We start from the raw sequence: 144,179 nt of genomic DNA, 5'->3' as shown, positions 1-144,179 counted from the left end.
GGTTCAGTTTTGGAAAGTTATACTTTTTTTTTTTTAAAGAATTTTCCCATTTCTTCCAAGTTGTCCATTTCTTCCTTTTATTAGTATATAGTTGCTGATAGTAGTCTCTTATGATCTGTTGTGATGTCTCCATTTTCATTTCTGATTATGTTGATTTTTCTCCCTTTTTTTCTTGATGAGTCTGGCTAATGGTTTGTTTATTTTATTTATATTCTCAAAAAAACCTAGCTTTTAGCTTTATTGATTTTGGTTATGATCTCCTTTGTTTCTTTCTTTTTTTTTTTTCTAATTTTATTTTATTTTTAAACTTTACATAATTGTATTAGTTTTGCCAAATACCAAAATGAATCCGCCACAGGTATACATGTGTTCCCCATCCCGAACCCTCCTCCCTCCTCCCTCCCCATACCATCCCTCTGGGCCGTCCCAGTGCACCAGCCCCAAGCATCCAGCATCGTGCATCGAACCTGGACTGGCAACTTGTTTCCTACATGATATTTTACATGTTTCAATGCCATTCTCCCAAATCTTCCCACCCTCTCCCTCTCCCACAGAGTCCATAAGACTGTTCTATACATCAGTGTCTCTTTTGCTGTCTCGTACACCGGGTTATTGTTACCATCTTTCTAAATTCCATATATATGCGTTAGTATACTGTATTTATGTTTTTCCTTCTGGCTTACTTCACTCTGTATAATAGGCTCCAGTTTCATCCACCTCATTAGAACTGATTCAAATGTTTTCTTTTTAATGGCTGAGTAATACTCCATTGTGTATATGTACCACTGCTTTCTTATCCATTCATCTGCTGATGGGCATCTAGGTTGCTTCCATGTCCTGGCTATTATAAACAGTGCTGCGATGAACAATGGGGTACACGTGTCTCTTTCCCTTCTGGTTTCCTCAGTGTGTATGCCCAGCAGTGGGGTTGCTGGATCATAAGGCAGTTCTATTTCCAGTTTTTTAAGGAATCTCCACACTGTTCTCCATAGTGGCTGTACTAGTTTGCATTCCCACCAACAGTGTAAGAGGGTTCCCTTTTCTCCACACCCTCTCCAGCATTTATTATTTGTAGACTTTTGGATCGCAGCCATTCTGACTGGTGTGAAATGGTACCTCATAGTGGTTTTGATTTGCATTTCTCTGATAATGAGTGATGTTGAGCATCTTTTCATGTGTTTGTTAGCCATCTGTATGTCTTCTTTGGAGAAATGTCTATTTAGTTCTTTGGCCCATTTTTTGATTGGGTCGTTTATTTTTCTGGAGTTGAGCTGTAGGAGTTGCTTGTATATTTTTGAGATTAGTTGTTTGTCAGTTGCTTCATTTGCTATTATTTTCTCCCATTCTGAAGGCTGTCTTTTCACCTTGCTAATAGTTTCCTTTGATGTGCAGAAGCTTTTAAGGTTAATTAGGTCCCATTTGTTTATTTTTGCTTTTATTTCCAATATTCTGGGAGGTGGGTCATAGAGGATCCTGCTGTGATGTATGTCAGAGAGTGTTTTGCCTATGTTCTCCTCTAGGAGTTTTATAGTTTCTGGTCTTACATTTAGATCTTTAATCCATTTTGAGTTTATTTTTGTGTATGGTGTTAGAAAGTGGTCCAGTTTCATTCTTTTACAAGTGGTTGACCAGATTTCCCAGCACCACTTGTTAAAGAGATTGTCTTTAATCCATTGTATATTCTTGCCTCCTTTGTCAAAGATAAGGTGTCCATATGTGCGTGGATTTATCTCTGGGCTTTCTATTTTATTCCATTGATCAATATTTCTGTCTTTGTGCCAGTACCATACTGTCTTGATAACTGTGGCTTTGTAGTAGAGCCTGAAGTCAGGTAGGTTGATTCCTCCAGTTCCATTCTTCTTTCTCAAGATCGCTTTGGCTATTCGAGGTTTTTTGTATTTCCATACAAATTGTGAAATTATTTGTTCTAGCTCTGTGAAGAATACTGTTGGTAGCTTGATAGGGATTGCGTTGAATCTATAAATTGCTTTGAGTAGTATACTCATTTTCACTATATTGATTCTTCCAATCCACGAACATGGTATATTTCTCCATCTATTAGTGTCCTCTTTGATTTCTTTCACCAGTGTTTTATAGTTTTCTATATATAGGTCTTTAGTTTCTTTAGGTAGATATCAACACACAAAAATCCCTTGCATTCCTATACACTAATAATGAGAAAACAGAAAGAGAAATTAAGGAAACAATTCCATTCACCATTGCAACGGAAAGAATAAAATACTTAGGAATATATCTATCTCCTTTGTTTATTTTGCATTTATTTCTGCCCTAATTTCTTTCCTTATCCTAACCCTGGGGTGCTCCACTTCTTCCTTTTCTAGTTGCTTTAGGTGTAGAGTTAGGTTATTTATTTGATTTCTCTCTTGTTTCTTGAGATAAGTTTGTATTGCTATGACTTTCCCCCTTAACACTGCTTTTACTGAATCCCATAGGTTTTGGGTTGTTGTGTTTTCATTTGTTTCTATGCATATTTTGATTTATTTTTTGATTTCTTCAGTGATTTGTTGATTATTCAGAAGTCTGTTGTTTAGCCTCCATATGTTTGTATTTTTAATAGTTTTTTTTTTCCTGTAGTTGACATGTAATCTTATCTCAATGTAATCAGAAAAGATGCTTGAGATGATTTCTTTCTTTCTTTCTTTCTTTTTTTTAATTTACCAAGGCTAGATTTATGGCCCAAGATGTGATCTATCCTGGACAAGGTTCCATGTGCACTTGAGAAAAAGGTGAAATTCATTGTTTTGGGGTGAAATGTCCTATAGACATCAATTAGGTCTAACTGGTTCATTGTATCATTTAAAGTTTGTGTTTCACTGCTAATTTTCTGTTTAGTTGGTCTATCCATAGGTGTGAGTGGGGTATTAAAGTCCCCCACTATTATTATGTTACTGTTAATTTTCCCTTTCATACTTGTTAGCATTTGCCTTACATATTGCAGTGCTCCGATGTTGGGAGCATATATATTTATAACTGTTATATCTTCTTCTTGGATTGATCCTTTGATCATTATGTAGTGTCCTTCTTTGTCTCTTTTCACAGCCTTTGTTTTAAAGTTTATTTTATCTGATATGAGTATTGCTACTCCGGCTTTCTTTTGGTCTCCATTTGTGTGAAATATCTTTTTCCAGCCCTTCACTTTCAGTCTGTGTGTGTCCCTAGGTTTGAGGTGAGTCTCTTGTAAACAGCATATATAGGGGTGCTGCTTTTGCATCCATTCAGCCAGTCTTTGTCTTTTGGTTGGGACATTCAACCCATTTGCATTTAAGGTAGTTATTGATAAGTATGATCCTGTTGCTATTTACTTTGCTGTTTTGGGTTCGAGTTTATTGTTATTGTTTTGGGGTGGCCTTTCTGTATGCTGGAAGTTTGTGGTTCCTCTTTTTGTGGAAGTTCCTCCCTATGGGTGGGGTTGGATGAGTGACTTGTCAAGGTTTCTGCTTAAGGCGTGTGTGCTTTCCCAGTCTATACTGATCAGGCTCCAGGTTGCTCTGTAAGGGAACTGTCTAAGGCGGGCCCTGGGTTGTGTGCACTTCCCAGGTCTAAGCTGCTCAGGTTCAGGTTCTCGAGTTTTCCACAAAGGCACAGACTTGGTTGGGCCTGCGTTTTGTGCCTTTCCCAGGTCTGAGCAGCTCAGGCGACCAGGTGCTTGGCGAGGACACTCCCCAGGTGGGGCAGTGCGTCTTATCACCTCCTCCCCCGCTTCCCAGCCGCTTGGTTTCCTGGGTGCATAGTGGGAATACTGTCTCAGGTGTGCCATATATCTCCTCTGGGGAGCTGATCTCTGGCTGCCCTCCTGGTGGATGTCAACCGTCCAGGATCCCAGGAAGACTTAGTTAGCAACTAGGAGCCTGTTCGCAGTTTGGTGGAGGATGCCCTCTTAGGGGTCGAGTTTGCCCCTCACATTCTGGCTCTGGCTGTCACCCGCATGCCTCTCTGCCTCTGGCAAGGAATGGGCCAGTCTGCAGCTGGCAGCTCTCATCTGGTATTTGCTCAGTCCTTTGTTCTGTGAGCGGCCCAGCAGTGCCTTAGGTTAGAGCTTTTTGAGGGAAAGTTCTCTCTCTCTCTCTTTTTTCTCTCTCTCTTTCTCTGGCTATTCCACAGTTTGCATTGCTATCTCACGTTAGCTCCCTCAGGTTGCCCTCAGGGCATTCAGGCCTGGTTCTTACCCTAAGCAATGCAGCCTGCTCCTCCCTGTTCAGCCCCCGCTTGCTGGTGGTGGAAGCCAGTGTCTGGGCTACTGGTCTGCTGGGAGTTGCTGTTAGGCATATAATCTGTGGGTTTCATTTATTTGTTTATTTTTCCTCCCAGTTATGTTGCCCTCTGAGATTCCAAAACTCCTCACAGACCAGCCGGTGAGAGGGTTTCCTGGTGTTTGGAAACTTATCCGCTTTTACAACTTCCTCCCTGTGATGGGTCTCCATCCCTAACTCTTTTGTCTCTATTTTTATCTTTTATATTTTGTCCTACCTACTTCCAGAGACAATGGGCTGCCTTCCTGGGTGCCCGGTGTCCTTTGCCAGCATTCAGAAGTTGTTTTGTGGTATTTTCTCAGTGTTCAAATGATCTTTTGATGAATTTGTGGAGGAGAAAGTGGTCTCCCCATCCTATTCCTCTGCCATCTTAGGACCACACCTTAATTTTATATTTTGAATGCAAAGTTATTTATACTTTGATTTATCTTTATAAGGGTTTATTCATTTCAGAGGTATTAAAATACATTTTAAAATTGCCCTTAAAGTTTAGTACTGACTGGGAATTACCTGATTGTCCAGTGATCAGGATTCAGTGCTTTCACTGCCATAACCTGGGCTGTTCCTGATTGGGGAACAATACTCTGCAAGCTGCTGGCATGGCCAAAAAAAAAAAAAAAAAAGCTTAGTATTGGTTGATTGCCTCCACAATACACAATATATGGTTATAGCATTTTACTCATTAGCCTTCAGATCAGATCAGTCATTCAGTAGTGTCTGACTCTTTGTGACCCCATGAATCGAAGCACTCCAGGCCTCCCTGTCCATCACCAACTCCGGGAGTTTACTCAGATTCACGTCCATCGAGTCAGTGAAGCCATCCAGCCATCTCATCCTCTGTCGTCCCCTTCTCCTCCTGCCCCCAATCCCTCCCAGCATGAGTCTTTTCCAGTGAGTCAACTTTTCACATGAGGTGGCCAAAGTACTGGAGTTTCAGCTTCAGCATCATTCTTTCCAAATAAATCCCAGGGCTGATCTCCTTCAGAATGGGCTGGTTGGATCTCCTTGCAGTCCAAGGGACTCTCAAGAGTCTTCTCCAATACCACAGCTCAAAAGCATCAATTCTTCGGTGCTCAGCTTTCTTCACAGTCCAACTCTCACATCCATACATGACCACAGGAAAAACCATAGCCTTGACTAGACGGACCTTTGTTGGCAAAGTAATGTCTCTTCTTTTGAATATGTTATCTAGGTTGGTCATAACTTTCCTTTCAAGGAGTAAGCTTCTTTTAATTTCATGGCTGCAGTCACCATATGCAGTGATTTTGGAGCCCAGAAAAATAAAGTCTGACACTGTTTCCACTGTTTCCCCATCTATTTCCCATGAAGGGATGGGACCGGATGCCATGATCTTCGTTTTCTGAATGTTGAACTTTAAGACAACTTTTTCACTCTCCACTTTCACTTTCATCAAGAGGCTTTTGAGTTCCTCTTCACTTTCTGCCATAAGGGTGGTGTCATCTGCATATCTCAGGTTATTGAGATTTCTCCAGGCATTCTTGATTCCAGCTTGTGTTTCTTCCAGTCCAGCGTTTCTCATGATATACTCTGCATATAAGTTAAATAAACAGGGTGACAATATACCTTGTTGTTAGCCTTGACGAACTCTTTTTCCTATTTGGAACCAGTCTGTTGTTCCATATCCAGTTCTAACTGTTGCTTCCTGACCTGCATACAAATTTCTCAAGAGGCAGATCAGGTGGTCTGGTATTCCCATCTCTTTCAGAATTTTCCACAGTTTATTGTGATCCACACAGTCAAAGGCTTTGGCATAGTCAATAAAGCAGAAATAGATGTTTTCTGAACTCTCTCTCTCTTTTTTTTTTTTCCATGATCCCAGAGATGTTGGAAATTTGATCTCTGGTTCCTCTGCCTTTTCTAAAACCAGCTTGAACATCAGGAAGTTTATCGTTCATGTATTGCTGAAGCCTGGCTTGGAGAATTGTGAGCAATACTTTACTAGCATGTGAGATGAGTACAATTGTGCAGTAGTTTGAGCATTCTTTGGCATTGCCTTTCTTTGGGATGGGAATGAAAACTGACCTTTTCCAGTCCTTTGGCCACTGCTGAGTTATCCAAATTTGCTGGCATATTGAGTGCATCACTTTCACAGCATCATCTTTCAGGATTTGGAATAGTTCAACTGAAATTCCATCACCTCCACTAGTTTTGTTCATAGTGATGCTTTGTAAGGCCCACTTGACTTCACATTCCAGAATGTCTGGCTCTTGGTGAGTGATCACAACATCATGATTATCTTGGTCGTGAAGATCTTTTCTTGTACAGTTCTTCTATGTATTCTTGCCATCTCTTCTTAATATCTTCTGCTTCTGTTAGGTCCATACAATTTCTGTCCTTTATCGAGCCCATCTTTGCATGAAATGTTATCTTGGTATCTCTAATTTTCTTGAAGAGATTTCTAGTCTTTCCCATTCTGTTGTTTTCCTCTATTTCTTTGCATTGATTGCTGGGGAAGGCTTTCTTATCTCTTCTTGCTATTCTTTGGAACTCTGCATTCAGATGCTTATATCTTTCCTTTTCTCCTTTGCTTTTCACTTCTCTTCTTTTCACAGCTATTTGTAAGGCCTCCCCAGACAGCCATTTTGCCTTTTTTTTTTTTTTTTTTGCTTTTCTTTTCCATGGGGATGGTCTTGATCCCTGTCTCCTGTACAATGTCACAAACCTCCATCCATAGTTCATCAGGCACTCTATCTATCAGATCTAGTCCCTTAAATCTATTTCTCACTTCCACTGTATAATCATAAGGGATTTGATTTAGGTCATACCCGAATCATCTAGTGGTTTTCCCTACTTTCTTCAATGTCATTCTGAATTTGGAAATAAGCAGTTCATGATCTGAGCCACAGTTAGCTCCCGGTCTTGTTTTTGCTGACTGTATAGAGCTTCTCCATCTTTGGCTGCAAAGAATATAATCTGATTTTGGTGTTGACCATCTGGTGATGTCCATGTGTAGACTCTTCTCTTGTGTTGTTGGAATAGGGTGTTTGCTCTGACCAGTGCGTTCTCTTGGCAAAACTCTATTAGACTTTGCCCTGCTTCATTCCGTATTCCAAGGCCAAATTTATCTGTTTCCCCAGGTGTTTCTTGACTTCGTACTTTTGCATTCCAGTCCCCTATAATGAAAAAGATATCTTTTTTGGGTATTAGTTCTAAAAGGTCTTGTAGGTCTTCATAGAACTGTTCAACTTCAGCTTCTTCAGCATTACTGGTTGGGGCATAGACTTGGATTACTGTGATATTGAATGGTTTGTTTTGGAAAGGAATAGAGCTTACCAAAAATTGGAGTCAAAGCACACGTGGGAGTAAAGAGCATCCATGAAAATGCAGCTCACCACCCTGTCCTGACCACCTGTAGCACAGTAACCAACACAAAGGCTCTGACTTCTGCTGCCCTGGCCTTGACATATGCTGGAGTCCCCAAGTTGGAGGGGAGGGCTGCGCTGCAGGGTGAGGAGCAGATGGTTTCTCCCCACTGTAGCCCCACTGGGACCTCCCCGCAACCCCCTGGAGCCGGACCTCACTGGGTATGTGGTCACTAGCAGTCCACCATAGGCAGCAGGCTTCCTTGTAAGGGAGGTTGTCCTGCCCAAAGACCCAGCTCCAACCTCTGCTGGACAGAATTCCAAGGGCTGAAGAGAGTGATGGAGGAGCAGTGGCGACACCCTGGAACAGACTCCTTCCCTTCCAGCTCAGCCAGGGATAGCAGCAGGTTCTCAGCCAGGTGGCTGTGGCCTGTGGGGAGGCCTTTCTCCAGCAGGAACCCATCCGGGTCCATGGACAGCAGGTGGAACATCTCGCAGTCACCTGGCAAGATCTGCTTCCAGACTTGCCTTTGGCTGTCTCGGCCTGTTCTTCCAACAGCTTTTCCTTCTCTTTATTGTGGCATGCCTCAGGCCAGGTCTTCTCCAGTAGCTTCTCCAGGACCAGTGAGAGGTAGCCAGGCCCTGGCTGCGCACCATGGCCTCAGGTGGCTTCTCTTCACCCTGCCTCCTGGGGATGGAATTCCGGACCCTCCATGTTGGCAGGTACTGCACAGGTGCTGCCTCCCACCCTTCTCTTTGGTGTGCCCGACGTTGCTCTGGCGTGTTATTTTTATCTTTCTATTAAATTTATTTTAGTCTTGTTAATAAAGCTGTCTGCTCTTTGAGGGCGGAACACTAGCATGTCCACAGTCCATGTGCCTGCAGTGCACCTTGGCCACAATACAAGGTTCTCCATGGTTGCATGTTGGCTTCTCTGAAGTGGGACTGGAAAGTCTTCCAAGTTCTACTCCCTTGGCCAGGGCTGGGATTAAGGAGCCCAAACTCATTCTGCTTGTTGATCCAGGCCAAGGAGTCTGGAGACAAGTTGTTGGAACAAGGGATAAAGACTCTCGTCAGAAAGCTAGCTGACAGAAACGGCAGCCTCACCTGTCAAGAGCCATCTTCCATTTGTCTGAATGTGGGCGCCTTTATTTATAGAAGGGGGCAGGGCTTACTGTGGCACTAACCAATGGCTGAAGGGGCCACTAACTGTCACTAGTTGTCAGTTACTCACTAACGGCCTCCTGCCTGGGGCAGAGGTTTCCCGTGGCACCGGCCAACGGTGGATCAGGGCTGCCCCAGCTTGTGCTGGTCTCTTGGCCTCTGAACCCAGAGCAGAAAAGTGCCACAGCAGAAAGCAGCCAGTCAGAAGCACCAACAGCTCCAGCAGTCGTTCTCCAGCTCTCAGTGGAGCAAGTGGTGCAGGCGGGAGAGGCGACAGTGGCCGCATAGAGACAGCAGAGGTACCATCAACTGGGATCACCATCTGAGGCAGCCAGCGCCAGGGGCTCACCCCACAGCCAGCCTGTGACCGCCAGGGTGGCCCCGGATGGGCAGCAAGAGCAGCTGGCCTGCCTGGTGGCAAGGGCGGCTGCAGGCAGGGAGGTGCAGGGAGTGACCTTGGCCTCAGCAGAGATGAGTAGGACGGTGCAGTGGAGGCAAAAGCCCATCATGTCTCGGGGTCGGGATACGGCGGCCACCACTACCTTGGTGGCCTTTTTGCTCAGAAATCCCAGCCAGGCCTGGACCTTGTACCCTCTGCAGGACCGCTCTGAGATGTGTTTGGTGGCTTGAAGAGAAAGAAAAAAAAAAAAAGCAGCCCTTGAAAAACAGGTATTTACTGAACAGGCCCTCAGGGCAACTCTGGTGCTAGAGATATAACAAAACCACTGCTGGCAAGGAACTGATGTTATTTTCCTGTTCTCCTTAAATTTTATGAAGAGCAAGGATATATACTTATTCATTTTCCAGGTTTCTGTGTTAAAACTTATATCCCAATGAGATGAGATAGCAAATGATTTTGGATGGTGTTGAATACTGAGAAGGAAATAAAAGAGGTTAGTGCTTAGGGAATGACAGACTCTCCTAGGGAGAGAGGGAACAGGGATTTCGTGCATCAGTTCGATTAGATAGAAGGGGACTGGGATAATAAACAGGTATTGTGCAAATATCTGGGAGATCCAGATAGCTAGGACATCGAGTTCAAAGCTGTTGGTGAGGGGAAGAAAAGGGTAAACAATGAGAACAGTTAGAAAGCTGATGCAGTAGCCCATGAGAGCAGACCAGTGCCAGGCAAAACTGAACTCTCTAACATATATTGCCTATTTATAACCTCAAATAATTCCTTGTATTTCAATCGATTATCTATGAATAAGAGGCAATCTCTAGAAAGTAAGGAGCAAGCTCATGATCAGAGAGTAAGTGAGGTATAGATGTATAACTATTAACAGAACTCAAGTCCAGGGCTAGAAACTCCACATTGTTTTTAGGGCAGCCTTCAGCTCTGCTTATCCCCTCCCCCCAAAAAAGTGTGTCAGAATGCAAATTCAGTTGGTGTGAGTCAGTATTCGGGTTTGTTCCACTGAGATATAGACCCAAGTCACTTTTGTGCAGCCTTTTTCAATTGATTAAGCAAAGGGTTCCATGTATCAGGCTTTAACAATTCCTTTAACTTAGGAGTGTTATTATTATTTAATCTCCATATGGAACAGAGAACATCAGGGTTGCAGCTGGATTCTAGGCAGCAATTACAAGGAATTTTGGGAATGCTTGTCATGAGAAGAACGATTAACTAATTATTCTTTAAAACATTTATTGAATACGTGGTCAATGCCAAAAATTTGACTGGGCCTGGTGATAAAATGGCAACAACATACAGGGTGGTCACTACCCACATGGAGTTTTCCATTTTCAATGGTTGTATAGGCAGAAATAAACTGTATAAGTGAGGCACACAGGACACAGAGCTCATGAAGGGAGATTTAACCTAGTCAGTTAAATCTGGGAGGATTTCCCAGAGAAAACTATGTTTGTACAAATAATAGAAAACACTTTTGTTATTTTTTATTGAAGTATAGTTGATTCACAATATTAATTTTAGTTTCAGGTGTACATCATGATGATTCAGCATTTTGAAAGTTTATACCCCACTAAAATTATTATAAGATAATGGCTATAATTTCCTGTGCTCTACAATTTATCCTTGTTGCTTATCTAGAAAATTATTTTTGAATGCCTCTGAAAACCCAAGGCAAAATACACTAAAGAAATGAAGTTGAAGTAATATTGAGGAAAAAACTGGGATACTATTCCACTGTCATCAGGCCTCCTGCTGTGTTCTTTTTTAAAAATATAAATTTATTTATTTTAATTGGAGGCTAATTACTTTACAATATTATAGTGGTTTTGCCATACACCAACATGAATCTGCCATGGGTGTACATGTGTTCCCCATCTTGAACCCCCCTCCCACCTCCTTCACCATACCATCCCTCTGGATCATCCCAGTGCACCACCCCAAGCACCCTGTCTCATGAATCAAACCTAGACTGGCAATTCATTTCACATATGATAATATAGATGTTTCAATGCTATTCTCCCAAATCATCCCACCCTCGCCCTCTCCCACAGAGTCTAAAAGACTGTTCTATACATCTGTGTCTCTTTTGCTGTCTCGCATATAAGGCTATCATTACCATCTTTCTAAATTCCATATATATGCATTAGTATACTGTATTGGTGTTTTTCTTTCTGGCTTACTTCACTCTGTATAATAGGCTCCAGTTTCATCCACCTCATTAGAACGGATTCAAATGCATTCTTTTTAATGGCTGAGTGATATTCCATTGTGTATATGTACCACAGCGTTCTTATCCATTCATCTGCTGATGGCCATCTAGGTTACTTCCATGTCCTGTCTATTATAAACAGTGCTGCAATGAACATTGGGGTACATGTGTCTCTTTCAATTCTGGTTTCCTCGGTGTATATGCCCAGTGTTCTTTTAACAGAAGCTCATTCATGCCTTAAGGCCTTTGCACTTGGTTGATGCTGCTGCTCCTTAGTCTGATTGCAGCCTCCTTCATATTCTTCTTATGGTCACTTTTCCACGACCCTCCTTATTTTGATTAGTCCCTGCTTATTGCTCTCAAAACACCCTTTCATTTTCTTCAAATGTGATGATCTTTTTCTTCCATTTATTTATTTATTTCTACTAGATTGTAAGCTTCAAGAACCTGGGCTCCTGGATCTCTGGGTCACATCATCAGGCCCAAGTCTGACACATGGTAAGTGCTCAATAAATATTGAAGTGCTGAATAAATAATGAAGGATAAAAGTTTGCACAAGAAGGTTTATACTAAGTTAATTTATTTTGCACGATGTTAATCATGTTATATTCCCTTCACCTAGCAAAATTCCAATAAAACTCCCTTAAAGATGAAGCTGCTGCACAATCCTTTATTGAAGATGAGAAATGAATTTTGCATAATCTGAGATTTAGTTTTTTAAATAAGCCCCTAGAAATTTACTTTGAAGCACATAAAAAAGATAGATTAATGGATAGAGAGACAGATGGATAGATATAAAATAAAACAAGTTTACTAAAATATAACATCAAAATTTTGATTATAGCTAAACAGATTGATGTTCACTGATAAATTCTTTAAACACGACTGTCTTTAGGCAAATTTTCATAAATGAATGTGGGAAAGAAAAAGCACCCAAGTATATTCCTCCTCTGAGTAGAGCTTATGTTTAATTTACACTTTCTGTGTCCTTCAGGTGGATGATTAGCAGGGAAATAGTCAAGAAAATCCTTTACAATATATTGTTTAAGCAACAAGTGATATATTTGGTATGATTTCCAGAAGAGAGTTGTGCACTCATATGGTTAATTGGAAGTTGGGAAAGCTAGAGCCCATGGCTCACTGTATTTCTGGCTTGAGATCTGGCTGCTGATTCCAGGGGCTTGAGTAAAGTCAGAAGTGAAAGGTGACTCCCACGTGTTACCTGTTGTAACAGGAGAAATCACTGTCTCACTTATTACTCATACTTCTCTCATCTAAGGAAATGTGCCCTTGGCATCATTAAGATACTTCAGTGTCTTTCTGTCCTGTGAATCTATTTGACCTTATGGCTGCTCTTGCTTTTGATGGTTCCAGGATGGGAGGAACCCTCATTACATTAATAACAATAACCAGCATGTGAATGAGTGTTCCTGGCTTATGAAAGTATTCTATTTGCCTTACTTTATTTGGTTGTCCCAACAATGCTATGTTGCAAATAGGCCAGGTAATATTATGCACCCGCCTATTTTACAGATCAAGGCAATGTGTGAGAGACATGGCCAGTTTCATGGTATGGTATTGAGGAACTGAAATTAGGACTGAGGTTCCTGATTTTAATCCAATCAGTCACCCTTATCTAATGCGTGACTGAAAATGTAGGCAATTTTTCACTACCCGATTTTGTCAAAAGGAGGGAGGCTAGTTCAAGGAAATAGAGTATCAGAGAAAAGCCATAGGGAAAGTGAACTTTTCCCAGGTTGGATTCATGCTCAGTTCAGTTCAGTTCAGTTCAGTTGCTCAGTCGTGTCCGACTCCTTGCGACCCCATGAATCGCAGCACGCCAGGCCTCCCTGTCCATCACTAACTCCCGGAGTTCACCCAGATTCACGTCCATCAAATCAGTAATGCCATCCAGCCATCTCATCCTCTGTCGTCCCCTTCTCCTCCTGCCCCCAATTCCTCCCAGCATCAGAGTCTTTTCCAATGAGTCAACTCTTCGCATGAGGTGGCCAAAGTACTGGAGTTTCAGCTTTAGCATCATTCCTTCCAAAGAAATCCCAGGGCTGATCTCCTTCAGAATGGACTAGTTGGATCTCCTTGCCATCAAAGGGACTCTCAGGAGTCTTCTCCAACACCACAGTTCAAAAGCATCAATTCTTTGGAGCTCAGCCTTCTTCACAGTCCAACTCTCACCATCCATACATGGCCACTGGAAAAACCATAGCCTTGACTAGATGGACCTTTGTTGGCAAAATAATGTCTTTGCTTTTCAATATGCTATCTAGGCTGGTCATAACTTTCCTTCCAAGGAGTAAGCATCTTTTAATTTCATGGCAGCAATCACCATCTGCAGTGATTTTGGAGCCCCCCCCAAAATAGTCTGACACTGTTTCCACTGTTTCCCCATCTATTTCCCATGAAATGATGGGACCGGATGCCATGATCTTCGTTTTCTGAATATTGAGCTTTAAGCCAACTTTGTCACTCTCCACTTTCACTTTCACCAAGAGGCTTTCACCAGAGGTGCCATCTTGTGATAATTATGGCATGGCATTGTGGGAAATAGACTAGGGAAACAGAGAAAATAGATTAAAAAAAAACTTTCAGACCTAAGGAGAAACCCAAAGTTCCCATTCCCCTTTTACAAAATAAAATGGTATCAGTCATGCAAACCCAACCTTGACCTTGCACAATACTTTTGTTCTGGGAAGTTAAAAAACTTGCTGGCAGACTCATCTTATCCCTCAACCCACTACAAGTCTTGTGGTGGAAGACGTTTAGGAAGAACTAAGAGAATATGTTTTAGCTCCATCAACTGTTTATTTTTGTCCTGATAAAATGAAAGTATACCTTTTAGAACTTTATACCATTTAGAACTACCCAGAGAACTGGAGATACTGAACTGCCCACTCTACCCCTACTAATCTCTGTCTTAGTCTCTGTTTTTCTAACTTCCTGAGCAAGAATGGATGAATGTATATTGCTGCTGCTACTGCTGCTAAGTCGAGTCAGTTGTGTCCAACTCTGTGCGACCCCATAGACGGCAGCCCACCAGGCTCCCCCGTCCCTGGGATTCTCCAGGCAAGAACACTGGAGTGTGTTGCCATTTTCTTCTCCAATGCATGAAAGTGAAAAGTGAAAGTGAAGTTGTTCAGTCGTGTCCAACCCTCAGTGACCCTGTGGACTGCAGTCTTTATATTAAGTCATGGTAAATAGCTAAAAGTCCCAGGAAAGGAATAAGAAGTGAGGAGAGATGGATTTTTAATTCCAAGTTTTCATTAGTCAGCCAGATGACCGTCTTGGATGTAAACCTCTCCTTTAATAAAACTATGAGTAATAATATTTTTTGTTTGTTTTGCTGAAATTTTCAAGCCCTAATATGAGAAATAGAATGAAAAAAATTCCTTGAACAAATAAAGGTCTTGTTCCTTCTTTGACTATCATAGACTCATGGTTTAGACAAAGAGAATGTGGAAGGCCTTTGCCCTGACACTCTGGAGAAATTGACTCTCAATGTTTTAACTTGCATCAAGGCATGAACTACCCATTTCCTCTCTGTAACTGACCCATTGGTAAAGTATTTCCAGATACCATTTAGAAATTGCAGCAGGGATTCCACTTCATTATTTATTTTGTAAACTTGGCTCTAAAGACAGATAAGTAGATATTTGAATTACAGCATAGTTAAGTTTGAACACAAGTTGGTTACCCAAGTGTCCTGATTTTTCTTAAGTTTTGCCAACAAAGCAAATGCAAAGAAATCAATTCCTAAGCCCATAGGAATCTGGAAACTGACTCACTGATACTTTTCCAAGATTTCACTCCATTTACTCATAATTGTGACACTTCATTTCTTTCTTCTCTTCTTTATCATTGTTGTTAATTTAAAAATAGCATCCTTTAGAGAGTCCTGGTTCATTGTTCTCCCTTAAGATTGTGAGTCTAGTACTCCACTCTGGACTATGTGGAGGGCAGTTATTAGTGACAGCCCTTGCCCTTTATTGTGAACTATTTCTCTTAATCACTGGTGCTCAGTTTGGAAGTTCAAGTGCCCAGTGAACCAGTCATTGAAAAAGGACTGTTCAACATTATAGGTGGCCAAGACCTACAAAGAAAAAGATTACATTAGATGTAAATGAACCCATGTCAAACAAGATATTTAGTTCTCTTTTATTTAATTTAAATTTATTTATTTTAATTAGAGGTTTGTTGGGGGCCAGAGTGAGGTACTCTGCCCATGGCAAAGGTCATGAGGAAGGAGGCTCGACATACGCAAAGGCGGGATCAAGCCTCAGGAGTCCCCCTGGAAATCCTCGAGCGTCTACCCCCATAACCAGAGCCTGCCTACTTTACTACTTTGTGCTCTTACCTACACCTCTGACTTTACGGGGGGCTGTCCCCCACCACCTCTTTCGGAGAAGGAGTTAACCTAGAGCTCCAGTCAATAAAAACTCTTGGGTGTGACAAGAGTGTTTTAACCTACAAACTCCTCTGAAGGTTCTCTAGCCTGCCTGACAGGCTTGTCCGGCCACATGTGATTGCTCACAGCCTCCCAACCATGAGAGGCACGAGATGCTTTAAACCCTCTAAAAACAGGTTCTTTAGAGAAGTTAGAAAACTATAAGTATAAGTATAGTGGGCTAATTAGAAATTGTGTTGGTGAAGGGTTTTTCATTTGTTGAGCCAATGTTTGTTGCTACGTCTCCACATCCCCTGCCCTTACACACGTTAATGAATATATAGAAGAAATGAGTATTAACCTTTGATATTAATCACGTTAGACCTTAGGCTAAGTAAATTCTTTCCTTAACTAAAACCCACTACACCCTCACCCTGTAGGAATGTAACTTTATTTGGGTGGCGTCTGTTTTGAGAATAATCAGCCCTGGAGAAATAAGTGTCCTGATTAACTGACCACTGTCACAAGGAGAGGGTCGTAAATTGTCAGCAGGCCCCCCTGGCCAGAAGATGATGTAACACCCCTAAGACCTCTGTATACATTTGTATGAAGCACCTGACTTTGATAAAAGTCAGGACTGCTGACCCCGCGTGACTTTTGCATAACATCTCAGTGTATAAAAGTAGACCATGGAAAATAAAGAATTGGGATCAGTTTCTCGAAATACTGGTCTCCCCATGTCGCTCTCTCTCTCACTCTGGCTGAGTCTCCATCTGGAGCGCGGAACCCACCATGCTTACTAATTATGCCTGGGCTTCTAAGATCCGACCAGGGAGGCCTCAGTGTCTCCTCTCCTTCGGGAGAACGGAAGGACGCCTGCGGCCTATGTAAGTGGTGCAAACTTCTTGTCTTGAAGTTTTATTGGTCTCCCGCGTAAACCAAGCTACTCAGCCTCTTTTCTCCACTGAATTTTCCTACTGAGCTATCCTTATTCTATTACTCTTTATATCTTTAATTAATATCTAATTGAAGCTATTGTATCCTGATCCTCGCCTATGCCATCTCTCCTTCGAATACCCTGGATCAGCCAGGGCTGGTCCCCGGCAGAGGCTAATTACTTTACAATATTGTATTGGTTTTGCCATACATCAACATGCATCCACCACAGCTGTATACGTGTTCCCAGTCCTGAATCTCTTTTAATCCATCATTCAACAAGTGCTGATTGAGTACGCATTTTATGTAACAAACCATGAGGGATAAAAATTAGTCCCAGGTCTCAGGGACCTTACAATTATAAAGGAAATAAGACATTTTGCTAAGAAGTATAGATAAGGAAATAGATATGAAGAAGTAAATAGGATTTGAGAGGACCAAGTCATTATCAGCCCTCAAAATCAGAAGACTAAGGTGTCATGAGTAAGGACTTTGGCAGATGGAAATGGGATTGTAGGACTCTGGTAGAAATGATAGGAGTTTGAATAATATTACCACAGAATAGACTTAAAGGACTTCTAAATGTGGAATAAAGCATACAAAGTCTTTAATCAAGGGTTTTGTGCATAGAAATACATTTATTAATATATACAAGTAGCTTCCTTTTTAATCTAATGTATTTTATTTTATACAAAGACAGACAGGTAAGAGGTTCATGGGATTCTCCAGACTACTTACAATGCTTATGGACGTGATTTTATTCAGTGTCTTTATAAGATTTAATTCTTGTTAGTGTTGTTGCCATTTTGAATGTTATTTTTGCAGTTTCTCTATGTCAGAAGTTTCTCGAAGTGTACTTTAGAGCACCTAGGGTTCCCTAGGACACTTTCAGGGGGTATTCAAGGTCAAAATGATTCCCATAATACTTCTGAGACAGTATTTGCCTTTTTCATTTTCATTCATGCATGCGTATAGCATGGGTTTTTCCAGAGGCTATTAAACATGGGATGATGTCATCACTCTGATGTTAACTTTTACTGGCTTTATCTTGTTATTTTAAAATTAATTAATAGATATTTTAAAGCTCTCAGTTTCAATTTCAAATACAATAAGTATCAGTGGATATAACCTCTACAAATGAAAGCTCTTTGATGTCCTCAATACGTTTTAAGAGTGGTTTCTTGACAAAAAAGATTGAGAACCACTACTGTGTGGAATGTCCACTGAATTTGGAAATGAGCATGGAGAAGGAAGCAGTACGATGACTGGATTTTCCAGTTAATCATGGCACACCAGTGTCAGTCTTAGGAGCAGTGGTATTCTGCATGGGTCACAAATCTTTTAATCGTTCACGGCATTGTAGCCGAGACTGCTGAGTCTCCTCTCGGGCCCCACTATCTATACGATGAAATGAGGGGGATTCCAGGGTTCTTCCTTCTGTTATTCTAGGAGTGTGAGATTCGTTGAAAGACTGTATCATGTTGGGGCAGGTTTAGTAAACCTTGCCTGTAAAGTGCCACACAGTAAATGTTTTAATTCTGCATCACAGCTACTCGATTCTGCTGTTTTAGGATGAAAGCTATCATAGAGAATATGTAATGTATGAGTGTGGCTGTGTTCCAATAAAACTACAAAAACAGACTGGGATAGATTGGCCCTTGGACTATAGTTTATTAGCCTTGATTAAGGGAAAAGCTTCTTAAATCAAACTGTTGGTTTAAAACCTACCTGTGGCGGATTCATTTTGATATTTGGCAAAACTAATACAATTATGTAAAGTTTAAAAATAAAATAAAATTAGAGGAAAAAAAAAAAAAAAAACCTGCTTCTAGGGAACTCCTACGTAGTCCACTGGTTAAGACTGTGTGCTTAACACAGGTTTGATCCCTAATAGGAGAACTAACAACCTGCATGCCACACAGTGTGACCAAATAAATAAAACCTGCTTCTACAACTTATTAGCTGTGTGATCTTATACAAGTTATATAACTTCTTCATACTTCAATTTTATCATTTGTGAAGTGGGAATACTCTGAGCATGTAGCTACATCCCATGTCAGTTCAGTTCAGTCACTCAGTCATGTCCGACTCTTTGCGACTCCATGGATCGCAGCACGCCAGACCTCCCTATCCATCACTAACTCCCGGAGTTTACCCAAACTCATGTCCATTAAGTTGGTGATGCCATCCAACCACCTCACCCTCTCGTCCTCTTCTCCTCATGCCCTCAATCTTTCCCAGCATCAAGATCCTTTGAAATGAGTCAGCTCTTCACATCAGATGGCCAAAGTATTGGAGTTTCAACTTCAACATCAGTCCTTCCAATGAAGACCCAGGACTGATTTCCTTTAGGATGGACTGATTGGATCTCCTTGCAGTCCAAGGGACTCTCAAGAGTCTTCTCCAACATCACAGTTCCAAAGCATCAATTCTTCAGTGCTCAGCTTTCTTTATAGTCCAACTCTCACATCCATACATGACTACTGGAAAAACCATAGCTTCGACTAGATGGACCTTTATTGACAAAGTAATGTCTCTGCTTCTTAATATGCTGTCTGAGTGAGTGAGTGAAGTAGCTCAGTCATGTCCGACTCTTTGAGACCCCATGGATTGTAGCCTGGCCAGGTTCCTTCGTCCATGGGATTTTCCAGGCAAGAATACTGGAGTTGGTTGCCATTTCCTTCTCCAGGAGATCTTCCCGACCCAGGGATTGAACCCAGGTCTCCTGCATTGTAGGCAGAGGCTTTACCGTCTGAGCCACTAGGGAAGATCTAATACACTGTCTAGGTTGGTCATAACTTTTCTTCCAAGGAGTAAGCACCTTTTAATTTCATGGCTGCAATCACTATCTGCAGTGATTTTTGGAGCCCTCAAAATAAAGTCAGCCACTGTTTCCACTGTTTCTCCATCTATTTGCCATGAAGTTATGGGACTGGATACCATGATCTTAGATTTCTGAATGTTGAGCTTTAAGCCAACTTTTTAACTGTACTCCTTCACTTTCATCAGTTCACTTCAGTTCAGTCGCTCAGTTGTGTCTGATTCTTTGTGACCCCATGAACCACAGCACACCAGGCCTCTCTGTCCATCACTAACTCCTGGAGTCTACCCAAACCCATGTCCATTGAGTCGGTGATGTTGCCCAACCATCTCACCCTCTGTCATCCCCTTATCCTCCTGCCCCCCAATCTTTCTAAGCATCAGAAACTTTTCAAATGAATCAGCTCTTCACATTAGGTGGCCAAAGTACTGGAGTTTCAGCTTCAATATCAGTCCTTCCAATGAAGACCTAGGACTGATCTCCTTTAAGATGGACTGGTTGGATCTCCGTGGAGTCCAAGGGACTCTCAAGAGTCTTCTCCAACACCACAGTTCAAAAGCATCAATTCTTCAGTGCTCAGCTTTTTTTTATAGTCCAACTCTCACATCCATATATGAACACTGGAAAAATCATAGCCTTGACTAGACAGACCTTTGTTGGCATAGTAATGTCTCTACTTTTTAATATGCTGCCTAGGTTGGTCATAACCTTCCTTCCAAGGACTAAGCATCTTTTAATTTCATGGCTGCAATCCCCATCTGCAGTGATTTTGGAGCCTTAAAAAAAAAAAAGTCAGCCACTCTTTCCACTGTTTCCCCATCTATTTCCCATAAAGTGCTGGGACCAGATGCCATGATCTTAGTTTTCTGAATGTTGAGCTTTAAGCCAACTTTTTCACTCTCCTCTTTCACTTTCATCAAGAGGCTCTTTAGTTATTCTTTACTTTCTGCCATAAGGGTGGTGTCATCTGCATATCTGAGGTTATTGATTTCTCCCAGCAATCTTGATTCCAGCTTGTGCTTCCTCCAGCCCAGCATTTCTCATGATGTACTCAGCATATAAGTTAAATCAGCAGGGTGACAATATACAGCCTTGACATACTCTTTTTCCTATTTGGAACCAGTCTGTTGTTCCACGCCCAGTTCTAACTGTTGCTTCCTGACCTGCACACAGGTTTCTTAGGAGGCAGGTCAGGTGGTCTGGTATTTCCATCTCTTTCAGAATTTTCCACAGTTGATTGTGCTCCACACAGTCAAAGGCTTTGGCATAGTCAATAAAGCAGAAATAGATGTTTTTCTGGAACTCTCTTGCTTTTTTGATGATCCAGCCAATGTTGGCAATTTGATCTCTCTTTTTTCTGCCCTTTCTAAAACCAGCTTGAACGTCTGGAAGTTCATTGTTCACATATTGCTGAAGTCTGGCTTGGAGAATTTTTAGCATTACTTTACTAGCTTGTGAGTAGAGTGCAATTGTGCAGTATTTTGAACACTCTTTGACATTGCCTTTCTTTGTGATTGGAATAAAAATGTCTAACATGCAAAACAGTTGACAGTGCCTGGCCCCTGGCAAGCGTCCAATAATTATTATTTGAGATAAGCAGATGGATTTGATGGATGCTTTCCCAAGAACAGCATTATTACCTGAGTGCTGAACCAGTCCTGGTTCCTCTCTTTGCTCCTTTTCATTGGTATGGGGCTCATCCGGGTAACATAAGCAATCCAGGGACTTTCAAGCAAACTTTAAGAGAATAAAAGGAAGACATGATCACTCCTTGGGGAGTTTCAGTTCCAGTTACTGGGCTTGCATAACCACTGGCAGATATGGCTGAGCATTAGAGAAATGGCAATGACTCAAAGGCTCCAATATAGTGGTGGTTACTTGTTTTTCATCTTTGCAGACCTTTTATATCTAAAGATGACACACTAGGTATTCAGTCATACTACCTGTCTTGCAGCCTAATGTACAAGAGCAGTGTCCCCAGTATTTTCCTTAGTCATTGGTGCAAGGCTCAGAAGATACCTAGATAACTGAAGGTCAGGCTTCTCTGGTGTCTCAGTGGTAAAGATTCCATCTGCCAATGCAGGAGACATGGGTTTGATTCCTGAGCCATGAAGATCCCCTGGACAAAGAAGTGGCAACCAACTCCAGGATTCTTGCCTGTGAAACCCCCAGAGCAGAGGAGCCTGGCAGGCTACTGTCCATGGAATTGCAAAAGAGTCAGACATGACTTAGTGACTAAAGCAACAACAACTTAAGGATATATGCAATGTGATTAACAGGTTGGCTATTGTCATCAAATAGAAATGGGTACAAGTTCTGATTTGGCACTGCCACTGGCCCTTATTTGCTCTTGAATGAGTGATTTAATGTCTCTGAACTTTAGTTCTCTTACCAGAAAAATGAAATTGATACTATCTGCATTGTCTGGTTTTGCAAGTTTTATTACATCAAATAAGATAATGCATGTAAAGTGAGTGAAGTAGTTCAGTTGTGTCCAACTCTTTGCGACCCCATGGACTGTAGCCCACCAGCTTCTCCATCCATGGAATTTTCCAAGCAAGAATACCGGAGTGGGTTGCCATTTCCTTCTCCAGGGGAGCTTTCTGACCTAGGGATTGAACCCAGGTCTCCCACAAGGCAGGCAGGTGCTTTACTGTCTGAGCCATCAGGGAAGCCCACAATGTAAAGCCTTTAGCAAATTGCCTGATGCATAGTAGCTACCATTATTGTCATGAATAGTAATGCAAATGAATGAGGAAGGAATACACTGGGAAGTTGAAGAGGGTTATTCAGTTTAAAGTCATTTTGATTCAGGGAAAATTTCTAATCATAAAATAACTTTTTAAAAAACTGGCCTCCTATTATCTTTGGTAAGAATTATGATGTCCAGCTGGATTACTGTTTGAAGGACTTGGTGATCAGGCAGAATACAGGTGACCTTTGAGAAACACTCAAGTCCAGTTAAATGTGGATATTTTTAAGTAAACACACTATACCACAAGATTAGTGGTTGCTTGAATCCACAGTTGTGGAACTACATATATGGATAGATGACTTGAATATCTTTGGATTTCGGAAACTGAGGTGGGTCCAGGGACTAATCCTCCTCAGATGCTGAGGGACTACTATACTGCAATTGAGAATGAATCACGTGGGAAAAAAGGCAAAATTGGGCAAATTCAGTTTCCAAGAAACTCATTCAATTATTTCAGATGTTTGATACCACATTTTTTTGGGAAATGTTTCAGTTACAAGAATGCAGCCAGCCGTCATAATCTGCTAATCATTGCTAATCATAAACAGATCAGATAAGAAAGGTAAGAGGACCATCCAGGTAATAAGAGTAGGAGAATATTATTGTTTCCTTACTTGACTAAATATATGAGTACCATGGTTCTGAAGATTCCATAGAAAGGACCAAATGTGATGAAATAGTGGATATAAAAGCTGCTGGCCCAGGTGATGTCCTGCTGGTAGAAGTGCTTGAAAGTTAAGCTAGTGGAAATAAAACTGGCTAAATTGTATATCCTAGTACTGGAAGGAAACTGAATTTGGAAAGGACCAAGCATTTACATTTCCCCTTTTCTACCAGCCTGATCTAGTTTTAGAGAAGGAATCGAGTTACTCACCTCCCAGTACCTTCTGTGATACATCTCTTTAATGGATTGCAGGTTCAGATATACTGGAATGAAAAGGAGGGGTCAGACTGAAGGAAAAAAAAAAAAAGATGGTGAACAAATGAGCTGATATGATTCCTGTGGAAGCTATTGAGAGTTGATCTCATTAACATGCTACTCCTGCAATATTGTCCCTGAGAAGGGATGCAAGGTGGAGATCCACAACCACATCCTGGATGCTGCTGGGCTTTTAGAGTCTCTGAGGCTGAATCAGGACTTTGGTTCAAGATCCCTTAAGGAGACTAGGGAAGCTTTGCAGATCTGAGTCATTTTTGATGAAAGCATCCTGGAAGAGCTTCTGCTGTGAGCTTTCAAGTTTTCTCAAGGTCTCTGGAATCCTTCAGTTCTTCACGATCCTTTGTGTTGGGCCCTGTCACAATATGTTGAGGTGGCAGATATACAGCAGGCATACTGAGTCTGGCCAGATAGTTATTTACCTGCTTCTCCCCCAGGACAAGTGAAGTTGCCTGGAGCATGTAGGAGTCATATGGAGACCCTTCATATTTTGACAGCTCCCTTTTTGATCAAACTTTAGTTAGATGCTCTGGAGCCCCCTTCCTGACTAGGCTTCATACTTGACCTGTAAGCTTTCAAAGTCTGCGAACTGTCAGGACAAATGATTTTGCCCACCCTACATGCTAAGAGTCACACAAATGCTAGAAATAGTTTCTAAGAACAGTTTAAGGCTATGTTCCTGGGATGACTCCAGCCCCCTTAAAATTCTTGAGAAATTTCAAGACTGTCCAAAGAAATTACTGCATGTTCAGTAGGCTCCTGACATCCTTTTTCTTCAATCATTTGTTAGAAAACTTACAATTATAAAATTCTTACTCTGTCCCTCTGGGATGGATCTTCCCTGACCCAGAAATGTCTTTCTCAAGGACTTGGGAGTCATCCCTCTGAAGTACAATCTTTGAAGATCAGGCTCTGTCCTGCAGCCTCTGGGAGGGTATGAGTTTGACTTTGATAAGCACCAGTTAGATGACACACATGGCTTAACCACAGGACCAGCTTCCCCTCCCTTTATCCTCTTTCCCTAATTTCCTTTAGCATGTCCCAGTGTTCTGGAGAGTTGAGCTCAGTTTATGCTGAAGTACCTTTCCCTACTACAGAAATCTGAATGAAAGCTGTCTCTCCACCTTTATGAAATGTCAAGCCTAATTTCTCTTTGACAGGTTGAGTATGACTCATTTGTACCTGTCTTACTAAGTTGAAGACATTTGAAATAAAATGACAAAATGAAACAGCTCCTCAGGACAATGTGGTTTGTAACCTGAACATTCTTCAGTGAAGCTACAATATTCATCCATTCCTCATAAGCTAAGCCTGTATTGTTTTACTACACACAGGAGGAGAATTCAGACAAGAGACTCCAATAGTTTTTTCTTATGTGAATACACATCTGTCTGGGCTGGAATAGTTAACTTTCAAACTGGGGCACCAATGTCCTCCACACCCTTTTTGGTCATGAAAGAGGGTAACTACATTAGGATAAGTCCTCAGAATTCTAGCACTGGAAGAGGCTACAGTGGTGGTTGATCCCCATGTCACAGAAAATGGACTCACAGGCCATCTTGGTCAGGCATGAGACAGATGATCACTGGTGGCCAATGTTTGGGCAAACCAGATCATCTGCAACAGTTTCTCAATCTTAACACTGTTGGCATTTTAGTGTCAGATAATTCTTTATTGTCCAGGGCTGTTCTGTGTACTATAAGACATTTCATAACATCCCTGGCATGTGCCCCATGGATGTCAGTACCATTACCCCTCTTTGTTGTGATAATCAAAAAAGTATCTGTATGGTGTCAAATGTCACACTGGGGGCAACAATGCTCCTAGGTGAGAACCACTGATCTATAGGAAATGTTTGAAATCTTCCTTAATTTGGATTTCTTTTGCAAATGAGTAAGCATGTTTTAGATGAGCATATTTTGGGGTCCTAAACTTTTCTTTGTGAACTTCATTAACAAAGAAGTTGGACTTCTTTGTTGGACTTCGTTAAGAGCAAAACATTTTTGCTTCTAGTATTTTTATTGGTATTAGCATTATTCAGCTACCTTATTTTCTCTCAAGCCTAGAACATATCCAGACCTATCTTATTTTATATATATGTGTGTGTGTGTGTGTGTGTGTGTGTGTATCCACTAAAATATCTTCTACAGTTGTATGTAAGCTGTGGAAACAGTCAACTTTCTTCCACACAGAAGCTCTACAGGTGACTTTTATTCATGAGACTCTGCTTTTTCTGGCACCTACTATCAGTACTTGAGCATTCTTTTCCTATTTTTCCTTCCTATCCATATACCACTATCCTTTTCTTCTTGATAAGTATTGTATTTAGCTTATCCAGGACAAGAGTTACCAGACCCCTTGATTGGCATCCTGCCTCCCATCCTTCTTGGAACATCTCCTTCCTTGTACAGTAGCCAGAATGATGAGATGCCCATTAAGAATGCCTAATTGTTCTTCTACTTTCCTTTTCAGATTTCACCCAAGTAAGTCTGAAATAAAACATGCTGCTTTTCTGAGGCACAACAAGACATGATCAGATCGTCTCTCTTTGGGAGGATTTCAATCATGCCTTCTGGCTTGACAACTGTTTGCTTCAAGGAAATGGGATGATAAGGATTGTGGCTCCCTGGTGACTCACCCATGTGGAAGTACAGGTGCTGCTTCTCGTAGTCGAGGTATTTGTTTTGTTCTTGCCATACTGAATAAAGAGAGAATAAAACTAAGAACAATATACACTTCTGTTATTATACTCAAGGGTGTGTGTGTGTGTGTGTGTGTGTGTGTGTGTGTGTGTGTGTAGAATCTCTATAGAAAGAGCCATCTGGTCAGAGTTCATTTACTGTCAAACTGAAGGCACTGAAGAACCAGAATTGAAGAGGGAGGAAATATTGTGGTGTCTTTTTCTTTATTTAATTGTGGGCAATTCTTGCAGGGATGGTTTATTTCATTTGACTTCAGAGATTGTGATCGTTTATTATTCTTCCCATGGGAGCCATTTTGAATTTTTTGTCCTGGTGTGGATTGGAATGATGATGGAAGAGAAATACTTCTGATAAGTTTTCAAGGTCTTCTTCAACCTATGTGCTTAGAATTCAGCTTGAAGCCCAGTCTGTTTGTATCCATTCATCCATTTAACAGATATTTTTTGAATGGTTATGTTATAAAACACATAGTCATAACCTCTAGTATCTACTTCATCTTTTCTCCATTATTTCCATAGTGGATCTCATGCTGTGATTTGCTCATTTTAAGTCATGATAATATATAATCTTTCCACTGGGAATTTGAGTCATTTCCTAGGGGTCTTCTTAATTAATTTAGTCTATGCCCAAATGCACAAAGGCAGCAAATATCTTGAGAGAAGGCATAGAAGTAATGGTTTATATTTATTTCCTGAGAGGCATTTAATAAACATTTAGTTGAAGGAATTAGTGAATGAATGATAATTCAAACCTCTTCTATAATTTTACCATATGTTCAGTCAGTTAAAACACTGTGAGCTGTGTTTGATTTTTTGTTTTTCCCATTCTTTTTATACCATCACTTCTACATATTTCTTCTGTTATTTGGATATTAAACTTGACCCTTCTTTCTCTTACTATCATAAATAAAAATATATGTCATGGTGTTAAAGTTATAATTATTTATGATAATTAGTTATGATATTTAGTTATGATAATTAGTTATCATAATTAGTTATCATAATTAATTATGATACTTACTCCCAAGCTTCTGGATATTTAAGTGGTCAGAAACTTGAAAGAGGGAATCAGTGGGAAACTTTGGACAGTTGGCAAATGTAGGTGAAGGATTGATTTTTGAGTATTGCCTCCAAAAGAGAAGTCTAACTTTTCCATAGTATGAGAATAGGACCTTGCCCTAGAGGATTTAATTAATACTTGTTAAAGGAATAAATGCTTGAAGCAAGTGGTAGAAAGACTGACAGTAAAATGGGAAGAACAGAAATACTTAGGGCTTATCAGGATTAGTTTTGTTGTGAAACAACTGAATTTTAGAGATTAAATTATTTTAAGTAATGTGTTGTGCAGTTGCTTTGAAATTAAAGTATACAGGAACCTAAGGCTTGAGGGATATGTCTCTAGAATGATGGAGAAGTGATGATGTCTCCATCCTCTGTGAAGAGGCAGCATGTGAACTAGACACGGTTCTATAGAAGCACTTCTGGAGGGGGCCAGGCTGCCTCATGAACTCCAGTGAGACAAAGCTCCATTGCTGTGAGGGAATAGGGAGAGAAGTCAAAATGTCATAAGTTTAGTGATCAGCCTAGGAGTTCACAGGGATGGTTCACACTGTAAAGAGTCTGCCTGCAACGTGGGAGACCCAGGTTCAATCCCTGGAGAAGGAAATAAAAACCCACTCCAGTATTCTTGCCTGGAAAATCCCATGGATGGAGGAGCCTGGTGGGCTACAGTCCATAGCGTTGCAAAGAGTCAGACATGACTGAGCGACTTCAATTTAGGAGTTCACAAACTTTGGAGAGCTCTGACTTGTTTGTGGAGTCATTGTGAAGAACAACTGACTGAAGACTACAATCAAAGTTTCTTTCTTTTTTTCTTTAAATCAAGACAGGAGACTTTTTCCCCCTAATTTAAAGAAGGTTGTCTTCCAAAACTGGGAAAACTTATTTTGAGAAAGTTGCACAATTTTGGTTACCACAAAGTCCAAGCAGCAACTGACCAAGCTACACTCCTTTGTTTTTAGAAAGCTCCTAAATTCTTTCAGAAGGAGATAGAGCCTCTTCCTAAGCATTTAATTATCAGGATCCATCATTTCCTCTTGAGGGAAAATACCTTTCTTTGGTTATCCTTATACCTTCTATGTTGAAAGCAGACTCTAAACATCTTGGTAATAATCCTTACATGCTGGTTTTTAAGCTGAAGTTTTAGAAAGTCAACAGCTGAGACATTCTGGAGTTTGCCTTCCTTTTTCTGTTGCTTAAGAAGTCTGAATTAGAGGTGAGGTCCTAAGTGTATTATGAGGCATTTGAGCTGAGTTTCATGTATAAATGAACCAAAATGAACCTAAACTAAAAATAACAGCTTAGTTTCTTCCAACAGCTAGAATTTGTTGACATAACTAGATATATAGATGTTTCCTGATTTAGCACTTGTTGAATGTACTGCCATGCCTTCTATGAGTGATTTAGCCTGAATGACTTTCAAGATCATGGAGTCATTAATTCCATATTTTCTTCTTTTCTTACAACACCAATTTCACTTATTTCAAATCTATATCCTGGACTTAAAAGAAGAAGAGACGATCTGAAAACATGCTTGAAGCCAGAATTTCCAGCCTGATCTCCTCACACCTGATCTCCTGATCCCCTCTACACATTGGAAAGGTGTAGACCTTTCCAAGAACCAGTTCCTGGAATATTTCTCTAGTGCTTAGGATTTCTAAACACACCTTGACAGGTTGTAAATCTCCAGTAACAAAAAGTGGGCCTCCATCAATATCTAGGTCTTTGGGAGTAGACGTTTGTTTTTACATGGTGTGAGAAGTGCTGGTTATTCCACCATTGGCCCTGAGGAGAAGAGAACATTCATTAGCTGCAAGATTTCTCTCCTGAAATATCTTTCATTATCAGAGTTTTCTAAAACTAAAGAAAATCAACCCTGAATATTCACTGGAAGGACTGAGGCTGAAGCCAAAGCTCCAATATTGTCCACCTGAGGCAAAGAACCAGCTCACTGGAAAAGACCCTGATGCTGAGAAAGATTCAGGGCAGGAGGAAAAGGGGATGACAGAGGATGAGATGGTTGGATGGCATCACCGATTCAATGGACTTGAGTCTGAGCAAACTTTATGAACCAGTGAAGGACAGGGAAGCCTGATATGCTGTGTTGAGTTCAGTCACTCAGTCGTGTCTGACTCTCTGCATCCCCAGAGACTGCAGCACACTTGGCTTCCCTGTCCATCACCAACTCCTGGAGTTTACCCAAACTCATGTCCATTGAGTCGGTAATGCCATCCAAGCATCTCATCATCTGTTGTTCCCTTCTCTTCCTGTCCTCAGTCTTTCCTAGCATCAGGGTCTTTTCAAATGGGTCAGCTCTTCTTATCAGGTGGCCAAAGTACTGGAGTTCCAGCTTCAACATCAGTCCTCCCAATGAACACTCAGGACTGATCTCCTTTAGGGTGGACTGTTTTGATCTTCTTGCAGTCCAAGGGACTCTTAAGAGTCTTCTCCAACACCACAGCTCAAAAGCATCAATTCTTTGGTGCTCAACTCTCGCATCCATACATGACTCCTGGAAAAAACCATAGCATTGACTAGATGGACCTTTGTTAACAAAGTAATGTCTCTGTTTTTTAATACGCTGTCTAGGTGGGTCATAACTTTCCTTCCAAGAATTAAGCATCTTTTAATTTCATGGCTGCAGTGCTGTGTTCATGGGGTCACAATGAATTGGACGTGACTAACGTCTGAATAGTAACCATCAGAGTTTTCTGCCTACATCTCCAAAGTTTAATTAAGATATGGATTCCTGGAACATGCCAACCCCATTCCTGGGTCACAGAATGATTCATTGGATAGAGGCTCTAAAAGCCTACAAGCAAATAATTATCTTATCCAGGAACACAAATTCCAGGCTAAAACAACTCATGATAATGAAGAAGAATAAAAGCCATTGAAATGAAATGTTTTTCCATCTTTCTTTTTATTGTCCTCCTTTAAAAAAATATGAAATAGGTAGGGCAGATAGTATACTTATTTTATAAATAAAAAAACTTCAGCTCTAAAACTATTTAGTTCTGGGGGGGATGGCCCCAGGGTTCCTACTTCAATTAATATTTTAAAGAGTCATAGATCTGAAGTCATCTCCTATGGGGGCTTGCCTCTGATCATCATATATTCAAGATTCGATGATCTCATTAAATATAAATGAGAATAAAAGTATTTTAGCTGATGCTGAGTTCATATCATCTCTGATTAAGTTGTTTAGGATTTTCCCTTTTTTTTGTGAAAATCTGAAGGTTTTAACAGAGAAAAAGATTTGGAAGCACATCAACTTTGTTGCATCCACTGGATGTATAAATGCTTCTGTGTGCTTTGGGGAAATTATCTACCTTTTGATGTTCAATTTCATCTTCAGTAAATATAGTGTAATATAATGACATTTGCCTCCATGGGTTGTTTGAGGAGACATGAGATCCTGTATGTAGAATGCTGGCATATTGAGATATTCAATTTATCTTCCCTTCCCCTATCACGTTAATCATTTATAGAAGAACAAACAATAGTCATAGTTTTTATTGCATATTTGACATCTCTCAAAAATTGATTAATAGATATTTTAGATCTGCAGTGCTCAATAGAGTAGCCATTATGTATGTGTGGCCACTGAGCACTTACTATGTGACCAGTCAAATGGAGGCGGGCTATATAAATATATAATACATACTATATTCAAAGCCTCAGAACAAGAAAAAAAAAGAAATTTAAAACATATTAATAATTTTTATATTTCTTTCATGTTAAAATGAAAATATTTTGAGTATATACAGGAGTAGCAAAGTTGGAAGAAGGTAATTGCTGTGACCAGTGTGTTCTCTTGGCAAAATTCTGTTGACCTTTGCCCTGCTTCATTCTGTACTCCAATGCCAAATTTGCCTGTTACCCCAGGTGTTTCTTGACTTCCTACTTTTGCATTCCACTCCCCTATAATAAAAAGGGCATCTTTTTTTTTTTTTTTGGTGTTAGTTTTGAAGGTCTTGTAGGTCTTCATAGAACCATTCAACTTCCGCTTCTTTGGCCTTAGTGTTTGGGGCATAGACTTGGTTTACCATGATACTGAATGGTTTGCCTTGGAAACAAACAGAGGTCATTCTTTCATTTTTGAGAATGCATCCAAGTACTGCATTTCAGACTCTTTCATTGATTATAAAGGCTACTCCATTTCTTCTAAGGGATTTTTTGCCCACAGTAGTAGATATAATGGTCATCTGAATTAAATTTGCCCATTCTGGTCCATTTTAGTTCACTGATTCCTAAAATGTCGATGTTCACTCTTGTCATCTCCTGTTTGATCAATTCCAATTCGCCTTGATTCATGGACCTAACATTCCAGGTTCTTATGCAGTACCAGTTTTTATAGCATCAGACTTTACTTCCACCACCTGTCACATCCATAGCTCGATGTTGTTTTCACTTTGGCTCAAACTCTTCATTCTTGCTGAAGTTATTTCTCCACTCTTCTCCAGTATTATATCAGGTACCTACCAACCTGGGAAATCATCTTTCAGTTCTCAAAGCAAGAATACTGGTGTACAAAATGAAGCAGGGCAAAGGCTAGCAGAGTTAGTTAGACTTGGATTACTGTGATACTGAATGGTTTGCCTTGGAAACAAACAGAGATCATTCTGTCATTTGGTTTCTCAGCAAATCCTAGAACATCATAGAAAAGTTGAGATCCAGTTTAAGTCCTAATCCGCTTTATACAGTTTGACTTTTTCATTTTCTTGGGGCTCACAGATAGCTATGTGCTCATAGCAATGGCTTATGACTGCTACATGGCCAACTAAAAACCCTTGTTATATGGCAGCAAAATGTCCCGAGGTGTCTGCCTTTGTCACTGCTACATCTTATATTTATGGCTTTGCAAATGGTCTTGCACAGACCATCCTGATGGCCACTCCTTCTGTGGACCCAATGAATTAAACCACTTTTACGGTGCAGACTCACTGCTCTTAGTCCTGGCCTGCTCAGATACTTATGTCAATGAAACTGCCATGTTTGTGGTGGCTGGTTCCAACCTCATGTTTGCTCTCACCATCATCCTCATCTCCTACGTTGTCATCTTTACAGCCATTCTGCAAGATCGTTCTCCAGAAGGGAGGTGCAAGTCCTTCTCCACTTGTGGGTCTCATCTGACAGTTGTCACTATGTTTTAATGGGACACTGTTCTTTGATGTATCTGAGGCTGCCTTCTGAGGCATCTGTAGAACAGACCAAAATTGCAGCTGTTTTTTATATCTTTCTGAGTCCTATGCTAAACCTTTTGATCTACAGCCTTCAGAACAAAGATGTTAAAAGAGCAATAAGGAGAGTGATTCAAGAGAAAATTTTTGTCAAATTATGTACACATTTGGCCAGAGGTATGTAATATATTTAAGAGAGAATTTTAAATTAACGAGTCACTTTTTGTCATTGACTTATTTTTTTCCTTTTGCAATTCACTTATGAAATGTGGAAGAATCTGTCAGATCATTAGCTTGTGTCATTTCAGTGTATTTAAAATGAATACCATCCCTCTGGGTCATCCCAGTGCACCAGCCCCAAGTAAAATTAAACAAACAAACAAAAAACTACTCAATAAATAAATAAATAAATAAAATAAAATGAATACCATATGGAAATTCAATGACAAGACCAAACAGCATTGTTATTTTTGTAATATTAGTAAAGGACAGATAATTCTGTGCACAGTATTCATAAAGGTAGAAAGTTATAAAAGACAGAATTACCAATGATGCTAAGACAATGTCAATTTGTTTGATTTGAGGGGTTTAAAATTTTCCAAATTATTTTCCAAAACTTGTCAATCGTATAAGGAGGAATGTTTTTTGCTTAGATGGTTGGTTTTTACCTTTGTTCACGTTACATATCCAAGAAGCTTTTTGGGTATCTTAAATTATTACTCTAAGAACTATATTTAGTTATTAGTACTGGTCAAACAGAATCCTCATTGATTAAATGTTTGACAGAAACGCCAAATTTCCTTTAGATTTTTAAAAATATTTCTTTTTTTTTTTTTTTTTTACCAATATACCTCTGGCATTAACTTATATTGGCTTTCACTTTTTTTTTTTTTTTTTAGTATGCACTGTTAACAGCTCACAGACAAAAATAGTGAATAATATAAAGAGCGCTTTTTGAAGCATACTTTATCATCATGAAGTTTTCACACAATGACACTTTGTTTCAAATTTGCACAAATATCCATGTCACGGACCTGACTGCACACCTTTGGCATCTCCCCCTGGGACGTACAGGTTGGGGAAGATCACAGTGCTAGAAAACTCCTCAGAAGAGAGGAGAGTTGAACAGAACTTGGTTGTGTTAGGTCAATCGAGTTGATTTTTTTTTTAAACTGATTTATAACTGATTTGCAATTTTAAGTTTCAGGTATACAACATTTGAGAGTCACTCAGTCATGTCCGACTCTTTGTGATCCCATGAACTGTAGCCTGCCAGGCTCCTCTGTCCATGGGGATTCTCCAGGCAAGAATACTCAAGTGGGTTGACATGCCCCTCTCTAGGGGATCTTTCAGACTCAGGGATTGAACCCAGGTCTCCTGCATTGCGGGCAGATTATTTGGTGTCTGAGCCACCAGGAAAGTTGGGTGTTCAGCATAGTGATTTACAATTTTTAGAACTGTTAAAGAGGCTTCTCCAGTGGCTCAGTGATAAAGGATCTGCTTGCAGTGTTGGCGACTCAGAAAATACAGGTTTCAGAACTGGGTTGAGAAGATCCACTGGCAGAGGAAATGTTTAAAAAGCAGTAAGAAGAGCGATTCAAAATAAATTATTTGCCAAATAGCATAGACATTTTGGTCACAGGTATGTAACATATCCATATTCTCTGATCAATCAGTGAGCACTTTAAATTAACAAATCATTTTGGCTATTGACTATTCTTTTCCTTTTGTAAATCACCTATGAGACTTAGAAGAATGTTATCAAATTGTTAATTTTGACTCAGCATATTAAAATAATACCACACATATATTAAGACACGAGACCAAACAGCACTGTCATTGTTCTATAAACTTAGCAAAAGACGGATTATTCTATCTACATTACCTATAGTCACCAAACATGTGAACTTGTTTGTTGGATTGTTTCTTTTGTATTTTCCATTCAAATTATATAGGAATGAAGATTTTTAGGAATCTCAGGTTATTACCCCAAGATGTATCTTTAGGTATTAGTACTGGTCCAATAGAATCCTCATTCATAAGATTGTTGATGTAAATCCTAAATATACTAGAGAATATTTTTATTATTTCTTTTAAGTGTTTTAAGCTATTTATATCCCTATCAGAAAACTAGTTTTGAGGTTTCATTTTTTTTTGTTGTTGTTATTATGAATGATTTCCAGTACACATCCAAAATATAAACCAACATAAAGGCTACCAGTGCCAGGATAACTAGCAATTAATATAATACACAATGCCACATTCTTCATTTTTTAAATTTTTATTTCATCTTGGAGCATAGTTGATTAACAATATTGTGTTAGTTTCAGGTGTACAGCAAAGCAACTTTGGACTGCAAGGAGATCCAACCAGTCCATTCTGAAGGAGATCAGCCCTGGGATTTATTTGGAAGGAATGATGCTAAAGCTGAAACTCCAATATTTCGTTCACTTCATGTGAAGAGTTGACTCATTGGAAAAGACTCTGATGCTGGGAGGGATTGGGTGCAGCAGGAGAAGGGGACAACAGAGGATGAGATGGCTGGATGGCATCACTGACTCGATGGATGTGAGTCTGAGTGAACTCCGGGAGTTGGTGATGGACAGGGAGGCCTGGCATGCTGCGATTCATGGGGTTGCAAAGAGTAGGACACGACTGAGCGACTGAACTGAACAGCAAAGTGACTTAGTCATACATATACATGTATCTATATTTTTCAAATTGTTTTCCCATTTAAATTAATATAGAATATTGAACAGCCTTCCCTGTGCTATAACAGCAGATCCTTTTATTTCATTGTTTTAGCAACTCAGATCCTGCATCTCTGCATATCATAGACATTTGGCATCTCCTCCTGATGCATATCTGGGGGAGATTATGACACTGAAACATGCTTAGAAGAGATGGGAACTGAGCAGACCAGGGTCCCATCAAGTCTGTCTAGTGAATTTTCTTTTATCAGATCTTCAGTGTCCTTACAGATGTTTGAATTTTCATACATGAAAATGGAGAGAGATGATGTGGATTTGCCTATTTTCTTTTGTAGTTTTTAAAACTCTTGAGACTATATTATTAGGTCTTATCAAGTACTAAACTAGTATTCTTCCTTTTATCATTTATACTTTCTATCCCTTCTATGATGTATAAAGTCTACAAGTGTGATTTGTCTGATATTCACATATACTTGGATGCTTTTTGTTTGTTTTTAGTTGGTTATGTCTAGTATGCTTATTTTGACATTTTTACTTTCAGGCTTGAAGTCCTTTTGATCACTATTTCTTATTTTATTGTGGATATTTACACTTTTGAATATTTCTGACAACTTTGTGCTTTTCATAAACTTCTTTATGCTTTTTCTCCTCTTTAACTACTGTGAATTAAATCATATTTTGCAACTTTCCCTCCTTTTTAATCCTTGTTTGATTATGATGCATTCTATTTTCTATTATTAATAAGTTCCCTTAAATTGTGTATGCATACTTGTCTTAACTTAGTCTTCATTAATCAGTATATCTACTTTGCTATTAAATAATAAAAGGAACATACAACATTTTAATTATGAATTTATCCTGTTTCTAACTTGTAAACTTTCATTTGCAGGTATAGAAAAAAATCATTAATATTAAATTATTTATTAATGAACTTTAAATATCTATAAGTGAAAGAGAAGAGTGAAAAAGTTGGCTTAAAGCTCAACTTTCAGAAATCTAAGATCATGGCATCTGGTCCCATCACTTCATGGGAAGTAGATGGGGAAACAGTGGTTGACTTTATTTTGGGGGACTCCAAAATCATTGCAGATGGTGATTGCAGCCATAAAATTAAAAGACTCTTACTCCTTGGAAGAAAAGTTATGACCAACCTAGATAGCATATTCAAAAGCAGAGATATTACTTTGCCAACAAAGGTCCGTCTAGTCAAGGCTATGGTTTTCCCAGTGGTCATGTATGGATGTGAGAGTTGGACTGTGAAGAAAGCTGAGTGCCAAAGAATTGATGCTTTTGAACTGTGGTGTTGGAGAAGACTCTTGAGAGTCCCTTGGACTGCAAGGATATCCAACCAGTTCATCCTAAAGGAGACCAGTCCTGGGTGTTCATTGGAAGGACTGATGCTGAGGCTGAAACTCTAATACTTCATTCACCTCATGTGAAGAGTTGGCTCATTGGAAAAGACCCTGATGCTGGGAGGGATTGGGGGCAGGAGGAGAAGGGGACAACAGAGGATGAGATAGCTGGATGGCATCACTGACTCGATGGACATGAGTTTGGGTTAACTCCGGGAGTTGCTGATGGACAGGGAGGCCTGGTGTGCTGTTACTCGTGGGGTCGCAAAGAGTTGGACATGACTGAGCGACTGAACTGAACTGAACTGATATTGTATATTATTACAGTTATAATTATTTTAACTGGTGATTCAATGTTTGTGTTCCTTTAACTTTTGTGACATTTATCAATTTTTTTCTGACTATTATATGGCACCCACTCTTCATTTCTGGTTTAGTTTTCTCCTGTGTGACATATATCCTTCATCAGTTCTTTGAAAGTCTGTCTCTATATCCACTTATCTGAGAATATCACTTGTCCATTCTCAAAGGGGAATTTATTTGTGTATGAATGTATAAAGACAGATACTTGCTTTCAGTATTTAAAATATCTTATATTCTGGCTTCTTTTTGTTTGGCTATGCAGATGGATGTATTACCAGATTATTTGTTATTTCTCTGTGGATAAGATACTATCTTTTTCAATTTCTAATATTGAGTTTCAGTGTTTGTTGGGATTTAGTTATATTTATGTTTTTGTATTTTCAGTGCATCTTCACTGATTTCTTAAAGTCATATACTCTTAAGATATATATTCTTTTTTTGTGTGTCTTTTTAAAAATTATTATTATTATATATTTTTTACTTTACAATATTGTATTGGTTTTGCCATACATCAACATGCATCCACCACGGGTGTACATATGTTCCCCACCCTGAACACCCCTCCCACTTCCCTTCCCATACCATCCCTCTGGGTCATCCCAGTGCACCAGCTCCAAGCTTCCTGTATCCTGAATCGAACCGGGACTGGCGGTTCGTTTCTTATAAGCATATATTCTTACAGTATCATATAACTTTAATTCATAGAAATTTTAAAGTTGCATATTTAATATTATCATTGTAACTGACTCATGATCATATTATTCCCAGTATTCTCAGTGTCATGAGGACCAGGTCTAAGATCCTTGTCTAGCTTTGCTCAGTAATTTAAAGTCAGATTATTAATCACAAAACCTAGAATAGAGATATTCTGAATAAATATCACGTGAGTTAATAAACTATCACTACGTCCTTTGCATTATAGTTCTTTGAGTAGTGAAAAGATCTACTCTCTTTCACTTTTCAACATAATTTTTATTCAATCTAAATTATTTAGAATCTTACTGTACAGTTTCCATTCCTCATGGCTTCTACCATGAAACAGAAATATTTGAAGGAAAAAAACTATCTTTATGTTTTTCTTACACTTTTTGCATTGACCACACAGTGGCAAACAGAAGATTTTCTCTGAATATTTGACAACTATGTGGATGGTATGAATGAACAGATTAATTGATAAGTGAATGCCTTTATAACCAGATAATGTGCAGCATTGTGTGAACATGCCACATTTCTATTCTAAGCAACACGATATCATTGACTAATAATCTGTTGGATCCCAGCCTCACAGTTTATTAACTGTGGGTTCCAGGGAAAGTTAATTAACCTCTATTTGTTTCCCTGGAGAAGGGAATGGCAAACCACTTCAGTATTCTTGCCTTGAGAACCCCATGAACAGTATGAAAAAGCAAAATGATAGGACACTGAAAGAGGAACTCCCCAGGTCGGTAGGTACCAAATATGCTACTGGAGATCAGTGGAGAAATAACTCCAGAAAGAATGAAAGGATGGAGCCAAAGCAAAAACGATACCCAGTTGTGGATGTGACTGGTGATAGAAGCAAGGTCCGATGCTGTAAAGAGCAATATTGCATAGGAACCTGGAATGTCAGGTCCATGAATCAAGGCAAATTGGAAGTGGTCAAACAAGAGATGGCAAGAGTGAATGTCGACATTCTAGGAATCAGTGAACTCAAATGGACTGGAATGGGTGAATTTAACTCAGATGACTATTATATCTACTACTGCAGGCAGGAATCCCTCAGAAGAAATGGAGTAGCCATCATGGTCAACACAAGAGTACAAAATGCAGTATTTGGATGCAATCTCAAGAACGACAGAATGATCTCTATTTGTTTCCAAGGCAAACCATTCAATACCACAGTAAGCCAAGTCTATGCCCCAACCAGTAATGTGGAAGAAGCTGAAGTTGAATGGTTCTATGAAGACCTACAGGACCTTTTAGAACAAACACCACAAAAAGATGTCCTTTTCATTATGGGGGACAGGAATGCAAAAGTAGGAAGTCAAGAAACACCTGGAATAACAGGCAAACTTGGCCTTGGAATACAGAATGAAGCGGGGCAAAAACTAATAGAGTTTTGCCAAGAAAATGCACTGGTCAGAGCAAACACCCTCTTTCAACAACACAAGAGAAGACTCTACACATGGACATCACCAGATGGTCAACACCGAAATCAGATTGATTATATCCTTTGCAGCCAAAGATGGAGAAGCTCTATACAGTCAACAAAAACAAGACCAGGAGTTCACTGTGGCTCAGATAATGTATTCCTTATTACCAAATTCAGACTTCAATTGAAGAAAGTAGGGAAAACCACTAGACCATTCAGGTAGAAATAGATTTAAGGGCCTTGATCTGATAGATACAGTGCATGATGAACTATGGAATGAGGTTCATTACATTGTACAGGAGACAGGGATCAAGACCATCCCCATGGAAAAGAAATGCAAAAAAGCAAAATGGCTGTCTGGGGAGGCCTTACAAATAGCTGTGAAAAGGAGAGAAGTGAAAAGCAAAGGAGAAAAGGAAAGATATAAGCATCTGATGCAGAGTTTCAAAGAATGGCAAGACGAGATAAGAAAGCCTTCCTCAGCTATCAATGGAAAGAAATAGAGGAAAACAACAGAATGGGAAAGACTAGAGATCTCTTCAAGAAAATTAGAGATACCAAGGGAACATTTCATGCAAAGATGGGCTCAATAAAAGACAGAAGTGGTATGGACCTAACAGAAGCAGAAGACATTAAGAAGAGGTGGCAAGAATACACAGAAGAACTGTACAAAAAAAGATCTTCATGACTCAGATAAAAATGATGGTGTGATCACTCATCTAGAGCCAGACATCCTGGAATGTGAAGTCAAGTGGGCCTTAGAAAGCATCACTACGAACAAAGCTAGTGGAGGTGATGGAACTCCAGTTGAGCTATTTCAAATCCTGAAAGATGATGCTGTGAAAGTGCTGCACTCAATATGCCAGCACATTTGGAAAACTCAGCGGTGGCTACAGGACTGGAAAAAGGTCTCAAAGAAAGGCAATCCCAAAGAAAGGCAATGCCAAAGAATGCTCAAACTACCATACAATTGCACTCATCTCACATGCTAGTAAAGTAATGCTCAAAATTCTTCAAGCCAGGCTTCAGCAATACGTGAAACATGAACTTCCAGATGTTCAAGCTGGTTTTAGAAAAGGCAGAGGAACCAGAGATCAAATTGCCAACAACTGCAGGACCATGAAAAAAGCAAGAGAGTTCCAGAAAAACATCTATTTCTGCTTTATTGACTATCCCAAAGCCTTTGACTCTGTGGATCACAATAAACTGTAGAAAATTCTAAGAGATGGGGATACCAGATCACCTGACCTGCCTCTTGAGAAACCTATATGCAGGTCAGGAAGCAACAGATAGAACTGGACATGGAACAACAGACTGGTTCCAAGTAGGAAAAGGAGTATAAGGCTGTATATTGTCACCCTGCTTATTTAACTTATATGCAGAGTACATCATGAAAAATGCTAGAATGGAAGAAGCACAAGCTGAATCAAGATTGCCAGGAGAAATATCAGTAACCTCAGATATGCAGATGACACCACCCTTATGGCAGAAAGTGAAGAGGAACTCAAAAGCCTCTTGATGAAAGTGAAAGAGGAGAGTGAAAAAGTTGACCTAAAGCTCAATATTCAGAAAACTAAGATCATAACATCTAGTCCCATCACTTCATGGGAAATAGATGGGGAAACAGTGGAAACAGTGTCAGACTTTATATTTTCGGGGGCTCCAAAATCACTGCAGATGGTGACTGCAGCCATGAAATTAAAAGACGCTTACTCCTTGGAAGGAAAGTTATGACCAACCTAGATAGCATATTGAAAAGCAAAGACATTACTTTGCCCACAAAGCTCCGTCTAGTCAAGGCTATGGTTTTTCCGGTGGTAATGTATGGATGTGAGAGTTGGAATGTGAGGAAAGCTGAGAACTGAGAAATGATGCTTTTGAACTGTGGTGCTGGAGAAGACTCTTGAGAGTCCCTTGGACTGCAAGGAGATCCAACCAGTCCATTCTAAAGGAGATCAGTCCTGAGTGTTCAATGGATGGACTAATGCTAAAGCTGAAGCTCCAGTACTTTGGCCACCTCATGCGAAGAGTTGACTCATTGGAAAAGACCCTGATGCTGAGAGGGATTGGGGGTAGGGGGAGAAGGGGATTGCAGAGGATGAGATGGCTGGATGGCATCACCGACTCGATGGGCATGGGTTTGGGTTAACTCCGGGAGTTGGTGATGGACAGGGAGGCCTGGTGTGCTGTGATTCTGGGGTTGCAAAGAATCGGCCACGATTGAGTGACTGAACTGAACTGAACTGAACTGAATATGTACAAAATATGGATAACTTAATATATCCCCCAATCAGCTCAAAATGTCAAGACATTTAGGCTTAAGTTCAAACAAACAATGAGTCCCATTGCTTTACCATTTCACGGGATTTGATTCCTTGATAATATTGGGGTATGGCAAGAATTCATGTCTTCACTGAACTTAAGATTAAAAAAATAGTGAAACACTTATGTTTGTTCATAGCCTGAATTGTTTTCTATGAAAAATAGTTGAATCTTAAGGAGCTGGTCCTTCTGTGACATTCTGGTATAAACTTCTCAGAGTCTTCACATCAGTGCTGTCCCTTTGAAGTCATTCTCCTTTCACAGGTAGGACTTGGTATTGTTAAAATATATTTTGGATATTAGAAATAGATACTTTAATCAATAAAAATAAAATTGTGGCCTGAAATCTACTCTCATAAATTAGAAAATGCTTTTATAAACAATTATAAAATGAATCAATAAAAAAATCTGAGTTTGCATAAAAAATAACAGCACATATTTATAATAAATACAATGTGAGAAACATTCTTCATTGAAAGTTGTATGAAAATCATTATTATTTTATAAATTAGGCAATGTTCTTTTTTAAAAGTTTTCTTCTCTTTCTCTGCAATGTGGGTAAAAATGTATTAGTGGTACCTAGATCATCAGCTAAGTAATTACTGTTATTGAGTACTTTCTACTATGAAAGTGAAAAAAAAAAGTGAATGTGCTCATCACTCAGTCATGTGCAAATCTTTGCATGGACCAAAGCTCACCAGGCTCCTCTGTCCATGACTTATTGAGGTAAGAATACTGGAGTGGAGAGTGTCTTCCTGAACCAGGGATTGAACCCATGTCACCTGCATTGCAGGCATTTCTTAACCATCTGGGCGACCAGTGAAGTCCACATTCTCCTATGTTGCCCCCTCTAATTGCCAGTAACTTTCACCTGATGCAAGTGATATGCTATGTTTCCCCCACAAAACAGGATGCCATAAGCACACACATCATATGTAAGATACAATTCAGTTTGACAAATGCTAAAATGTGACTCTCAGATTCAGGAGTCATTTCTAAGTACTGGACAAATTGTTTTGGACACTTACCTCAGACAGGTAAGTGTGAGAACTCATTCAATGAAAATTACCACCCTCATTAACATACAGATGAAAAAAATAAGCAGGTTTACATTTTTTTCTATTTTCTCATAGTACAAATGTTTATAAATGTACCTTGGAGTGGTATCATAATGGAAAAAGAAAAATAGATCAAAGACCACATGGCAGAGCTCAGCATGAGGGTGATTGTCCAGAGTACAAAGCTTGTTAGACTCCAGAGCCATCTCTGCCCACTTCTCTCTGAGTTTTCCTTGCCCCATCATGTAGGATGTTGTGCTCTGTTTTTGTGAAGAAACGTCATAACCATGAAGTATTCAAGTAAATGATCCAACATGTTGACTGTTTGCACTATCTCAATTCTTCACAGTAAATATGGAATGGAGATGTTAATTATTTGGGGGTCTTATTGATGATTTAATAAATATAGAGATTAAAGAAACAATCCAGAAAAAAAATAATGTTTGCTTGTTATGACAATAAATATAAGCATCAATTCAGTTCAGTTCAGTCTCTCAGTCATGTCCAACTCTTTGCGAACCCATGAATTGCAGCACGCCAGGCCTCCCTGTCCATCACCAACTCCCGGAGTTCACTAAGACTCACGTCCATCGAGTCAGTGATGCCATCCAGCCATCTCATCCTCTGTAGTCCCCTTTTCCTCCTGCCCCCAATCCCTCCCAGCATCAGAGTCTTTTCCAATGAGTCAACTCTTCGCATGAGGTGGCCAAAGTACTGGAGTTTCAGCTTTAGCATCATTCCTTCCAAAGAACACCCAGGACTGATCTCTTTAGAATGGACTGGTTGGATCTCCTTGCAGTCCAAGGGACTCTCAAGAGTCTTCTCCAACACCACAGTTCAAAAGCATCAATACTTCGGCGCTCAGCTTTCTTCACAGTCCAACTCTCACATCCATACATGACCACAGGAAAAACCATAGCCTTGACTAGACGGACCTTTGTTGGCAAGGTAATGTCTCTGCTTTTGAATATGTTATCTAGGTTGGTCATAACTTTCCTTCCAAGGAGTAAGCATCTTTTAATTTCATGGTTGCAATCACCATCTGCAGTGATTTTTGAACCCCCCAAAATAAAGTCTGACACTCTTTCCACTGTTTCCCCATCTATTTCCCATGAAGTGATGGGACCAGAAGGCATTATCTTCGTTTTCTGAATGTTGAGCTGTAAGCCAACTTTTTCACTCTCCACTTTCACTTTCATCAAGAGGCTTTTTAGTTCCTCTTCACTTTCTGCCATAAGGGTGGTGTCATCTGCATATCTGAGGTTATTGATACTTTGCCCGGCAATCTTGATTCCAGCTTGTGCTTCTTCCAGTCCAGCATTTCTCATGATGTACTCTACATATAAGTTAAATAAGCAGGATGATAATATACAGCCTTGACGTCCTCCTTTTCCTATTTGGAACCAGTCTGTTGTTCCATGTCCAGTTCTAACTGTTGCTTCCTGACCTGCATATAGATTTCTCAAGAGCCAGGTCAGGTGGTCTGGTATCCCCATCTCTTTCAGAATTTCCCACAGTTTATTGTAGCATAGGTGTTTATAAAAGGAAACCAAATGATTGTGATTTCATTGATTTAGATGACTTTGGCATGGGCTTCCCTTGTGGCTCAGCTGGTAAATAATCTGCCTGCAACGTAGGAGACCTGGGTTTGATCCCTTGGTTGGGAAGATCCCCTGGAGAAGGTAAAAGGTACCTACTCGAGAACTCTGGCCAGGAGAATTCCATGGACTGTATAGTTCATTGGGTCACAAACAGTTGGACACGACTGAGTGACTTTCACTTTCACTTTCAATTTACCACCCTGGTCAATAAATTCAAATATCTCAGTAGGATAATGAACTAGTGTAAATGGGTGAGAAAGCAGGCGTGGTTCTTCATTTACAAAGTGTTTTAAACATGATCTGTGTCCATCCCTGTACTGTACCTTTTAATAAGAGTTGTTATAACAATGACCTACCTGGTCATTTCCTGCTACTGAACAAAAATATAGATTCTTCCAGCACTGCCTTTATGGTTTCCTTTATCATTCACAAAAGTTGAAAAGTGAACCTTATGATTTTTCACATAATATCACAATTTTGTAGGTAATATGATTATTATTATCAGTGTGACCATTTACATGTTTTAAAGAACTTGAAACAAATTTTTATCATCTAATTTATTCTTACCCTCTGTAAGAGTTAAAATGAGGGGTAGTTTCAGCAAAATCATTACAGTTTGGGGATGTGTCTGACAATCATTTTAAAATAATTGTCTCCTCCCCCAAGAGAAAACTTTTCATACAATATTTCCCCTAATTAGGCCCTCCTTTATTATTTAATATCAATTATATACATATGTGTGTTTGTATAAAAAGCTACACATATTTTTGTGTAATGTATACTTATTTTTATAGAAAAAAGAACTGACTTACTTTTGTGTCCCATGAACCAAATTATGCCCTCAATAATTGGCTATAATAAACAAAACTAAGGATATCCTGAATGGTATAGGGGTTTTCCCTACTATCTTCAATTTAAGTCTGGATTTGGCAATAAGGAGCTCATGATCTGAGCCACAGTCAGCTCCCGGTCTTGTTTTTGCTGACTGTATAGAGCTTCTCCATCTTTGGCTGCAAAGAATATAATCAATCTGATTTTGGTGTTGACCATGTGGTGATGTCCATGTGTAGAGTCTCCTCTTGTATTGTTGGAAGGGGGTCTTTGCTATGACCAGTGCATTTTCTTGGCAAAACTCTATTAGTCTTTGCCCTGCTTCATTCCGTATTCCAAGGCCAAAGTGAGAAATAGATTTAAGGGCCTTGATCTGATAGATACAGTGCCTGATGAACTATGGAATGAGGTTCGTTACACTGTACAGGAGACAGGGATCAAGACCATCCCCATGGAAAAGAAATGCAAAAAAGCAAAATGGCTGTCTGGGGAGGCCTTACAAATAGCTGTGAAAAGAAGAGAAGCAAAAAGCAAAGGAGAAGAGGAAAGATATAAACATCTGAATGCAGAGTTCCAAAGAATAGCAAGGAGAGATAAGAAAGACATCCTCAGAGATCAATGGAAAGAAATAGAGGAAAACAACAGAATGGGAAAGACTGGAGATCTCTTCAAGAAAATTACAGATACCAAGGGAACATTTCATGCAAAGATGGGCTCGATAAAAGACAGAAGTGGTATGGATCTAACAGAAGCAATATTAATAAGCAATATTAAGAAGAGGTGGCAAGAATACACAGAAGAACTGTACAAAAAAAGATCTTCACAACCCAGATAATTATGATGATGTGATCACTGACCTAGAGCCAGACATCCTGGAATGTGAAGTCAAGTGGGCCTTAGAAAGCATCACTACAAACAAAGCTAGTGGAGGTGATGGAATTCCAGTTGAGCTGTTTCAAATCCTGAAAGATTATTCTGTTGCACTCCTTATGCCAGCAAATGTGGAAAACTCAGCAGTGACCACAGGACTGCAAAAGGTCAGTTTTCATTCCGATCCCAAAGAAAGGCAATGCCAAAGAATGCTCAAACTACTGCACAATTGCACTCATCTCACACACTAGTAAAGTGATGATCAAAATTCTCAAAGCCAGGCTTCAGCAATACATGAATCATGAACTTTCTGATGTTCAAGCTGGTTTTAGAAAAGGCAGAGGAACCAGAGATCAAATTGCCAACATCTGCTGGATCATGGAAAAAGCAATAGAGTTCCAGAAAAACACCTATTTCTGCTTTATTGACTATGCCAAAGCCTTTGACTGTGTGGATCACAATCAACTGTGGAAAATTCTGAAAGAGATGGGAATACCAGACCACCTGACCTGCTTCTTGAGAAACCTATATGCAGGTCAGGAAGCAACAGTTAGAACTGGACATGGAACAACAGACTGGATCCAAATAGGAAAAGGAGGACGTCAAGGCTGTATATTGCCATCCTGCTTATTTAACTTATATGCAGAGTATATCATGAGAAATGCTGGACTAGAAGAAGCACAAGCTGGAATCAAGATTGCCAGGAGACATATCAATAACCTCAGATATGCAGATGACACCACCCTTATGGCAGAAAGTGAAGAGGAACGAAAAAGCCTCTTGATGAATGTGAAAGTGGAGAGTGAAAAAGTTGGCTTACAGCTCAACATTCAGAAAACGAAGATCATGCCTTCTGGTCCCATCACTTCATGGGAAATAGATGGGGAAACAGTGGAAACAGTGTCAGACTTTATTTTTTGGGGCTCCAAAATCACTGCAGATGATGACTGCAGCCGTGAAATCAAAAGACACTTACTCCTTGGAAGGAAAGTTATGACCAACCTGGATAGCATATTGAAAATCAGAGACGTTACTTTGCCAACAAAGGTCGGTCTAGTCAAGCCTTTTCCTGTGGTCATGTATGGATGTGAGAGTTGGACTGTGAAGAAGGCTGAGTGCCAAAGAATTGATGCTTTTGAACTGTGGTGTTGGAGAAGACTCTTGAGAGTCCCTTGGACTGCAAGGAGATCCAATCAGTCCATTCTAAAGGATATCAGCCCTGGGATTTCTTTGGAAAGAATGATGCTAAAGCTGAAACTCCAGTACTTTGGCCACCTCATGTGAAGAGTTGACTCATTGGAAAAGACCCTGATGCTGGGAGCGAATGGGGACAGGAGGAGAAGGGGATGACAGAGGATGAGATGGCTGGATGGCATCAGTGACTTGATGGACATGATTCTGAGTGAACTCCGGGAGTTGGTGATGGACAGGGAGGCCTGGCGTGCTGCGATTCATGGGTTTGCAAAGAGTTGTACATGACTGAGTGACTGAACTGAACTGAAGGATATCCTGAGATGTCTTAAAAGTGAAACAAGTTTTGGTGATGTGAGGGCCACCTTAGGCAGGCAAGAATGGATGAAGTGAACAGGCATCACTTTATGTTGTGATGTGAGGGATTAACTTAAAATGTCCGTGAGGTTAGAGTGGCAGATAGACAGACACTCTTTCTGTAAGTATGTATCTGTTCTACTTCCTTAAGTCCATTCAGCTCAGAAAATGCTTGAGCTTTATTGACTGATTTTGTAGACACTGCACCAAAATTATACTGAAAACAAACATCAAAATTTCAAAGAAAAGCAATGTTTAAGAGGAAATGTCAGTGACCAATTTATGAGAATGAATTGGAGAAAAGATAAAAGATTTTCATATAGGAAAGACTTGTGCAAAAGCATTGGAAAATATAACTAATTTTATGTAAAGGAACTCTACATTAAGTTAACTATTGAAAACATCAAATACATGTTTACTAGGATATTTCTGTGCTTTTTTAAAAGAATTTTTCTATGTGGACAATTTTTAAAGTACTTACTGAATTTCTGATAATATGGCTTCTGTTCTATATATAGAATATGTCAATGAGGCATGTGGGATCTTAGCTTCCTATCTGGAGATCAAACTCTCACCCCTTGCATTGTAGCACCACTGGATTCCCAGAGATGTCTCTTAGGTTACTTTAAAAGAAATTAATTTACTTATTTTAATTGGAGACTAATTACTTTACAATATTGTACTGGTTTTTGCCATACATTGACATGAATCAACCATTTATATGACATGTATTTAGAAGTTTGAGAGAGGTAAGCATCAGATGACACCATGTGAGTAATGGAAAAAAGACAAAGGACCAATTAATTTTTATTTCCTTTCTTTTCAAAATCATTGGAAGCTGAGCAAACACAAAGTTAAAGGAAAACTACACAGACGTGACTGAATTTATCCTCCTGGGACTGACAGATCGAGCTGAGTTGCAGCCTGTCCTTTTTGTGGTCTTCCTAGGTTCGATCCCTGGGTTGGGAAGATACCCTGGAGAAGGAAATGGCAACTCACTCCAGTACTCTTGCCTGGAAAATCCCGTGGACAGAGGAGCCTGATAGTCCATGGGGTCGCAAAGAGTTGGACACGACTGAGCGACTTCACTCACTCACTCACTCACTGGTCATCTATCAGATCACAGTCATCGGCAATGTGAGCATGATTTTGTTAATCAAACTGACTCAAAGTTTCACACTCCAATGTACTTCTTCCTCAACCACCTCTCCTTTGTAGATCTCTGTTGTACCACGAATGTCACTCCTCAGATGCTGGTTAATCTCTCATCTAAGAAAAAAACCATTTCCTTCCTTGGTTGCTTTATACAATTTGACTTTTCCATTTTCTTGGGGCTCACAGATAGCTATAGGCTCAAAGCAATGGCTTATGACTGCTACATGGCCAACTAAAAACCCTTGTTATATGGCAGCAAAATGTCCTGAGGTGTCTGCCTCTCTCTCATTGCTGCTACTTATACTTACAGCTTTGCAAATGGTCTTACCCAGACCATCCTGATGCTCCGCCTCTCCTACTGTGGACACAATGAAATCAACCACTTTTACTGTATGGACCCACCTTTCCTAGTCCTGGCCTGGTCAGATACTTATGTCAATGAAACTGCCACGTTTGTGGTGGCTGGTTCCAACCTCATGTTTGCTCTCACCATCATCCTCATCTCCTACATTGTCATCTTTACAGCCATTCTGCAAGGTCGTTCACCAGAAGGGAGGTGCAAGTCCGTCTCTACTTGTGGGTCTCATCTGACAGTTGTCACTATGTTTTATGGGACACTGTTCTGGATGTATCTGAGGCTGCCTTCTGAGGCATCTGTAGAACAGACCAAAAATTCAGCTGTTTTTTATGTCTTTGTGAGTCCTATGCTAAACCCTTTGATCTACAGCCTTCAGAACAAAGATGTTAAAAGAGCAATAAGGAAAGTGTTTCAAGAGAAATTATTTGTCAAATCAGGTACACATTTAGTCAGAGGTATGTAATATAATTGTATTCTTTGACCAATTAGAGAAAATTTTCAAATAATAAGTCACTTTTTCCAATTGACTTGTCTTTGTCTTTTATAATTCACCTATGAGACTGGAAAGAATGTTTCTAGTCATTAGCTTGTGTTAATTTACTGTATTAAAATGACTACAACCTTGAATGGATAAAGAAATGGCAACCCACTCCAGTATTGTTGCCTGGAGAATCACATGGACAGAGGAGCCTGGCAGGCTACAGTCCATGGGGTCTCAAGAGTTTGACAGGACTTAGTGACTAAACCATCACCACCTACCATGCTGAAATTCATAAAGCATTGCTATTGCTCTGTAAAATTAATATATGTCAGATAATTCTACCCATAGTACTCATAATGGTAGAAATTTATGAAAGACAGATTTACCAAATGACAATTTGTTTGATTTGGAGGGCTTAATAATTTGCAAACTATTTATCAAAACCTGTCAACCATATCAGGAAGAAATGTTTTCCTTTCTTTGATTCTTTTGGTTGGTTTTTCCTTTGTTCACCTTATATATCAGTTAAGATCATTGGGTATCTTAAGTTATTATTCTAAGAAATATATGTAGATATTAGTATTAGTGTAATGGAATCCTCATTCATAAAACTTTTGAGAGAAATCCCAAATTTCCTTTAGGTTTTTTAAAAACTTATTTATTTTGACTTTTGTTTGTTGTTTTACCAATATGCTTTCCACTTTAAAACTGATACTGTGTTTTTACTTTTTTTTTTTTTTTATTATTATGAACTCCTCACAGTCAGAAGTAGAAAATATTGTAATGAGCACTTGACTATGCATAACTAATCATCAGTAAGCATTCATACAACCACACTTTTCTTTAGGATTTTCACACATCTCCATGTCATGGACCCCACTGCTCACCTTTGGCATCTCCTCCTGAGGTGTGCAAGTTGGGGAATCTTATGGCGCTGGAAAAATCTCAGAAGAGATGGCAGTTGAGCAGAATATGGTTCTATTTGGCCAAGTTAGTTGATTTCTCTGCTTTTTTCAGATCTTCAGTATCCTCACACGTGTTTATTATTTCATACATAAAACATGAGACAGAAGTGTGTGGATTTTTCTCTTTCTTTTCATGATTCTTTAAATATTAAACTGAGAACTGCCTTATGACCCAGCAATCCCACTGCTGGGCATACACACCGAGGAAACCAGAATTGAAAGAGACGCGTGTACCCCAATGTTCATCGCAGCACTGTTCATCAGCCAGGACATGGAAGCAACCTAGATGTCCATCAGCAGATGAATGGATAAAAAAGCTGTGGTACATATACACAATGGAGTATTACTCAGCCATTAAAAAAATACATTTGAATCAGTTCTAATGAGGTGGATGAAACTGGAGCCTATTATACAGAGTGAAGTAAGCCAGAAAGAAAAACACCAATACACTATACTAATGCATATATATGGAATTTAGAAAGACGGTAACAAACCCTGTATATGAGACAGCAAAAGAGACACTGATGTATAGAACAGTCTTTTGGACTCTGTGGGAGAGGGAGAGGGTGGGATGATTTGGGAGAATGGCATTGAAACATGTATAATATACATGAAATGAGTCGCCAGTCCAGGCATGATGAACGATACTGGATGCTTGGGGCTGGTGCACTGGGACAACCCAGAACAATGGTACGGGGAGGGAGGAGGGAGGAGGGTTCAGGATGGGGAACACGTGTATACCTATGGCGGATTCATGTTGATATATGGCAAAATCAATACAATATTGTAAAGTTAAAAAAAAAAGAAAAAAAATAAAGGAAAAAAAAGTAATAAACTAGTATTATTCCTCATATCACTTATAGTTTCTATCCCATCTCTGATATTTAAAAATCTAAAAATTGCTTATGATAATCATAAATCCTCAGCAGCACTTTTTACTGTTTTTCAGTTCAGTTCAGTCGGTCAGTCATGTCCGACTCTTTGTGACCCCATGAATCGCAGCACACCAGGCCTCCCTGTCCATCACCAACTCCCAGAGTTCACTGAGACTCACGTCCATCAAGTCAGTGATACTACCTAGCCATCTCATCCTCTCTCATCCCCTTCTCCTCCTACCTCCAATCCCTCCCAGCAAAAGAGTCTTTCCAATGAGTCAACTCTTCGCATGAGGTGGCCAAAGTACTGGAGTTTCAGCTTTAGCATCATTCCTTCCAAAGAAATCCCAGACCTGATCTCCTTTAGAATGGACTGATTGGATCTCCTTGCAGTCCAAGGGACTCTCAAGAGTCTTCTCCAACACCATAGTTCAAAAGCATCAATTCTTTGGCACTCAGCTTTCTTCACAGTCCAACTCTCACATCCATGCATGACCACTGGAAAAACCATAGCCCTGACTAGACAGACCTTTGTTGGCAAAGTAATGTCTCTGCTTTTAAATATGCTATCTACGTTGGTCATAACTTTTCTTCCAATGAGTAAGCATCTTTAAATTTCATGGCTGCAGTGACCATCTGCAGTGATTTTGGAGCCCCCCAAAATATAAAGTCTGACACTGTTTCCACTGGTTCCCCATCTATTTCCCATGAAGTGATGGGACCAGATGGCATGATCTTAATTTTCTGAATGTTGAGCTGTAAGCCAACTTTTTCCCTTTCCACTTTCACTTTCATCAAGAGGCTTTTGAGTTCCTCTTCACTTTCTGCCATAAGGGTGGTGTCATCTGCATATCTGAGGTTATTGATATTTCTCCCAGCAATCTTGATTCCAGCCTGTGCTTCCTCCAGCCCAGCATTTCTCAAGATGTACTCTGTATATAAGTTAAATAAGCAGGGTGACAATATACAGCCTTGACATCCTCCTTTTCCTATTTGGAACCAGTCTGTTGTTCCATGTCCAGTTCTAACTGTTGCTTCTTGAGCTGCATATAGGTTTCTCAAGAGGCAGGTCAAGTGATCTGGTATTCCCATCTCTTTCAGAATTTTCCACAGTTTATTGTGATTCACACAGTCAAAGGCTTTGGCATAGTCAATAAAGCAGAAATAGATGTTTGTTTCTGGAACTCTCTTGCTTTTTCGATGATCCAGCAGATGTTGGCAATTTGATCTCTTGTTCTTCTGCCTTTTCTAAAATGAGCTTGAACATCTGGAAGTTCACGGTTCACGTATTGCTGAAGCCTGGGTTGGAGAGTTTTGATCATTACTTTACTAGCGTGTGAGATGAGTGCAATTGTGTGGTAGTTTGAGCATTCTTTGGCATTGCCTTTCTTTGGGATTGGAATGAAAACTGACCTTTTCCAGTTGCTGGCATATTGAGTGCAGCACTTTGAAAGCAGCATCTTTCAGGATTTGAAATAGCTCAACTGGAGTTCCATCACCTCCACTAGCTTTGTTCGTAGTGATGCTTTCTAAGGCCCACTTGACTTCACATTCCAGGATGTCTGGCTCTAGGTAAGTGATCATACCATCGTGATTATCTGTGTCATGAAGATTTTTTTTGTACAGTTCTTCTGTGTATTCTTGCCACCTCTTCTTAATATCTTCTGCTTCTTTTAGGTCCATACCATTTCTGTCTTTTATCGAGCCTATCTTTCCATGAAATGTTCCCTTGGTATCTCTAATTTTCTTGAAGAGATCTCTAGTCTTTCCCATTCTATTGTTTTACTCTATTTCTTTGCATTGATCACTGCAGAAGGCTTTCTTATCTCTTCTTGCCATCCTTTGAAACTCTGCATTCAGATGCTTATATCTTCCCTTTTCTCCTTTGCTTTTCACTTCTCTTCTTTTCACAGCTATTTGTAAGGCCTCCCCAGACAGCCATTTTACTTTTTTGCATTTCTTTTCCATGGGGATGGTCTTGATCCCCGTCTCCTGTACAATGTCACAAACCTCCGTCCATAGTTCATAGGCATTCTGTCTATCAGATCTATTCCCTTAAATCTATTTCTCACTTCCACTGTATAATCATAAGGAATTTGACTTAGGTCATACCTGCATGGTCTAGTGGTTTTCTGGAATCAAGATTGCTGGGAGAAATATCAATAAGCTCAGATACGCAGATGACACCACCCTTATGGCAGAAAGTGAAGAGGAACGAAAAAGCCTCTTGATGAAAGTGAAAGTGGAGAGGGAAAAAGTTGGCTTACAGCTCAACATTCAGAAAACAAAGATCATGGCATCTGGTCCCATCACTTCATGTCAAATAGATGGGGAAATGGTGGAAACAATGTCAGATTTTATTTTTGGGGGCTCCAAAATCACTGCAGATGGTGATTGTAGCCATGAAATTAAAAGATGCTTACTCCTTGGAAGAAAAGTTATGACCAACCTAGATAGCATATTTAAAAGCAGAGACATTACTTTGCAAACAAAGGTCCGTCTAATCAAGGCTATGGTTTTTTCAGTGGTCATGCATGGATGTGAGAGTTGGACTGTGAGGAAAGCTGAGTGCCAAATAATTGATGCTTTTGAACTGTGGTGTTGGAGAAGACTCTTGAGAGTACCTTGGACTGCATCGGGATCCAACCAGTCCATTCTAAAGCAGGTCAGCCCTGGGATTTCTTTGGAAGGAATGATGCTAAAGCTGAAACTCCAGTACTTTGGCCACATCATGCGAAGAGTTGACTCATTGGTAAAGACTCTGATGCTGGGAGGGATTGGGGGCAGGAGGAGAAGGGGACAACAGAGGATGAGATGGCTGGATGGCATCACTGACTCGATGGACGTGAGTTTGTGTGAACTCTGGGAGATGGTGATGGACAGAGAGGCTTCATGGGGTCACAAAGAGTCAGACACAACTGAGCGACTGAACTGAACTGAGGTTACTTATTTCACATGTATTTGCAAGTCTGAAAAAAGGAATAAGTATTAGATGACATGATGTAGGAAATGGAAAAATGATAAAACACAAATGAATTTTATTTCCATTACTTTAGCCATTGTTGGAAGTTGAGCAACATGATGTTAAAGAAAAACTATACAGAGGTGACTCAGTTTATCTTCCTGGGACTGACAGATTGAACTGATTTGCAGCCTGTTTTTTTCATGGTCTTCCTAGTCATCTACGTGATCACAGTCATTGCCAATGTGAGCATGATTTTGTTAATCAGAACTGACTCAAAGCTTTAGACTCCAATGTACTTCTTCCTCAGCCACCTCTCCTTTGTATATCTCTGTCATGCCACCACTGTTGCTCCTCAGATGCTGGTCAATATCTTTTCAAAGAGAAAAAAATATTTCTTTCCTTGGTTGCATCATACAATTTCACTTTTTCATTGCCCTGGTGATCACAGATTATTATATTTTGGCAGTGTTGGCTTCTGGTCACTATGTGGCCATCTGCAAGATGTCCTGAGATGTCTGCCTCTCTCTCGTTGCTGCTCCATATACTTACAGCTTTGCAAATGGTCTTGCCCAGACCGTTCTTATGCCCTGTCTCTCCTTCTGTGAACCCAATGAAATCAAACACTTTTACTGTCATACCCACCTCTCCTAGTAGTGGCCTGCTCAGATATTTATGTCAAAGAGACTGCCATGTTTGTGGTGGCTGATTTCAACCTCACGTGTTCTCTCACCATCATTCTCATCTCCTACATTTTCATTTTCACAACCATTCTGCATTTCCACTCTGCAGAAGGGAGGCACAAGGCCTTTTCTACCTGTGGGTCTCACCTGACGGCTGTCACTATATTTTATGGACACTGTTCTGCATGCATCTGAGACCCCTTTCTGAGACATCTGTAGAACAGGGAAAAATTGTAGCTGTTTTTTATATGTTTGTGAGTCCTATGCTAAATCCTTTGATCTACAACCTTCAGAACAAAGATGTTAAAAGAGCATCAAGGAAAGTAATTCAAAGGAAATTGTTCACTAAATAGGGTAAACATTTTGGTCACAGGTATTTAACATATCTGTATTCTATGAGCATTTATTGAACATTTTAAATTAAGTCATTTTTTTGTCTTTTGTAATTGGCCTATTATATTTACAAGAATTTGTCAAATTATTAGCTTGTGTTGCCTTAGTTTTGTTAAAATGAATACTGCACAGAAATTAAAATACAAGACTAGACAGCATTATTATTGCTCTATAAAATTGATAAAGGACAGACAATTCTATTGGCAGTACTCAGAGGGATATGGATAAGGCAATGGCAACCCACTCCAGTACTCTTGCCTGGAAAATCCCATGGACAGAGGAGCCTGGTAGGCTGCAGTCCATGGGGTTGCTAAGAGTTAGACACAACTGAGCGACTTCCCGTTCACTTTTCACTTTCATGCATTGGAGAAGGAAATGGCAACCCACTCCAGTGTTCTTGTCTGGAGAATCCCAGGGACGGGGGAGCCTGGTGGGCTGCCGTCTCTGGGGTAGCACAGAGTTGGACATGACTGAAGCAACTTAGCAGCAGCAGCAGAATACTGATAAACATGACTCAAAATTTTCAAGAATAAAACAAATCCATTCATTTCTTTTAATTTGTTCATAGGCAATGCAGACTGGTCTAAGTCAAGGCAATGCCAAATTTCACAGATGTGACAGAATTTGTTCTTCTGGGATTGACCAGTCATCAGGAGCTTCAAGTTCTCTTTTTTGTGGTGTTTCTAGTAGTTTACATGATTACTCTGATAGGGAACATTGACATGATTATTTTGATCAGCATCAGCCTCCAGCTTCAGAGCTTCATGTACTTTTTCTTGAGTCACTTGTCTTTTGTGGATGTGTGGTTCTCTTTCAATGTCACTCTGAAGATGCTGGAAAACTTACTATCAGAGAAAAAACCATTTCCTATGTGGGATGCTTGGTGCAGTGTTACTTCTTCAGAGCCCTTGTCCACGTGGAAGTATATATCTTGGCTATGATGGCCTTTGAGTGCTACATGGCCATCTGCAACCCTCTGCTTTATGGCAGTAAAATGTCCAGGACTGTCTGTGCTAGTCTCATCTCTGTGCCATACATCTATGGGTTCTCTGATACCCTAATTTGCACATTGTGGACATATAGCCTGTATTTCTATGGAAACTTTGAAATTAACCACTTCTATTGTGCTGACCATCCTCTTACAAAGATTGCCTGTGGAGGGGTCCACATTAAAGAATACACCCACGTGTGGGTCCCACCTGACAGCTGTTACCATGTTTTATGGGACTCTCCTCTTCATGTATCTCAGGAGGCCCGCTGAAGAGTCTGTGGAGCAGGGGAAGATGGTGGCTGTGTCTTACACCACAGTGATTCCCATGCTGAATCCCATGATCTACAGTTTGAGGAACAAAGATGTGAAAGAGGTGGTAAACGAAGCAATCATCAAGGCAAACTTGAGGCAGTGAACCTGCAGGACATAATCCCGTGTATACCACTTCCTGTTATAAATGTCCAGGCATATAAATTCCCTGTTTAAAATAGACTGTGTACAGGCAACACTTAAATATGCTAAGAGGTCCAGTCTAACACAGTGATGGCTTATCCATGAATGGACTCTCAGGACTAGGCCTCCTTTATCTACATATGCAAACATACTAATACTGCCCTATTACTGTTAGTCACAGTGTATGTAAAATTATGCTAAGTGTAGTCATCGGATAACTCATAAATACTCATAAATATTTGGATAAGCACATGTTAATTTGGAGGCATCTTTGTAAGAGTTGAATATGATTTCTTAAGATATTTTCTATATATAATTGCTCTTCACTTGTTTTATAAGTAATATATAATTTCATGAGAAAAAATTAAGACTTCATCACTTTTCCATGAATATAAAAGTTGGTGGATCCTCATTTACCAAAAAACTTTCAATAACATTCATACATGCATGGACTTTTGAAAACAAAAATGTATTCAGAATCTTCAACTAGTGTCATGAATCAATCAGAAGGTTAATTCTCAGTATGTATTGCTCTATAATTAACACTATTTGTGTTTCAATCTGTTGACTCACCGTAATTCTACTCTTTGGTTTGGATTTTGGCTGCTGTTTTTCTCCTTATTAATTTAAATAGGTGAAAAATTTTGACTAAAGCCTATCATGTCCTTCTCATAGTTTAAAAAGATGAAGCAATATGGATTTTTGTCATTTAAAACCTAACTTTTGATCAGAAGAATGTCCTATTAAACATTTGATTACTATGATGAAGCTATTGTTTGATTCCAAATTCTTGTCACTAACATTACATTCTTAGGTCTGTGTTTAGTTGCTTAATTCAAGCTTTTAATAACTAGTGTGGGTCAACCAGATAAGAATCTCTGTAAAACCAAATGCCATTGCACTAGACATGTATTAAAATGTGATCAGCACAGCTCAAACTGGTATCCATTGGGATCTGATTACAAGTTTACTATTCAATTTATGTTGATTGGTGTCCACTTAATCTACCTTCATTCTTAATATAAGTAGAATATATATATATTTTTGTCCTTGTTGACTCTTGCTAATAATACCAGCATAAAAGCAAGTCAGAAGCAGAAGTAATTTCTCATTGAATGATTTTTATTCTTGTTTAAGGGCTAATCCAATTAAAAGGGGTGCACAATTGAACATATGTAGAAAGACTCTGAGAAGTAATGTTTACTTGTGGTAATATCACTGGAAAGATGTATTCATTTAAGCCCAGAAAGTATTGTTACTCAGGCTAATTTACTAATTGCCCACAAGCCACATTCCCTCAGATTGGTTCTGAGAAAAGGCGGATGGTGGGAGGAGAGTTCTTTTTCATAACTTTAGGTTCTGAGCAGGAAGAAAAAGTACCATTTGATTAGTATTGGAAACTACACTAACAATTTTTTTTTAATGTTTTCAAATCACCCAAATTTGCTTCTAACAAGTTGGTGTCAAGTGTGAAATGATAGGCTGTTCAAGAAACAATTGTATTGACAGAGATCATTATAACTTGACCCTTTAAGATCACATTTTCTGTGATCCTTCTGGCAGACATATTCCTCAGTGTCCACTATTTTATATTTTATTTTATAAATAAAGCATCTGTCATCCAGCTGTTAACCACCTTTCCCATTGTCCCTTGTCAGTGAGGTACATAATGTTGTCAAGTCTTGGCAATGAGCCATCAGTAGAAAGTGGTGCCTGAAACCTAAAGATCACCTTCTCTATGTTAGAGCCATTAGATACAGACTTTTTTCTCCTTCTTCCCACTTAAAAATGTTGCCACTGAAATGATCACTTTTTAGACAAAGTTGGAAACCACATAATGAGGGTCTAATTGCCTTTCCCAAATACCTTAACTCATACTGCTGCCTGAGAAAGAAAGAAATTATTTTATCAAGTCACTGCATCTTTGGAGTTCACTTAGCTATAGTGCTGTATTTGCTCTTATAATACTTTCCATAAACATATCCCTGGCACTTCACCTCTCCATCTTACCACTCACTAGGATGATTTTTACCTGAGAATGATCAAGTCTCTTCAGAAACTATTCTGGTGTTGAGAGAAGGGCATCTTGTCTTCTGTCTTAACCCGAAGGAGAAAAACTCAAGCTTCTGATCTATATTAGATATTAAGTTATATATACCTTTGTCCTAACTACTTGATGAGTTCTTGGGCTTGTTATGACCTTTAAGTCTCCAGTTGGCACATTAATTTGTTTTGGATTCCTTTTGACCCACCATCTAGGCCATTTCGCTAGCCTTTTTAGGTACTTACAAGTCTCTTTCTTAAGCTTAGGAAATCTCAGCTATTTTTTTTTTTTTTCCTGCACTGTGCTTGCAGGTGCAGATAAGGTGTGTTTTCACCAGACATTTGAGCCAGCACATCTTTAACTGTCCTTACTTATTAGTGGGGCTTCCCCAATGGCTCAGCAGTAAAGAATTATCTGCAAGGCAAGAGACATGGTTTCAATCCCTGGGGGGAACATCCCCTGGAGAAGGAACTGGCAACTCACTCCAGTATTCTTGCCTGGAAAACCCCATGGAAAGAGGAACCTGGCAGGTTACTGAGTGAGTGAACAGCAGCAAATAGTTTTACATTAATTATTTTCAACACATAATCAGGAATGCTTTCTTAATTATCTGGTAAATTTTTAGTGTAACAATAGCATGCACTCCTGCTTTTAAAAGATAGCCATCTCTTTGACAAGAGAAATAGCAATTATCTGAAAGTGGTACTCTTATCATGATGTTCCACTTGCATGATGTGGTTTTTGAGAATTCTCCACTTCTTTTCACTTCTGAGGCTAAGGAAGATAACTGGCTAATTTTAATTTCAAGAGTAAAGTTAAAAAAAAGAAAAACTCTCACCATAGCAAATTAAAATGAAGTGTGCAAAATAGAAAGAATAACACCTTACTTTTCCCCTAAACATTTTACCCAAAGGGAAGCTTCGTTTCTTATTGTTGTTTTTTAACAAGTTACTGTGAGTAGTCAGAAAATGTGTCCTTTTAGTTTTTCCTCCTCTTTTTCAGCTTAATGTGATGACTTGTACCTAATGTGCTTTCCAGAAAAAAAAAACAAACACATATATATATACGTGTGTGTTAAGTCACTTCAGTTGTGTCTGACTCTTTGTAACACTATGGACTGTAGTCTGCAAGGGTCTTCTGTCCACAGGATTTTCCAGGCAAGAAAAGTTCAATGGGTTGCTGTGCCCTCCTCCAGGGAATCTTCCCAACCCAGGAATCAAAACTGCATCTCCTTTGGCTCCTGCACTGCAGGCAGATTCTTTACCACTGAGCCACTGGAGAAGCCCATGTAAATATATATATATACACACACACACACATACATACACACACACACATAAATATACATACATACATACATATATGGTAAATCATCTGGCTGCAATGCAGGAGACCCAAGTTCAATTCCTGTGTTGGAAAGATCCCCTGGAGAAGGAAATGCCAACCCACTCCAGTATTCTTGCCTGGAGAATCCCATGGACAGAGGAGCCTGGCAGACTACAGTTCATGAGATCACAAGAGTCGGACACGACTTAGCAACTAAACCACCACCATATACATATATACATACATATGCGTATATACAAATACACTCATACTTACACAGAAGTACATACATAAAATATGATGTGAAAGCTGTTTTCCCCCATTCATTTATTTTCCTCTTGCTAGAGGCAAAACCCAGTTTGTGAAAGGTGTGTTTCAACTAACTTATCTTCCTGAACAGACATCTTTTTTTTTTTTTTTAACTTTACAATATTGTATTGGTTTTAACAGAGCTACTGGCACTACATCTCACCATTCTGGCAAAAGAATGGAAAAGATGATAAAATATTGATCTGAACATCATTTACCCATTTCCATGATGGTCATATAATAACTCTAGTCTCAGTTTGGTCTTCCATGATAAATATCAATTTGAATATTTTAGAGATAATTAGCAGAAATTTTGATACTGAGTTACTTTTCTTTGAGCATACATTTAAATCAGGCTTGCTTTTTTTATATTTCTTCTTTGTAATAAAAGGGAAAAAATGCCAAATCCACACAGCCTCATCAATTTTGAAAAAAAGAGAAAAAACTCCCTCTTTTGTGAATTACTTTCAGCCACAAATGTCTCTTTTTACATTTTTTTTAAACAATCAAAAGTTTCCCCTGAGAGAAAGACAACACTCATACATAAAAATGCTCTTCTTCCTTAGGAATTGGCTTCCACACTTTCATCAACAAAGTGTTTCCTTCTAAAGGAAACTCAAGTCTTTGGCAGAAGTCAAGAGGATATTTTATTTGGAGTGGGCTAAGAAAGTATTCCATTATTGTGTATACATGTCAGCTACATTCAGTTGGAGCAGAGTTAGACAGGGTCATCTACTTTCCTTTAAATGGTGAAAAGTGGAGAGGTTTGGAAAAGGAGGGTTATGGAAATGACTGACAGTACCTCTTAATCTACTTGGTTGTAGAAGAAATCTTCCCCTGAAGGTTGGAATACTGAGGTTACCTGAATGTGTGAAGTAGGCCTTTATAAAATGCAGTCTCTATTCCTTGGGGAGTTAATTCCTAATATTAACCAGACATGACTGGACCAGGTTCACTGACCCTCAAGGGTGCAACTGTGATTAGAAAGCTTCAATTAGATTCATGTTGATATATGGCAAAACCAATACAATATTGTAAAGTTAAAAAATAAAATAAATTTAAAAAGTCTAAAAAATAAAGGTAACAGTAGGTCTTATTTTAAACTTAGAATGTTGTGAAGTAATTAGCCTTCAATTAAAATAAATAAATAAATTTTAAAAATTAGAAATACAAACTATAATGATGTCATCATAAAAACACTAATCCTTGATTCAGTTCAGTTCATTCATTCAGTCATGTCCAACTCTTTACAGCTCCATGGACTGCAGGATGCCAGGCTTCCCCTATCCATTACCAACTCCTGGAGCTTGCTCAAACTCATGTCCATCAAGTCAGTAATGCCATCCAATCATCTGATATTCTGTCGGTCCCTTCTCCTCCCACCTTCATTTTTTCCCAGCATCAGGGTCTTTTCTAGTGAGTCAGGTCTTAGCATCAGGTGGTCAAAGTATTGGAGTTTCAGCCTCAGCATCAGTCCTTCCAGCGTTCCCTTGGTATCTCTAATTTTCTTGAAGAGATCTTTCCCATGCTAATGTTTTCCTCTATTTCTTTGCATTGATCACTGAGGAAGTCTTTCTTATCTCTCCTTGCTATTCTTTGGAACTCTACATTCAAAGTAATGTATCTTTCCTTTTCTCCTTTACCTTTAGCCTCTCTTATTTCCTCAGCTATTTGTAAGGCCTCCTCAGACAACCATTTTGCTTTTTTGAATTTAGTTTTCTTGTGGATGGTCTTGTTCACTGCCTCCTGTGCAATGTTATGAACCTCTGCTCACAGTTCTTCAGGAACTCTGTCTATCAGATCTATTCCCTTGAATCTATTTGTCACTTCTGCTGTATAATTGTATGGGATTTGATTTAGGTCACATTTAAATGGTCTGGTGGTTCCCCCAACTTTCTTCAATTTAAGCCTGAATTTGTCAATAAGAAGTTCATGCTCTGAACCACAAGTCATCTCCCAGTCTTGTTTTTGCTGACTGTATAGAGCTTCTCCATCTTCAGCTACAAATAATATAATCAATCTGATTTTGGTATTGACCATCTGGTAATATCCAAGTGTAGAGTCTTCTCTTGTCTAATTGGAAGAGGGTGTTTGATATGACCAGTGTGTTCTCTTGGGAAAACTCTATTAGCCTTTGCCCTGCTTCATTCTGTACTCCAAGGCCAAACTTGCCTGTTACTCCAGGTATCTCTTGGCTTCCTACTTTTGCATTCCAGTCTCCTATAATGAAAAGGACATCTTTTTTGGGTGTTAGTTCTAGAAGGTCTTGTAGGTCTTCATCAGTTCAGTTCAGTCGCTCAGTCATGTCTGAGTCTTTTACCCCATGAACTGCAGCACGCCAGGCCTCCCTGTCCATCACCAACTGCCAGAGTTCACCCAAACCCATGTCCACTGAGTCAGTGATGCCATCCAACAATCTCATCCTCTATAGTCCCCTTCTCCTCCTGCCCTCAATCTTTCCCAGTATCAGGGTCTTTTCAAATGAGTTAGCTCATCAGTTGGCCAGAGTACTGGAATTTCAGCTTCAACATCAGTTCTTCCAATGAAGACCCAGGACTGATCTCCTTTAGGATGGATTGGTTGGATCTCCTTGCAGTCCAAGGGACTCTCAAGAGTCTTCTCCAACACCACAGTTCAAAAGCATCGATTCTTCTGCACTCAGCTTTCTTTATAGTCCAACTCTCACATCCATACATGACTACTGGATAAACCATAACCTTGACTAGATGGACCTTTGTTGACAAAGTAATGTCTCTGCTTTTTAAAATGCTGTCAAGGTTGGTCATAACTTTCCTTCCAAAGAGTAAGCGTCTTTTAATTTCATGGCTCCAGCCACCATCTGCAGTGATTTTGGAGCCCCTCAAAATAAAGTCTGTCACTGTGTCCATTGTTTCCCCGTCTGTTTGCCATGAAGTGATGGGACCAGATGCCATGATCTTAGTTTTCTGAATGTTGAGCTTTAAGCCTTCATAGAGCTGTTCAACTTCAGCTTCTTCATCATGACTGGTCGAGGCATAGACTTGGTGTTTTTTTTTGTGTGTGTGTGTGTGTGATATTGAATCTTTTCCTTGGAAACAGAGATCATTCTGTCAGTTTTTGAGATTGCATCAAATACTGCATTTTGGACTCCTATGGAGTATAATGGCTACTCCATTTCGTCTAAGGGATTCTTGCCCACAGTAGTAGATATAATGGTCATCTGAGTTAAATTCACCCATTCCAGTCCATTTTAGTTCACTGATTCCTAAAATGTTCATACTCACTCTTGCCATCTCCTGTTTGACTGCTTCCAATTTGCCTTGATTCATGGACCTAATATTCGAGGTTCCTATGCAATATTGCTTTCTACAGCATCAGACTTTACTTCCATCACCAGTTATGTCCATAACTGGGTGTTGATTTTGCTTTGACTCTGTCTCTTCATTCTTTCTGGAGTTATTTCTCCACCAATCTCCAGTAGCATATTGAGCACCTCCCAACCTAGGAAGTTTACCTTTCAGTGTCCTGTCCATTTGCATTTTTATAGTGTTTATGGGGTTCTCAAGGCAAGAATACTGAAGTGGTTATCCTTGATTGTGCATGTCCAATTCAGTTGCTTGAAACAAAACAAGCAAAAGCAAATAAATAAATAAATAAATAAAGTGGTAAACTATTTAAATATCCCAACTGTTTCCGATGCATTGTCATCATTTGTTCACATTTGTCTCTTTCATTCCCTGTGACTTTCCTAGTTGAGGGGATTCTGATTCAAATTATTTGCTTTACCTCTACTAACTGTGTTTTTCACCTAGATGTTATAAATCATAAGTTGTTTTCTTTATTCTTTGCTATGTGTAGACCTAAGAACAATAAATACCCTCTGTCTACATCATATATCATTAAAATTCAACTTTAAAAATTACATAGCATTAATTTGTTCTGTGACCTGTGGCAAGAATCTAAGCTATTGTTTTTCCACACAGCAAACTAACTTCCCTAACATTGTTAATTTAATAATCTGTCCCTTTCTTATTAATTTATAATTAACATGATTTTAAAAATATCACCTCATTTACTAAACTAACTCAATAAAATCCATGAGTTTAGAGTTTCAGAAACTTGATAGGTATAGGGCATTTTTATATATGCTTGACTTTATGAAAATAAAATGTTTTTTTAGAACATAAATAAAGTATAGTTGACACCTGAACAATATGGGTTTGAACTGCATGGATCCACTTATATGCCATTTTCTTTTCAATAAATACTACTACAGTCCTACTCCATTCAAAGTTGTTTGACTCTTCAGATGAAGAACTGCATATCTAATGCAAAATTGAGGCAAATTCTACAACAAGTGGGGTTTATGTCCCTAATCCTACATTGCTCAAGGGTCAAATGTATATGTATGCATCATAATAAAATTTGATATATAGAAAAATATGAAAAAATATACAGTATAAATCATACAGTACAGGTAACTACTCTTTAAGTTTGAAGACAATTCATTTTGCTTCATAATTTATGTACGTTATTAAAATATGTTCATAGAGTATATGATGATTTACTACTTATACTGCCTCCCCCTCTTTTTTTTTCCCATCCAGTCAGTCATTCATCAATATTCAGGGGGGAATGGTTCAAGGACAACTTTCCTCCCTCCCCACCAAATGAAGGGGTGATCAAGTCCGTTATACAAAATGACATAGCACAGCACAGTTGTCCCTCCAATTCAGAGGTTCTGCATCAGTGGATTCACCAACCATGGTTCCTGGATGAATTGCCAAATTCAGGGTCCTCATATATAAAAGCCTGATGATATAGCAGGATTCTGGGCTTCCCTGGTGTCTCAGATGGTAAAGAATCTGCCTGTAATGCAGAAGACCTGGGTTTAATCCCTGGGTCAGGAAGATCCCATGGAGAAGGGAATAGCAACCCATTCCAGTATTCTTGCTTGGAAAATCCTATGGGCAAAGTAACCTGGCAGACTATAGTTCACAGAGTTGCAAAGAGTTGGACACCAGCTATTAACACTACTATTACTACAATATCAGGATTTTATATACCATGTAAGATTATTTCAAAAATGTTTCTAATACTCTGTTATATATCCAATTTTAATATTTTGTCACTTTTTCTAGTTAGTAAAATGCTTCCCTGGTGGCTCAGTTGTAAAGAATCCACCTGCCAATACAGGAGACATGAATTCTATCCCTGGGATAGAATCCAAGGAGAAGAAAATGGCAGGAAGATCCACTGGAGAAGGTAACGGCAACCCACTCCAGTATTCTTGCCTGGGAAATTCCATGGACAGAAGTTGCTAGCTGACTACAGTCCATGGACATGACTTGTCATCAAAAGAGTCAACATGACATAGTAACTAACCAACAACAAATTAGAAAATACTAATCCTATGATAAATTCTCTTACTCAAGATTGGTTTAGAATGATCCAATATTTTTAAGATTAAATAATGAAAAATAGAAATGCTGAATAAAACAATAAGTCTACTTTAACATTTTCCTGTTGTTGTTCAGTCACTAAGTTGTGTCCAACTCTTTTCAACCCCATGGACAGCAGCTTGCCAGTCTTCCCTGTCCTTCACTATCTCCAAGAGTTTGCCCAAACTCATGTACATTCAGTCAGTGATGCCATCCAACCATCTCATCCTCTGTCACCTCCTTCTCCTCCTGCCCTCGAACTTTCTCAACATCAAGCTCTTTTCCAATGAGTTGACTCTTCACATCAGATGGCCAGAGTATTGGAGCTTCAGATTCAACATCAGTCCTTCCAATGAATATTCAGGGTTAATTTCATTTAGGATTAATTGGTTTGATCTCCTTGCAGTCCAAGGACTCTTAAGAATCTTCTCTGGCATTACAGTTTGAAAGAATAAATTCTTTGGCCCTCAGGCTTCTTTATAGTCCAACCATCTCATCTGTACATGACTACTGGAAAAAACAAACAAACAAACAAACACACAAACATAGACTTGTACTTACTTTGCTTCAAAATTATCTTTTTGCAGCACTGTTCTTTGCAAAGTTGTTTGTGTTTGTATGCTGCTTCCAGTGTATGTCTTCCCACTCCTCATGAAATCATTCCAGTCATCCTTTTATTCCCATTATTCAATATAAAGTCCACTTAACAAGATCATGCTATTAATCTATCAGCCATATTTGCCATAGTTTTTCCTTCCTTGATGAATTTTCTTACATTTGAATTTTCATGCCCCCTGAATTTCTTCCTGAATGTTCATCCTCAGTTTCATTGCTGGTTTCTCTTCATTGCCTTGACCTCTAAAATGTTGGACAGATACAAGTTCAAGTCCTTGTAAATTTCATCTGATTATATCTACACATTTTCCTTTATTTGTTAATTTCATTCAGTCTTATTCCATTTAACAGTGCCCATATGCAAATTGTTCCTAATATAACTCTTCACCTTAGTACATTCTGAATTCTAAACTCTCATATTCAACATCAGATTGATGTCTTTACTTGGTAGTGCACTAAACATCTTAGATTTAGTGTCCAAAACTGAGTTTCTAATACCATTCTCTTTCCTTTCTCAAGTCTGTTCTTCTCAAACTCCTCTGAATCCTATGGTTGCTCCAGGCAAATACCTTGAGTCACTCTTGACTTGGAGGAAATCAGATTGGTGCTTTATTCCAATTTATCTGTCATCAAACTTATTTTACCAGCTAGAATGCTACTCCATGTTTTTATCCATCATCCTTTCAGCTAGGTTCCCTGTTTCCATCCCTTCTCTCTTCAGTTGATTGTAAAGCAGAGTAATTTGTTTAAAAAGTAAATTAGGTTATCTCACTCCCTGGTACAGAATCCTCCAACAGTTGCCCATTTTACCCTGTATAGAAATCAGATTCTTTTTTATGTTTTTTTTTTTTTTTTCAAATTTATTTTGAATTGGAATATAATTGATTTACAATGTTGTATTGATTTCTGCTGTGCAGCAATGTTAATCAGCTTTAAGTAGACATATATCTCTTTCTCTTGAGTTTTCCTCCCAGTTTGCCTCTCCATCCCATCCCTCTAGGTCATCACAGAGCACCAAATGAGCTCCCTGTCCTCTACAGCATTTTCCCACTAGCTATCTATTATATACATGGTGGTGTATACATCTCAATGCCACACTCTCAATTTGCCCCACTCTCTCAGATAGGCAGATGACACTGTTCTAATGGCAGAAAGGAAAGAGAAACTAAAAAACCTTCTGATGAAGGTGAATGAGGAGAGTGAGAAAGCTGGCTTAATATTCAGTGTTCAAAAAATTAAGGTCTTGGCCTCCAATCTCATCACTTCATGGCAAATTGATGGGGAAAAAGTGGAAACAGTGCTAGATTTTATTTTCTTGGGCTCCAAAATTTCTGCAGACTGTGACTGTAGCCATAAAATTAAAAGATATTTGCTTCTTGGAAGAAAAGATAATAAATCTAGACAACTTCTTAAAAAGCAGAGACATTATTCTGCTGACAAAGGTCCATATAATCAAAGCTATGATTTTTTTCAGGGGTCATATAAGGATGTGACAGTTGAACCATAAAGAAGGCTGAGTGCTAAAGAATCAATGCCTTCAAATTGTGTTGCTGCAGAAGACTCTTGAGAGTCCCTTGGACTGCAAGAACATCAAACCAGTCAATCCTAAAGGAAATCAACACTGAGTATTCATTGGAACGACTAAGGAAGAAGCTCCAATGATTTGGCCCCCTGATATGAAAAACTGACTCATTGGAAAAGACCCTGATGCTGGGAAAGACTAAGGGCAGGAAGAGAAAGGGGTGACAGAGGATGAGATTGCTGGATGGCATTACTGACTCAATGGATATGAGTTTGAGCAAACTCCAAGAGAAGGTGGAAGACAGGGAAGCCTGGCATGCTGCAGTCTATGGGTTTGAAAAGAGCCGGGCATGCTTAGGGGCTGATCGACAACTTATTCTCCTCCTGTGTTCACAAGTCCCTTCTCTAAATCTGTCTCTATTTCTGCCCTGCAGATAGGTTCATCAGCACCATTTTTCTAGATTTCATATATATGCAGTAATATATGATATTTATTTTTCTTTTTCGGACTTACTTCATCCTGTATAACAGGCTCTAGGTTAATCAACATCACTTCAAAAATTTTACAGAGGTCCACAGAACTGGGAATGATTGAGCTGTATATGGCTTTCTGACTACACTTATCTTACTTCTTCCCCCTCCCCCATTCCCTTTTTTCTATCTATCTATCTATCTACCTATATATTAGTATTTTGGGGCATGCAAGCTTGCATGTGTGTGTTCTGGGCTCTTCTGTCCATTGGATAATCCAGGAAAGGATACTGGAGTGGGTTGTCATGCCCTCCCTCAGGGGGAATCTTTCCATCCCAGGGATCAAACCCATGTCTCTTATATCTCCTGCACTGGCAAACTTGTTCTTTACCACTAGAGCCACCTGGGAGACACCATGTTTGCATTTGTTCCCTCTGCCTAGGATACCTTTCTTTGACATCTCAATCTTTTGCCCCCTGGACACTTTCACAGTGTGAAATGTGAGAACACTAGAGTTAGGTTATCTAGGCCCAAATTTTGGATTTGTTGGTATGAGTCATGACAATACTTATTCACGTAACACCCTATGTTTTGCTTTCAACATCTTTGAAACAAAAATGGACATAGTAACTGCTTCTGGTGTGGCTTTGAGGATTAAATGTGTGTGTGAACTATGCAAATATAAAGGATATAAATTGTGTAAAAGATCTAGAATCATGTCTGTATTATCATAAATGCCACATCAGCATTAATTGCTAGTGCACTACTTCTCTTCCCTAATTTAAGTTTTTTCCCCAATATCATTTATCATTATACCAAACTTTTAGTTGGTTTGTTCCTTTGTCTTCTCTGTTGTTTATCATATGGGAAGAAGTTTTGGTCTCTTATCAGCCTCTTTATATGTGTTTGTTGACACAAACTGGAGACTCAGTAAAGATTCTCAACAGAGTTGTAATCGTTTTTATTTTTTTCTGCATTAACATTAATAATTATATATGTAGTTTTCACTTGCCAAGCTCATTCTTTAAAAATAATATTTTCTTTCTTATGCCTATTAAATCATTGTTGTTGTTTAGTTGCTATGTCATTTCCAACTCTTTTGCAACCCCAAGGACTGTAACCCACTAGGCTCCTGTGTTCATGGGATTTTCCAGATAAAAATATGAAGTGGGTTGTCATTTCCTTCCACAGAAGGTCTCCCTGACCCAGGGGTTGAACTTGTGTTTCCTTCATTGGCAGGCAGATTCTTTATCACTGAGCCACCAGGGAAGCATTAAATCTTTAGTAAATTATATGTTTATCATTAGTAAAATTTAAATTTTACTAATAATTAAATAAATTAACATAAAAGAGGAAACATCCTTTGAAAATAATGAGATTGGTATTGTTGGGAGTCAAACTGCCAAAACTTTTTGAGAAATTCATTTATTGCTCAACAATAATTTAAGTCCCCAGTTGTGTCAGGAACTACAGATAAAGTGGCTCAAAAATGTTTTCTTTTTTGTTGTTTTTTTTTAAATTTCTAAATCAAGTTACATAAGGCTTTTTATTTTCTTTGCCCAGTTTTTGGTACTTAATTTCTAATATACCTAGGTTCAATCTTTCTTATTTAACTATGAAGGAGGATACTGCTATTCATGAATAATTCTCTACATATACCTTCATTTGTATTCTTTTAGCTTTTATTTCAGAGAAGGCAATGGCAACCCACTCCAGTACTCTTGCCTGGAAAATCCCATGGACGGAGGAGCCTGGTAGGCTGCAGTCCATGCAGTCGTGAAGAGTTGGCCACGACTGAGAGACTTCACTTTCACTTTTCCCTTTGATGCTTTGGAGAAGGAAATAGCAACCCACTCCAGTGTTCTTGCCTGGAGAATCCCAGGGATGGGGGAGCCTTGTGGGCTGCCGTCTATGGGGTCGTGTGGAGTCAGACATCACTGAAGCGACTTAGCAGCAGCAGCAGCAGCTTTTATTTGGGCTTCCCTGGCAACTCAAATGGTAAAGCATCTGCCTGCAGTGTAGAAGACCCTGGTATTAAACACACACACATACGCAATTATTTCTCTGATATTTTTAAGCTGAAAATTTGACATTCCTTGAAGCAAGTTATTTATTTGTTTTCACAGAGTAAGTTGATTTGAGGGCTTCCCAGCTAATGATAAAGAAAATGCCTACCAGTGCAGGAGATGCAACAGACATAGGTTCAATCCCTCAGCTGGGAAGATTCCTTGGATTAGGAAATGGCAACCTACTCCAGTATTCTTGCTTGGAAAAGTCTGTGGACAAAGGAGCTTGGCAGGTTACAATTCACACAGTAACAAAGAGTTGGACAAAACTGGACACTGGGCACTGGCGCTGACTGGACTTATGAAAAATTGCTGATCATTAAGTAAAGAGAAACTGAAGTCAGAGTGTGCTTAAGTTTCAGTGATGAAACTGTCTCTCTGGGTCTTATTACAAAACTCTTCCCTGCAAACAGAATTCCCTACTGTAATTGCTAAAGGTAGATTTACCTTTTAATCAGTTTCAAGGAGACTTATTAAAATTATGTTCCTCAGCTTTTTCTTGGTGATGTATTAACAGAAACCAATTTCAACAAATAAAGTTTCAACTCAGGATTAATGAATATGGAGTTCAGTTTGAGTGTGCTGAAGTAATCATCTGATTCCTCAGGGATGACTATGTCCTCAGCCTTGAAGCATCTTCCTTTAAGAGATCAAACTGCAGACTGCAGTGGGAAGATTACAGGTTTTGGAGCAGGATGTAGGTTTGACTCAAGCTCATCAATTACCTCCCTACACACACTTGGGAAAGTCATAAACTCTGAGTCCCAATTAAGAAAGAAAAATACTTATAACACCAGGCACTTTTGATGAGTAAACCTTTCAATTCAGTTCAGTCACTTTGCAGACTGCAAATTGATGCTGCTATAATAATTGCAAGTAGAATGATAGTAATGATAATAACTGTGACTAAGATTTATTGGGTCCTAATTATATGACAAGAAAGGTACTAAAAAATCTACATACTTTATATTGTTATTCCTTGCAAAACACAATGGTGCAGGAAAAATACTCCCATATATTAGATAAGAGAAACTCAGATAATTTAAATAATTTGTCTCAAGTCACAGCTGATTAAATCATTAGCTAGTATCAAGAATCAAGGTCTAACTGCAGAATGGCTATATATTTCAAAATTAATGCTATCTAAAATTCTCAAGAATGTACTATTATTATGTCCCTTTCAGAATGTCTAACAAAATTCTTGGATACTTTTGTCATTTGTAGTAGTATATTAGATAGATGATAGACAAATACATACATACATATATACATATATATATCATTAAATTATTTTAAATATCTCAACCAAAGAAATTATTTTTCTTTCCTCAAAAAGAATCCCACTATAAAACCCCTTATCACACCAACATAAACCAGAGAGCAATGAACTATGAAAGTACATCTCTAAATTCTCTTGTTTTTGAAGTACACACACAGCATCTATAATATATATTTTTTTCATTTTGAATTCCATTTTTTCTATCACATTCGGAGCTAGCAACTGTAAAGCACAGTTTGAAGGTATATATGTAATATATATTTTTTCTTGTGTAAAGATTTGCTGACCTGTATGATAATAGTTTTAATAAAGATGTATTAATATTTCAAACCACAAGCTGAAACAACTACTAACAGACTTTCAATGATTTTTATCTTTTTACTAAAAAAACTAACTATCATGTAATCAGGATTTTTGCTATGGAAATTTTCAAACCTATACATAATTACAAGATTTGATACAATAATTTCCTCCATAAAACTTGCCAGCTTTAACATGTCTGTTCATTGTTAGATATGTTCCATCCATACCTCTTGTTGTTCAGTGGCTCAGTTCATCTCTAGGTCCATTCATGTTGCTGCAAATGGCATTATTTCATTTTTTCTCTATGGCTCAGTAGTAGTATTCTATTGTATATATTTTAATTGTAAGGACATATAGAATGGATAAACAACATGTTCCCACTGTATAGCACAGGGAACTATATTCAATACTCTGTGATAAACCATAATAGAAATGAACATGAAGAATATATATATTCAATATTATATATTATATATAATATTATATATTATATATTCATATATATTATATTATTCAATATTATATATATATTGCATGCTTATATATGTTATATATTATATTATATATTATCAGTTCAGTTCAGTTCAGTCGCTCAGTCGTGTCCGACTCTTTGTGACCCCATGAATCGCAGCACGCCAGGCCTCCCTGTCCATCACCAACTCCCGGAGTTCACTGAGACTCACGTCCATCGAGTCAGTGATGCCATCCAGCCATTTCATCCTCTGTCGTCCCCTTCTCCTGCCCCCCAATCCCTCATAATATATATTATATATATATATAAAATATATAATTTTATATATATATATATTATTCAATATTATATATATATTGCATGCTCAATATTTATATTTATATATATATATATATATATATAAAATGCATGCTCAGTCACTCAGTCATGTCCACCTCATTGTGACCCAATGGACTGTAGCCTTTCAGGCACTTTATATATATATATATATATCTGTGTGTGTATATACACACAGATATGAATCACTTTCCTCTGAAGAAATGTCAACTATCCTTTAATTAAAAAAGAAAAGAAAATGTGGCATATACATACATAGGAATATCAGTCTTAAAAAGAAAGAAATTCTGCCATATGTGACTACATAAATGAGCCTGGAGGATATTGTAAGTAAAATAAGCCAGTTAGAGTAGGATAAATTGCTCATTATTCCACTTATATAATGTATCTAAAATAGTCCTTCAAAGAAATGGTCGAATGGTGGTTGCCGGGATCTGGGAGGAGGGGTGAATAAGAGCTGTTTAGGAAAGAAAAGTGTCAGTTATACAAGATGAATAGCTCTAGAGATCTCCTGTACAATACTTTGTCTGTAGTTAACAATATCTTATTGTGTACCTAAAAATTAAAGTGGGTAGATCTTATGTTAAGTGTCCTTACTACAGGTAAAAAAAAAAAGAAAGAAAGAAAGAGGGACTTCCTTGGCGGCCCAGTGGTTAAGAATCTGCCTGCCAATGCAGCGGACACAGGCTCTATCCCTGGTCTGGAAAGATCCCACATGTTGCAGAGAAACTGAGCCTGTGCAACACAAACTCACAAATTACTGAAGCCAACAAAGGTCCGTCTAGTCAGGGCTATGATTTTTCCTGTGGTCATGTATGAATGTGAGATTTGGACTGTGAAGAAGGCTGAGTGCTGAAGAATTGATGCTTTTGAACTGTGGTGTTGGAGAAGACTCTTGAAAGTCCTTTAGACTACAAGGAGATCCAACCAATCCATTCTGAAGGAGATCAGCCCTGGGATTTCTTTGGAAGGAATGATGCTAAAGCTGAAACTGCAGTACTTTGGCCACCTCATGTGAAGAGTTGACTCATTGGAAAAGACTCTGATGCTGGGAGGGATTGGGGGCAGGAGGAGAAGGTGACGACAGAGGATGAGATGGCTGGATGGCATCACTGACTCAATGGACATGAATCTGAGTGAACTCTGGGAGTTGGTAATGGACAGGGAGGCCTGGCGTGCTGTAATTCATGGGGTCGCAAGAGTCGGACATGACTGAGTGACTGAACTGAACTGATGTTCCTAGAGCCCATGCTCCATAACAAGCACAGCCACTGGAATGAGAAACCCACACACTGCAATGTAGACCAAAATGAATAAATTAAAAATATCATAAAAAAGAAACAAATCAAAGAAATCATGGTATCATAAATGACAAGAAGTGAGATAATGTACAACATTTTCAAATTTCAGAGGAATCTAACTAAGACTGACAAAAGTTTATTGTGTTTATCAATCATATAATAATCATATAAGCTAGAAAGGACTGGTGTCAGTGCTGTGGGAAAAAACTGGGTGGAAAGGACAAGGTTTAGGAAAAACTGGAAGCAGTTGACAGCTTTTTCAGGAAGTTGGTGTACTGCTGTGAGTAACGTTTTCATGCACAAACATATTTTGAAATTGGTTTAAAGTTGATTTTCTAGTTTGAAATTTGTGAAAAAAATTCTGGATTTCACCATTAATGGTAACATTTCCTTTACTGTGCAGATTCACCAAGATAGAGTTTGACACTGTGTTGAAGTGGTTCCATTTTTCAGGTAGTTTTTTGGAGTATGTTTATTTTTTTTAATGTTCTGATTTACTTCCTTTTTTCAGAGAAGGCAATGGCACCCCACTCCAGTACTCTTGCCTGGAAAATCCCATGGACGAAGGAGCCTAGTATGCTGCAGTCCATGGGGTCGCTCAGAGTCAGACACAACTGAGTGACTTCCCTTTCACTTTTCACTTTCATGCACCAGAGAGGGAAATGGCAACCCACTCCATTGTTCTTGCCTGGAGAATCCCAGAGACGGTAGAGCCTCATAGGCTGTCGTCTATGGGGCCGCACAGAGTTGGACACGACTGAAGCAACTTAGCAGCAGCAGCACTTCCTTTTTTAAAGAAAATATCTTTTGAGTATTCACTATTTATCATAGAGTTTACTGAGTCTTTACATATATTAATACATTCAATGTTCATTAAAACATAAAACATGTTTTACTTGATTTTACAATTGAGGAAGCTGAGATCTAAAAAGAATAAGACATTACCCACATTCTTATACTTTACTCAGAATTTAAATTCTGGTCTTATCCTTTCACAAAGCTTGAGTTCTTATTTAAATGAATGAAAGTGTATGGTCTTTTTACATTGCTGTCTTTAATACAGCCTACTTTTGCTTCTATGGAAATTGTCTGATAGGTATACTTGAAATATAGCTTCTTTAGGAATACAGATAATTATATATTTTTTTCAAATCCCCAGTTATAATTTGTTCAGCTCATCATACTTTGAAAGAAACAGATATCTCTCGAGGTTCAAATTTAGACTCAAAGGGATCTAGGAACTATTACATCACCCAGACAACTTTGGAATGAGTACATTTGGAGCCAGAATCATGGCTAAGCAGGTGAGTCTTGTGAAGTTTGTAGAGTGAATAGTCAACCGTCCACCTAGAACTTAGCTTTCCACTAGAAACCTTTCTCCTTTATATGCTGAGGTATTGAATGGAATCCTAATACCTCTTAACTGCATTTCTTACTTTCATACTGTCTGCATTTCAGTCCTTTCTACAGGATATCTATTGGTACTTCAAATACTTTTAAAAGACTTTTTAGAAGTTTGATCTCCTGAAATTTGGCTCAACTATAGTTTTCATTTTTGACTTCTGTAAACATTAGGTTCATACCAGAGCAAAATAGGCATATCTGCCAGTATTGTTACACATTGGGCAGCATAGCTTGATGGATTAGGAATATGGACTCTGCAGTCAAACAAACCCAGTTACATCCATACTGTACCATCTACTCTCTGTGTTGCTGTTGCTGTTTAGTTGCTAAGTCATTTCCAACCCTTTGCAACCCCATGGACTGTAGCCCACCAAACTCCTCTGTCCATGGGACTTCTCAGGCAAGAATACAGGAATGGGTTTCCATTTCCTTTTCTACAGGATCTTCCCAACATAGGGATAGAACCTGCATTTCCTGCATTGGCAGGCATATTCTTTACTGCTAAGCCATCAGGGAAGTCCCTATTCTCTGTGACCACAGCTCTAAGCCTGAGTTTTTTCCATTGTTACTCAGACATGATGGGATAGAAATTTCATCAGAGTGTGTTAGCAAGAAACTATGAAAAATGAAAGTGAAAGTCGCTCAGTTGTGTCCAACTCTTTGCAACCCCATAGACTTCACAGTCCATGGAATTCTCCAGGCCAGAATACCGGAGTGAGTAGCCTTTTCCTTCTCCAGGGGATCTTCCCAACCCAGGGATTGAACTCAGATCTCCCACATTGCAGGTGGATTTGTTACCAGCTGAACTACAAAGGAAGCTCAAGAATACTGGAGTGGGTAGCTTATCCCTTCTCCAGTGGATTATCCTCACCCAGGAATTGAACCGGGTTCTCCTGCATTGCAGGTGGATTCTTTACCAACTGAGCTGTGAAGGAAGCCCATAGCACAAGTGAATTCATGTTTTGCACTATGTAGAATATCTGTAAGGACAGTCCTCAACTTCAACAGATAAATAATTATAGTATTAATAAATAAAATTTGAAATGCGAAGGAATTATACAGAGTCATGTCTTGAGGCTCCTTTTTTGTTAATATTTCATGGTTCCACTATGTGGGAAATAAAAACAGGATCAAAAATAAAATTCAAATAGGCTAACATTGGATTTAGTGAAACTAGTCTTATTTTTCCAGAGCTGCCAAAAATAAAAGTAATTATTCGGAAGCATTCATCAAGAACTACTATACATCCTTCCACAAAACTTCGTTTACAATTGAAGGTAAGTACTTTGGATGTTTTAAGCCCCTGAAATATACTGACACATGTTTATGGGAAAAGATGTTATCTACATATAGTATAGAATACATTATCTAACAGACTACTTAATTAGTGTTATCTATCAGAAACAAAGTACAAAATGTAGTAAATTTTTGAATGGGAACATAATCCTAAGTCTCTTTAATTATTATGCAAATAAAATTATATTTTCACATAGATCTGATTAATTTCCTTTTAACTTACATAGCATCAAGTATGTATTTTATAAAAGTAAGTAAGTCATGCTAGATCATTTTTATATTTTAAAGCTTTCGGGACTTACACAAAATTGAAAAACAGGGAAATATAAGTGTATTTTCATTTATCTATTATGTATTTTTAACTGCCACTTTTGTTACCAAATCGAAGCTTACTCTGCTTACTGCAAGGCAAGCCAATTAACTGTGAGCTTAAGTATTGAGGCAAGGAATATTGACTTTATTCAGAAAGCCAGCAGGCCAAGAAGATAGCAGACTGATGTCTCAAAATAATCATCTAATCAGGGTCCAGATGACAGGTTCTTTTATAAAACAGAGATGAGGGGAGGATGAAGAAGTAAATTTAAAAGGTCATTAGTTTTGCAATCATCTCCTGGAGTCTCAAGTCTTGGGCAGAGGATGTGTTAATTCTTTCCCTCCCATAGCCATCCACAGGTGGACAGGGTCCTGAACAAATGCACTTTGGTTTAACATTCAGGCAGAGGGGAAGGGTTTTCTGAGGTAGACCAATATGTATGAACAGTATTCTTTCAGTGAACAAAAGCACAGGAAACAAAGGTTAAAGAAAAGAAATATATCCAACATGGAGTAAGTTTTTCCCTGTAACGTATACATGGGCATCAAAGCCTTGGTGGCACCAAAAACACTGGAATATTACTATCAGTCATCTCAAGTGCTTTCTTTCAGATACTATTTAATTTTTAATCAGCATCTTCCCATATTTTCTACATCACAAAGCAAAGAAGTACTGCTTATTTGTAGAGCAAAGTAAGGCTTAAGAGGACTACTCTGAGAGTAATAGACTCCTTTCCCTGGGGCTAGAATGGCATGCCATTGGAGAGCTGTAGCTACCTTGTGCCCACAAGATGCTTTGACTCACAGATAGAAGATGCTAATGATCACCTTCCCCAGCACTAGAAGAAGCCATAGAAGGTATCATTTTTATTCTTCAACTCGCAAAAAACTCTGCCAAATCCACAGACTAAATGGCTAAAGTGAATCTTACTTTTGTCACTGATTCATTCTCAAGGGAATTACAGACCAGCCAGAGCTTCAAGTCCCCTGCTTCGTGGTGTTTTTGGTCATTTATCTGGTCATGGTGCTGAGCTTGATAACCCTTATTGGAATTGATGCTCAACTCCACACGCTTATGTACTATTTCCTCAGTCACTTGGTCTTTGTTGATGTTTGCTGCTCCTCTGCTGTCACACCAAAGATGATGGTAAACTTTGTTGTGGAGCATGATACTACTGCTTTCTATGCTTGTACAATGCAACTGGGCTGTTTTCTCACCTTCATCATCATGGAGTGTTTCCTTCATGGCCTATGATAGCTATGTAGCCATCTGCAGTCCCTGCATTATTCCACACTGATGTCAAAGAGAGTCTGCATTCGATTAGTGGCAGTTCCACATGTATACAGATTTCTAGTTGCCCTGTTCCATACCATCATCACCTTCCATCTAACAGTGTGGGCCCAATGTTAATAAGCATTTCTACTGTGATGGTCTTCCTCTCTTGGCTCTGTCATGCTCAGACACACACATGAAGGAAATTCTGATCTTTGCCTTTGCTGGTTTTGATATGATCTGTTCATCTTCCATTGTCCTCACCTCCTACCTCTTCATCATCGACACCATCCTAAGGATCCACTCTACCCAGGGGTGACACAAGGCCTTTTCTACCTGTGACTCTCACATGGTGGCTATTACTATTTTTTTTATGGCACACTGATCTTTATGTACCTACAGCCCAAGTCAAACTACTCCCTGGACACAGACAAAATGGCATCTGTGTTTTACACAGTGGTGATCCCCATGTTGAACTCACTTATCTATAGTCTAAGAAACAAAGAGGTAAAAGATGCCTCCAAGAAAGTCTTGGGAAAAAGTTGTGAAACTTTAAATATATTAAAATTAAGAAAATAATAATAATAATATTTTATTACATACAAGAAGAGAAATAAGTCAGTCTTTCCCTTTTTGACATTGCTTGTAATTTTTTTTTTTTTTACCAATAAACTGAAAATGTGATTGTTAATTCAGAAAGTGAAAGTGAAAATGAAGTCGCTCAGTCATGCCCGACTCTTTGTGACCCCATGGACTGTGGCCCACACCAAGCTCCTCCGTCCATGGGATTTTTCAGGCAAGAGTACTGGAGTGTGTTGCCATTTCCTTCAGAAGATCTTGATAATTACTACAAAGACCCAGGTCAATTCTGGAAAGTCAGTTTGATTCTGAGTCTTGCTCAGGACATTGTAGCATTTAAAGACCATGAAATCATCTTCAAATACAAACACAAATACACTCCCAAACACATACACATGTATCCCAAACAAAGGTATCAGCATCTTTTTCTTAGAACTCAGGACTTTAGAACCAAGACTGCCTGAGTTTGAATTCTGTCTTCTTTTATTAGCTGTGAAACTTGGGACAATTGACCTGGACTCTGCATGATTCTCTTTCCAACTTTACAAAATAATGGGAACCAACTGGTTGATCCGGTTTTGAAGGTTAAGCAGGTTAATGTTTATGAAAGGCTTAGAACAGTATCCTGTTATAGTAAGTGCTATGCATGCTAAGTCACTTCAGTCATGTTCAGCTCTTTGTGACTCCATGGACTATAGCCTGTCAGGCTCCTCTGTTCATGGGCTTTATTGGACAAGAATACTGAAGTGGATTGCCATGCCCTCCTCTAGGGGATCTTCCTGATCCAGAAGTCAAACGTGCATCTCATATGTCTCCTGCAGGCAGATTTTTTACCACTGGTACCACCTGGAAAGCCCATAAGTTCTATGTGTTTGTTATATAAATGCCTTTATGTGTTTGTTATATAAATGCTTTTATGTGTAATTAAAAATCAATCAATTAAGTTCTCAAAAGTTCATCAGTCTTAAATAAGAAAGTCAGAACCTAGATAGATTTATGCTGCCAGGATTTTAATCACCTAGTTCTACTTAATCCTATGTATCAAATCTACTGGAGTGTAAGGTTTCACTTCTAGGTCTCACTAATTTATAAATTGTCTAAGGTCACATGACTAATAATAGGAATAGTCTAAGTTCAAATTCAAGTCTATTTGAATTTTGTTTTCTTAACAGTTTGGATGTTAAGAGTATTATAGATTGCACCCTTAGTCTTTCAGGCATGTCCATTTCTTTGCAACACTTTGGACTGTATGCTACGAGGCTTCTGAGTCCATTGGATTCTCCAGGGAAGAATTCTGGAGTAGGTTGCTATTTCCTACTCCAGAGGAGTAGGAATCCAGCCTAGTGCTTGGATTTGCCTCTCCTGTGTCTCCTGCACTGCAGGCAGATTCTTTACCACTAGAGTCACCTGGGAAGCCCTAATTACAGGTCATTGTGTTATTGTTTAGTTGCTAAGTTTTGTCAGACTCTGTGACACCATGGACTGTAGCCTACCAGGCTCCTCTGTCCATAGGATTTCCCAGGCAAGAATATTGGAGTGGGTTGCCACTTCTTTCTCCCAGGGTTATTCCTGACCTAGGGATCAAACTCAGGTCCCCAGCATTGGCAGGCAGATCCTTTACCACTGAGCCAGCTGGGAAGCCTAATTTAGGTTATCTATACTTAAATGTGTCATTATTAGATTTTTAGGTATACTTTGAAAACATGGTTTATAAGAAATTATATTTTAAAAATGAAAAAATTCATATATGTTCAAATAGAACTAATTTTAGGCTACAATGTCATTTATTTAATCACCCATATAGGATTGTGACATGAAATGTAGAAGTTAGTGATTCTAAGTTCTTTTATTATTTTGCCAGTTCATAAAGTTAATTAAATTACGGATTTAGTATTATTATTTTACCATTTTGGAAGGCGATTTTGGTAGTTACAGTCATTATGTAAAATACAGTTTGAGGTTTGTAATGTTGTTTAGTTGCTAATTCATGTCTGACTGTTTTGTGACCCTATGGACTCTAGCCCACCAGGCTCCTCTGTCCATTGCGGGGAGCGAGCTCCGCCCCTGGCAAAGGTCATGAGGAAGGAGGCTTGGCATACGCAAAGGCGGGATCAAGCCTCAGGAGTCTCCCTGAAAATTCTCAAGCAATCTACCCCCCAAACCAGAGTCTGCCTACTTTCTGCTTTGTGCTTTCACCTACACCTCTGACTTTACGGGGGGCTGTCCCCCACTACCTCTCTCTGAAAAAAGAGTTAGCTTATAGCTCCAGTTAATAATTCCTGGGTGTGACAGTGTTTAAACCTACAAACTCCCTTGGAAGTCCTCTAGCCTGCCTGAATAGGTTTTTCCGGCCACATGTGATTGCTCAGAGCCTCCAAACTGTGAGAGGCATGAGATGTTCTAAACTGTCTAAATACAGATTCCTTTGAGCAGTCAAAAGATTGATTAGAAATTGTATTGGTGAAGGGATTTTCACTTGTTGGGCCAATATTTGCTGCTAAGTCTCCATATCCCTTACCTGCTGTGTCCCTGGCAGTGTATTGATTAATATAACTGGTGTAAATGGTAGCTTTAATGTTTGTAACCTGGGACCCTTGAGTTAATTCTTTTTCTTGTTATAGCCCACCACACCTTTGCTCTGTAGGAATGCAACTTTATCTAATGCTTTTTGGAGGCTGGCGCCTGACTTTAGAATAATCACCTTTAGAGGAAAAGGCCTCCGGGCCAGAAGATGATGCAAATCACCTAAACTTTTGCATATGATAAGTTTGCAGGAGGAAAGCCTGGCTTACTGCATGACTCTACCCCTTCCCCCATTATCCTCTATGCATAACTTAAGGTATAAAAACTACTTTGGAAAATAAAGTGCGGGCCTTGTTCACCGAAACTTGGTCTCACCATGTCGTTCTTTCTCTTACCTTCTGGCTGAATTATTCAGCCTCTTTTCTCCACTGAATTTCCTCACTGAGCTATCCTTATTTCAGCCTGTTTTCTCCACTGAATTTCCTCACTGAGCTATCCTTATTCTATTACTCTTTATATCCTTAATTAACGTTTAATTAAGCAGTTGTTTCCTGATCCTCGCCGACGCCGTCCCCGCTTCGAATTCTCTGGATCCACCGGGGCTGGACCCCAGCAGTCCATAGCATTTTCCAGGTAAGAATACTGGAGTGGGTTGCCATTTCCTTCTCCAGGGGATCTTCCCAATCAGAGATCAAACCTAAGTCTCCTGCATTGGCAGCTGAATTCTTCACCCCAGAGCCAATAGGGAAGCCTTGAGATGTATTGTACAAGGGAATTATTTCCTCTTCTGAACTTAATTTGTAAAGAACCCATGTATGTTGCCATGAAATATGTTTGGAACCTTGTGAGTTGAATGAATTCTCAGATTTTTAAATTAGGTTTAACAGAGAACATGGTGCTTCTATTCACTGCACTATGTCTTGTGAGTACATATTTATATGATGGATATTCACACATATTCTCACATATCACATATAAAACACATAGAAACAACATAAGAAGGTTCCCCTTCACAGGAAAAGAAGTTCAAACCTAAAGAATCTTAATGCCTCACTTGAGGAACTCTGCTCTTCTGGAGTTTCACTTTACCTTTTTGATTCCAATGATTATTTACAATAGCAATGTTGAAACACAAATTGGAGTTTTCATATATACACAATTTTAATCCCTTACTATTAGCAGTCATTTCTTAAAGTAATCCTGACTTTTCTCAGGGAAATTCAAGGAGAAATTCACATATAATCAATAGCTATGTTATTCAGCTTCTTCCTAAACAGACACATACAATTATGTGCAGCCTTTAAAACTGTACTGTGAAACATCATTCCCTCAGCTAAAATATCAAAATCCACACTCTTATGCAGTCTTTGGAGCAGTGCTTCCCCAGGTCTATCCCAGGCCTGCACTCACTCTAGCTGGAGTCAACCTGCCAAAGTCACCACTTGCAAGCAGTGGACACAAGAGATGAACCCACACAAAGATACTCCTTCAAGACAAGGAGAGGTAGATGTTTTGCTAATTCATAAAAACAGAAATCAAAAGTCAAACATAATGAGGAGATAAAGGAATAAGTTCCAAACAAAAGAGCAAAATAAAACCCCAGAACAAACCCTAATGAAATGGTCTTTAGATAAGTGTTTACCTGATAAAGAGTTCAAAGAAATGATCAAAGGAGGCTCACCAAACTCAGAAAATGAATGGAGAAATTCAGTGAGAAACATCAACAGAGACAGAAAATATAAGAAAGAAGCAACAAAACTGAATATAATAACTGAAATTTTAAAATTTATATGTATATTTATATGTATATATATATATGTATATATATATTTTTTGGGTGTTCTAAAAGGTCTTGTAGGCCTTCATAGAACCGTTCAACTTCAGCTTCTTCAGCATTACTGGTTGGGGCATAGACTTGGATTACTGTGATATTGAATGGTTTGCCTTGGAAACAAACAGAGATCATTCTGTCGTTTTTGAGACTGCATCCAAGTACTGCATTTTGGACTCTTTTGTTGACCATGATGGCTACTCCATTTCTTCTAAGGGATTCCTGCCTGCAGTAGTAGATATAATAGTCACCTGAGTTAAATTCACCCATTCCAGTCCATTTGAGTTCGCTGATTCCTAGAATGTCGACATTCACTCTTTCCATCTCTTGTTTGACCACTTCCAATTTGCCTTGATTCATGGACCTGACATTCCAAGTTCCTATGCAATATTGGTCTTTACAGCATCGGACCTTGCTTCTGTCACCAGTCACATCCACAACTGGGTATTGTTTTTGCTTTGGCTCCGTCCCTCCATTCTTCCTGGAGTTATTTCTTCACTGATCTCCAGTAGCATATCAGGCACCTACTGACCTGGGGAGTTCCTCTTTCAGTACCCTATCATTTTGCCTTTTCATACTGTTCATGGGGTTCTCAGGACAAGAATATTGAAATGGTTTGCCATTCCCTTCTCCAGTGGACCACTTTCTGTCAGACCTCTCCACCATGACAGGCCCGTCTTGGGTGGCCCCACAGGCATGGCTTAGTTTCATTGAGCTAGACAAGGCTGTGGTCCTACTGTGATTAGATTGACTAGTTTTCTCTGATTATGGTTTCAGTGTGTCTGCCCTCTGATGCCCTCTTGCAACAACTACCGTCTTACTTGGGTTTCTCTTACCTTGATGTGCGGTGTCTCTTCACAGCTGCCCCAGCAAAGCTCAGTTTCTGCTCCTACCTTGGAAGAGGGGTATCTCCTCACTGCCACCACTCTTGACCTTGAACGTGGAATAACTCCTCTAGGCCCTCCTGTGCCTGTGCAGGCACTGCTTTTTGGACATGGGGTTGCTCCCCAAAAGATGTCATTTTCATTATAGGGGATAGGAATGCAAAAGAAGGAAGTCAAGAAATACCTAGAGTAAACGGCAAATTTGGCCTTGGAATATGGAATGAAGCAGGACAAAGACTAATAGAGTTTTGCCAAGAAAATGCACTGGTCATAGCAAACACCCTCTTCCAACAACACAACAGAAGACTCTACACGTGGACATCACCAAATCGTCAACACTGAAATCAAATTGGTTATATTTTTGCAGCCAAAGATGGAGAAGCTCTATCCAGTCAACAAAAACAAGACCAGAAGCTGACTGTGGCTCAGACCGTGAACTCCTTATTGCCAAGTCCAGAAATTGAAGAAAGTAGGGAAAACCACTAGACCATTCAGGTATGACCTAAATCATATCCCTTATGATTATACAGTGGAAGTGAGAAATAGATTTAAGGGATTAGATCTGATAGACAGAGTGCCTGATGAACTATGGACTGAGGCTCATGACACTGTACAGGAGACAGGGATCAAGACCATCCCCATGGAAAAGAAATACAAAAAAGCAAAATGGCTGTCTGGGGAGGCCTTACACATAGCTGTGAAAAGAAGACAAGCGAAAAGTAAAGGAGAAAAGGAAAGATATAAGCATCTGAATGCAGAGTTCTAAAGAATAGCAAGGAGAGATAAGAAAGCCTTCCTCAGTGATCAATGCAAAGAAATGAGGAAAACAACAGAATGGGAAAAACTAGACATCTCTTCAAGAAAATTAGAGATACCAAGGGAACATTTGATGTGAAGAACATTTGATGTCCTCAATAAAGGACATAAATTGTATGGACCTAACAGAAGCAGAAGATATTAAGAAGATATTAAGAAGAGGTGGCATGAATACACAGAAGAACTGTACAAAAAAGATCTTCAAGACCAAGATAATCACGATGGTGTGATCACTGACCTAGAGCCAGACATCCTGGAATGTGAAGTCAAGTGGGCCTTAGAAAGCATCATTACGAACAAAGCTAGTGGAGGTGATAGAATTCCAGTTGAGCTATTTCAAATCCTGAAAGATGATGCTGTGAAAGTGCTGCCCTCAATATGCCAGCAAATTTGGAAAACTCAGCAGTGGCCACAGGACTGGAAAAGGTCAGTTTTCATTCCAATCTAAAAGAAAGGCAATGCCAAAGAATGCTCAAACTACCACACAATTGCACTCATCTCAAACGCTAGTCAAATAATGCTCAAAATTCTCCAAGCCAGGATTCAACAATATGTGAACTGTGAACTTCCAGATGTTCAAGCTGGTTTTAGAAAAGGCAGAGGAACCAGAGATCAAATTGCCGACATCTGCTGAATCATTGAAAAAGCAAGAGAGTTCCAGAAAAATATCTATTTTTGCTTTATTGACTATGCCAAAGCCTTTGACTGTGTGGATCACAATAAACTGTGGAAAATTCTTCAAGAGATGGGAATACCAGACCACCTGACCTGCCTCTTGAGAAACCTAAACGCAGGTCAGGAAGCAACATTTAGAACTGGACATGGAACAAGAGACTGGGGTTCCAAATAGGAAAAGGAGGATGTCAAGTCTGTATATTGTCACCCTGCTTATTTAACTTATATGCAGAGTACATCTTGAGAAACACTGGACTGGAAGAAGCAGAAGCTGGAATCAAAATTGCTGGGAGAAATATCAATAACCTCAGATGTGCAGATGACACCACCCTTATGGCAGAAAGTGAAGAGGAACTAAAAAGCCTCTTGATGAAAGTGAAAGTGGAGAGTGAAAAAGTTGGCTTAAAGCTCAACATTCAGAAAATGAAGATCATGCCATCTGGTCCCATCACTTCATGGGAAATAGATGGGGAAATGGTGGAAACAGTGTCAGACTTTTTTGGAGGGGACTCCAAAATCACTGCAGATGGTGATTGCAGTCATGAAATTAAAAGATGCTTCCTCCTTGGAAGAAAAGTTATGACCAACCTAGATAGCAAATTGAAAATCAGAGACATTACTTTGCCAACAAAAGTCCATTTAGTCAAGGCTATGGTTTTTCCAGTGGTCAAGTATGGATGTGAGAGTTGGACTGTGAAGAAAGCTGAGCAACGACGAATTGATGCTTTTGAACTGTGGTGTTGGAGCAGACTCTTGAGAGTCCCTCAGACTGCAAGGAGATCCAACCAATCCATTCTGAAGGAGATCAGCCCTGGGATTTCTTTGGAAGGAATGATGCTAAATCTGGAACTCCAGTACTTTGGCCACCTCATGTGAAGCACTGACTCATTGGAAAATACTCTGATGCTGGGAGGGATTGGGGGCAGGAGGAGAAGGGGACGACAGAAGATGAGATGGCTGGATGGCATCACTGACTCAATGGACGTGAGTCTGAGTGAACTCCGAGAGTTGGTGATGGACAGGGTGGCCTGGCATGTGGTGATTCATGGGGTCGCAAAGAGTCGGACACGACTGAGCGACTGAACTGAAGTGAAATATATAATCACTAATGGTTTTTCTTCACAGATGACACTGTAATGTTACTATGAAGCAGTCAAACTATATTAATATATGGACTTCTCTGAACTAATATGTAAATAAGAAATATACTTGAGGGAATATGAGGTATGTATATGTAAGCAGCAAAATATTAAACTCATCAGAGAATTTACATTCTAAACATGTTCTTGAAAATTTAGTGCTTCTACAATTTATTTTGTTAAATTATTAAATCATAATTTCAAGAAAATTTAACTTAATATGTTTTCTACTTATAATTTTCTAAAAGTTATGGGTTAAATCTCACTTTCTTTATTTTGTAAATCCTGATTTTCACATTGCTAAACAAATGCATATGACTTATTTCTTAGCATTGGTAACAGGATTAAATGAGTTGATAAAATTCAAAATTAGGCTAAGCAAAAGTAAGCACTCAATAAAGGTCAGGCATTTTTCTTCTTTTTCTTTGTTGCTGTAAATAAATTGTATAACTGAGTGATGGTCTTTGTTTAAATATATCATGTAAAAATAAGTTATAAAGAAAGTGTACCCTCCTTTTTAAAATAATTCAATTGTTACTCAAGAAACTGAAAAGAATTGAGAGGAGCTTGTTTTCTGTACCAAAGAGTCTGTATTCTTCCCCAGGTTAGGGTAATTTTCTGCCTTTTTAAAAATATATATACAAATATATTATTTTTGAAATTATTTCAATTAAAGGTTACTACAAGATACTGAGTACAGTTCCCTGCTACACAGTAAACATTTGTTGCATGTCTATTTTTTAAAAAGAAATCCAAAGAAATCCCAGGGCTGATCTCCTTCAGAATGGACTGGTTGGATCTCCTTGCAGTCCAAGGGACTCTCAAGAGTCTTCTCCAACACCACAGTTCAAAAGCATCAATTCTTTGGCACTCAGCCTTCTTCACAGTCCAACTCTCACATCCATACATGACCACAGGAAAAACCATAGCCTAATGCTCAAAATTCTCCAAGCCAGGTTTCAGCAATACTTGAACTGTGAACTTCCAGATGTTCAAGCTGGTTTTAGAAAAGGCAGAGGAACCAGAGATCAAATTGCCAAAATCCGCTGGATCATCAAAAAAGCAAGAGAGTTCCAGAAACATATATTTCTACTTTATTGACTATACCAAATCCTTTGACTGTGTGGATCACAATAAACTGTGGAAAATTCTGAAAGAGATGGAATACCAGACCACCTGACCTGCGTCTTGAGAAACCTGTATGCAGGTCATGAAGCAACAGTTAGAACTGGACATGGAACAACAGACTTGTTCCAAATAGGAAAAGGAGAATGTCAAGGCTGTATATTGCCACCCTGCTTATTTAACTTATATGCAGAGTGCATCATGAAAAACACTGGGCTGGATGAAGCAGAAGCTGGAATCAAGATTGCCGGGAGAAATATCAATAACCTCAGATATGCAGATGACACTACCCTTATGGAAGAAAGTGAAGAGGAACTAAACAGCCTCTTGATAAAAGTGAAGGAGGAGAGTGAAAAAGTTGGCTTAAAGCTCAACATTCAGAAAACTAAGATCATGGCATCCGGTCCCATCACTTCATGGCAAATAGATGGGAAACAGCAGAAACAGTGACTGACTTTATATTTCTGGGCTCCAAAATCACTGCAGATGGTGACTGCAGCCATGAAATTAAAATACACTTATTCCTTGGAAGGAAAGTTATGACCAACCCAGACAGCATATTGAAAAGCAGAGATATTACTTTGTCAACATAGGTCTGTCTAGTCAAGGCTATGGTTTTTCCAGTGGTGATGTATGGATGTGAGAGTTGGACTATAAAGAAAGCTGAGTGCCAAAGAATATATGCTTTTTAACTGTGGTGTTGGATAAGACTCTTGAGAGTCCTTTGGACTGCAACAAGATCCAACCAGTCCATACTAAAGCAGATCAGCCCTGGGTGTTCATTGGAAGGACTGATGTTGAAGCTGAAACTCCAGTATTTTGGCCCTCTGATGTAAAGAGCTGACTCATTGGAAAAGATCCTGATATTGGGAAAGACTGAGGGCAGGAGGAAAAGGGGACTACAGGGGATGAGATGGTCAGATGGCAGCACCGACTCAATGGACATAGGTTTGGGTGGACTCCAGGAGTTGTTGATGGACAGGGAGGGCTGGTGTACTGCCGTTCATGGGGTTGCAAAGAGTCAAACACGACTGAGTGACTGAACTGAACTGAACTGAAACCCTTTTTTTACTACTTCAGTTACCTTGATTTTTCCTCACTGCCTGCTGCCTTTGAGCAAACCACAATGAAACAAAAAAGGTGTCCAATATACCTTGTGGCAAACTCTGTGAATGTCAACAACATTTAACTTTACTTAACTGTAGTGAGTATATTTTGTATCATTTGTTGGTCCCTCCAGAATGTGTTCCCTGTGTTGCACAATTTTAAGCAATTTCTGAACAAAACAACGTAATGATGTTTCACAAGCATAAACAATCATTATGCCTAATCTTTTGGGACTCAGTTTGCCTAACAGACAGGGACTGATCACTTGAAATTTCAAATCATTCTGCTGAATCTATGTAAAATTAAACATTAATAATTACCAGCAAAGATTACATGTATAGATTACATGTATACCTGTGGTGGATTCATTTTGATATTTGGCAAAACTAATACAATTATGTAAAGTTTAAAAATAAAATAAAATTAAAAAAAAATTGTTGTTTGAACATTCTGTTCAAAAAATAAAATAATTTAAAATTAACTTTGTTTTTTTTCTGAAGTCTGATGGAAAGCTTTTAAAGGCATGCAAGTCAGAGAGAAATGAACACTTCTTTTCTTCAAACTCTCTAACAAATTCTCCTCATTCCACACATGTATAAAGTGATAAATAGAAAGACATACAGATAGAAAATCCATAGACAATGCTTATTACAAAGAAAGAAAGAACAATTATTATTAAATGTGGATATTTTGTCCTAGGAAGACTTTTATGATTTTTATAACACCATTTTCTCTAGTAGAATAAATGACAAAGAACCTCAAACATAAATTGTACAGAAGTCATCATATTTGTTTGCATTTTATTTCTAATCAATCTGTAATGATTTAACTCTGTAGTTTTTCTTAGAGGCTTGGTAGAAATTCAAGAAAGTTTAAAAGAGATCTATCAGCATGCACAAAGCTATGAGTGTCTAAAATACGTTCCTCAATTATTTTAGAAAAAAATTTTTCAACATTTTCCTTCTGTCAAATCATAAAATCTATCTTCAGGATTTCTTATTAGAGTTAATTTCACTTTAAAATGTTTTGCAATTCATTCTATGATCACTGTTGTTTCAACTATATAACATTTTTTTAAAAGAAAACCCCTAAGTTTTAGAGCCCTCAGGCAAAAAGGATTTATTATCTCTCATGTTTACATGGGCTAAGAACAATCTCTCTCCACTTGTGGTGTCAGCTGAGCAGTAGGCTGGCTGTATGGTCAATGAAGACCTCAGTCAAAGGGCTGATATTATACTTGATGAGGCTGACAGCTGGATGTGATCCATGTAATGAGTGTCTGGCTTAGACTTCCAGTGAAAACATGGTGGTTGAGTTCAAACATTTAAAATTTCCCTGGAAAAAAGTTCTAGCCTTAGAAGCTGTACACTTTTAAGCATTCTATTGAAAAAAGCATGTCACAGGGCTTATAGCTCTGAGCTATGTGTTGGATATTTCTGAAGACTACCAGATTTGATTTAACCTCAGAAAGAGTAGGTTCTGCAAGTAATCCAAAGATATTAGAAATATCTATGTTGGGAAAGAATGATGTCTGAGTCTCTAGGAAGCTGAAATCAGCATCACGGCACAGACTTTACAGAAAAGCCGGATATTCTGATGAAGAAATAAAATGGTTTTGTGTGTTCTAGTGTGCCCTAGTAGAAACTAAGTGCCAGATGATGAGCTAGCAAGTAAACATTTAGCATCTGCTGTCTATTCTGTGCTGGGTTTTACATGATCCACCAACTCAAATTTTGGTCCAGCACAATAGCAATCCATGAAATGGGAGTCATTCACTTACAACCTGGTTAAATTAGGTTGAGATGTTAGTAACAAATTATATGAACAAAGGATGTGGATTTTTATATTACCTGTCTCTGCCACACAGACCCTTACACAGTCTATGCTACAGTTTAATAAGCTAGGGGTTTCAAATTAAGAGGCCCCAAATAATATTTGGAGCTTAAACAGATCCAAAAAAGGAGACTCCAAATAAGGTTGGAGTGGCAACAGTGGTAGTGAATCTGCCTGCCAAGGCAGGAGATGCAAGAGATGGGGGTTCAGTCCCTAGGTTGGGAACATTTCTTGGAGTAGAAAATGATAACCCGTTCCAGTATTCTTGCCTGGAAAATTCCATAGACAGAGGAGCCTGGTGGGCTACAGTCCAAGAAGTCACAGAGTCTGACATGATTGAGCATACACACACAAATAAGATTTGAGCCAAGTGCAAAGAAGGGCTTTTACACCATGTAGGAAACAGTGGTGGTTCTGAATGATAGCAGTGAAGGCAGTTTGTCTTGGTGGTCTTCTATTTCAAATTGAGAGAGTGTGGCCTGAAGATGGTGGCCACTCTCTGACCCACAGATGGTGATGAACAGCGCTGGACACTCATTTATGGACTGAGGATAGCAGGGGTCCAAGAACATGGCATTTGAGGAAGAGGACTTTAGATGAAGTTGTGAAAGAGGCACAAAGCATGCTGATTTGATATATATATATATTTTAAACTACTAAGGAGTAACTGGGCTTCCCAGGTGGCTCAGTGGTAAAGAATTTTCTTGCTAAGCAGGAGACAAGAGTTTTATCCCTGGGTTAGGAAGACCCCCTAGGGTAGGAAATGACAATCCACTGCAGTATTCTTGCCTAGGAAATCCCATGGACAGAGGAGACTGATGGGCTACAGTCTGTGGGGCTACAAAGAATTGAACTGCTTAGTGACTAAACAGAAAGGAGTAACTACAACAGAAGATGTCTGCACTGATAAGAAGGATTGGAAAACCCATCATATGCATACTCGTCCCCTTCCCTTCTCCCTCACAGCCCCAGGGACACCATGGGCAGCATAGTCACAGTGTAAGGAATGAAGACCATGTGTTACCAAAAACATGACTCCTTCCTACTGCTACCAATGCTGAATGTCCGATCTGTTAGAAGCAGAGACCTATGCCAAGTCCTGAGTGTGGCACCCATCTTTTGAGATAAAAATCAGAAACACGTGATACAACAGTTATATCAAATCCCTTCAATGTTGAATGGGACAGCAGTTTGTCCCCACTAAAATCAATAGACTGAAAAGGAATTTTTCTTCCCAAGACCCATTATCCTAAGATGTGTTATTTTTCAATAGTTTAAAGGATGTTTTGTTCTTGAAAGTATAAGCCATACAATATTCCCTCAGAAGAAATACACTCACTCTATAGCAATGAAAGTTTGACATGGCCATGGTCTTAATAGTTTATCTCTTGTCAAGACTCAGTTGGCTTGACTGGATCTATGAATGGCAACCTGACAACACAGCCAAGTCACCAGCTCAGAAAATGATTTGGCTACATTGGTGCACCATCCTCCATGATACACTGTAGGTAATGAACTGATGAGAACATAAGTTATAGTGTCCCTAACAGCATAGGATCATGCATCTGGAAACAAAGACGTGAAAGTAGAATTGATCCTTCTCATCATTACATCTTGTGAATAATTTTCTGATTTTATGTCTCCTATTCCTATAATATTAGGCTCACTGGATTGTAGTATGAGAATCCCAGAGGGCAAATATTTGCACTAGCAGCTCAATTAGTGTTTTAAGAAACTGGAATCTTTGACTACTTCACACCAACCAACTGTCAGACAAGGAAAGACTTAATGTGCCAGTTAAGGTAATGAACTCGGATTAACTTAAGAAATTAGGGGTACCCATGCACAATGGAGCAAGGAAAAAAAAAAATATATATATATGAAACATAGGAATTCATATGGCATCTTTAGAACTTCTGTGTCCAGTGATAATGCCACTGCCAGTGGGAAACTGCACAAACTATTAATATAAATTGACAAAAATGGGCAATTAATTTCTCAGTAATTATGCAGAATAAAAATTATGTCACTGCACCCAGAACTAATCAGTGGAGCTAAAATGCAGGCTGAATATAGAAGAGACAGTGCTTAAATGATCATGGTAAAATGTTCAACCAGAAGAGTTTGGCTGTTTCATACAAAAATAAACACATTTTTTTTACCATACAAATCAACAATTTATCAAAAGGATTTGAAAACTTGCATCTCTATAAAAATATGCATAAAGACATTTATGGCTGATTTATTCATAATTGTTAAAATTTTGAAGCAACCAAGATGTCCTTCAGTAGGTGAACAGATAAATAATCTTTGGTACATCCAGATAAAGGAATGTTATTCCAAGCTAAAAAGAAATGAGCTATTAGCTATGAAAAGACACAGAGGAACCTTAAATGCATGTTGCTAAGTGAAAAAAGACAACCAAAAAAGGCTATGTATTATATAATTACAACTCTATGACATTCTGGAGAAGGCAAAACATGAGAGATGATCAGAAAATCCATGTTTGCCATGGGTGAGGGCAGTGGGGATGAGATGAATGAACAGAGCAGAGAGGATGCTTAGGGCAATGAAAATCCTCTGTGCAACAGTACAATGATGGATTAAATCATTACACATTTGTCCAGAATCACAAAATGCACAATATCTAGGGTGAAACCTAAGGTAAATTATGGACACTGCATGATTAAGATACATCAATGAAGATTCATCTATTGTAACAAGTGCACCACTTTGGTGCTGCTGCTAAGTCGCTTCAGTAGTGTCCGACTCTGTGCGACCCCATAGACGGCAGCCCACCAGGTTTCCCCTTCCCTGGGATTCTCCAGGCAAGAACACTGGAGTGGGTTGCCATTTCCTTCTCCAATGCATGAAAGTGAAAAGTGAAAGTGAAATCGCTCAGTCCTGTCCAACTCAGCGAACCCACAGACTGCAGCCCACCAGGCTCCTCTGTCCATGGGATTTTCCAGGCAAGAGTACTGGAGTGGGTTGCCATTGCCTTCTCTGCCACTTTGGTGAGTGGTGTTGATAACTGGGAGGTTATGTATCTGTGACAGTAAGGGGGTATAAGATAAAGCTCTGCATCTCTCTTCAATTTTGTTGTAAACATAAAACTTCTCTAAAAAATAAAGCCTTTTAAAAAATGTCTGACCATATACATGTAACACTGTAAAGATAATAACTTCATTTTATGGACATTTTAAAACCAAAACATTTTAACCAAGCAACATATCATATTTAACTTTGGTTCAACCTGAAGGAAAAAATTTACATGGTGTTTATACTATTTGCATAGCTTGTGTCTCTCAAGATAGCTAAAATCCTCAATATTAGAGAGAAATGAGGCAAAATTATGATTTTAAAGTGCTTTATTTTTCATCTCTATTGACAAAGCATTTTATGTTCAAAGAGAACGGATAGTTTCTATCTCTTTCTTAGAATTTGACCATTAAAATATTTGTTATATCTACTATGTGTAAGTTAAAATAGGAAAATATCTATTTTCAAGGAGGAAATAAGACATCAGCAAACTGAGCCACAAAGGCCAAAGGCTTCTCTGCCTATTGATACTGAATCATTGTACAAGTCTTGATTTAAAATGTCCTAAATCTGTACCCTTATGGCAGAAAGTGAAGAAGAACTAAAGAGCCTCTTGATGAAAGTGAGAGTAAAAAAGTTGGCGTAAAACTCAACATTCAGAAAACTTAGCTCATGGTCCCATCACTTCATGGAAATACATGGGGAAACAGTGGCTGGCTTTATTTTCTTGGGCTCCAAAAATCACTGCAGATGGTGATTGCAGCCATGAAATTAAAAGATGCTTACTCCTTGGAAGGAAAGTTATGAACAACCTAGAGAGCATTTTTAAAAGCAGAGACATAACTTTACCAACAAAGGTCCGTCTAGTCAAGGCTATGGTTTTTCCAGTAGTCATGGATGGATGTGAGAGTTGGACTATAAAGAAAGCTGAGTGCCAAAGAATTGATGCTTTTGAACTGTGGTGTTGGAAAATACTCTTGAGAGTCCCTTGGACTGCAAGGAGATACAACCAGTCCATCCTAAAGAAGATGAGTCCTGGGTGTTCATTGGAAGGACTGATGTTGAAGCTGAAACTCCAATACTCTGGCTACCTGAGCAAAGAGGCTGACTCATTGGAAAGGACCCTGATGCTGGGAAAGATTGAGGGCGGGAGGAGAAGGGGACGACAGTGTATGAGATGGTTGGATGACATCACCAACTCAATGGACATGAGTTTGGGTAAACTCTGGGAATTGGTGATGGACAGGGAGGGCTGGTGTGGTGTGGTTCATGGGGTTGCAAAGAGCTGGACATGACTGAGAGACTGAACTGAACTGAAAACTATACCCAGCATTTCTTTAGTAACAACACAATTCTTATTTTTTATTCAAATACATCTTTTCAATAATCTTTCTCAAATCATTTTTTACCTCCCAATTCCTCAAGCTGTAGATCAATGGGTTTAGCATAGGAATCACCACAGTATAGAAAACGGAGGCAAAATTGTCTTTATATAGTGAGTGGCTTGATCTGGGCTTCAGGTACATAAAACTGAGGGACCCATAATGCATAGCAATAGAAAACAGGTGAGAGGTGCAGGTAGAAAAGGCTTTCTGTCTCCCTACAGCAGAACGGATCCTTACGATGGCAAAGATGATGAATACATAGGATATGAGTACAATGATAAGAGAACAGAAGACATTGAATCCTGCAGGGCTAATAACATCAGCTCTTTGACTTGGGTATCAGAGCAGGCCAGAGTGATCAAGGGAACATCATCACAGTAGAACTGATTGATCACATTAGGGGCACAGAAAGCCATGTGGAATGTAGCTACTGCTTGTATGAATCCCACCAGGAATCCATAAATATAAGAGCCAGTGACCATTTGGATGCAGAGTTTCCTAGGCATAAGAACTACATAGAGTAAAGGGTGACATATGGCCACATACTGATCATAAGCCAAGGCAGACAGCATTAACAATTCCCAAGCTGAAAATGTGATAAAGCAACACACTTGAGTGGCACATGCATAAAGTGATACACTTTTAATTTCATGAAAAGTGTTTATAAGCTTGTTTGGTGTGATGGTGGAGGAACCATAAAAATCCACAAAAGCCAGATGACAGAGGAAAAAATACATGGGTGTGTGAAGTTGAGGACTCACTTGTATTAGCACAATAAAACCAAGATTGCCCAAGGCAGTAATCAAGTAGATTAACAATAAAATGCAAAAGAAAATGAATTGAAGCTCTGGGTTATCTGTGAGGCCCAAAAGGATGAACTCAGTAACCACTGAACGATTGCTTTCTGCCATGAAATAAGCAATTCTATAGTAAATCCCACCAGATCACATGCTCTGAATAATCTTGACTCTGAAAGGAATGATTAAGTGTGAGAAGGCAGCCCTGGCACTTCAGGCTGTCATGCTAAATTCAGTTAAAGTAGAATCTTGATAAGCACCCTGAATTATGTGTAGATTTATTGTGAATTTACTGTAAAAACATTTGGTCCAGGTGGAAATTCCACTAAGAAGCTGTGAAAGAAGAAAGAGAGAATTTCAATTAAAATTTTATAATCAATACAATAGCAAAGACTGTGTTGTGCTTTTCTTTAAAGAAACAAAAAAGAGCATTCAGGATACAAAGTGGCTTTGATAGAAAATACATTAACATAATTTCTTAAGTTGTATATTTCTTTCACAGAACTGTCATTTTATCATTTCATAAGAATATTAAAAATAAGCAAAATCAAGCATGGAAAGTATAAGTAAAAAATCAAAATACTAACAGTATGTATCTTTAGGGAACCAGTTTGGTATAATCGTAAAAGTTTCTTCACCTTGTTTTTTCTTCATATTCTATTTTTTTTCAATATATACATAATATTTATATTTAGGAAAATGGCATTGTGAAATTTTCTGGCTATCTTTTGGGAAAATACACACCAGTGAACAATTTTCCAGATTGTAAAATGTTTTTAAGTAATTAAGATATATGTTTTTAAGCTCTATCTTGAAGTATCAAATGGTCCCAAGTGAAGAGCATTTGGACAGAATTTAGAGGAACCTCACTTCACAGAAAATTTATATAAACCCAAGGTGGCTTCTCAGTGCTCAAAAACTGGTACAATTGAATTTGTTCCCATCCTTTCTTAACAGGGCAGAATATAAGTTAACATGATTTTCCTTTATCACTGTATTTTCTCAGGTTACTTTACATGCACCTTATAGATTTTCAGGACAGTAAAAAACATGATAAAATAAATATAAAAGCTCCTCCCACGTTAAATTTGGATTTACATCCCCTTGAAAACTTATCTTGGTTACTCCTTTCTCTTTCTGTCCCCATCACCAGTTTTCAACCAAACTTATTGGAACAGGTATCTGTCCCCAACTTCTCAAATATATAACTATTTTCAGTTGCTAAGTTGTGTCTGATTCTTTGTGACCCCATGGACTGCAACATGCCAGGCATCCCTGTCCTTCACTATCTCCCAGAGTTTGCTCAAATTCATTTCCTTTGAGTCATTGATGACATCAAAACATCTTATCCTATCTCGCCCTCTTCTCCTCCTGTCCTCAATCTTTCCAGTATCAGGGTTTTTATCAGTGAGGCTGCTCTTTGCATCAGGTTGCCAAATTATTGCAGCTTCAACTTCAGTATAAGTCTTTCCAGTGAATATTCAGGGTTAATTTCCTTTAGGATTGACTGGCTTGATCTTGCAGCCCATGGGACTCTCAAGAGTCTTCTCTAGCACAACAATTTGAAAGCATCAGTTCTTCGGTGGTCAGCCTTCTTTATGGTCCAACTCTCACATCCATATATGACTATTGGAAAATGATAGCTTTGACTATACAGACCTGTGTTGGCAAAGTAATTTCTCTGCTTTTTAATATGCCGCCTAGATGTGCCATAGCTTTTCTTCCAAGAAGCAAGCATCTTTTAATTTCAAGGCTGTAGTCACCATTAGCAGTGATTTTGGAGTCCAAGAAAGTAAAATTTGTCACTGTTTCCACTTTTTCCTCTTCTGTTTGCCGTGAAATGATGGGACTGGATGCCATGATCTTAGTTTTTAGAATGTTGAGATTTAAGCCAGCTTCTTCACTCTCCTCTTTCACTCTCATCAAGAAGCACTTTCTGCCATTAGAGTGGCTCTTTGTGATCCAACGGATTGTAGGCCACAAGGCTCCTCTGTCCATGGAATTTTCCAGGCAAAGATATTGGAGTGGGTTACCATTTCATACTCCAAGGGATCTTCACAACTCAGATATGTAACTTGCATCTCTTATGTCTCCTGCACTGACAGGCAGACTATTTAACTACTAGTGCCATCCTGGAAGCTCCATTTATAACTTAACAAGGTGTAATCCACCTATCTTTCTCATTAAAACAAAAAAATTCCTGAGCATGTTTATTATCTACTTCCCTATTTTTGAATTCAATAAAACCTGTATTTTTTGGCAGCACTGTAGCACTGAACTCGATTGAATACAAGTTTGAGTTCTAAAGCAAAGCAGTCTTCTGAGTTTGTTTATTTTGATCCTCAGTCTTGGAGTCTGTTTCTATTACTATGCTTTAGATGGCATGTTCTTCATGTTCTCTCCAAAGCTCCTTCCTCTCATTTTGGCACCTTCTTGATCAATTATCCAATCCTATGTGCTCAATAGGCATCTATATGCTGATTATGAACAAATCTATTAATAAATTATTTTTCCAACTACCTCTTTCTGCTCCAGTTTTATACAACTAAATATCTCTCAGAAATTACCATTTAGATATTTATCAAAGTATTACACACAGAAAACAACTTGATATTTCTGCACATGGGACCCAAAACCCAAGACTTGGCATATACATTTTCTAGAGCAATGAATGGTCTTCCCAGATGGTGTTAGTGATAAAGAATCTGCCTGTCAATGCAGGAGACATAAGAAACACAGGTTCGATCCCTGGGTTGGGAAGATCCCCTGGAGGAAGAAATGGAAACCCACTATAGTATTTTTTTGCCTGGAGAATTCCATGGACAGAGGAGCCTGGTTGGCTCTAGTCCATGGGGGTCACAAAGAGTCGCAATGAACAGTGTCATTATCCATTTGCTCTCCAAATCAGAGAGCAATTTCTTTTACTATGCTTTCCTGATCCTCATGCCAATGTTCAATTTGCCCCCCTACTACTGATAAAGAATTCACCTGTCAATGCAGGAGACACAGTAGATGCGCATTCAATCCCTGTGTTGGAAAGATCTGCTGGAGGAGGAAATAGCAACCCACTCTAGTATTCTTGCTTGGGAATTCGGCTCCTTTGTGACTGAGAGACTAAACAATGACAAGACTAACAATTTTATCCCTCACACAATTTTCAAATCTTGTCATATATATTGCTTTATTGGTCCAAGCACAATGATGCCTTTTTTTTTTTTTTTTTTTTTACTTTTAGTCTTGCCTCTAATCTGTCTTATTTTTCTCTGTTCCTCAGTTTTCAGCTTATATGAGATTTTACAGAAACTTTATTCTTATTTTGTCCTGATGAAACCCTTCAGTATCTTCCCATTGCCGTTTGGATAAATTTCAAGTTCTTTCTCATGGCTAACATAGCCCTTGAAAATTTCTGCATCTCAGATCAGGCACCTCCTGAAACATTTTTTATTTTTTTTAATCTAGTTTCTATGTCACAAGTATTCCAAATTTAAATATGAGACAGAATTTTGTACATCCTTTATTCTCCTCCTAGAACACTTTTCCTCTGCCATCATTGTTTTTATTTGCCTGATTTTCCTTTTACTTAATTTTCTCTACTCTATTAAATCACTTCCTCTTAGAGAATTTCAAGGGAGTTTAAGTCCTCCTCATATATACATTCTTGCAGCCACTGATTCCTTCATAATATTCACCACACTATACTGAAGACAACTATTAATATGTCTATAACACATTCTAAAGGAATGATGCTAAAGCTGAAACTCCAGTACTTTGGCCACCTCATGCAAAGAGCTGACTCATTGGAAAAGACTCTGATGCTGGGAGGGATTGGGGGCAGGAGGAGAAGGGGACGACAGAGGATGAGATGGCTGGATGGCATCACTGACTCGATGGATGTGAGTCTCGGTGAACTCTGGGAGTTTGTGATGGACAGGGAGGCCTGGCGTGCTGCGATTCATGGGGTTGCAAAAAGTCGGACACGACTGAGTGACTGATCTGATCTGAAGCTTGAACTCCTTTTGGCAAGCAATAATATTTCTATTTCATATTCAATTTAATCTTTACCTCCAACTGTACCTAGTATACAGAAGATGGTCAATCAGATCAGATCAGTCGCTCAGTTGTGTCCGACTCTTCGACACCATGAATCGCAGCACACCAGGCCTCCCTGTCCATCACCAACTCTCGGAGTTCACTGAAACTCACGTTCATTGAGTCAGTGATGCCATCCAGCCATCTCATCCTCTGTCGTCCCCTTCTCCTCCTGCCCCCAATCCCTCCCAGCATCAGAGTCTTTTCCAATGAGTCAACTCTTTGCATGAGGTGGCCAAAGTACTGGAGTTTCAGCTTAAGCATCATTCCTTCCAAAGAAATCCCAGGGCTGATCTCCTTCAGAATGGACTGGTTGGATCTCCTTGAAGTCCAAGGGACTCTCAAGAGTCTTCTCCAACACCACAGTTCAAAATAATTATCCCTAAATGATTAAATGGATAAAGTTATATTTTTGTAAGTCCAAATTCCTTCCTCCAAAAAGGGGATTGAGCATATTTTTCTACTACCTAATGCCTTTCAATATTCAATATGTCATCATTCAGTTCAACAACAAACCCCTAAATAGTTCAGTGTGCCTGAACTATTTCAGGAATCTTTGTGAGGCCAGTAACATTTAAAATTACCTGGGTATTTATGAGACAACTTTGTATTTTATGTATGTAGTCCCTTGGGTAGATTTCTTTTTGTACTACATTCTTTTTAATAAAGGTTGAAAACAATATAATTATACATACATACATGAACATAATTATTTAATGTTTAGTAACTGGGGGGAAAATTATTTCCCTTGAAATGGTAGATCATTTTTTCATCTATGTTTAGTTAAAGATCTAAAGTAAAGGAATATTTTCATGATCTCTTTTGGGAGAACAACCTGATTAGTTGCTATGTCTGCTTTGATTATTTGCTTTGAAGTCTGTCACATTGGCTTTATATTAAAATTATGAATTTATTTAAGATAAGTGTTACATCTATGGGCCTTGTATTTGGTAGCAGTTTTTGTAAACAATTGGATAAAAATGAATTTCCCAATAAGTAACTTTCATTCCTTCCTTCTGAGATTCATGTTCAAATCAATATTATGATTGACATTTCAGTTCAGCTGCAAAGATTAAAAGTATTCATTTCTTTGTCTTCAGTATCTAGAAGACAAAACATATAAAACATAGGTCAATTTACATTTCAGATAAATATATGTGTACTTGCTTTAGATGGCCAGCCAGATGATACCGCACATCTAAGAAGAAAAGATATTAAGAGTTTTGTTCACATAATAGGGCTTTCTAGGGAGAGGAAGGTGAACTCCCAATCTGATCTGAAAATATGGCTAGGAGGAGCCAGCAATGGCTATGGGGTTTGAGGTTTTTTATTGTGATGAGTGAGTGGGACTGAGTGAGGATTCCCATGTGCAAGAAAATACTTATATAGTTTGAATCTTTTGCAAAAGATGGAGCAGTGGGTTCCTTACTCCAGTTATGGACTAAAATGAGACAAAGTGGTGAAGCTGGAAAGCTGTAACTGGTCAAAACAGCAAAAGACAGTTAGATACTTCTCTCCACACCTCTCTTTTTCAATAGGCTCTCCATCCTGTGATATCAGAGATGAATTTTATAATCATGTTTTTGAACCTGTCCTTTTCTGTCCCAAATAAGAAAGAATCTTTCTGTGATATAGGGTGAGATTATTTCTGTAATGAAACAAAGGGAAAGAGTCAAGGAAGAGTGAGAAACAAAATTCTATGAGTTGGGAGCTGACTGAGGTTTGGACAAAGGCACCCAAGAGGATGTGCCCTCGGGCTGCACCAGGCCTCTCTAGTGAGCACACATGGCCAGTGGAGACAGCGTCCCAACCAATGAGTCCGTCAGGAGCCTGTACCAGGAGTCTCTAAGGCTAGCCTGGATAACAGTCTGACCATGTCTAAGCACAGAGTCGGTCAGCTTGTCAACTGGAATCTTCCAGGCCATGCCCAGCACATGCTGGTCCACTAGTGGTCTCCCATGGGAGGAAGGGATGGCACCCAGACTGAGGAAGAATGGCAATACTCAGAGCCCACAGCCAACAACCATCCCTGAGCATGACCCCTCCTGAAGCCGCCCTGTCTGCAGGGTTAGGGAGGGCCCACCCATCCTCAGGGAGGACCCACTCATCCTCAAGGAGATGCTGGTGTCCAGAGAGTCTTAGCCAGGAGCTTCTTTTAAATGAAACATTCTGAATTCCTTGGGGGAAAAAAAAAAAACAACTTGCTATGTATTAATTATTGTATTTTTGGTTCCTGGGTTGTTGCCAATGGCCTAGCTGTTTAGCCTGCCACATGGAAAGTTGCATACAGAGAGATCTGTGGCCACAGACAGTGGAAGGAAGTAGTGGTTGCTGATAAATTTGTCTTAGACTTTCTCCAAATGGGCTAAGGTGAAGCCCCTGCAATCTAACATATCCTGATGTACTGGATTAATGCCATGAGGCAACAGGGAAGGTCACTGAAAAAATTTCAGGTGAAAAGGCATCTGCCTTTCACAAATATACTACAAATTGGGTAAAATTTGGGGGGACTTGGGTTGGATCCTGAATAGCATGTTTGAGGTTTATATCAAGATTGACCTCACCCTGTTTTTTTGAATCTTGTGATTGTGTGTACGCATGCTCAGTTGTGTCTGGTTCTTTGAAACCCCATGGAATGTAATCCACCAGACTCCTCTGTCCATGGAATTTTCCAGGTAAGAATACTGGAGAGGGGTCCCTATTCTAGTGTTCAAGAATATGCCTGCAATGCAGGAGATGCAGGAGTCATGGATTCGATCCCTATGTTGGGAAGATCCCCTGGAGGAGGAAATGGCAATCCACTCCAGTATTCTTGACTGGAGAATCCCATGGACAGAGGAGCCTGGTGGGCTACAGTCCATGGGGTCAGAAAGAGACACGACTAAAACAACTGAGCACACATGCAGGCATATATATATATATATATATATATATATATAAAATCTCCCTTTCCTTGTACTGTATGTATACAGATGTTGAAATATAATGTTGTACACTTGAAACTTATATAATATTATAAACCAATGTTACCTCAATATATAAAGAATGTAAACATGTCAGTTCCTTTTGTGCTAAAGGGAATTGTGCCTTCAAGCAAGAGACTGTATCATTAACCATTTTTAAATTTTATTTCAGCTTTGAATCACATTTTATAGATCATCACCATGAGTCTATAATATCTTGAAACATACTTCAGAAGACCTGTCTTAGGAGTACATAGCACATGGTACATAGTGATGCAGGCACAGTGGAATCTGTGGAAGTGACTAGGAATCTGACAGGTGGTGGCTATGATTAAAGACTTCTCTGCTTGGGCCAGGAAACACTTCAGGCAGAATAAGAATGATACAATGGATACAGAGGTTGGTTTTACTCTGCCATGCCTGCAAAGTACTTTACTTCCAAACATGAAGTAATGAAATAGAATCTAAAAGAGCTCTATTTATCCTCCTAACTTAAAAGAGTTGAATATTTGAGAACAGACTTTGATATATTCATTATTGTGGTTGTAATTTTAAGGCTAATCATAAAGTTATTAACAAATATACAGTCATTTAAAAAATTTTTTTTCAGGGTTTTCTTTTTTTTTAAATTTTATTTTATTTTTAAACTTTACAATATTGTATTAGTTTTGCCAAATATCAAAATGAACCCACCACAGGTATACCTGTGTTCCCCATCCTGAACCCTCCTCCCTCCTCCCTCCCCATACCCTCCCTCTGGGTCGTCCCAGTGCACCAGCCCCAAGCATCCAGTATCGTGCATCAAACCTGGACTGGCGACTCCTTTCATACATGATATTATACATGTTTCACTGCCATTCTCCCAAATCTCCCCACCCTCTCCCTCTCCCACAGAGTCCATAAGACTGATCTATACATCAGTGTCTCTTTTGCTGTCTCGTACACAGGGTTATTGTTACCATCTTTCTAAATTCCATATATATGCGTTAGTATACTGTATTGGTGTTTTTCTTTCTGGCTTACTTCACCCTGTATAATAGGTTCCAGTTTCATCCATCTCATTAGAACTGATTCAAATGTATTCTTTTTAATGGCTGAGTAATACTCCATTGTGTATATGTACCACAGCTTTCTTATCCATTCATCTGCTGATGGACATCTAGGTTGCTTATTTAAAGTTTTCTAAGGGATGGTATGGGGAGGGAGGAGGGAGCGGGGTTCAGGATGGGGAACACATGTATACATGTGGTGGATTCATGTTGATATATGGCAAAACCAATACAATATTGTAAAGTAATTAACCTCCAATTAAAATAAATAAATTAATATTAAAAAATAAAATAAAAATTTCTAAAAAGCTATGGTATATTGTTTTGTAACAGTTTGTAACAAATGAAAAATACAATCTTAGTAATAAGCCCTTATAAAGCAAAAGGCAATTGGGTTAAACTAAACTTTGGGAAAGATGGATTGTTTTATTTATTTTCATAAGGAAAGATATATTGCTTTTAGGTATTACTGGCAAAGAGGTATTTAGGTATTACTTGCTTTTAGGTATTACTGTTCTTTTAAAGTTACAAAGGATTATGAATTGGAACATCAAAATAAGAAATATGTTAAAAGATATTGTTCAATTAAAGCATTAAATTAAAATTAAAAAACAAATGCTAGATGACTCATTTAACTTTTATTTTGACATAGATTCAGAGTTTCAAAAAAGATGCTTTTCTCAGAAATCTATGACATTTGTGAATAAAATTAAAGACAAAATAAATGAAAAGATATATTGTACTCATTCAGTTGAGTTCAGTTCAGTCGCTCAGTCGTGTCTGACTCTTTGCGACCCCATGAATGGCAGCACACCAGGCCTCCCTGTCCATCACCAACTCCCGGAGTTTACTCAAACTCATGTCCATTGAGTCGGTGATGCCATCCAGCCATCTCATCCTCTGTCGTCCCCTTCTCCTCCTGCCCCCAGTCCTTCCCAGCATCAGGGTCTTTTCCAATGAGTCAACTGTTCGCACGAGGTGGTCAAAGTATTGGAGTTTCAGCTTTAGCATCATTCCTTCCAATGAACACCCAGGGCTGATCTCCTTTAGGATCGACTGGTTGGACCTCCTTGCAGTCCAAGGGACTCTCAAGAATCTTCTCCAACACCACAGTTCAAAAGCATCAATTCTTCAGCACTCAGCTTTCTTCACAGTCCAACCCTCACATCCATAAATGACCACTGGAAAAACCATAGCCTTGACTAGATGGACCTTTGTTAGCAAAGCAATATCTCTGCTTTTGAATATGCTATCTAGGTTGGTCATAACTTTCCTTCCAAGGAGTAAGCATCTTTTAATTTCATGGCTGCAATCACCATCTGCAGTGACTTTGGAGCCCCCCAAAATAAACTTAGCCACTGTTTCCTCATCTGTTTCCCATGAAATGATGGGACCAGATGACATGATCTTCGTTTTCTGAATGTTGAGCTTTAAGCCAACTTTTTCACTCTCCTCTTTCACTTTCATCAAGAGGCTCTTTAGTTCCTCTTCACTTTCTGCCATAAGGGTGGTGTCATCTGCATATCTGAGGTTATTGGTATTTCTCCCAGCAATCTTGAGTTCAGCTTCTGCTTCATCCAGCCCAGTGTTTCCAATGATGTACTATGCATATAAGTTAAGTAAGCAGGGTGACAATATACAGCCTTGGCGTACTCCTTTTCCTATTTGGAACCAGTCTTTTGTTCCATGTCCAGTTCTAACTGTTGCTTCCTGACCTGCATAGAGGTTTCCCAAGAGGCAGGTCAGATGGTCTTGTATCCCCATCTCTTTCAGAATTTTCCACAGTGTATTGTGATCACACAGTCAAAAGCTTTGGCATAGTCAATAAAGCAGAAATAGATGTTTTTCTGGAACTCTCTTGCTTTTTTGATGATCTGACAGATTTTGGCAATTTGATCTCTGGTTCCTCTGCTTGTTAAAATAGTTATATTCTCCAAGGCAGTTTACATATTCAGTGTAATTGTTTTCATACAATCATAAGTGTATGTTACTCAAACAAGGACATTCTTTAAAGACCAAAGAACTTCAGTTGAAATCAGCAAATTAACTTTATTATTGGAGCCATAGATCTTACTCTGTGCAGAAGGACATGCTTCCTTGTTAAAATTCAAGTTGCTGTTTCAGTCTTTTAAAGTGAGATTTTCTGTCAGTGTTGATATCAGTGTTCATGTTAGAGTTTCAGAATCAACAGTTCTTTTCAGATTCCTCTTACTCTATGTGTGTGTGTGTGTGTGTTTGTGTATGTGTGTGTGCATGAGTGTATTTTATACCATTCTGATAGTTGAAAGCTGCTTTAATAATCTAAAGAAGATATGATATTTTTTTACCATGTAAGTTTTTTGAATTGAAGCATTCAAGTAAAAATTCTGCTGTGAAAAAAAAAAAAAAAAGAGAGAGATTTTAAGTGATCTACAAAACAAAATTTAAACCACTGTTTGCAACTGAATTTATTTCAATCTTATATCTTTCAATATTGCTGTTGTAGTTCAATCATTAACCATGTCCAACCCTTTGTGACCCCATAGACTACAGCACGCCAGGCTTCCCTGTCCTTCATTATCTCCTGGAGTTTGCTCAGACTCACATCCATTGAGTCGATGATGCCATCCAACTATCTCATCCTCTGTCGTTCCCTTCTCTTCCTGCCTTCAGTCTTTACAAGCATCAGGGTCTTTTCCAGTGAGTCAGCTCTTCACATCAGTTGGGCAAAATATTGGAACTTCAGCTTCAATATCAATCTTTCCAGTGCATATTCAGCATTATCAGAAGTTATAATTTACAAAATAATAAAAAATAAAATTAGAAAATAAGTGTATCTTCTGTATTAATAATTAACTAATTAACTTCCTAATTAATAAATAATTAACTAACTAATTAATAATTAATTAACTTTCCCTTGGTGGCTCAGATGGTAAAGAATCTGCTGGCAATGTGGGAAATTGGTTTCATCCCTGTATCAGGAAGATCCATGGGAGAAGGGAATGGAACTCATTCCCATATTCTTGCCTGGAAGATTCCTTGGGCAGAGGAGCCTGGAGGGCTACAGTCAATGGAGTCAAAAAGAGTTGGACAGGACTGAGATTAACACTATCACTTTCATTTTTTAAATATTGCAGTGTTAGAAAGCATGCTACTAAAGGTATGATCATGCAGAAAAACTATTTGTTTTTTACTTTTTTTTTTTTTGCCTCCTAAATGTGAAGGCTTTCAGTTAAAACATAAGTCACTTATTTTATAGTAGAATACACTTTTGCCATAGTTCTCTTCAAAGCATTTTTACTTCCTTGTTCCTCAGGCTGTATATGAGAGGATTTAGCATGGGAATTACCACTATATAGAATATGGAAGGTATTTTATCAGTATCAAGGGAATGGCTTGTTTCTGGTTGCATATACATGAAGATGATCAGACCATAAAATATAGTGATAGAAGTCAAGTGGGAAGCACAAGTAGAAAATGCCTTTTTTCTGCTTTCAGCTGGTTTAATCCTTAGAATGGCAAATAGAATGAATACATAGGAGACAAGGACGATAAAAAGAGAAAAAGATATTGAACCCAGCAAGTGTGAACAGTAACAGCTTTTTTATCTATTTGTAATGGGTTTCATGACAGGCCAGGGCAACCAAGGGGATAGCATCACAGTAAAAGTGATTTATTATGTTTGAATGACAGAAAGATAAGTGGAATGTAAGAACTGCTTGTAGGAGTCCCACAGAAAAGCTATATAGATATGTGCTAACCTCCATCTGAATACAGACCCTTCTGTTCAAACAATGGTATAGAGTAAAGGATTACAAATGGCCACATACCTGTCATAAGCCATGACTGAGAGCATATAAAATTTGCAAACCACAAACATGATAAAGCAAAACAACTGAGTGGCACAAACAAGTAAGGATATTCTTTTAGTTTATTGGAGGAAGTTCACCAGTGTTAGGAGTGACTGAGGAGGTATAGCAAAAATCAACAAAAGCTAGGTGGCTAAGGAAATAAAACATAGGTGTGCGAAGCTGAAGACTGACACAAATTAGCATGATTAATCCAAGATTACCCATGATATTAATTAAGCAAATCACTAAAAATATCCCCCAAAGTAGGGCCTGAAGCTCAGGACTGTCTGTGAGTCCCAAGAGGATGAATTCAGTTACTTCTAAATTGTTGTGTTTGGCCACAAATTGTGTATAGAAGCATATCATACTTTTATCTCCAGAATACCCATTGCAGATAATCTGTCACTTTGTGGATTAAGGACTTCACTCATGCTTATTTTATGGTGACCATATTGGAAAGATAAATCCTCACTGGTCAATGGGCCATTCTCAGATTTCAGTGCTGCCTGCTTTGGATTTGAAGGGATTTGCTCCAGGTAGGAATTCCAACACACTCAGTAGTCCAGATGTTTATTAAGAAAAACTGAATGTTTTGGATTAAAATGTAGGATATCATGCACATAAAAATCCAGCATCATAGGTAGTATGCTGCTGCTAAGTCGCTTCAGTCGTGTCCGACTCTGTGCGACCCCATAGATGGCAGCTTACCAGGTTCCTTCATCCATGGGATTTTCCAGGCAAGAGTACTGGAGTGGGGTGCCATTGCCTTCTCTGCATAGGTAGTACAGCAGGATAAATATTTCAAGAGTTAAAGAGATGACCATGAATATATTAAGGTTAATATATTAAGAAACAATAGGCATTTCTACTAAAATTAAGACAATTGTGACTCTTACTAAATGTTATTATTAATGTGCTAGCCAATGCAATGAAGGAAAGGGTAAAACAGTTATGTATAAAATATGCTGCTGCTGCTGCTAAGTCACTTCAGTCGTGTCCGACTCTGTGCAACCCCATAGACGGCAGCCCACCAGGCTCCCACTTCCCTGGGATTCTCCAGGCAAGAACACTGGAGTGGGTTGCCATTTCCTTCTCCAATGAATGAAAGTGAAAAGTGAAAGTGAAGTTGCTCAGTCATGTCCGACTCTTAGCAACCCCATGGAATGCAGCCCACCAGGCTCCTCCATACATGGGATTTTTCAGGCAAGAGTACTGGACTGGGGTGCCATTGCCTTCTCCAGTATAAAGTATGAAAGTGTATCTAGATCAATATGTTTAGTGAAAAGGTAATAATGGATTTTTTTTTTTATGATTGTAACAATGTCTTCTATCGTAGTGCTGCGTAAAGAAAATTATAACATAATTTCACAAAAAATGTGAAACTTCAACGAAATGTGAAAACATAGTTTTCACAATTCCACTTCATATGATAAACAAAACATTTAAACATAAAGCTTAATTTAACATTGAGCTGAGCAATATTAAATTGCTATATTCATCTTATATATTCATGTTATTTATGTTTAAGTCCAATAAATTCATCAGTTCAGTTCAGTTCAGTCACTCAGTTGTGTCGGACTCTTTGTGACCCCATGAATCACAGCATGCCAGGCCTCCCTGTGCATCACCATTTCCAGGAGTTACTCAAACTCATGTCCATCGAGTCAGTGATGCCATCCAGCCATCTCATCCTCTGTCGTCCCCTTTTCCTCCTGCCCCCCAATCCCTCCCAGCATCAGAGTCTTTTCCAATGAGTCAGCTCTTCGCATGAGGTGGCCAAAGTACTGGAGTTTCAGCTTTAGCATCATTCCTTCCAAAGAAATCCCAGGGCTGATCTCCTTTAGAATGCATTGGTTGGATCCCCTTGCAGTCCAAGGGACTCACAAGAGTCTTCTCCAATACCACAGTTTGAAAGCATCAATTCTTTGGCGCTCAGCTTTCTTTATAGTCAAACTCTCGCATCCATACATGACCACTGGAAAAACCATAGTCTTGACTTGATGGACTTTTGTTGGCAAAGTAATGTCTCTGCTTTTCAATATGCTATCTAGGTTGGTCATAACTTTTCTTCCAAGGAGTAAGTGTCTTTTAATTTCATGGCTGCAATCACCATCTGCAGTGATTTTGGAGCTCCCCCAAATAAAGTCTGACACAGTTTCCACTGTTTCTCCATCTATTTCCCATGTAGTGATGCGACCAGATGCCATGATCTTCGTTTTCTGAATGTTGAGCTTTAAGCCAACTTTTTCACTCTCCTCTTTCACTTTCATCAAGAGGCTTTTTAGTTCCTCTTCACTTTCTGCCGTAGGGGTGGTATCATCTGCATATCTGAGGTTATTGATATTTCTCCCAGCAATCTTGATGCCAGCTTTTGCTTCCTCCAGCCCAGCATTTCTCATGATGTACTCTGCATATAAGTTAATTAAACAGGGTGACAATATACAGCTTTGACGTACTCCTTTTCCTATTTGGAACCAGTCTGTTGTTCCATGTCCAGTTCTAACTGTTGCTTCCTGACCTGCATACACATTTCTCAAGAGACAGATCAGGTGGTCTGGTATTCCCATCTCTTTGAGAATTTTCCACAGTTTATTGTGATCCACACAGTCAAAGGCTTTGGCATAGTCAATAAAGCAAAATTAGATGTTTTTCTGGAACTCTCTTGCTTTTTCCATGATCCAGCAGATGTTGGCAATTTGATCTCTGGTTCCTCTGCTTTTTCTTGTGGGGAGCTGCCCTTGAGAACGGGGTCCTTTGTCTGAAGGACACAGCTCTGGGAACTGCCTCAGTCCTTGAGGGTTTGCTTGCAAACATAGCTCTCTGTCCCGCCACCCCAGAGATTAGGCGCTTATTTACTGCAGACACCTGGAGTTCTGTGCAAACTTCTCATGCACAGAGAAATGTTATCTGGTGTAAGAAATAATAACAGGGTGCCATTCCATGCTCTCAAGATTTCTTGTGACTGTTTGTAAGATGTATAGGTCAACCAAGAAAAAATGTCAACCGTCTTGTCTTTCTCACGCTCTCCTGTATAAATATAAGATGCTGAATAAAGTCGGTGTCAGACCGCTCCCCTTTGTGGAGACGTGTCTGAACCTCTCGACCCCATCTTTGTTGTAGTCTCTTGCTGTAGTTTCCTTTCTCAGCCCCTCCGTGCATGTTCTTGGGATGTGATTGACTTTGCCGGCTGGCACCAGCAGGTGGCGCCTGAACAGGGACCCAGGAATCGGAGCATGATGACAGCTGCTGCCCGCCAAGACTGAGGTAAGTGACAAAAAATTCCTAATTAATTAAAGTAAAGGACAGGGAGTGTTATTGTCGAGAGTAATAAATCATGGGACAAGACAATAGCCGCCAGTTATTTGTACATATGTTGAAAACTATGTTAAAAGGTAGGGGAATTCATGTAAATAAGTTATAGCTAGAGAAGTTTTTACTTTTTATAAAAGAAGTTTCTCCTTGGTTTCCAGAGAAAAAAACAGTTAGTCTGGAAACTTTGAAAAAAGTAGGAAAACAATTACAGACGTATTATTCCTTACATGGTCCCAATCGTGTCCCTGTGGATGCTTTCTCTTTGTGGACTCTCAAAAGAGACTGTCTGGGGGGAGGAGCTAAGATGGCGGAGGAGTAAGATGGGGAGAACACTTTCTCCCCCACAAATTCATCAAAAGAACATTTAAACGCTGAGTAAATTCCACAAAACAACTTCTGAATGCTGGCAGAGGACATCAGGCACCAAGAAAAGCAACCCAAGTCTTCGAAAGGAGAGAGAAGAAATACAGCTCCACCCAACAGAACACCGACACAAGCTTCCCTAACCAAGAAACCTTGACAAGCCACCTCTACAAACCCACACAGAACGAGGAAATGCCACAATAAAGAGAACCCCACAAACTGCCAGAATACAGAAAGGACACCCCAAACTCAGCAATTTAAACAAGATGAAGAGACAGAGGAATACCCAGCAGATAAAGGAACAGGATAAATGCCCACCAAACCAAACAAAAGAGAAAGAGATAGGGAATCTACTTGATAAAGAATTCTGAATAATGATAGTGAAATTGATCCGAAATCTTGAAATCAAAATGGAATCACAGATAAATAGCCTGGAGACAAAGATTGAGAAGATGCAAGAAAGGTTTAACAAGGACCTAGAAGAAATAAAAGAGAGTCAATATATAATGAATAATGCAATAAATGAAATTAAAAACACTCTGGAGGCAACAAATAGTAGAATAAAAGAGGCAGAAGATACGATTAGTGAATTAGAAAATAGAATGGTAGAAATAAATGAACCAGAGAGGATAAAAGAAAAACGAATTAAAAGAAATGAGGACAATCTCAGAGACCTCCAGGACAATATTAAACGCTACAACATTCGAATCATAGGGATCCCAGAAGGAGAAGACAAAAAGAAAGACCATGAGAAAATACTTGAGGAGATAATAGTTGAAAACTTCCCTAAAATGGGGAAAGAAATAATCACCCAAGTCCAAGAAACCCAGAGAGTCCCAAACAGAATAAACCCAAGGTGAAACACCCCAAGATACATATTAATCAAATTAACAAAGATCAAACACAAAGAACAAATATTAAAAGCAGCAAGGGAAAAACAACAAATAACACACAAGGGAATTCCCATAAGGATAACAGCTGATCTTTCAACAGAAACTCTTCAAGCCAGGAGGGAATGGCAAGACATACTTAAAGTGATGAAAGAAAATAACCTACAGCCCAGATTATTGTACCCAGCAAGGATCTCATTCAAATATGAAGGAGAAATCAAAAGCTTTTCAGACAAACAAAAGCTGAGAGAATTCAGCACCATCAAACCAGCTCTCCAACAAATACTAAAGGATATTCTCTAGACAGGAAACACAAAAACCGTGTATAAACTCGAACCCAAAACAATAAAGTAAATGGCAACAGGATCATACTTATCAGTAATTACCTTAAATGTAAATGGGTTGAATGCTCCAACCAAAAGACAAAGACTGGCTGAATGGATACAAAAACAAGACCCCTACATATGTTGTCTACAAGAGACCCACCTCAAAACAGGGGACACATACGGACTGAAAGTGAAGGGCTGGAAAAATATTTTCCATGCAAATAGGGACCAAAAGAAAGCAGGAGTAGCAATACTCATATCAGATAAAATAGACTTTAAAACAAAGGCTGTGAAAAGAGACAAAGAAGGTCACTACATAATGATCAAAGGATCAATCCAAGAAGAAGATATAACAATTATAAATATATATGCACCCAACATGGGAGTGCCACAATATGTAAGACAAATGCTAACAAGTATGAAAGGAGAATTAACAATAACACAATAATAGTGGGAGACTTTAATACCCCACTCACACCTATGGATAGATCAACTAAACAGAAAAGTAACAAGGAAACACAAACTTTAAACCATACAATAGACCAGTTAGACCTAATTGATATCTATAGGACATTTCATCCCAAAACAATGAATTTCACATTTTTCTCAAGTGCACATGGAACCTTCTCCAGGATAGATCACATCCTGGGCCATAAATCTAGCTTTGGTAATTTCAAAAAAATAGAAATCATTCCAAGCATCTTTTCTGACCACAATGCAGTAAGATTAGATCTCAATTACAGGAGAAAAACTATCAAAAATTCCAACATATGGAGGCTGAACAACACGCTGCTGAATAACCAACAAATCACAGAAGAAATCAAAAAAGAAAACAAAATTTGCATAGAAACTAATGAAAATGAAAACACAACAACCCAAAACCTATGGGACACTTTAAAAGCAGTCCTAAGGGGAAAGTCCATAGCAATACAGGCATACCTCAAGAAACAAGAAAAAAGTCAAATAAATAACCTAACCCTACACCTGAAGCAACTAGCAAAGGAAGAAATGAAGAACCCCAGGGTTAGTAGAAGGAAAGAAATCTTAAAAATTAGGGCAGAAAGAAATGCAAAAGAAACAAAAGAGACCATAGCAAAAATCAACAAAGCCAAAAGCTTGTTCTTTGAAAGGATAAATAAAATTGACAAACCATTAGCCAGACTCATCAAGAAACAAAGGGAGAAAAATCAAATCAATAAAATTAGAAATGAAAATGGAGAGATCACAACAGACAACACAGAAATACAAAGGATCATAAGAGACTACTATCAACAAGTATATGCCAATAAAATGGACAACGTGGAAGAAATGGGCAAATTCTTAGAAAAGTACAACTTTCCAAAACTGGACCAGGAAGAAATAGAAAATCTTACCAGACCCATCACAAGCACGGAAATTGAAACTGTAATCAAAAATCTTTTAGCAAACAAAAGCCCAGGTCCAGACGGCTTCACAGCTGAATTCTATCAAAAATTTAGAGAAGAGCTAACACCTATCCTGCTCAAACTCTTCCAGAAAATTGCAGAGGAAGGTAAACTTCCAAACTCATTCTATGAGGCCACCATCACCCTAATACCAAAACCTGACAAAGATCCCACAAAAAAAGAAAATTACAGGCCAATATCACTGATGAACATAGATGCAAAAATCCTTAACAAAATTCTAGCAATCAGAATCCAACAACACATTAAAAAGATCATACACCATGTCCAAGTGGGCTTTATCCCAGGGATGCAAGGATTCTTCAATACCCGCAAGTCAATCAATGTAATACACCACATTAACAAATTGAAAAATAAAAACCATATGATTATCTCAATAGATGCAGAGAAAGCCTTTGACAAAATTCAACATCCATTTATGATAAAAACTCTCCAGAAAGCAGGAATAGAAGGAACATACCTCAACATAATAAAAGCTACATATGACAACCCCACAGCAAACATTATCCTCAATGGTGAAAAATTGAAAGCATTTCCTCTAAAATCAGGAACAAGACAAGTGTGCCCACTTTCACCATTACTATTCAACATAGTTTTGGAAGTTTTGGCCACAGCAATTAGAGCAGAAAAAGAAATAAAAGGAATCCAAATTGGAAAAGAAGAAGTAAAACTCTCACTATTTGCAGATGACATGATCCTCTACATAGAAAACCCTAAAGACTCAACCAGAAAATTATTAGAACTAATCAATGATTATAGAAAAGTTGCAGGATATAAAATCAACACACAGAAATCCCTTGCATTCCTATACACTAATAATGAGAAAACAGAAAGAGAAATTAAGGAAACAATTCCATTCACCATTGCAATGGAAAGAATAAAATACTTAGGAATATATCTACCTAAAGAAACTAAAGACCTATATATAGAAAACTATAAAACACTGGTGAAAGAAATCAAAGAGGACACTAATAGATGGAGAAATATACCATGTTCATGGATTGGAAGAATCAATATAGTGAAAATGAGTATACTACCCAAAGCAATCTATAGATTCAATGCAATCCCTATTAAACTACCAATGGTATTTTTCACAGACCTAGAATAAATAATTTCACAATTTGTATGGAAATACAAAAAACCTCGAATAGCCAAAGCCATCTTGAGAAAGAAGAGTGGAACTGGAGGAACCAACCTGCCTGACTTCAGGCTCTACTACAAAGCCACAGTCATCAAGACAGTATGGTACTAGCACAAAGACAGAAATATTGATCAGTGGAACAAAATAGAAAGCCCTGAGATAAATCCACACACATATGGACACCTTATCTTTGACAAAGGAGGCAAGAATATATAATGGATTAAAAACAATCTCTTTAACAAGTGGTGCTGGGAAATCTGGTCAACCACTTGTAAAAGAATGAAACTAGAACACTTTCTAACACCATACACAAAAATAAACTCGAAATGGATTAAAGATCTCAATGTAAGACCAGAAACTATAAAACTCCTAGAGGAGAATATAGGCAAAACATTCTCCGACATACATCACAGCAGGATCCTCTATGACCCACCTCCCAGAATACTGGGAATAAAAGCAAAAATAAACAAATGGGACCTAGTTAAACTTAAAAGCTTCTGCACAACAAAGGAAACTATTAGCAAGGTGAAAAGGCAGCCTTCAGAATGGGAGAAAATAATAGCAAATGAAGCAACTGACAAACAACTAATCTCAAAAATATACAAGCAACTCCTACAGCTCAATTCCAGAAAATTAAATGACCCAATCAAAAAATGGGCCAAAGAACTAAATAGACATTTCTCCAAAGAAGACATACAGATGGCTAGCAAACACATGAAAAGATGCTCAACATCACTCATTATCAGAGAAATGCAAATCAAAACCACTATGAGGTACCATTTCACGCCAGTCAGAATGGCTGCGATCCAAAAGTCTACAAGCAATAAATGCTGGAGAGGGTGTGGAGAAAAGGGAACCCTCTTACACTGTTGGTGGGAATGCAAACTAGTACAGCCACTATGGAGAACAGTGTGGAGATTCCTTAAAAAACTGGAAATAGAACTGCCTTATGATCCAGCAATCCCACTGCTGGGCATACACATTGAGGAAACCAGAAGGGAAAGAGACACGTGTACCCCAATGTTCATCACAGCACTGTTTATAATAGCCAGGACATGGAAGCAACCTAGATGCCCATCAGCAGATGAATGGATAAGAAAGCTGTGGTACATATACACAATGGATTATTACTCAGCCATTAAAAAGAATACATTTGAATCAGTTCTAATGAGGTGGATGAAACTGGAACCTATTATACAGAGTGAAGTAAGCCAGAAAGAAAAACACCAATACAGTATACTAATGCATATATATGGGATTTAGAAAGATGGTAACAATAACCCTGTGTACGAGACAGCAAAAGAGACACTGATGTATAGATCAGTCTTATGGACTCTGTGGGAGAGGGAGAGGGTGGGGAGATTTGGGAGAATGGCAGTGAAACATGTATAATATCATGTATGAAAGGAGTCACCAGTCCAGGTTTGATGCACGATACTGGATGCTTGGGGCTGGTGCACTGGGACGACCCAGAGGGAGGTTATGGGGAGGGAGGAGGGAGGAGGGTTCAGGATGGGGAGCATGGGTATACCTGTGATGGATTCATTTCGATGTTTGGCAAAACTAATACAATATTGTAAAGTTTACAAATAAAATAAAATTAAAAAAAAAAAAAAAAGAGAGAGAGAGACTGTCTGGATCCTGAACATGAGGGACATAAAATTCAAACGGCTCTCAGGGATTCCACAAAACCCGAAGTTGCAGAGCCTTCCGCCCCTCCACCTGAGGTGCTTTATGCTGTGCCTGAGGGAACAGCTTGTAAGGCTGGAGGGAGTGATGATGTGTTAAGCTCTGATGAACAGAAAGAGTTAAATGAACAAGCAACTCAGTACCATAGAGAGGGTATGCCTTGGGAGATGATGGTTAACATACAATCCCCCTCGGAAAAGGGGGAATTAAAACATTCAGGGCTTTCCGAAAAACAGCTGGAAAATTTAATTCAAAAGATTGTTATACCAGTAAAAAAGGATGCACAGGGAGACTCCCACTCCAGCCAGCCTGTGCCTCCAGCATATCCTCCCTCGGTTCTTGCTGGGCTCAATCCACCTCCACCTTTCGTAGAACCGTGAGAGCTTATATCTATCCCTGCTTTTTTGCCCAGTGAAAACATAAAAATTAGAAGTGAGATATTATTATCTCCTCTTCAACAAGCGATTAAGCGAGCTAATGAAGAAGGAGAACATATTCCCGGGTTTTCAGGAATCTATCCAGTATTTGAAAATGCTGAACAATAGAGGTATTATAAACTGCTACCCTTTAAACAACTAAAAGAATTAAAAATGGCTTGTGCACAATACGGCCCGACTGCGCTGTTTACTCAGACTATTATAGAGGCTTTAAGAAATCAAAATCTGCCACCTAATGATTAAAAACAGGTTGCTCGGGCTTGTTTATCTGGAAGAGATTATTTATTATGGAAATCTGAGTTTGCTGAACAGTGTGGGATCACAGCCGATATCAATTGACAACAGGGGCTAAACACCACTTATGAAATGATGGTGGAAGAGGGAGATTATCGAGACATTAATAATCAACTTAATTATTTGCCTGGAGCCTATCCTCAGATTAGTGCTGCGGCTCTACGAACATGGAAAAAGCTTCCAAATTCTGATAAAAAGACCAAAGATTTATCTAAAATTCGCCAGGGGCCAGATAAACCATATCAGGATTTTGTTGCCCGCCTGCTTGAGACAATTAGTAAAATGATAGGCGATGAGCAGGCGGGAATGGTGTTGGCTAAATTGGGTTATTGCCTTAGCTGGTTTTAGTGGACGGCTTGGTAATCATTATCCCTCAGATAAAATTTTGCAATTTGCTCACTATCACCAATTTCTCTTCCCCAAAGTCCGTTGTTTCTCAGCCCCTTGCTGATGCCCTAACTGTATTTACTGATGGCTCTTCTAATGGAATAGCTAGTTTGATTATATAGGACAATACTGCCACCTGGCATACTAATTATAAGTCTGCTCAAAAAGTAAAACTATTTGCCGTTTTTCAGGCTCTATTACAAATTTCTGCTCCGTTTAATTTATATTCTGACAGTCTATATATCATAAGAGCCTTAAACACTATTGAGACTGTTCCATTTATTGGTACCCTAAATTCTACTATCCAAACTCGTTTTCGTGATATACATTTAATTTGCTCCAAAGTTAATAAATGCTATTTTGGTCATATTCGTGCTCACTCTGGACTTCCTGGACCTTTAACACAAGACAATGCTTTGGCTGACAAAGCTACACGTATGATATTTCCTTCATTGGAACAAATGGCAAAAACTTCCCACAGCTTACACCATCAAAACAGTAATAGCTTAAGACTTCAGTTTGATATTACCCAAGAAGCTGCCAGACAGATTGTTAAACAATGTCAAACATGTCCTCAATTTTTTAACGTCCCCCATTATAGAGTTAATCCTCAAAAATTGTTGCCAAACGATATATGGCAAATAGATGTTACCCATATTCCTAAATGTGGTAAACAAAAATTTGTTCATGTTACTATTGACACCTTCTCCAGTTTTTTACATGCCTCTCTACAATCCAGAAAAGCTAACAAACATTGTATAGCTCATTACATTAAATGTTTTGCTGTTATGGAAACCCCTAAGACCATAAAAACAGACAATGGTCCAGGATACATTGAAAAAAAATTTCAACTATTTTGTACACAATTGTCTATCTCACATAAAACAGGTATCCCTTATAATCCTCAAGGTCAAGGAATTATTAAATGGGCACATCAAACTCTCAAACATCAATTACAAAAACTAAAGAAGGGGGAATTGAATCCCAATACCCCCTCCAACTCTCTAAACCATGCTTTACTTGTTCTAATTTTTTTACAATTGAATATAAGTGGCCATTCAACAGCACAGCGATTTTGGAACTTTGATGCACAAACAATAAGACCTAAAGTCTTTTAGAAAGATCCACTTGTGGGAAAAATGGTATGGACCAGGTCCTGTACTAATCTGGGGACAAGGGCATGTTTGTGTTTTCCCACAGGATGCTGAAGCACCGCACTGGCTGCCAGAAAGGTTGGTACGCACGGCGGAGATGATCTCTAGTAAACCAGATGAGGAGATTGACGATTCAAGAACATGATGAATTACCATCTCAGCAACAACTTCAGACATTGATGCGAGAGGCACAAAATCATGTTGCTGTACAGGGTGATTCGATATCGCCTTTAAGCTTCCTGATAACCTTATTAATTATCTTAAATCAGATTAATACTGCAAATTCTGAAAAATATTCAAATGCTTACTGGGCTTATTTTCCTGACCCTCCCCTTCTCCAACCGGTGGACTGGGAGGGTCAGTCCATAACTGTTTTATTTCTTGCACCTTGTTTAATTAAAAAACTGATTGATAATCTATGGATGATAAAGGCTTCCATCTATTAAAATGCTCTGTGGTTAAAAGAACATAAGTGTGTGCCTATATAAAAAGAAAGGGGGAGATGCGGGGAGCTGCCCGTGAGAACGGGGTCCTTTGTCTGAAGGACACAGCTCTGGGAGCTGCCTCAGTCCTTGAGGGTTTGCTTGCAAACATAGCTGTCTGTCCCGCCACCCCAGAGATTAGGCGCTTATTTACTGCAGACACCTGGAGTTCTGTGCAAACTTCTCATGCACAGAGAAATGTTATCTGGTGTAAGAAATAATAACAGGGTGCCATTCCCATGCTCTCAAGATTTCTTGTGACTGTTTGTAAGATGTATAGGTCAACCAAGAAAAAATGTCAACCGTCTTGTCTTTCTCACGCTCTCCTGTATAAATATAAGATGCTGAATAAAGTCGGTGTCAGACCGCTCCCCTTTGTGGAGACGTGTCTGAACCTCTCGACCCCATCTTTGTTGTAGTCTCTTGCTGTAGTTTCCTTTCTCAGCCCCGCCATGCATGTTCTCGGGACCTGATCGACTTTGCTGGCTGGCACCGGCATTTTCTAAAACCAGCTTGAACATCTGGAAGTTCACGGTTCATGTATTGGTGAAGTCTGGCTTGGAGAATTTTGAGCATTACTTGACTAGCGTGTGAGATGAGTGCAATTGTTCATAGTATCACATTATTTTTGGTACTATGACATTTAGAAAAGAACTTTATCTATAGTTGATCTCATCACAATAGATTTAGTATTTGTTATTAGTTTCACTTTCACACTGTTGAAGAGATGGCGGCATACTTAAGTTTCTGAGATGTTTTGACTCCTAAAAGGTCAGACCTAGCATTCAGATTCGGGCTTTTAGACACCAGGGAATCTATGATCTTTAATTGAAGAGGTGTGTCATGGTAAAAACTGCATCTTGCCAAGACAGGACGGTGTGAATTCAAAGACATTAATGACAGGTTTTGAGGATATGTAACACTGAAATGTTCAAATAGTAGGTAAATATGTTCAAAGAAAAGACAAATAAAAACTTTAGAGAACGGTGGATTAAGTCAACCCTGTATCTCTGTGATTCACCAAAATATATACTGTATTTCCTTTCCATGGTTATGTTTAAATGGCATACACACACACACACACACGCACACACATAGACTTCTTCACAGGTGGCCCTACTGATAAAGAATATGCCTGCTAATTCAGGAGATGGAGGAAATACAGATTCGATTACTTGGTCAGGAAGATCCACTGGAATAGGAAATGACAACCCACTCTAGTACTCTTGCCAGGACAGTTCCATGCACAGAGCAGCCTGGTTGGCTACTTTCTATTGGGTCACAAAGAGTTAGACAGAACTGAGTGCCTGAGTGTGTGCACACACACACACACACACACACACAAACACATTAATATATATTAAAATTTTATGCAAATTACAATCTCAAAACCATTTTCTGTGAAATTGAAACTGCAAAATTATCATTACGCTTATCTGAAATTATATATCCATATCTGTATATCTATATCTGTCTAGCTATCTATATCATAGTTATCTGTTGTATATGTTAATCTTCATTTATAAATTGACCTCTCAAGGTTAGTGTAGTTGAGACTAGAACTCAACTCTTTAGCAAGAGAGATCATATGCAAATGCTTATGATTTTATTATTACTCTTTTGTGTGTTCAATATTTTAGAAGACTTCACATTTTGTAATACTGTCCTTATTTAATTGACAAATAAGCTACAGGAAGACCACACACAGTTCAAGTCCATCCTTTGATTACAAGGCATGTGTTCTTTTCCAAGCTAGGCTGTATTGCCTAGTGTGTCATCATATTATAAGCTATACCTTATCCAGTGGTGACCAACTAACCTGAGATCTGCCCAGTATAGCTGCATAGGATCCTTGCTACTGGAAAATGATCTATGATGCTTCAATTATTTTATGTATATTAATTTAGAATATATGATACACCTGGGATTCTATTCTTGAGTTATACCTTTTTTAGATACTTTGAAAAAATATAACAAGGTCTCATAGGCTTTAAAAAATGGAGTTCACTTAAAAATTAGTCTTCAGAGATCAGACCAGATGCCAGGCCACGTTAAATCAGTGACTCAGGTAAACTTAGGATTTGGTATTATTCTCCTCAATAAAGACAATTTGAAAAAACAATAAAGACAATTTGTTAAATGTATAAATATGGAGTAGTTTTATTAATTCATTCATTAATTTAAAATTATTTTTATTGAAGTATACTTGATTTATGGAACAGTTTTATAAAGCTTCCCTTGTGGCTCAGCTGGTAAAGAATCTGCCCACAATGCAGGAGACCTAGGTTCAATCCCTGGGTTGGGAACATCCCCTGGAGAAGGGAAGGCTATCCACTCCAGAATTCTGGCCTGGAGAATTCCATGGACTGTATAGTCCATGGGGCCTCAAAGAGTTGGACACGACTGAGTGACCCTCACTTTCACTTTTCACTAATCAATGGAAAGTTTAAAGATAAAACTAATCTTTGTGAGAGTATTAAATAACTATGAGAAATCCCTCTACATTATGTTTTGAGGCTTCCCTGTAGCTCAGATAGTAAAGTGTCTGCTTGTAGTGTGGGAGACCTGGGTTCAATCCCTGGGTTGGGAAGATCCCCTGGAGAAGGAAATGACTACTCACTCCAGTACTCTTATCTGAAAAATTCCATGGACTGAGGAGCCTGATATGCTATAGTCCTTGAGGTCACAAAGAGTTGGACATGAGTGAGCGACTTCACTTTCACTTCACTTGATAATGTTATATTTTTCTGAGATACTAGCAAATCAGGGAAAGAAGTGCAATGTGCATCTTTGCTGTTCATATGGGATATGGTTAATGGAACTGGAGAATCCTGACCCAGGGATTTTGAAGTGGTGGAAAGGTGAAACCTTTGTCCTATATCTAGTTACATATCCAGATAATTGTTTGTTATGCAATTATTCATTTGAGAAATTTAAAAAAAGTGGTATAAATTCTTATGGAACAAAGAATTATTTTTTAATATAATTTCATTTGAAAATGAGAGAATTGGCAAAAATTCTAATGGACACTTTTATATCTGAAATCTCATTCTAATTGAAAATCTTTAGAAAATTTTATTACACAATGAACAGACATGTAGAAATCCAGTATTAAGAATAGGCATTTTGGTAGCTTAAGAGAAAAAAATCAGACTGTGAGGAAAATTCCATTTTTATTCATTCAAGTTACTTTCTTAATTTCATGAACATAAAAGCCTGGTTTCTATTCATGATAACTTTTTTCAGGGCATCTTTCACCTACTTATTCCTAAGGCTGTAGATTAAAGGGTTCAACATGGGAAAGATCACTGTATACAAGACAGAGGCCAAATTATCTGTGTCAATGGAATGATTAGAACTTGATTGTAAGTATATAAAGATGAGGGTCCCATAGAATATGGTGACTGCCAGCATGTGGGAACCACAGGTGGAAAAAGCCTTGCATCTGCCTTCAGTGGAGTGCATCTTCAGGATGGCAGAAATAATGTACATGTAGGAGACAAAGACAACCAGAAGGGAAAAAATGAACATGAGGCCAGCACAGGCAAAAATCCATAGCTACTTGGAGTGAGTGTCTGAGCAAGTGAGCCTGAGAAGAGGCATGTCATCACAATAGAAAGAAATGATTGATGATATTGGAATGGCAGTAGGAGAGGCAAAAGGTGAGGATGGTATGAAATAGAGCAACCAGGAATCTGTAGTTATAGGGGCCAGCTACAAGCTGAATGCAGATGCCTGGGGACATTACAACCATATAAAGGAGAGGGTTACAAATGGCCACATACCAGTCGTAGGCCATGGAAGCCAGTAGCAAACACTTGGCAGTCATGAAGGCCAGTCATGGGCCATGTGAAGCCCAGCTGGCACCACATCCATTGAAAGAGATAACATTTTGTTTGTACAAAAAATTCCCCAGCATTTTGGGTGTAATGACAGAAGAATAACAGAAATCAACAAAAGCCAAGTTATTAAGAAAGAAGTACATTGGTGTGTTGAGCCTTGAATCTGTTCTGATGACTAAGATCAGACCTAGGTTGCCTGCTATTGTGAAGAAGTAGATGGATAAGAACAGGACAAAGAGGGGCATCTTCAACTCCTGAGGATCTGTGAGGCCCACAGGAACAAATTCTGTTACCTGGATGCAATTTATCTGGATTATGTGTCTTTAGTATGTCTGGATGAAGAGACGATAATGAAATCCAACTTAATTAAATTCAAGTCTTATTATCCTTTAAAGCAATTGGTATTATCAACATGGAAATGATAACAGTAAAAGTGCTACCATCTTTGAGTCTGGCAATGGGATAAAGAGTAAATTGAGATATTTTATAGTCCAGGCATATTTCTCTCCCCCAAATCAAATGCATTTTATGAAATTAACAGCTGTAGATAGGATTCAGCCCACATTGAATCTGTGCTCAAAGCTAATATGTTATTTGGAGAAGGCAATGGCAACCCACTCTAGTACTCTTGCCTGAAAAATCCCATGGAAGGAGGAGCCTGGTAGGCTTCACTCCATGGAGTCGCGAAGAGTCAGACACGACTGAGCGACTTCACTTTCACGCATTGGAGGAGGAAATGGCAACCCACTCCAGTGTTCTTGCCTGGTGGGCTGCTGTCTATGGGATCTCACAGAGTCGAACACGACTGAAATGACTTAGCAGCAGCATTATGTTATTTAAAATTTAACGTTATTTTTTCAAAACATTAAAGCCATTGCTTTTATTAAAAATATTCTAACATTAATAATATAAAAGAAAATGAACCCCCTGCAGTGACATCATTCTGACAGACTTGCATATATAATACAAACTCCACATTCTGCAGTGCTGACAGAGCAATGAACAGTATGCTCTAACCATCTATTCTATAATCACTACTTATTGCAGAGAGGCCACCGTGGATTGCTCCATAATCTTTACAAATCTGTTAATGATGCAAATGCTGAAAATGGGCAACTTTATGAGACTATAACCCACATCATGGGTTGTTATTTTTTTTAATATAATATAATATAATATATATATATATTTTTTTGGCTGCTCTGGACTTCCTCAGTGCACTCAGGCATTCTCAGCTTTCAGTGACCAGGGCTACTCCTCTGTGTGGCACCCAGGCTTCTCATTTTGCTGGCTTTCCTTGTTGCAGAGCACAGGCTCAGTAGTTGTGTCACATGGGCTTAGTTGTCCCACAGCATGTGGGCTCTTCCTGGACCAGGTATCAAACAGGTCCAGGAATGTCCCCTGTATTGGCAGGTGAATTCTTAACCACTTAAATATGAGAGAAGTCCTACTTTGCTTCTTATATGCCCATTTTATATGCAGGGAAGAGACACTGAGAGACAAAGCAACTGAAGTATGCTCAGACAGCCTGTCTGTAGCACAGGGGGTTTCAAACTTGTGTTTTTTTGATGCAGGAGCTCACCCACTATTACATAACTAACAAGGACCTACCTTATAATGCAGGGTAGTCTACGCAATACTCCAAAATGGCCTATATAGAAAAGAATCTACAAAAGATTGAATATATGTATATGTATAACAGCGGAAATTACAATATTGTAAATCAATAAAAATTATACTCCAATAAAAATTAAAGAGTAAATGCAAAATTTCTATTTGATTTCACTTATTCTATCTATAAGAAAAAAAGTACAATGGAGTCTCAGTAATGAACAGTTGATTTTCTAATAAGAGACAACTGTTGAAAAGTGCCATTTCATTGAGATTTATGCCAAGCACAGCACAGCAGGAAGAACCCTGAATGAAACTGGGAGATCTTTATCTGAATGCTCTGTCACCCTCAAAATACATTAATTTTAGCACATCAAAAATTCAATTTGTTACTCATTTTCCTAATTTAAAGTGGTGCCTATTTTATCAAAATCAAAAATATTTTTTAAGTGTGCATGTGTGGGTGTTTCTACAACTTTCTATGGGAAGAGGATAATTTTTGATGGTATTGATCATTACATGAAGTGAGTCAGCAGAGTGTTTAAAAGCCTAGTTAGTGGTCCCACAAATAGATAAATTCCACTTTGAAATAGTTAAGCAAGTATTTGATTGGAAGTTTTGTTTACTATTTCCAAGACATCAGCTAAGACTTCACTGTTTAGCAGTTAGAAAGTGCTTCAGTATGCCATTGTATTTTATCTTAAAGGTAGAGCATGCATATATTTGACAATATATTTGAAATTATATTATATATTATCTTTTATGATCTATCCCATGATAGTTTATATCCATATTCCACTCACATCTCTTATGTTGCAGTCAACACACAGAATAATTATTTTTCAACCCTCAATTACAGTATGACTTTCCATTTTCCCCTACTTCTTATGTGTTTTATCCTATGCTTATCTCTACCAGGTGAATGATAATTAAACAGTTGGAAGAAAAGCTTCTATTTATTCTTCAAAGCCTATCAAAACTCAACCTTTCCTAAAAAGAGACTTCTTTAAATTCCAGTTCCTCTGTTACTTACCCGTTTTCATTTTTGTGTTCTGGAAACGTTTTATACATCATTTATTTACATATCATTTATGATTTCCATCTGTTTCCATATTTCTTCTTTTGATAGATTGTCAACTCCAGGGGTGGGAGCCATGAATTTTTAATTCATTTCTTAATATAGCCCCTTCTACATTCTTGGTGATAATGAATTAAATATTAATTTTTGTCATACTATTTCAATTTATGCCCCAATTCATAATTCATACTTTTATTTGTATCAAATATATTAAGGGTCACAATGATGATTTAATTTTAATGTGCTCATCTCTCATTCTGGGTAAAATGACTAGATTTGCTAAAATGGAAAAGAGACTTTTGACATAGTTTATAATCTAATCAGTTAAGTGCCTAACTTGTCTAAATGTTTGAATAGATTCTATCTCAGAGATTTCAAGTTTTTTTCACTCCTACCTACTAAAAATGCATTTTATATAATACCACATGTCTACATAACTGAAATAAGATTAGAGGGAATATTATTTTCCCTTGTTTTGAAAATGTCATCCAAAATATTTTATTCTAAAATATATTCTATTCCAATTCATTTTAAAACTGTTCATCTGTATCCCAATTTTTAAATATACTCTTTTAAACTATACCTGGGCAGATTGTGTTCCTATTTCTTCTCCAAATAAGTCTAGGCAGCAGCAAACTGAAAGGTTTTGTCACTGACATATCCTAAGGGATCTTTCATACTTAGAGCATGATGCAAGTAAAATAATCAGAAAGCTTAGAGCCCACACCCCAAAGGGATCCCAAGGCAGGCTGGAGATCAATTAGCATTATTATTCATTTTGAAGAACTTCAGGTCTACAATTTTGCCTATGATATTATTCCCCTAAGATTTTCTAGTTTTTAAATTGCTCTTAATTATTTGTTGTTTTAATTGTTATGTGGTTGTTTTTGTTCAACAAAAGGATTTAAATCTATCCTTGGAAGAAAGATAAAAAAATTACCTTGTGAACTTTATAACTACATCTCTTTCAAAGAAATAAATATATAGCTCCCCCAAGAATCTATTTCTGAACATCATTGCCCTATTCTTTGAAATGTTCATGAAGAGTTCATTTCCTCTTTAGGTTGTCTCTGTCCATCATTACTTGATTTCCTTGGTGACCTAGTTTAAAGAGCACTCTCCCAGAGAGCTTTCTTAGTTCTTCTGTGTCTACAACAATGTTGTACAGATAAAAGATGGCTTTAAAATTTATTTGGAAACAATGTGTCTGCTATAAATTGAATTATATCCTCCCCAAATTCATAGATGGAGGCCCCAAATCCGGTGTGATGATATTTGCAGATGGTCCTTAGGGAAGTAGTGTTAGATGCAATACTGAGAATGGAATCCTCATGATAGAATCAGTGACTTTATAAGGAGAGACACTAGCTTGCTCTCTCTCTATTTACATATAAACACACACAAACATCACACTGTCATACACACACAGAAGAGGCTATGTGAGCACAGTTAGATAGCAGCCATACACAATCCAGGAAGAGAGTTCCTACAAAGAGCCAAATTGGTCAAGACCTTGATCTTTGACTTACCAGTCTCCAAAATTATGAGAAAATGACTTTCTATTATGAAAAAACCACTGATTTTTTTATAGTATTTTGCTATGGTAGCTTGAATGGACAAAGACAGCATGTTTATGGAAACAGTAATTTTCTACAATGGAAAAGTTTTTGTTGGGTTGGTGGAAGGGAGTGATGAGGGAGAAAGGAATTATGGAATTATCTTTATTTTTCCAATATAGTGCAATTTCTGTTACCTTCTCAGTAATATACAGTGTCCAGCATTTAAGTGAGGATGCACCACATACTTTAATTATATCTTTCAGAGGTTTTGAATAGATAGGAGGTGAAAAACAAAACTTCAGTTATACATAGTGAACCTAAAAGACATAGATGAGAGGAACAGTAAGACATTTGATGCAAACCGTGATGTCCAAAGCAAGAAAAAGTTTGCATCCCTAAAGATTCTGGATTAATGATGGATACCCTCAGATAACCATTATATCTACTACTGTGGGCAGGAATCACTTAGAAGAAATGGAGTAGCCATCATGGTCAACAAAAGAGTCCAAAATGCAGTACTTGGATGCAATCTCAAAAATGACAGAATGATCTCTATTCGTTTCCCAGGTAAACCATTCAATATCACAGTAATCCAAGTCTATGCCCCAACCAGTAAAGCTGAAGAAGCTGAAGTTGAACGGTTCTATGAAGACCTACAAGACCTTTTAGAAATAACACCCAAAAAAAGATGTCCTTTTCATTATAGGGGACTGGAATGCAAAAGTAGGAAGTCAAGAAACTCCTGGGGTAACAGGCAAATTTGGCCTTGGAATACGGAATGAAGCAGGGCAAAGGCTAATAGAGTTTTGCCAAGAGAACACACTGGTTATAACAAACACCCGCTTCCAACAACACAAGAGAAGACTCTACACTTCGACATCACCAGATGGTGAACACCGAAATCAGACTGATTATATTCTTTGCAGCCAAAGATGGAGAAGCTCTATACAGTCAACAAAAACAAGACCAGGAGCTGACTGTGGCTCGGACCATGAACTCTCTATTGCCAAATTCAGACTTCAATTGAAGAAAGTAGGGAAAACCACTAGACCATTCAGGCATGACCTATATCAAATCCCTTATGATTATACACTGGAAGTGAGAAATAGATTTAAGGGACTAGATCTGATAGACAGAGTGCCTGAAGAACTATGGAATGAGGTTCATGACATTGTACAGGAGTCAGGGATCAAGACCATCTATCCCCATGTAAAAGAAATGCAAAAATGCCAAATGGCTGTCTGGGGAGGCTTTAGAAATAGCTGTGAAAAGAAGAGAAGTGAAAAGCAAAGGAGAAAAGGAAAGATATAAGCATCTGAATGCAGAGTTTCAAAGAATGGCAAGACGAGATAAGAAAGCCTTCCTCAGCGATCAATGCAAAGAAAGAGGAAAACAACAGAATGGGAAAGACTAGAGATCTCTTCAAGAAAATTAGAGATACAAAGACAACATTTCATGAAAAGATGGGCTCAATAAAGGACAGAAATGGTATGGCCCTAACAGAAGCAGAAGATATTAAGACGAGGTGGCAAGAATGCACAGAAGATTTTCATGACCAAGATAATCACGACGGTGTGATCACTCACCTACAGCTAGACATCCTGGAATGTGAAGTCAAGTGGGCCTTAGAAAGCATCACTATGAACAAAGCTAGTGGAGGTGATGGAATTCCAGTGGAGCTCTTTCGAATCCTGAAAGATGATGCTGTGAAAGTGCTGCACTCAATATGCCAGCAAATTTGGAAAACTCAGCAGTGGCCACAGGACTGGAAAAGGTCCATTTTCATTCCAATCCCAAAGTAAGGCAATGCCAAAGAATGCTCAAACTACCACACAATTGCACTCATCTCACACGCTAGTCAAGTAATGCTAAAAATTCTCCAAGCCAGGCTTCACCAATACGTGAACCGTGAACTTCCAGATGTTCAAGCTCGTTTTGGAAAAGGCAGAAGAACCAGAGATCAAATTTCCAACATCCACTGGATCATCGAAAAAGGAAGAGAGTGCTAGAAAATAATCTATTTCTGCTTTATTGACTATGCCAAAGCCTTTGACTGTGTGAGTCACAATAAACTGTGGAAAATTCTGAAAGAGATGGGAATACCAGACCACCTGACCTGACTCTTGAGAAATCTATATGCACGTCAGGAAGCAACAGTAGAACTCCACATAGAACAACAGACTGGTTCCAAATAGGAAAATGAGTTTTTCAAGGCTGTATATTGTCACCCTGCTTAGTCCAGCTCCAGCAACCAGGGATTCAACCTGAAAAGATGGACGGTGTTGGAGATGAGAAATGAGACAACCTCTCAGTTTTCTGCGGACTGCCTGTTTATTTCAAGTTCAAGATTATCTTTTATACTTTTACAAAAACATTAGGCCAGAGGTTTGACATTTTCAGTTCCCCCTCTCCCAGATTTATTATCTCCATAAATTGTTGCTCTTCAAAGAGAGTTCCTGCTTCAGTGATTCTCTCAGAATCAGCCTTATCATCTATTATCTACCTCCTCTAACATATCCTGTAGTTAACTTGTGGTTACATTGTAACTCATGCTACATTCCTCAGTTTACTACTTATCTTCTTAAATCCTGTTTGCCCCTAACATCCTGAGCTCACTATTTCTTAAAAAGGCTTCTAGCTATAGTGTCTCTAAAAATTCCTAACTTCTATAAGCTATACAAAATATGATAACTTTACAACATTCCTTAAATCTTTAACTTCTAACTATTTTAATTATTTCTATGCCCTAAATTCAGTAAACTCCTTTCCCATAAACATTTTCCTCACAAATAGGCTTCAGATAGCAATCTCTCCTATGGCCTCGAGCTGCGGCCTATGTGCTCATTCTGGAACACTCTTTTGTAAAAGTCCTTAAACAAATGTCAATGATTAACTTTATGAATTATTCTCTGAGCACAGCTACAGAAGGCTTTGTGCCTTCTCATGCTCCTCTCAAGAACAATAAGCACCTTAATATTCCTTTTCAGTCAACTCAGCCGAGGAGAGGAAAAGACAAGTCAGAATTACAAGGCCTAACTCCTTAATCCCAGGTCTGTGCCTGTGGAATGAGAAGAGGGGGCTGGGGGCTGTGTCTCCATTTTGTCAGTAATGCCTAACACGGCTCCCGACATATATGCAGAGTACATCATGAGAAACGCTTGGCTGGAAGAAGCACAAGCTGGACTCAAGATTGCCAGGAGAAATATCAATAACCTCAGATATGCCGATGACACCACCCTTATGGTAGAAAGTGAAGAGGAACTAAAAAGTCTCTTGATGAAAGTGAAAGAGGAGAGTGAAAATGTTGGCTTAAGCTCAACATTCAGAAAACTAAGATCATGGCATCTGGTCCCATAACTTCATGGGAAATAGATGGGGAAACAGTGGAAACAGTGGCTGACTTTATTTTGGGGGCCCCCAAATGATTGCAGATGGTGATTGCAGCCATGAAATTAAAAGGCTCTTACTCCTTGGAAGGAAAGTTATGACCAACCTAGATAGCATATTCAAAAGCAGAGACGTTACTTTACCAACAAACGTCTGTCTAGCAAGGCTATGGTTTTTCCAGTGGTCATGTATGGATGTGAGAATTGGACTGTGACAAATGCTGAGCGCCAGAGAATTGATGCTTTTGAACTGTAGTTTTGGAGAAGACTCTTGAGGGTCCCTTGGCCTGCAAGGAGATCCAACCAGTCCATACTTAAGGAGATTAGTCCTGGATGTTTTTTGGAATGACTGATGCTGAAGTGAAACTTCAATACTTTGGCCACCTGATGTGAGGAGTTGAGTCACTGGAAAAGACTCTGATGCTGGGAGGGATTGGGGGCAGGAGGATAAGGGGACGACAGAGGATGAGATGGCTGGATGGCATCACCGACTCGATGGACATGAGTTTGAGTGAACTCCGGGAGTTGGTGATGGACAGGGAGGCCTGGCATGCTGTGATTCATGGAGTCGCAAAGAGTTGGACACGACTGAGCGACTGAACTGAGCTGAACTAAACTGAACCAGATTGTTGTGCATATAGTTTGTGAGGACACATATTAGTCTGCTTTGTATATTGCACGGTAAAATTTACCATGTAGTTCTCTATGAAATCAATTTCCAGGAATAACTATGAGCTTTAATATAATGACTACAGTGGAGTGGCAGTGTTAGTATCTAACATTGTTTGTACATGATACATTAAAATAGTCGTTCAGCAAGCAGGAAAAGCAGCAAATCCTTGCATTTCAAAGCTTGACATAATTACAATTTGTCAGCATCAATCAGGATTATATGAATTATGCTTAGTAAATTACATAATTATTCTGTAACTATGCCATACTTAATTTTACTTTAAATGACAAACATAATACAGTTGTTCTGGTTTCATTTATGTTTTATTGTAAAATGGCTTGGCTTCTACTTCGTATAGGGATGATGGAAAATTAACTAAGTAGAAATCTTCTGTATAAATCCCACATAAAAATACATTAGGTTGAATTCAAATGACAATAAAAAGAGGTTATTAACCACAGCTTGTTAGTACTGGGTTTTTATAATGCTATTTCAACATTAGTTTTATATATATATATATCAACAAAGACTCTTCCCAGGAGAAGGTTTATCTTTATCTTTCCATTTCTTAAACTTTAGGAGAAAGAGTTCAGTTCAGTTGATCAAAGTTTTGGGGAGGAGAGAGTATTTGACTAGGAGGTACATTAAGGGAATTTTTAAGGTGAAGGAACTGTTTTGCTTGTTATCAGGGCTTCCCTGGTGGCTCAGAGGTTAAAGTGTCTGTCTGCAATGCGGGACACCTGGGTCCTATTCCTGGGTCAGGAAGATACCCTGGAGAAGGAAAAGGCAACCCACTCCAGTATTCTTGCCTGGAGAATCCCATGGATGGAGGAGCCTGGGGGGCTACAGTCCATGGAGTTGCAAAGAGTCGGACACAACTGAGCAACTTCACTAGAGGGTTGTTACTTGACTCTATACAATTGTCATAAATTCATAGAACTTTATATTGCAAAGATTAAATGACATATATAAATTTATAAAAAGTTAATGAGATTGTCAGCCAATGCCAGGAAGAAATGCACACAAATGTATTTGGCTGTATTATGAATGTATGACATAATCACACTCAAGAAGGGGGATTTATTGTCATGAGTAACTATGGAAAATAGCACTTTGATTAGACACTGTAAAATTACAGACAAAAGGAACTGAATATACACTTTGCATTCTGGTTTATAAATCTGTTTCTCATGGTGGTTCAAGTTAATTTTGTAAGTGCTATACTGGAGTTGAACAAGTAATCAAATGGCTTTTAAGTAGTAGAACTAGGTGTCTTACTGTTGGACAGAAACTTGATAAATAAGCTTGCAAATGAGATAAGCATGCGGTCATTAAAACTTTTGAGTAGTATGTAACCTGATATATTTTTAGAATAGTTGAATAAAGCTTTAGCCTTGCTTTCAGTGCATTCCACAATCAGATACATCTATTCAGTTCAGTTCAGTTCAGTCGCTCAATCGTGTCCGACTCTTTGCGACCCCATGAATCACAGCACGCCAGGCCTCCCTGTCCATCACCAACTCCCAGAGTTCACTCAAACTCATGTCCATCGAATCAGTGATGCCGACAGCCATCTCATCCTCTGTCTTCCCCTTTTCCTCCTGCCCCCAATCCCTCCCAGCATGAGTCTTTTCCAGTGAGTCAACTCTTCACATGAGGTGGCCAAAGTACTGGAGTTTCAGCTTTAGCATCATTCCCTCCAAAGAAATCCCAGGGCTGATCTCCTTCAGAATGGACTGGTTGGATCTCCTTGCAGTCCATATCATTTTTTTCTATTCATATCACCTTGGAACAAGCTTTTTGAACTCTAAATTTTCATCTCAGTCTTTCTGTTTACCTATTGATATTCAAAAGTATCAGTTGAACTAAGAGTAAACGATCTAGAAAATAACCATTTTATTCTTAGATGTTATTTTCTCTCTAAGATGCTACAGAGATTCTGAATTATCAAACCAGGAATCTAGTCCAATCCAAGGAGTGAGGTTGAGAAATAAAGGAAATACTAAAGGTTGTTGAGCTAGTTCATTCCTCTTTCCTAGATAGTATTTTCTGCTGTTGCTCTGGGCTTCTGTGATTTCTCAGGTGGTAAATAATCTGCCTGCAATGCAGGAGACTCAGATTTGATCCCTGGAAGATCCCCTGGAGAAGGAAATTGCTGTTTCTGTACTGAGTCCCACTCTGCTTTCAGGCTCCTTCCTCACGCACAGAGAAGGACTAGGTGTTGCCTGGTCTGCTATCTTGGGTTTCATTGTACAAATAGACACACATTGGATTAAGCAAAGAAATTCAGATTTCTGGTAACAGTCCTACAATTCTGAAGTCTTCAGCTGTGTTAGGATTATTCTAATGCTTACTGAGGGTATCTCCATTTTCAGTGTCAATTATTATCTCCTTAAATTCCAGATTTTTTACCTTGCCCGTTCTTTTTTAAAATTTGATTTTAATGTTCTGTTTTAAGAATATATAGCATGCAATATGTCCCATTAAGTGATTTTTAGGTCATTTGTACAGTATTGTTAATTACAGGTACTAAATTGTACAGTGGATCTCTATATCTTATTCATGTTACATAAATGAAACTATATTTGTTGATTAGCAATTCCCCATGTGACCCAATTTACAACCGGTTTTTATCCAAAAGAACTGCTATCAGTATCTTAAATAGATAGGGATACACTGCTGATTCTTACTTGGCAAAAAGTTGTCTCCAGTCATTTTTTAATATCTTGGTGCAACATTTTATATCCTTCCATTGAGAACCAATCCTTAGAGTAGACAGGATAGAAAAAGCATGTAGTGGGATGACTGATTTTTCAACCTTCAGTCCTGGTGATAGCAGTTAGGAGTTATGTGGAGTTCATGACTTTCTCATAACTCTTAATAAATCATTATACTTATTTGCCAGTCTACTCACTAAGCTTGTAAAATGTTTTCTGGGAAACAAACAAGTGCTAAGAAATGAGTAAGAGAAACAAATAACTAAAACTTTTCCAAGTTAATGCATGGGAGTTATTTTCATAGAGAAGAATATGCATATCCATATATTAAAATTACTTTTGGGCTTCCCTGGTGGTTGACCTGGTAAAGAATTAACCTGCAATATGGGAGACCTGGGTTCAATCCTTGGGTTAGGAAGATGACCTGGAGAAGGGAACAGCTACCCACTCCGTTAAACCCACAGTATTACGGCCTGGAGAATTCCATGGACTGTATAGTCCATGGGGTCACAAAGAGTCAGACGTGAATGAGAGACTTTCATTTCACTTCACTTCAGAGCCAATTGTAAAATAAATAAAATTATTTTAGGTATATACAATATTTCATGAATAATGCATAATTTAAATTATTATTTTTCAAATATTACATTGGGTATATTTATTTATAAAAAACAAATATTATATACAACATATGAAAAATTATCTGTTATTGATCTCAAATTTAAATGCCACTGAACAGCCTGTATTTTATCTGGAAATCCTAACATAAATGGATTCTCTTAGATTAAATTGGTGATGATTATTTTCCAGTACTTGTAACTTCTGCACTTGCAATATCCAAGTACCACTTTTGACTGTCACAAATTGAAGGATATATGACATGTAGTCCAGTGATAGGATTAATGCCTTAAAACTACCATCCTATTCCAGGGAAACCAGTTAATAAAGGAAATAATGACATTTTTGTGGTGTAAAGAATTCAAAGTGTCCTTAGTCAGAATCTAAGAATCAATGGAAATTACCAATACCCAAGTTGTTACCAAAATCAATAATTTTTATATACTCACCTTTATGAAGAATCAGATTTTCTGCTCTTATGTTCTTCTGATATTTCCTTGGGTAGGGAGAATATATGCTTTTTATCTTTCTTTGTAATGTCCCTGAGGAAGTAATATGGAATTTAAATCATCTAAGGGATTTAAAAAATAATTGCCTGTGATGCTTGCTAATTCTCCAGAATATTTTGCATATTCTCTAGGGGAAAAAATTGTAAGGAATAATTCAAGGAAAAAAAAGAAAGCAGCATAAATGATCTGTAGAGTTTCACGGACACCTACATGCCATAAAGTACTTACTCACAGAATCAGTGATTTAAATAACAATAAAACATTACAGTATGAGTTCCCTCGCAGCAAAACTGCAACAGTTTCAAAAGTCATGATAAAACTGTAAATGAATCACCTTCACTGCATAGAGTTTTTTTTTTCCTAAATTTGTTTTTCCAATAAAATAAGTAGTAGGCCCTAGGTTAAAAATATATCATTTGACCCTATATAGATATAGGTAATTACTATATAGTAATATAGATATTACTATCTCCATATCCAGAGGACACCAAGCTAAGACAAACTATATCACTTGATAAAAAACATGTAATTGAAGATTAGAAGGTTTGAAATTAAAACGTCATCTTTGAGTGATATACATACATTGACCTTTAATATGACAAACACATAATTCTTGCAGTACAATGTATTACGATAATAATAGTCTATCGTAGTGTTTTCTGAGTTATCTCATCATTCTTGCATAATGTTCAGCACAAATTCATAGACATTAAAATCTAACAGCAGATAATATATTCCCTCTCATAACATTTACCCATGATCTCTTCCTCTATTACTTCCTCAAGTAGAATTGAGGGGAATTCATATATAGGTAAGAATGGATCTAAAATGTAAAATAGGATATGTTTTAGTAAATGTGCCATTTGTACCTGATACCTAAATCAAGATATAGAAAATTATCAACAACAAAAAGGCTCCTGATATTTTAAATGCATCCAAAATATCTCTACACCCTAGGCTATTCGCATTATAATGCCCTGAACAACATCCTCCCACTTCCATTTACTGCTACTATAAGCTTATTTTCCCTGTTTCTGAATTTCATATAAGTGGGATCACACAATAAACAGTCTCAAATAAACTGTATTTCACTCAGCATAGTGATATTGAAATTTATCTGTGTTGTATTTATACAAATACATAATAACTGACTGCATGCATATACCCCATCTTTAACCAGTCTCTTATTGATGGATATTTGAAGTTTGGCTTGTTTTAATCAAGCTGGCTTTAGAAAAGGCAGAGGAACCAGAGATCAAATTGCCAACATCTGCTGGATCATTGAAAAAGCAAGAGAGTTCCAGAAAAACATCTAATTCTGCTTTATTGACCATGCCAAAACCTTTGACTGTGTGGGTCACAATAAACTGTGGAAGATTCTGAAAGAAATGGGAATACCAGACCACCTGACCTGCCTCTTGAGAAACCTCTATGCAGGTCAGAAAGCAACAGTTAGAAATGGACATGGAACAACAGACTGGTTCCAAACAGGAAAAGGAGTACGTCAGGCTGTATATTGTCACCCTGCTTATTCAACTTATATGCAGAGTACATCGTGAGAAATGCTGGGTTGGAGGAAGCATAAGATGGAATCAAGATTGCCAGGAGAAATATCAATAACCGCAGATATGCAATTGACACCGCCCTTTATGGCAGAAAGTGGAGAAGAACTAAAGTGCCTCTTGATAAAAGTGAAAGAGGAGAGTGAAAAAGTTGGCTTAACGCTCAACTTTCAGAAAACTAAGATCATGGCATCTGTTCTCATCACTTCATGGCAAATAGATGGGGAAACAGTGGAAATAGTGGCTGACTTTATTTTTTGGGGCTTCAAAATCACTGCAGACGGTGATTGCAGCCATGAAATTAAAAGATGCTTACTCCTGGAAGGAAAATTATGAACAACGTAGACAGCATATTAAAAAATGGAGACATTACTTTGCCAATGAAGGTCCGACTAGTCAAGGCTATGGTTTTTCCAGTAGTCATGTATGGATGTGATAGTTGGACTATAAAGAAAGCTGAGAACTGAAGAACTGATGCTCTTGAACTGTGGTATTGGAGAAGACTCTTGAGAATCCCTTGGACTGTAAGGAGATGCAACCAGTCCATCCTAAAGGAGATCAGTCCTGGGTGTTCATTGAAAGGACTGATGTTGAAGCTGAAACTCCAATACTTTGGCCACCTGATGAGAAGAGCTGATTTGAAAAGACTTTGATGCTGGGAAAGACTAAAGACAGGAAGAGAAGGGGAAAACAGAGGATGAGATGACTGGATGGCATCACCGATTCAATGGACATGAGTTTGGGTAAACTACGGGAGTTGGTGATGGACAGGGAGGCCTGGTGCGCTGCTGTTCATGGGGTCACAAAGAGTCGGACAACACTAAGTGACTGAACTGAACTGAATAAGTCTAGTATAAACACTCTTATGTAACTGTATGTGTGCATATATGTGGGGCTTCCTAGTGGGTAAAGAGCCCGCCTGCCAATCAAGGAGACATAAGAGATGAGATGCAGTTTCCATCCCTGAGTTGGAAAGATCCTCTGGAAGAGGGCATGGCAACCAACTCCAGTATTCTTCCCTGGTGAATTCCATGGACAGAGGAGTCCATAGTGTCGCAAAGAGTCAGGTGCAACTAAAGTGACTTAGCATGCATGTTTATAGATGTATTAATTTCCCTAGTAATAGGTCTATGAAGGAAATTGCTGGAACATAGATAATTATATATTTAACTTTATAACAAACTGCAGATTTCTAAACTAACTCTTGCATTTTCATTACCTAAATCCATGTAAGAGAATTCATACTTTCCCCACATATTTTTCAATATTTGAAGTAAAAAAAAAGATTTATTTATTGAAACTGGGATAAAAATAATCTCTTTGTCAGTTTATTTTCATTTACTTGATGATTAATAGTAGTGAACACTTTTCTACATACTTGTTCATTCATATATCTCCATCTTAAATGTCTAAATTTTGTTCATTTCAATTGAGATTTGCTTGGTTTTTAGAATTTTTATGTGCGATAGATAAAATTATTCTTTCAAATTTTATTCGAGAAGTTTTATATTTGATTTTTCTGTTTAGCACTTTGACCCATGATCTTGCAGTTTTACAAAAAAGAGTTTTGCTACAGTGAAGAAGGCAGAACAGTCTCTCCCAGCAAAGAGTTCCATGTGTACAAAACAGTTTGTGATGAAGAAGATGAAGTGGGTAGGAGAAGACATAAAGCTGAAAAAATCCCAACCTAAGGTACACAGACTAACACTGAAGACTGAGAAGGGATCAGGATAACACAGATTCACTCTCTTTTATCACTTCAATGATTACACCAATTTTCTTGAAAACATTGATGTTCAGGGGACATGGAGTCTATGTTGGACACAGGGACATCATACTGTGAGGGTTTCTAAATATTGTTATAATCTTAAAAGAGTTGATTATATTTGTTCTTTTCCTTTTACTTTAGAAAAAGTTAACAAAGTTTGTGTCAAACTATAAACCCTGTCTCATTGGTGGTTACATAAATATTTCTTTGTATTTTTAGCCTTGTCTTGGATTCCCAGGTGGCCTCGTGGTAAAGGATCCACCTGAAGGAGACACAGGAGACATGGGTTTTATCCCTGGGTCAGGAAAATCTACTGGAGGAAGAATAGCAACCCATTTGAATATTCTTGCCTGGAAAATTCAATGAACAGAAGAGCCTGGTGGGCTACAGTCCATGGGGTCTCAAAGTGTCAGACATGACTGAGCATATGCACACACACACACACACAGACACACACACACACACACACAGCCTTTCCTGGGATACTAAATCTCCACACCTAAATGCCTCAAGACCAGTGAATTGCACAGATTTTGTACAAATAATATGGATCTGATTTTCACTAGCTGTGTTTCCAATTCATCCCCAAAATTTCTGTGGCAGTTGTCTCAATTTTTTCCATTTTTATATTAGAAAAAAGGGCTTGTATTAAAAATTTCTGTTTGAAAGCTGTAGACTAGGACCTTTTCTAAAAACAGAAATTGTACAACGGGAAAATAACCCATTCATTTATCTTCTAATGTTGTTCAGACTATATGCCACACAATGGCAGCCTGTCTTCACCATCTCTTCAGTGACCTATAGAGTTTTAACATTGCATCACTAATTTGTCAGAAATATCTGCTGGGGTCCAGCCCCGGCTGATCCAGGGTATTCAAAGGAGAGACGGCGTAGGCAAAGATCAGGAAACAATTGCTTAATTAAACGTTAATTAAGGATATAAAGAGTAATAGAATGAGGATAGCTCAGTGAGGAAATTCAGTGGAGAAAAGAGGCTGAATAATTCAGCCAGAAGGTAAGAGAAAGAATGACATGGTGAGACCAAGTTTCAGTGAACAAGGCCCGTGCTTTATTTTCCAAAGTAGTTTTTATACCTTAAGTTATGCATAGAGCATAATGGGGGAAGGGGTAGAGTCATGCAGCAAGCCAGGCTTTCTTCCTGCAAACTTATCATATGCAAAAGCTTAGGTGATTTGCATCATCTTCTGGCCCGGAGGCCTGTTAACATTTTAAGACCCTTTCTTCAGAAAACTTATTTTTCTCTAAAGGTGATTGGTCAGGAGCCACCCTCCAAAAGCATTAGATAAAGTTGCATTCCTACAGAGCAAAGGTGTGGTGGGCTATAACAAGAAAAAGAATTAACTCAAGGGTCCCAGGTTACAAACATTAAAGCTACTACTTACACCAATTATATTAATCAATACACTGCCAGGGACACAGCAGGTAAGGGATATGGAAACTTAGCAGCAAACATTGGCCCAACAAGTGAAAATCCCTTCACCAATACAATTTCTAATCAATCTTTTAACTGCTCAAAAGAATCTGTGTTTAGACAGTTTAGAACATCTGCCTCTCACAGTTGGGAGGCTCTGAACAATCACATGTGGCCGAAAAACTTATTCAGGCAGGCTAGAGGATTTCCAAAGGAGTTTGTAGGTTAAACACTGTCACACCCAGGAATTATTAACTAGAGCTGTAAGCTAACTCATTTTTTCAGAGAGAGGTAGTGGGGGACAGCCCCCCGTAAAGTCGGAGGTGTAGGTGAAGGCACAAAGCAGAAAGTAGGCAGACTCTGGTTTTGGGTGTAAATGCTCGAGAATTTCCAGGGGGACTCCTGAAGCTCGATCCCGCCTTGCGTATGCCGAGCCTCCTTCCTCATGACCTTTGTCATGGGCGGAGTTCCTTACGCTGGCTCCCGGCAGTGATAGAATTCCAGTTGAGCTATTCCAGATCCTGAAAGATGATGCTGTGGAAAGTGCTGCACTCAATATGCAATATGCAATATGCACTCAATATGCAATATACCGGCTCCCGGCAAATATCCTCAAGGGAGCCTTCACGTCCTTGTTCCTCAGGCTGTAGATCATGGGATTCAGCATGGGGATCACCAATGTGCAAAACATGGAGGCCATTTTATCAGTATCCAGTGAATGGTTATTTTGAGGCTGCAAATACATGAAAAACAGAATTCCATAGAAGACTGACACAGCTGTCATATGTGAAGCACATGTGGAAAAGGCTCTTTTCCTTTCTCTGATGAACGTATCCTTAGAATGGACAAAATGATGTTGAAATAAGATGATACAACTACAGTTATGGAAAACATCAGGCTTGTAGATGCAGATATGAATACTAATATTTCTGGTAATGAAGTATCATAGCAAGACAATGCTAACAGGGGGACAGTAAAAATTATCAATCACATAGGAAGAACAATAAGACACAGAAAATACACAACATGAAACTACAACAGCTATAGAAAAGCTATAGAGGTACGTGAGGGAAAGAAGAAGACGGCAGGTCCGCCAACATACCACCATCGTGTAAAGCAGGGGATGACAAATGGCTGCATAGTGGTCATAGGCCATCACAGCTAAAATGAAATTTCAGCTACAATGAAAACCAAGTGTTGCGGTCTTTTACAGACTGGGACCTGGGGGCTGGAGTCAACAAAAAGAAAGAGAGAAAGAAAGAGCAATATCCTTCGGGTTATGTGGAAAGCCAATAAAGCCCATACACAGGGCTTGTACCACTCACGAAGGCACAGGGCCTCAAGGAGGTCTTGAAAGCCTGGGCAAGAAAGTGAGCTCAGTAGGCTTCCACACTCCGAAGAACTAGCCAGAGACAGAAAGAAGGACACGGGGGACCCAAGTCTCTAGTGGAACAAGGGTATTTTATTAGCAGAAATGCATGCTTATATATCTTTAGTAAAATGATTACTAAACCATGAAATTCTACCAGTTGCAACAAAATGGATAGTCTATTAAGTACAAGGTCGCTGAAGAGAGTCACTGAAGGGAGTCACTGAAAGGAATCCAAGCAGGTGCTCTTTCCCATTATCTCAGTCCTGAGAACTGTGTGCAGCTCTACTCATTCCTGTATTACAGGAATTGATAAGGAACAGAGAGTCCTTCAGAAATGGCACACAAAGGAAGAAAATGCAACATATTGGATCCCTTAAAGTTGAACATCCCCTGATAATCAAGAACCCTCCTAGTTGGGTGGCACATTCTTAGAAGGAGGTAGTACAGGTATGCATGTTTTTACTAAAAATTGATCAACACTTTAGGGGCAATGACAGTTGAATTTCCAGGACTGATGATAGCCAAGTGCCTGAGGAAGAAATACATGGGGGTCTGAAGTCGGGAGTCCATACTGATGAGGGTGATGATGCTTGGGTTCCCTGTCACAGTCAATCCATAGATGACCAGGAGGACAAAGAAGAGTGGGATCTGGAGGTTTGGACATTCTGAGACTCCTTTGAGGATAAACTCAGTTACTTGGGTAAAATTTAAATTAGCCATGTATGAGTTTGGAAAGTCATCTATATGGAAGAAAAAGAGACTTGGTTAGAAATTAAGGAACTATTTTCTAGGACTGTCAATAGATGGCAAAAGCATCCCTTGGATGAGATTTCCTCAAATAATTTATTGAACTCATGTTTCTATGTCTATTAAATCAAATTTGAAATCATCTATTAAAGAGAATATTTAAGTGTGGCAAATTAAACAGATGATCTAACATTATGAATATTTCAAAGATCCAATTCATTGAATTTTTTCATGGATATCTTATTAGCTTGAAAATATTTAAAGCCATGACTCATATCATGGCATCATATTAATATCTTCTGCACTGAGTGTGAGAAACTCTTGAGTAATTGTATGCTTCCAAATAATTCAATGTTCCTTGTGATCTTTAATTTGAAAATATTTGCTTATTCTGACTAATGCATGATCTAGTCATTTTTAAATATTATTTAGTTGCTAAATCATGTCCAACTCTTTTTTTTTGTGTGTGTGTGTGTGTGACCCCATGGACTGTAGATTGTCAGGCTCCTCTGTCCCTGTCATTTTCCAGGCAAGAATACTAGACTGGGTTGCTATTCCCTCCTCCAGAGGATCTTCCTGACCCATAGATCAAACCAATGTCTCCTGCATTGGCAGGTGGATTCTTCACCACTCTAACACTGATCCAATCACTATTCTGCTCTCTTTTCTTTATTCCATAGTTGTATTAACATTTATTCAGTGTAGACTGAAATTGTGAATTCTGTCATTTTTACACTTTTGATAATTTTTATTACTGTAATAATGCTAAACATTTTATTTTCCTAAGGTTTCTCTGAAAATTACATTGAATATAGTTGCCAAAGAATCAGCATGGAATTATAATATAATATTTTCCTAGAAATATCTGCTTGAAGGATGGCTTCCTGTTACTAACTAAGCCAATTATAGTCCCTTCTAACTTTTAATTGATTTCAGTAATGGTCTGTGGCCTTAAATATTCTGTCACCGTCTCTTATATGAAAATGTAAAATTTAGATTCAGAGAATCAACACTACTTCATCATTTAATATAAGCTCTACCCTTTAACAAAAAGTTAATTATGTATATGTATAAAATAATAATAATAATAAAATGGACAGGATGATACTTTTGGGAATGGTGGATATGTTTACAGCATAGATTTTTGGTAACTGTATCACTAATATATACTTATCTTCAAATTCATCAAGTTTTATACATTAACCATGTACAGCTCTTTTATGTCAATCATAACTCAGTAAAGTAATTTTTAAAAGATATGTATCATAAATGTCTGACCAGTAAAAGGCCAGAGTTATTGATATCTCTTCTCCTAAAGAAGATTTTAAAAAGTTCTGCAATGAAATAAAAAATGAAGCAGTGATATAAAAACAATTGAAGAATTAAGGCAGTAATAACACTAAACAGTTTTGAGTATTTGATATTAGTCATTTCTGACTCCAAATCTTTCTTCCTCTTAATTACTTTGAGTCATACTAGAAGGCTGAGGGTCCAAGAATTGACACTTTCATACTGTGGTGCTGGAGAAGATTTGTTAGAGTCCCTTGGACAACAAGGAGATCAAACCAGTCAGTCTTAAAGGAAATCAACTCTGAATATTCATTGGAAGGCCTGATGCTGGAGCTCCAATACTTTGGACAACTGATGCAAAGAGCTGACTCATTGGTAAAAAACCTGATTCTGGGAAAGATTGAGGGAAG

General features: G+C 38.7%; 1 long non-coding RNA gene and 11 pseudogenes across 2 annotated transcripts; 7 read left to right on the top strand and 5 right to left on the bottom strand.

Moving 5' to 3' along the window:
* The first annotated feature begins 8,778 nt into the window (after positions 1–8,778).
* Positions 8,779–25,991, top strand: LOC132343995 (uncharacterized). 2 transcript variants are annotated; one of them, XR_009493058.1, is made up of 4 exons: positions 8,779–9,057; positions 9,359–9,427; positions 11,812–11,880; positions 25,703–25,991. It is a non-coding gene; the product is annotated as an uncharacterized lncRNA (long non-coding RNA). The 2 variants fall into 2 exon arrangements; XR_009493057.1 differs by having other exon boundaries at positions 8,783–9,427; positions 25,703–25,989.
* On the top strand, positions 31,688–32,349 carry OR5M46P (olfactory receptor family 5 subfamily M member 46, pseudogene; annotated as a pseudogene).
* On the top strand, positions 48,062–48,936 carry OR5M50P (olfactory receptor family 5 subfamily M member 50, pseudogene; annotated as a pseudogene).
* On the top strand, positions 53,876–54,792 carry OR5M59P (olfactory receptor family 5 subfamily M member 59, pseudogene; annotated as a pseudogene).
* Positions 55,429–56,238, top strand: OR5M58P (olfactory receptor family 5 subfamily M member 58, pseudogene; annotated as a pseudogene).
* OR5R5P (olfactory receptor family 5 subfamily R member 5, pseudogene) lies at positions 77,663–78,588 on the top strand (annotated as a pseudogene).
* OR5AL10P (olfactory receptor family 5 subfamily AL member 10, pseudogene) lies at positions 94,931–95,871 on the bottom strand (annotated as a pseudogene).
* Positions 101,632–118,036, top strand: LOC104970047 (endogenous retrovirus group K member 10 Gag polyprotein-like; annotated as a pseudogene).
* OR5AL8BP (olfactory receptor family 5 subfamily AL member 8B, pseudogene) lies at positions 107,089–108,054 on the bottom strand (annotated as a pseudogene).
* On the bottom strand, positions 122,798–123,764 carry OR8U9BP (olfactory receptor family 8 subfamily U member 9B, pseudogene; annotated as a pseudogene).
* Positions 140,938–141,548, bottom strand: OR8J24P (olfactory receptor family 8 subfamily J member 24, pseudogene; annotated as a pseudogene).
* OR8J25P (olfactory receptor family 8 subfamily J member 25, pseudogene) lies at positions 142,029–142,452 on the bottom strand (annotated as a pseudogene).

The sequence above is a fragment of the Bos taurus genome, chromosome 26, assembly GCF_002263795.3.
Source record: "Bos taurus isolate L1 Dominette 01449 registration number 42190680 breed Hereford chromosome 26, ARS-UCD2.0, whole genome shotgun sequence".
In the NCBI taxonomy this organism is placed as follows: domain Eukaryota; kingdom Metazoa; phylum Chordata; class Mammalia; order Artiodactyla; family Bovidae; genus Bos; species Bos taurus.
The sequence above is the reverse complement of the archived record's forward strand: the minus strand, read 5'-3'. Positions and strand labels throughout refer to the sequence as shown.